General features: G+C 47.7%; 11 protein-coding genes and 1 pseudogene across 16 annotated transcripts; 5 read left to right on the forward strand and 7 right to left on the reverse strand.

Moving 5' to 3' along the window:
* Positions 1 to 5,110: 5,110 nt before the first annotated feature.
* On the reverse strand, positions 5,111 to 10,364 carry Caly (calcyon neuron specific vesicular protein). 2 transcript variants are annotated; one of them, XM_050136792.1, is made up of 5 exons: positions 10,210 to 10,364; positions 8,607 to 8,720; positions 7,563 to 7,676; positions 5,531 to 5,893; positions 5,114 to 5,246 (listed from the first exon to the last, which is right to left on the reverse strand). In XM_050136792.1, exons 1-4 carry the CDS (start codon positions 10,342 to 10,344, stop codon positions 5,579 to 5,581), a joined length of 678 nt encoding a protein of 225 aa, XP_049992749.1. In that variant the 5' UTR covers positions 10,345 to 10,364; the 3' UTR covers positions 5,114 to 5,246; positions 5,531 to 5,578. The 2 variants fall into 2 exon arrangements, with proteins under 2 accessions (XP_049992747.1, XP_049992749.1); XM_050136790.1 differs by having other exon boundaries at positions 5,111 to 5,893.
* Positions 10,365 to 23,878: 13,514 nt separating this feature from the next.
* LOC126498300 (40S ribosomal protein S16-like) lies at positions 23,879 to 24,420 on the forward strand. Its single transcript, XM_050136796.1, has one exon. It carries the CDS (start codon positions 23,927 to 23,929, stop codon positions 24,365 to 24,367), a length of 441 nt encoding a protein of 146 aa, XP_049992753.1. The 5' UTR covers positions 23,879 to 23,926; the 3' UTR covers positions 24,368 to 24,420.
* A 3,488-nt stretch (positions 24,421 to 27,908) lies between these two features.
* Positions 27,909 to 32,170, forward strand: Prap1 (proline rich acidic protein 1). Its single transcript, XM_050136795.1, has 5 exons — positions 27,909 to 27,998; positions 29,961 to 30,027; positions 31,128 to 31,180; positions 31,654 to 31,760; positions 31,868 to 32,170. Exons 1-5 carry the CDS (start codon positions 27,991 to 27,993, stop codon positions 32,095 to 32,097), a joined length of 465 nt encoding a protein of 154 aa, XP_049992752.1. The 5' UTR covers positions 27,909 to 27,990; the 3' UTR covers positions 32,098 to 32,170.
* Positions 32,171 to 34,955: 2,785 nt separating this feature from the next.
* On the reverse strand, positions 34,956 to 37,608 carry Fuom (fucose mutarotase). Its single transcript, XM_050137152.1, has 6 exons — positions 37,453 to 37,608; positions 36,788 to 36,856; positions 36,549 to 36,619; positions 36,306 to 36,404; positions 35,355 to 35,428; positions 34,956 to 35,166 (listed from the first exon to the last, which is right to left on the reverse strand). Exons 1-6 carry the CDS (start codon positions 37,535 to 37,537, stop codon positions 35,103 to 35,105), a joined length of 462 nt encoding a protein of 153 aa, XP_049993109.1. The 5' UTR covers positions 37,538 to 37,608; the 3' UTR covers positions 34,956 to 35,102.
* A 3,216-nt stretch (positions 37,609 to 40,824) lies between these two features.
* On the reverse strand, positions 40,825 to 51,360 carry Echs1 (enoyl-CoA hydratase, short chain 1). The gene is made up of 8 exons (XM_050137151.1): positions 51,192 to 51,360; positions 48,709 to 48,906; positions 48,200 to 48,327; positions 47,298 to 47,397; positions 46,302 to 46,406; positions 45,558 to 45,677; positions 42,923 to 42,990; positions 40,825 to 41,321 (listed from the first exon to the last, which is right to left on the reverse strand). Exons 1-8 carry the CDS (start codon positions 51,277 to 51,279, stop codon positions 41,256 to 41,258), a joined length of 873 nt encoding a protein of 290 aa, XP_049993108.1. The 5' UTR covers positions 51,280 to 51,360; the 3' UTR covers positions 40,825 to 41,255.
* A 6,100-nt stretch (positions 51,361 to 57,460) lies between these two features.
* Positions 57,461 to 64,317, forward strand: Paox (polyamine oxidase). 3 transcript variants are annotated; one of them, XM_050136969.1, is made up of 8 exons: positions 57,461 to 57,683; positions 58,114 to 58,600; positions 59,278 to 59,477; positions 60,738 to 60,990; positions 61,927 to 62,039; positions 62,412 to 62,569; positions 63,754 to 63,870; positions 63,983 to 64,317. In XM_050136969.1, exons 1-8 carry the CDS (start codon positions 57,527 to 57,529, stop codon positions 64,007 to 64,009), a joined length of 1,512 nt encoding a protein of 503 aa, XP_049992926.1. In that variant the 5' UTR covers positions 57,461 to 57,526; the 3' UTR covers positions 64,010 to 64,317. The 3 variants fall into 3 exon arrangements, with proteins under 3 accessions (XP_049992926.1, XP_049992928.1, XP_049992925.1); XM_050136971.1 differs by having other exon boundaries at positions 64,095 to 64,317; XM_050136968.1 differs by lacking the exon at positions 63,983 to 64,317 and having other exon boundaries at positions 63,754 to 63,958.
* Positions 64,318 to 66,914: 2,597 nt separating this feature from the next.
* On the forward strand, positions 66,915 to 83,547 carry Mtg1 (mitochondrial ribosome associated GTPase 1). 2 transcript variants are annotated; one of them, XM_050136972.1, is made up of 11 exons: positions 66,918 to 67,081; positions 67,648 to 67,712; positions 69,409 to 69,513; positions 72,805 to 72,885; positions 73,765 to 73,821; positions 74,081 to 74,171; positions 75,799 to 75,860; positions 76,263 to 76,359; positions 76,687 to 76,768; positions 82,653 to 82,765; positions 83,090 to 83,546. In XM_050136972.1, exons 1-11 carry the CDS (start codon positions 66,973 to 66,975, stop codon positions 83,206 to 83,208), a joined length of 981 nt encoding a protein of 326 aa, XP_049992929.1. In that variant the 5' UTR covers positions 66,918 to 66,972; the 3' UTR covers positions 83,209 to 83,546. The 2 variants fall into 2 exon arrangements, with proteins under 2 accessions (XP_049992930.1, XP_049992929.1); XM_050136973.1 differs by lacking the exon at positions 67,648 to 67,712 and having other exon boundaries at positions 66,915 to 67,081; positions 69,422 to 69,513; positions 83,090 to 83,547.
* Positions 78,588 to 82,626, reverse strand: LOC126498371 (high mobility group protein B1-like; annotated as a pseudogene).
* Positions 83,548 to 83,684: 137 nt separating the features above from the next.
* Sprn (shadow of prion protein) lies at positions 83,685 to 88,332 on the reverse strand. 2 transcript variants are annotated; one of them, XM_050136975.1, is made up of 2 exons: positions 86,986 to 87,178; positions 83,685 to 86,496 (listed from the first exon to the last, which is right to left on the reverse strand). In XM_050136975.1, the coding sequence occupies exon 2, from the start codon at positions 86,479 to 86,481 to the stop codon at positions 86,038 to 86,040; it is 444 nt and encodes a 147-aa protein (XP_049992932.1). In that variant the 5' UTR covers positions 86,482 to 86,496; positions 86,986 to 87,178; the 3' UTR covers positions 83,685 to 86,037. The 2 variants fall into 2 exon arrangements, with proteins under 2 accessions (XP_049992932.1, XP_049992931.1); XM_050136974.1 differs by lacking the exon at positions 86,986 to 87,178 and adding an exon at positions 87,388 to 88,332 and having other exon boundaries at positions 83,687 to 86,496.
* Positions 88,333 to 95,087: 6,755 nt separating this feature from the next.
* LOC126498819 (olfactory receptor 226-like) lies at positions 95,088 to 96,510 on the reverse strand. The gene has a single exon (XM_050137738.1). The coding sequence runs from the start codon at positions 96,144 to 96,146 to the stop codon at positions 95,211 to 95,213; it is 936 nt and encodes a 311-aa protein (XP_049993695.1). The 5' UTR covers positions 96,147 to 96,510; the 3' UTR covers positions 95,088 to 95,210.
* A 12,083-nt stretch (positions 96,511 to 108,593) lies between these two features.
* LOC126498187 (olfactory receptor 287) lies at positions 108,594 to 109,532 on the forward strand. The gene has a single exon (XM_050136536.1). The coding sequence runs from the start codon at positions 108,597 to 108,599 to the stop codon at positions 109,530 to 109,532; it is 936 nt and encodes a 311-aa protein (XP_049992493.1). The 5' UTR covers positions 108,594 to 108,596.
* Positions 109,533 to 134,765: 25,233 nt separating this feature from the next.
* On the reverse strand, positions 134,766 to 135,722 carry LOC126498772 (olfactory receptor 226-like). Its single transcript, XM_050137673.1, has one exon. The coding sequence runs from the start codon at positions 135,720 to 135,722 to the stop codon at positions 134,766 to 134,768; it is 957 nt and encodes a 318-aa protein (XP_049993630.1).
* Positions 135,723 to 138,772: the final 3,050 nt, after the last annotated feature.

Here is a 138,772-nt window from a genome sequence, read left to right on the forward strand (position 1 = left end):
GGCTTTCCATATACACCAGGGCCAGAGCCAGGGACAGCTGACCAGGCACCCAGGACACTGAGGAGCAGATCCCATACTATGTAGGCAGCACCTGCCATGGCCATAGTTCCACTCCAGATCTGGTCCAGGAGTTCCATGGCCTTCTGGAACTCTGAATCTGAAGCTCAGCACCAGGATATGTCAGGCCTGAAGGAAGAGGTTTGGCTGCCTCTGGGCTACATACCCAAGCACAGGCCCACTCTAATGTCTGGACACACATAGGGAGGTGCATATCTGCATACACATACATATATGTACACACACAAACACACCCATACATGCCTCTGCAACCCTTCTGGGCAGTCATGGACTAATGACATTCCTGTCCCTGCAGCCAAAGCCTTATAGCCAGGAGACAGGGCAGACAGACAAAAAGGACACAACAAAGGTCTGTCACTTCAAAGGACCAAGATTCCTTTTAAGTCATGAAATAACACATTTGCACACACAATCTAAGAGGAAACATGTAAAACAAGCCATTTTACGCTGCCACTGATCTTTCGAGTGGCTTGTGAGAAGGTCTAGGAGGCACTGCCTCTTTCTGTTGGTGAAAAGAACACCAATGTGCCCTGTCTCTGCAGCCCGGAGTCCTGTCTGGCTCTTCCTCTACTCCGACTGTCACCTTCTCCCAGGGCCGTGGGATCATGGATCCACTGCACAGCCCTGGGCTATGCCCATGTGATTCTGGGTGCACCATACACGGAGCATGTAGAAAGGATGCTGAGGAAGGGACATGGGCTTCTCAGACCCTCCCCACCCGTAGGAGCCCCACCACACCGAGTTTCTGGAAAGTATCTCTTGCTGCTGGGTCTGTGGACTCTGGAGTACTGGGCCAGATGAAAATACTCACCAGGCTGCTAGCCACCAGGTTCCTCTGCATGGTCAAGGCCAGCTAACAGGTATGGGGTACCTTTCTGCTGTTCTGGTAAGGGGAGAGCCAAGGCCTCCACAGTGACTCCTCTTCTGCCTAGTAGGTTTTTCATGAGCCAGAGAAGGAGGTACTCCAGGCTGAGGCTAACTGTGTCACAATGATACTCACATTATCAGACTACAGGCCTGACTCTGGTAGAGCGATTTGAACCCAATATACAGGATCAAGGCCCTATTGGATGTGCCCACAGTCTTCAGTCACAGGACCGCCAAGTTCTGTCTGTCTGTCTGGGCCTTGCTCAGCCTCTATGCTTAACCGAGTTTTACCATGAATGGGAAGGATAGGCCAGGCCTTCCTAGCCACACTCTTCCCTGAGGCCAACAGGGAACTTGTCCAGGCAATGGGTCTAAGTTTCAGGACTGGTGGGGCCCTTCACTGGATCTGAACGACCTTTGAAACTCTGTAAGAAACACTCTGCAGCCCTAGAAGGGCTGCAGACAGTTCTACCCTCTAATCCATCAGGTGACAGGGGCTGCAAAGTGTGTACCCTTAGCAGGCAGAGCCCAAGTGACATCAGGGGCTCAACAGAATTGCTCTGTAGCAAGTGACTCACTACTCACAAGAAGGTCCCAGACCTGGTGCCTGCTTCTGTAGCCACCAGCTTACAAAGAAATGGGGTCTCCAGGTCAGGCCCTGAGGGTCTATATAGTTCTTATAGATAACACAGCTGGCCAAGTCAGTCCCTGTCTATCTGCTCTCCAACTGGTGACAAGGAGTGAGGTGAGACCCATATTGCTGGCTTAGGAGATCCTCCTGGGTCCAGAACCATGGTTCTGCGGCATGTTCTGAGTGCAGCCCTGACTATGGCATCAGACCGGCTCTCACCATTCAGGAAGCCCCTCGTATGTCCCCAGGACAGCTGTTACTTTTTGTTCCTCTCCAAAGGCTCCCAATCTCAGGGGAACGTGGACCCAGAGACTGGAGGAGAGGGGGGCAGAGCATTGGATCCCACAATTCCTGGGAGAAGAGTGTGTCCCAGCTTAAGCTTTCTTGTGTGCAGATGTTCTGCCTACATGTAGGTCTCTGCACGATGTATGGGCCTAGTGCCTGCGGAAGTCAGAAGAGGGCATCAGATCCCTTGGGACTGGAGTTACAGATGGTTGTGAGACAACATGTGGGTGCTAAGAATAGAACCTGGGTCCTACGGAAGAACAATCAGTGCTCCTAACCATAAAGGTAGCTTTCCAGCCCAGGGCTTTAGTGTTTTATGCCTGCATGAAGCCAAGCACTATGGGATCATAGGAGTAGTTACAGGGTGCGGGCTATTCTAGGATCATAAATGTTGGGAGCGCAAACGTCCTTGTGCACACAAATCACCAGGGAAACAAGGAATGTAAGCATGCAGGATTGCCTTTTCATTGGAAAATATGTAAAACCTGTTCTTCCATCCTGAAAGCCTAGAACTGGGAGGTGGTTAATAGCCCAATGACCTTCAATATCTGTTGGGCCAGACAGTATCAATCTTCTATCACCAGGACCAGAGGTCGCTCTAAATGACCGTTACATTACCCGTATAGCCATAGGCTCCCCCAAACTCCCACAACCAGGACCAGAGGTGGCTATAATAGCCCAAATGACCTCTTTGCTAACTGTGTGACTGAAGCCCGTCCAGATACTTCTTTAGGCCCTTAAGCTAACACAGGTAGCCTATCTCTAGAACCCATCTTCTTGGGAGAAATGACATGTACCTTGAGTTGAGTTTTGATGTAATTATGCTTCCTTGTGCACCAGGGATTGTATTACACCAGGAAACTTTCCCCCCAAAATTATACGGTGTTTAAATTTGTTGGCAATAAACTGCCTGGCATCAGACTCCTAGAGGTTTGATCCAGGTTGATGAAGTCAGTTTGAACCAAGTTTGCATTCTCACTTCTTTGAGGATCACTGCTGGCCTTGACACCTGCAGGGGCCCCTCACACAAGGAATTCCATCCAAGTGCCACAGGTAATTGAAAGTCCACAGTGAAGATGCTAAAATCAAGGAGGCCTTGTGGTGTGACCTAGGAGGGTAACCGCCGAATCAGTTCCCATCTGGAGGAAGCTGTCATGCTGCAACATGGCACCCAAGGTGTGAGAGTGTTATGGCCGCTACAGCTGTGTGAGACTCTGGGCTGTGTGTGGGTAGGGGCAAGTGTGGGGTCCGAGCCTGACTCTCATGAAGGAGTGGCCAGCTTCAGGGGCTGAGGTTCCATCTGCCCTGGCCATTTTTCCTACCTAGGTGGGGTCTGTGCTTAGGTTAAGAATGAAGGATAGGAGCTGGAGAGATGGCTCAGTGGTTAAAAGCACCAGCTGCTCTTCCAGAGGTCCTGAGTTCAATTCCCAGCAACCACATGGTGACTCACAACTGTCTATAGTGGAATCAGATGCCCTTTTCTGGCATAAAAGTCTGCATGAAGATAGGGCAGATAAAATAAATAAGTAAGTCTTAGAATGAAGGATAAACTGGTCTTTCCTTGATGATGAAGGAATTATAAATATGGGAAAGGAGACTGGAATAACTCAGAGGTTCTGCATTGAACTGGAGGTGTCACTATGAACCCATGAAGATCTGGGGGGAGGTTTTTTTTTGTGTGCATGTGTTTGTGTGTGTAGCCCAGTATCTTCCTCAATTCCCCTTCACATACATACATACTTAAATACATACATACACGCATGCATACATACAATTAATTTTCAAGACAGGCTCTCTCACTGAACGTGGAGTCTATCAATTTGGCCAGACGGACTAACCAGCAAGCTCCAGGAATCCTCTTGTCTGTGTCTCAGATACTGCCGAGTCCTCCCCCTTTTTTGATTAGGGGATCAGAGTTAGGATCTCACACTTGGGTGGCAGTCACTTTAATTGAGCTGTCTCCCCAAGCCCCATGGAGAATTTTACGTGTGCATGTGCCTGTGTATGCACAGAAGCAAGAAGACACAGGGTGTGTGTTTCTTTACTGAGCTCCTGGAAGCAACAAACCCAATACCCAGATTTTCCAGCATCCAAGTTTTTGAGAACTCCCAATGTCATGGACGTAAGCTCCAGTTCTCATCCAAGTTTTTTGGGTTCTCTCTATTAGAATAGAGGGGTTCCTCCACAATCTCTGGCCCTGATGTGGGGGCATACCACTCAAGACTAAGAACCCTTTATGCTTCATGCAGATAGCACTGGACCTTCTGCTTAGAGTTTCTCTGCCCGCCCTGAGCAACCTAAGCTCTGTCGTAACCCTCATCCCACAGTGACCCCCACCACGCCAGAGATCACCGCTCATTAGGTGAGGGGTCAGAGCCCAAGAAAGAAGTGATCAGAAGGGCTGGAGAGATGGCCCAGCGGTTAAGAGCACTGGCTGTTCTTCCAGAGGACCCGAGTTCAATTTCCAGCAACCACATGGTGGCTCACAACCATCTGTAATAAGATCTGAACCATCTGTAATAGGATCTGGTGCCCTCTACTGGCCTGCAGGCATCAGAACACTGTAAAATAAATAAATGAATGAATGAATGAATGAATGAATGAATAAATAAATAAATGTATGTATGTGATCAGGAAAGAGTGACAGAGTCAGAGTCACGCAGAACCGTGGGCTAGTTGTGTGGGGAGAGAAGGAGAAAGGGACCCGGGGCAGCTCCCTTGGGACCTTTAGAAAATCCACTTCCTGTCTAACTCCTAAAGGGAGATGTCAATGCTAGGGAAGGGATTGAGGGGACCCTCCAACTCACAGGAGGCAAATCACAAAGTTCCTGAAAGGTCCCACTCCCAACTCAGGCCAGTATTCAGTCCTTTCTTCATCATTCATTCTGTGGGTGTCTTATCTAGGAAAGAACTCACTGTGAGTGGTTCTAAAACCCAAGAGCTCCTCCCAGTGGAGGACAATCCTTATTGCTTGGAGAGGATCCAGAACCAGACCCAGCACCAAGTAGATGCTAGTACAGCAGAATACAGGTGACTCCTGGGGCAGTCAGGAGTCACCCCAATTCCCCTGAGTGATTTATTCCATTGTGGCCAGTGGTCCCTAGGCTGGCTGGAGTCGGGAAGAGCAGGAACTATTTCTCTTCCTCAAAAGCAGGCACCCTTAGGTGTCCTCTTAGGTTCAGAGGCTAATGAAAATGCTCACACAAGGCTGCGACCAAAAGAGAAACCAAGGCTCAGGTAGATGTGAACTTTACTTACAGAAAAGCAACTGAGTCAGAGGCCCACCAGGGGCAGGGGCTTCAGCGGGGTGCTTTGGGGCAGGAGCACAATCACTGGGTGGAGAAGTATCAGGAGGTGCGCGGATCAAAGAAGCTAGTGGGGGTCGCTGTGAAGACAGAAGGGTCAGGGTGAAAGGGACAGAGAGGGCTGGTGTGCTGGACAGGAAGGCAAGCCCTGTACGCAGACCTGGAGGTAGCCTCAAGAGAGGGTGCACAGCTGGGTAGGTTTCTGGGACTGGCGGGAAGTGAGGGATGTGGGGAAATGGGGGGAGGGTGGCGTGGGGACAGGGAATGGCGGGAGAGATGGGCAGGGTAAAGCAGGGCAGGGCAGGGCAGAGCAAGCCTGTGACCTATGAGCTAGCCAGTCCTTGTTTAGGCGGAACACACTTACCCCAGTCAGTGGCGGGAGTGTGTGTGTGTGAGTGGGTCGGGACGACAGTCACTGGGGGGCCTGGGACGGCACACCCTCTGCCTTTTGTGGGTCTTCTTTCTCTCTTATGGTCAAAGGCTTCCCTGATGGCTCTGTGCCCGCTGCTGCTGTTGCAGCTGCAGTGGACACAACCACTGCCGCTGGGGTGGGACCCTTATGCTCCCCCTTGGAGGCCCGGTAGTTGTTTCCCCAGGCAGGGGGCATCTCGGTGCCATGCTTGCGGTTCATCGGGTAGGCGCCCATGGCTGCCAGGATGCTGCGGTGGCGCTCGGGGTCCATCTCCGTGTAGTACATCTCCAGGGTCAGCGGGGTGCAGATCTTGTGCTGCAGAGGCATATTCCGGACCGGTAAGGGGACCGGGGATCATAGTGAAAGAGAAGGAGGAAGAGGAGGAGGACGAGGACGAGGAGGAGGGCAAGGAAGAGGATGAGGAGGAGGATGAGGAAGAGGACGAAGACGAGGAGGAGGGTCATAATTAAAAACACACAAAGGCAACATTGGCTTCGGGTCACAGGGTCAGAGCCTGAGGCTCTTTTGAGCAGCGGGTGGTGTGATGTGGGGCCTTTGCTCACGAGGAGTCTCTTAGAACCATGCTGTGTGGGAAAGGCAGAAAACACAGACTGGTGTGGGGACCATTTTTGTAATGCGGGCACTGGGAAGGCTGAGTCAGGATTGAAGTGAATCAGAGGCTAGTATGGGCTACATAGTGAATTCCAGAACAGCTGAAGCTAAAACTTTATGTCTTTTCTTCCCCCCACAAAAAAGCCAGCCAGACTTCAGTGCCTCTGTGAACTCCATCCCAGAGACGAGAGAATTAAGGGAAAAAGAAGAGACATTACTTCTAAAATATGAAGCACTTTAAAAATATTAAAAAATTTTAACTGGGGGCTGGAGAGATGGCTCAGAGGTTAACAGCATTGCCTGCTCTTCCAAAGGTCCTGAGTTCAATTCCCAGTAATCACATGGTGGCTCACAACCATCTGTAGAGGGGTCTGGTGACCTCTTCTGGCCTGCAGGCATACACACAGACAGAATATTGTATACATAATAAATAAATATTTAAAAAATTTAACTGTCATTAATGGAGTTGAGATTTTTAAAATAGAAGGAAATATTTGCTAAATATGCAGAAAGCATTAATGCCGATAATATATTTGAAAGCCTCTTGTACCCAGCAGTGGTGGCACCCGCCTTTAATTCCAGCACTTGGTAAGCAGACACAGGCAGATCCTGTTAGTTCGAGGCCAGTCTGGTCTTCAAGAGCTAGTTCCAGGACAGTTAGGGCTGTTACACAGAAAAACCCTGTCTCAAAAAAAGAAGCCAAAGAAACAAACCTCTTGAAGTCTAGGGAAACAACTAAGGACTAAAGGGCTCAGTAGAATCCTGCCAAATGCAGGCAGGTCTCCTCCCCAGGAGCTGGAGGGCACCAGGGCACTCAAGAGTTCTGCTAGCACCTCCTACTTCAGTTTAGATTAAAACACAAACACAAACAAACAAAAACCCTTCTCACATTTCTGTTTTTGAGTTTCATTTTGTGTGTCTGTAATTGTGCTTGAGTTGGCCAGAGGAGGTCTCCTTGAGACGGGGTCTCTCACTGAACCTGGAGCAAGCCTTAGCAACTGTCCTGTTTCTGTCACCCCACGGTGCTGGGGTACAGGCAGTCACATCTGGCCTTCTCTATAGGTTCTCATGCTTATACAGTATGGCCTCTACTGAGCCATTTCTGCAGCCCTAAAACAACCTTTGCTTGGAAAGTTTCAAAAGACGGCATCTCGGTATATTCTAGAAAGTAAGGGGATCAATCACACAGGGTCAGCCTTGTCATTTAGAAGAAAACCTAGGGGTGGGAGACAGGAAGCATCCATCCTTGATGCTGCCCCTAGAAAGCCCTCCACATCCTGCCCTGGTCCTTGGAGACGGGAAGCATCCATCCTTGATGCTGCCCCAGAAAGCCCTCCACATCCTGCCCTGGTCCTTGGTCCCTCAGGCTTACCCGAAGCAGGAAGCCATCAGGGCAGGAGAACTGGTCATACCAAATGGCCTTGTACATGATCAGCACACAGCCCATGAGAGCCATGACGAAGGCGATCATCCTTGCAGTCGGCACCTGGCAGAGGGAAAGGAGCAGAACTTAGTGCAGGTGAGCTATGGCCGGGCCAGCCTCCCTGAGGGGACAGTCCCTAAGAACTGGAGCTGGGCACAATACCGCTGCCCCTACCTACATCTTGTTTCCTTCCTTGAGGTCAGCTCTGGGACCAAAGGTTTAGGAACTGTTTTTTTGCAGGCTCTGATTTGCTGGGATTCTGTAAACATCTATGATCAAGTAAACTAACTGCTTTGGCCAGTTAAACTGCATGCAGCTAATTGACCCAGAAGTTGCTACTGGTTTGCCCTGCCCATGTGGCCTACAGAAGCTGGTGATTGTCACAGCAGGAGGACTTGATGCAGGAAGCAGTGTGTGTGTGTGTGTGTGTGTGTGTGTGTGTGTGAGTGAGAGAGAGAGAGAGAGAGAGAGAGAGAGAGAGAGAGAGAGAGAGAGAGAGCTCTAGTGAGGTAGGAGCATTAGTACCACCCCGGAAGCCTCAGCACCTTTGATGGGCACAACCACTGAAGAAACTACGGGAAAGGGTAGGTGTTGCTTCTGCAAATGAAAAAGCACTATAAATAGTCCGCTAAAAGTGATTATTAAAACCATCATTGACGTGGTTAAAAGAAGATAAAGAGGAGACATTTTACAAATAAAAGGTAAAGCTCATATCTGTTCCATAAAAAGCCTGCAGAGAGGTAGACAATGATGGGCCAGGAGACAGGCACTTCCCATGGGAAATGTCTCCCGGGAGCTCAGGCTGCTCAGAAGAAGGCTGGGTAAGGATGGACAGCTAGTGGCCAGCCAGCACTAGAGGTGACATCTGGGTAAGATTGATCCCTTTGGTCCCTAGGAGACCCAAGTGGGACTCAGTCAGGCAAACAAGGCCTGAATTGCTCACCTGGCCTCTCCCCTGCTCTAACTTCCCTCAGGGAGAGGTGATATACTTACTTTGCGTCCTTCCTCTGGGTGGCCGCAGGCCAGCCTTTGACCCTCCAAATCTCCAAACTTCTTTGTCTGGTCTGAGGAGGAAAGCTGATATTCTGTCTGTGTTTTGATGAGCACCTAAAGGAAGAGACGGTCATGACATCGTTGGACAGCTGGTGGGGACCCAGGAAAGCCCTGAACTGAGGGGGTTTGGAACTGGGGAGACAGCACTGACCGTGGGTCTGTACTGTTTGGTGGCCAGTAAGCTGTAAGCTAGAATGTGAGCACTGAAGGTCTGATGGCAACCACAGCTGTTCAAGGCCTAGCCGGGCTCAGGGTGCTGGCTCTCTGGCGGGAACTTCTTCTCCTACTGCCCCATAATCTGGTTCCTCTCCTTCAGGAGGTCTGACCCAACTCCTCTGACAGCTTCCAGAGTCTGGATTCCCCAGCCACATGGGACTCAGACGTGGAAAACTCTAGACTGTTTGTGTTCTTGAGAGGCGAAGGATAGATCTGTTTTCAGCATTCACTGTTAGAATAAGTGCAGCTAAAACCGACCCAGATCACTGGGGAGCTGCCCTGGGCTCCTGAAGGGCCAGACTAGACCAGCCTTGGGTGACTTTTTGCTTCTCACTGACTTCTACTAAAAGTCACCAACCCCCTCAGTCACCTGCCTAAAAAGCCTTTTTTTTTTTTTTTTTTTTTTTTTTTTTTGTGCCCTAACCTAGAGTCCTGTCCAGAAGAAAAGAATGATGTCCTAGTTAATGTCACTATTGCTGTGATGAAACACCAAGACCGAAAACCAGATGGGGAAGAGTTTATTTGGATTACACTTCCACATCATTGTCTATCATCATAGGGAGTCAGCACAGGGACTCAAACAGCTGGAACCTGGAGGCAGGAGCTGATGCAGAGGCCACGGAGGAGTGCTGCCTACTGGCTTGCTCCTCATGATTTCTTACTAGAACCCAGGACCAGAAGCCCAGGAATAGGACCATCCACAATGGGCTTGGTCAGCCTCATCAGTTGTGAATTAAGAAAATGCTCTGAAAACCAGGCGGTGGTGGGGCACGCCTTTAATCCCAGCACTTGGGAGGCAGAGGCAGGCGGATCTCTGTGAGTTCAAGGCCAACCTGGTCTACAAGTGCTAGTTCCAGGACAGGCTCCAAAGCTACAGAGAAACCCTGTCTCGAAAAACCAAAAAATAAATAAATAAAAATAAATAAATTAAAAAAGCTCTGTAGGCTTGGCTACAGCCAGATCTTAGGAAGGCAGTTTCTCGGTTGAAGTTTTCTCCTCTCATAACTATAGCTGGTGCCAATGTAACATAAAACTAGCCAGCACAACTGGTAACTGCAACTTGCTGGTCCTGTTAGATTACATCACAGTCTGAGTGTTTAAATTCCGAGGAAGCCAGTGGTCAGTTTACCCTGGTTCAGATGGGTAGGGGCTCTGGATGTGAGAGCCCTAACCGGGAGGTCCCGCTTGCCCATGGTCAGTTTGGATTTCTGCCCAGCTCGGCCTATCCTCAGGGCACTTTGGGAGAGGCAACATTGATATAAACCTTACCCATCCCTTTTTGTCCCTAAGCAAGCTGAGAAGGCCTGCACTGCCTCAGGCTACTCACCTGGTCAGAGAATGAGGGCTGAAGCTGGCTGACATCTAGGGGGCTGATCAGAGGGACACTGTCCATGGCAGCCCCTTCGTGGCCTCCCATTTCCTTGCCTGACTTCCCAGAGAAGCTGCAGCCCAGCTTCACCATGGCGGGTGGCGGTCCTTGTCCCAGCCTAGAAACAGAGTTAGAGTCACCGCTTACCAGTCATGCAATGAACAATCATACAGCTAGTTCCGGAGTAAGGACCCGGAATGCCTCAAGGCTTCTCATGCAAATCCAGGGATGTGCTGGAAGAGGTCCAGCTCTTGGTTACACATTCTCTCCTGGCCCCTCTCAGCAGTGCAGAATGGAGACCTCCGACCAGAGAATATTTCAAAATAGAACCACAATATCGTCCTCTGGCCAGCCTCCTTGGGCATGTGCTTGAAGGACACATATTCCACCAGAAGGAAGGACACATATTCCACCAGAAGGAAAGGATTCAGGGAGGAGGTGGGAGAACTGGACTTAGCAGGAGGCCCAGAACAATGTGAATCTGTTAACTGTTGATACTTTAAGACAAAACACAACAAAGGTGTCTATCCCATGAAATATGGGACATGTCACTGTTAATTGCCATTGGTTCTCTATGTGAACTTCCAAGGAAAGTGACAAAAGTATACAGTTCTGGTGGTGCAGGAAGACCAGCCCTTTCCAGGGCTGGGAGCCCATCCTGCCAGTCAGGCAGGCATGGCAGTCTGGAGGAGGGTGCAAGTCCCACTGACTCTGGTAAGTCAAGAGTAAAAATGTTCAAGGATGGAGAGATGGCTCAGCAGTTACGAAGTTAAGAGTGCTTAATACTCTTGCGGAGGACCAAGGTTGGGCTTCCAGCATCCACAAAAAATGCCTTCACAGCCTCCTGTAACTCTGGCTCCAGGGGATCTGCTGCCCTCTTCTGGCCTCCACAGGCTTCTGCATGCATGTGCTGCACATACATACACAGATATATAAATGTAGAAATAATATTTCTTTAGAAAAGGAGTATATACTCTTGTAGTGGCATTTTATTTGTATTTTAATAGATAAAGCTTGCCTAAAGATCAGAAAAGTAAAACAGCCATACTGGCCAGCCTTACAGAACAGGCAGCAATAACACACACCTTCAATCCCAGTAGGTACAGTATCTTGCCATAGAAACCAGGAGGTAGCGGTGCACACCCTTAATCCCAGAACTAGAAAGGATTATAAAATGGGAGGAGACAGCTATTACACTCAGTCACATTCTGAGGTTTCCTGGAGGGCAGGATCGCCATTTTCAGACTGAAGTCGAGGTAAGAGGCAGTGACTGGCTGTTTTGCTTTCCTGTCCTTGAGGTTGAACCCCAATTTCTGTTTCTGAGTTTTTATTAATCATGCTTCATACTCTCATCTTGCGATTGCTCTCAGAGGGGAAGGGACCTCTAAGATGACATATGGAAAACAAAACATATTATTATTTAAACCGTCTCGGAGCTGTGTGTGATGGTACTTGCTTTTAATCCCGGCTTTTGTAGGGCGAAGGCAGGCAGCCCTCTGAGTTTGAGACCAGCCTGCTCTATACAGCGAGTTCCAGCTCCTGATGCACAGTGAGACCCTAGCTCAAAAAAAGAAAATAAAATACTACAAAACAAAACAACTCCCCATCTCACATAGAACTTCAATCTCAGATAAAATCATGCCAATATAACCATTTTAAAAAGGAAATACTGCCAGTGTGTTGCAAAATTTCCAGAGAAAGAACAAAAGAGCCTTCATCGGCTCCTGAGGCTACCCCTCTTGCTTCCCACTTACAGCTCTCAAGCACACTGGGAAGGAGGAACTCCCAGAACAGTCCCTCCCACGGACAGCAGAGACCTTAAGTGAAACGTGAGCAAGCCAAGTTCAGCAAAACAGAAAGATCACCAAGGCTGTGTTTATTCTGGGTGTGAAATTTTGAAAGCAATTCCATGAGGCTGGGAGATGGCTCACTGGGGAAAGTGCTTGCCGTGTGAACCTGAGGACCTGGTTCAGATTCCAGCACCACGCAGAAGCTGGGCCATGGCTTGCCTCTGCAACCACAGGGCTGGGGGGAAATGGGCAGAGAGGTATGGAATTTGGTGGCTCACAGCCGATTGCCAGCGTAGCGGAAATGGAGAGCATGAAGCTCAATGAGAGATCCTGTCTCAAAGCTAGGTGCAGACGCACAGAGGAGACACCCAAAGTGAGCTACGTTCACACAGATGAGTGTACCTGAACACACAAGCACGCATCACACACACACACAAACACCCCACACCACACACACATATACTACATACACAACAATACACCACATATACACACATACACACACATACACCACAATACACACACATACACACCACACACACCACACATCACACCACACACACATATACACCACACACACATAAACACCACACACATACACACCACACACACACTACATGTACACACACTACATGTACACACACCACACACACAAAGCACACACACCACACCCACACATACACACCACACACATCACATATACACATACCACACACACACCACACCACACACACCACACACACAAATACACATACTACACACATGTACACACACACCACACACACACACACACACACAAACCCAACAGATTAATGAAGGTAAGTTTTGTTGTTATTTTGTTTATTTTTTGTTTTGTCTTTTGAGCCAGGCTGGCCCTGAATTCCTGATCCTCCTGCCTCAGATTCCTGAGTCCAGGATTACAGGTGTGCATTATCACCTTGAATCTGCGTCTTCTGTTTTGGTGACCATGGAGATGTAGATGGCCTTGACTGATGTGGTGGTTTGCCCAAGAATGGCCTGCATAAGCTCGTATATTTGAATGCTTAGTCACTAAGCAGTGTCACGATATAAAGGGATTAGAAGGGTTAGGAGGTGGGACCTTGTTAATGAGAAAGTGTGTCACTGGGGGTAGGCTTTGAAGTCCTAAGCCAGCCCCCCCACCTCCCCATCCCCCGCCTGTGGATCAGCTACTTCTGTCTGCCATGCCCCTTTATGATGATAATAGACTAAACCTCTTAACTGTAAGTAAGCCCCCCCCCATTGGTTTATTCTATGAGTTGCCTTGGTCACGGTTCTGCTTCACAGCTGCAGAAGAGTGGCTAACCCGGCTGATGAAGTTCCAGAAACTGCGGTCCTGAGTACTCAGCCAGCACAGTTTCACCAGGCAAAGAAACCAGGACAGAGGTTCAGAGAGTAATACAGATTATTCGTGGATGAAATAGCTTTTGTATTTAAACATAGAAACAAATCCTCCACATATGAAGTATAAAAACTGAAAGCGTCCAGGGTCAGTGAGATGGCTCAGTGGGTAAGAGTGCCTGCTGCCAAGCCTGAAAACCCGAGTTCAATCCCCAGAACTCAATGGTGGAAGGAGAGAACTGCCTCGTGCGGGTGTGCTGTGACCTCCTCACCTGTGCTGTGACCTAAGGGCACTCACTCACACGCAGTCAGTGAGCGCCATAAAGACTTTGAAGGGTTCAGCGGTTCCCAGCACCCACACAGCAGCTCACAGCTGTCTGTAACTCCAGGTCCAAGGGGCTCCATGGCCTGTTCTGAACTCCAAGGGCACCGGAAATACATGTGGCACACACACAAATACACATGTAAAACACTCATACACACAGAAAAATTTAAAAGTCCAGTTAAATTTGAGTTCTTAGAAAGCAGATATACTTCTGTATGTTGGTGGCAAAAATATTTTTGAGAAAAAAAGTGTGTTAAAAATTTTTATTTTTAATGACGTGTTTCTATGTGTGTAATTTCTTCTATTATGTTTTGCCTGCACGTATGTCTATGCCCACTTGCAGAGGTCAGAAGAAGGTGCCACATCCCCTGGAACTGGAGTTTTATGTGTGTCTGTTCATGCAGCTGTCCTCAGAAGCCAGAGGTATCAGATCCTCTGAAGTTATAGGGAGCTGGGAGCTGCTTGGCGTGGATACTTAGAATACAACTTAGGTCCTCTCTGCTCTCAACCCCTGAACCATCTCCCCAACCCAGTTTTTTATTTTTTTAATAAAGTTGGGTCTCATTATATAGCCCTCTATAGTTCAAGGCTGGCCTTGAACTTAAGATCATCCTGCCTCAGCCTCTCCAGGTATGAGCCAGGTAAGGTTCTGTTTAAACAGTTCCAAAGTCCAGGACAGAGATGATGTGCAGGTGCTCCATATGGAAGGTCACGAAATAGTGACAGGGACCCAAGAAATATCTGAAATCCTTTTTATCAGGCAGGGAAGCCTCTATAGTGCAGATTGGTGGAGGTCTTTTATGCTTAAACCCCCTGACTATATTTGTAGAATTAACAACTTCCAATCAAAATTCTAACAAATTTATGAACTTGAAACATCAAAATTGCATGTACAAGATAGAAAGACAGGAACACACAAGGTGTCTTGACAAAGGAGGTCTGTCTGCTGGGTGTCTGCCTTGAACACAGCAGTGTACACTGGTGGTGTTGATGCCTTGCGGAGAGAAACCCATTTGACACATTCTATCCATTTAGACCTCAGTTAACAGCAGAGAGGCTGCTAGGCATTGTGATAGAGACGGACCGGAAATTATTATGAAGAATATAAACGGCGGGCCAGGTGATACGCGGAGGTAAAATAGCCAGGAAGACGGGAATCGACAGAAGATGGCGTCCTCCCCACGCATCCAAGTCTCTACTACAGTCCACAAGAATCCCCGCCCTCCCAACGAGCTCCGCCTTCGGTTGCCACGGTGACACAGCTGCGGGCCATTTACGTCACCGCGGGTTCCCATGGCAACGGAGGCAGCCCCCCCCCCCCCCCCCCCCCGAGTTCCTATTTTGTACCTACTCTGAAACAAAAGCAACACANNNNGGCCCCCCCCCCCCCCCCCCCGCCTCCGAGTTCCATGTCAAGTTTCTAGTCCTCCATCGCCACAGTCAGAACATCGCAAACGAAGGGCTCTGTGTGGAAAACTCTCCCCCCCTCTCAGCACACAAGAAGAGTCCGCCCTGGGTCTTGGGGGCACCTCTGGGAAGATGGCCGGGATCATAAAGCTTTAGAATTGAGAAGGCGCCCCAACACCGTTCACCGGTCCTTCTCTATCCTATTCTGTCATTTGTCTCCTGAGGGTTTGCTGCTCATTCGCAGTGCCCTCCTGGGGGTGGGGCTGGGCATCTCTGGTCACGATCTGGGGGTTGTGCACCGACAAGATGTTGACGGACAAATAAATAAAGGCGGATGCGGACTCTTAATTGAAAGCCCATAAAAGCTGGGCCAGAGGTCACAAGACTGGCTTGCACACGCACTCTTTCATGCTGCGTCACGAGAAGTGCACACTGGTGCGGACTCGTGCCCTCCCTCCCCCGCCTCACCACCATGGCCCTGCGGCAGAGCCCACCCTGGTCTGCTTGCATCCCAGCCCTGTGGGTTGTAGTTTGCCTCTAGTTTTAAGGATTGCTGTTCTGCGGGACCCAAGCAAAGGGGGACGAAGAGGAGGTGCACGGTTGATTTTGGCTTCCCACACTCACCAGCCACCTGTGGCCCAGCATCCGGAACCGAGCCACGGCAGGTGGTTTGAGACAAGTGGCTGCCCTATCTCCTACCCTCTTCGAACCTTCACGCAGCGATCCCCATCATGCCCTCCAATGCGCAGACAGCTAAACACTCAATACTCTGGTCAACGCCCCTTCTGCTGACCCTTCTCTCCCCATCTGGCTGTTTTCCCTTTTCTTCACCCCCACCCCCACAGACAACCCGAACAGGAGCTAGGATTTGTGCCCCTGGGCCAGCTTAACAATGTAAAGCTCCCACTGGCTCTTCCGGACCTGCAGAGGTGGAGCCAGACCACAGGGAGGGGGTCTGCAGTCACCTTGGACTAGGTGGGCTGAGGTTCAGCTGTCCCACTGCCTCTGCTACCCTACTATACCCACGACTGGGAATTCCAGCCTTGTATGAGGTTTGTGCAGGCTGAGCAGCCATAATTCTTTCTAATGTCCAGGTTGCCATTGGCCTGTAGGGGTTTCTTGACATACCTTGAGGTCTAGGGACCACTCCACCTCAAGGCAGCAGAGCTTCCCCCAACTGTCCTGAGAGGTCTAATGACCATCCTCCACCCGAGCCAGCAGGGCCAGCCTGACTTTGGAGACCTCAGGGAGGAGATGGTTGTGCTCCACCGCTCTGGCAGCCATCAGGTTAGCCAAATTAGTCCCACATAGACTCTCAACCCCTACACCTATATCTTTGCACATACATCCCACACGCACACACTCGCACACTCTTGCACCCGTCCCCCTCCCATCCTCGCACCTCTCACATCCCTGCACCCTTGAACACCCACGCACACATTCTGGCCCCCTAGTCCCCATTCCAAAAGAAGAAACGTGGAAATGGCTCACAGGCAGTTGCTGCAGGACGCAGTCGCGGGAGGACAGGGATGCGGTGTGGATGCGGAGGATGCAGTTCCAGACGCTTTGCCACCAGGCGGGGCTGGCAAGGGGCTGGAGCCTGAGAACGAGGCTGTGGTTGCCATGGAGATGCAGGCTGGAGGAGGGACCACTGTGGCTCAGGTGGCCTCACACCCCCTCCCACAGCAGGCCTCTGCACTGTCTCTCATCAGTTACACACCTGACACACACACTTCACATACACCTGACATACACCTCACATACCTGATACACACTTCACCCCTCCCCATATCAATACGGCTAAGGCACACTTCACACACACAGCATGTAGAGTCATACACCATGCCAGTTCTCATACTTCATCACTTCACTGTACAGACACCAAACCTAGGAGCCCTGGCTGCTCCTCCAGTTAGGATTCCCGGGTTTAAGGAGGAGCCAGATCCTTTCCCTGACATCTCACAGTAGAACCTGGGGTCAGGATAGCTGAGGTTGGCTTCTCTCCTAGAGGGCACTCCTCTAGATGCCAGCATCTGAATTCCTGGGCTGGAAGGTTTTCCAGGACTGGCTCTGTCTATCGTGGTCACTGCTGTTTGTGGCATGCCAGTATGCAGGTGGCACGGACAGACGTTTGGCTGAGTGTATGCCGTGCTTCCCACAGGCCATCTGTAGCGGACATGCTCCTCCGGGTCTTACACTCAGCAGTGCTGGTGAACAGTGGTGAGTCATGGCATGGATAGGTGTCTGGGTTGTTCTCCTTTGTGTCTGTCGCTCGAAATGTAACAACATTCCTGGCCAAGTCTTTGTAAGAAGTGTGCTTTTATTGCTCGGGTAGATGCTGGAAAGTGCCACTGTTGTGAACCGCCAATGTGGGTGCTGGGAACTGAACCCTGGCTCTCTGCAAGAGCATCACGTGCCATCTCTCCAGGCCCAACACTATTTTACATTCCTGTCAGCTGCATAGAGGAGCCCTAGCTCTCCACAGTCACCAGCATTTGTTGTTATCTGGTAATAGACATTGGCATCAGCCTGCCAGATGGTCGTAACAAACTACCACGGATGGTTAGTCTTACCATTCTGGAGGCCAAAGCTCTGAGATCCAGGTACTGGTACAGGTCCTGCTGATATCATGCTCCTAGACTTGTGTAGACAGTGTCTCTTCCAGAGTCTTCTAATTCCTTCTAAATAGGGCACCAATCAGACTGAATGAGGGCCTACCCAAATTACCCCCTTTTAAATTAACTACTTATCCACATCTGCCTTCTTTTCCTCTTCATCTTCCTGTTCCTCTTTCCCTCCTCCTTCTTGAGACAGCATCTCATGCAGCCTTGGTTGCCCTTGAATGCTCTGTATAGCCTAGAATGACAATAAATTCCTGGTGGTCTTGACTCCACTTCTTGAGTGCTGGGATTAGAGATGTGCACCACCATACCCACTTATGTGGTCCTCAGAAAGGGGCTCAGGGTTCTGCGCATGCCTGGCAAGCATTCTACCAACTGAGCTACTTCCTTGTACTGGTCAGCGTTCTCTACAGGAACATAACTGGGAGAATGAATAGACATGTATATATGCAATCTCTTACATTGGCTTAGAGTATGTGATCCTGGTCGTCCAACAATGACTGTCTCACATTGGTGGCTGAGAATCCAGTGATTTTTCGATCCATAAGGCCTGATGTCCCAGCAGTCCCAAGTTGGCCCTGGAAGCCTGAAGGATTCCTGAAGAGCTGCTGATGTCCGGTCTATGTTGGAATCCCGAAGTTGATGCCAAAGCAACAGGATAAATGAACTTGTCAGTGAGAGTGAGTGCAAACAAGCAAAGGCAAAGTTTCTCTCTTCCATGTCCTTTTATCTGGATTGCCACCAAGATTTAGGAGTTTTCTTCTTGTACTCAGTAGCTTGAGTTATAATTGATCCCAGATGCAGCCAAGTTGACAACCAAGATTATTCATCATAATTCTCAACTCTTATCCTGGCTAGATTTATGTCAACTTGACACAAACTATAGTCATCCGAGAGGAGGAAACAACTGAGAAAATGCCTCCATAAGATTGGGCTGTGGCCAACATGTAGAGCATTTTCTTAATTAGTGATTGATTGGGGGGGGGTGCCCAGCACATTGTGGGTGGAGTCACCCCTGAGCTGGTGATCCTGGGTTCTAAAAGAAAATAGACTGAGCAAGCCATGTGGAGTAAGCCAGTAAGCAGTACCCCTCCATGACCTCTGCCTCAGTTCCTGCCTCCAGGTTCCTGTCTTGTTTGAGTTTCTGTCCTGACTTCCTTCTGTGATGGAAGCATAAGTCCAATAAACCCTTTCTGTTGGAGCCCTCCGACGAGTCAGTCAATCTGAGTACCTGGAAGTGTGTGTGTGTGTGGGGGGGGGGGGAGGTGCGAAGGTTGGAGAAAAGGCAGATGAAAAAACCTGAGGCAGAGACACAGAATAGATCCGGGAGGTCTTTTGGCCAATACCAAACAGCCCAGAGTTTATTTCAGAACTTGCTTTTACACAGATTAAGAGCAGAAAGCAGAACAAAGAGCCACACAGTCAGTTAACCACCTCCCTGCACTGTCCTTGGGAGAAAGCACAAGCAGGCTCGCTGTCTATCGGGTGAGTCCTGCCAGCAGCAAGCAGTTTCCTTTTCTAGCTATATGTGCCTTTGGCTGGCGTATACCAGCCTGTGTCTTAATAGATAATGTATTCCCCCCTCCCCAGTGGGCTCAATCAGAACTTTCTCCCAGCCCTCAAGGAGACTGAAACAAGCAAGCTTAAACTCAAATGATTCATAAGCAGAATAGACTCCCGATGGAAACCGAGTCCCTTGTGGGCCACCACACCTTTCCTCCCCATCTTGTTTTTTGGTCATGGTGTTTCATCACAGCAAGAGAAACCCTAACTAAGACAGCCCTTAACAGCCTTTAAAAAAGATCCTGTCTATAACTACAGACACAGTCTAAATGATTAGAACTTCAGTGTGGACTTTAGGGGAGACCCAGTCCACCAGGCGCAGTGTCCCAACAGGCATGCACGGTGCACTTTGCACCTTGTACTTATTGCTCTGGTGGCTGAAGCTTGGCATCTTCTCATGGGGCCATTAGTCATTTGTGTGTCTTTAGTGAAAGATCAATTCAGATATTCTAAATGTTTTTCAAGCAGGCTATTTGTCTTCTTGTTATTGAGTTCCTAAGAGTTTTTTTTTTTTAAAAAACAGTTTCATTGACCATTGTTAGGCTATGCAAAAATCTAGAAATAATTTTGGTCACAAAAAAAACCCCCGCCAAATAAATAGTAAGTGGGAATGTAGCAACAATATGTAAATTTTATACTTTTTCCATAATATGAGATTAGCAACGTTTCAAAGGGCATGTCTGGTGTCAGGGTAGGTTTTGCTCACTGGCAAAAACCTTTTGAACCTTCAGAGTGCCTGGCAGCACCATAGGCTCTGGTCAGAAACCTTTGAGATCGTCAAGGGAGGTGTTCCGATGGCAGTCCAGGGCTATGCTGCACCCTGTCCATTTCAGCTGGGAAAGCATCGTCCAGCTCGTAGCCCGCAAGGAGGCTCAGCTGAGGGGATCTCTGTCAAGTGTGTGTATCTTAGTATCCCTCCCTTGAGAGCCACCAGTGGCCTAAAAGCTAACTTCTCTCATAGAGAAAATAGCACAGCTTTTGGCCCACCCTCGGTCTCCAAGTTCAAGACCCCAGGACATGTTTACATACCAGTTGTGGACCAATCAACCACCCTATCTTCCTTCAAACTTACCACCCCTAACTTAGGGGAGGAAACTCTGCAGAGACTTTAAAAATCCCAGCCCTAGAGAAAAGGCTGATTATTTGGCTTTGCAGAGGGTCTTGTTTTCTGTGTCTGCGGCACGTGCGTGTGTCTCCTCATCCTCAAGCGTCTTTCTTCAGCTGATGCTTCTGTCTGCTGCTATCTTGTTTTCTGTGTCTGTGGCACGTGCGTGTGTCTCTGCATGCTCAAGCGCCTTTCTTCAGCTGATGCTTCTGTCTGCTGCTATCTGTGATGTTTGAGATTTCTCAGCTGCTATCTGCTACCTGTTGTGCTCAGAGTTTTTCCTGCCTTTTTTCTTTTGGTTTTTCATGACAGGGTTTTTCTGTATGTAGCCTGGTTGTCCTAGAACTCCCTCTGTAGACTAGGCTGGCCCCTAACTCAGAGATCTGCCTGTCTCTGTCTTCTGAGTGCTGGGACTAAAGGCATGCGCCACCACACTCAGCTGCCCTTCAAGTCTTTAACGGACAGAGAGACCCCCTAGACCTTTCAGCCATGAGGGTTCGATACAAGGGTCATCCTGCCCTCGTTCTTCTCTACCACAGTCCTGACATTAGGAGTTGGCCTTCGACCAGGCTCTTGGGCCTTCTATCCTGGTGAGGGCTTCCTGATCATCAAATGTTGATGGGATATTAATGTTGTTAACTATTAATTATTACGAGCAGCTATTAATGTTGAAAGCAAAGGTGACCCTTTCCCCCAGCAGCTGTACTAATTTTGTTTCTGTCTTGTTTACTTCCAGCTCTCTGCTTCTGGCATCTTGGCAGGGAACTCAAGCTTCTGGATTTGATTTTCTTCATTTCAGGAGTCAGGAGCTCATCAAAAGACTTGTCCCTCTCTTCCGTTTATGAGTAGATATCTATGCTTGCACAACAATTTTGACCCCTCCAAAAGTTACATTATTAGGAAATTAAGGATAAAGATATCTTAGGGTATAAGCTTATCTCCCTTTTCTCTTTCATGTTGTCTTGGGGTCTTACGTAAAGAAGCCAGAAAACATTCTAAAGCTGGTAAAGTTATCACAGCAAAAACAACTAAAAAAGTTGCTAGAATTAGGAATCTATTAAAATGATTCATAGGATTAAAGGAAGCTATGGTATCTGTAAGGCTTTCCATACCATTCGTTTCAGATACATCAGACAATTATTGAAAAAGTTTCCTTAATTTCTTTTTTTTAAAAAATATTTATTTATTATGTATACAATGTTCTTTCTGCGTGTATGCCTGCAGGCCAGAAAAGGGCACCAGACCTCATTACAGATGGTTGTGAGCCACCATGTGGTTGCTGGGAATTGAACTCGGGACCTTTGGAAGAGCAGGCGATGCTCTTAACCGCTGAGCCATCTCTCCAGCTCCNATAAACAGCAGGGCATTTTTCCCTTTGACAATCCTTGGCAATTTTTTTATGTTGAAATTTTCTTTTTAATTTTTTATTTCAAGCATATTTTTAATCTTTTCCCAATCATATTTGCTTTTATTAAACCTTAAAGGTGAAATACAATAAGATGTAATATTCCAAGTACATTCTAGTATAACTTGTTCATTTAAAGTCTCTAACCAATCTCCCAAAAGTAACACAGCCTGTTTCAAGTCAGTTATTTCATTAATTATCTTATTATCTGTTTTATTGTGGTGTTTTATTTTATTTTATTTTATTTTATTTTATTTTCTGATGCCAGTCTCTAAAAATCCAGCAATTTGAGTTTCCTCATGAAGGGCCAATCTAGCCCTTGCAACAGTAGCAGTCAGTGCAATAATTCCCATAATTGCAACAATAAGAGATCCAATCATCTGACAGGTTCATCTTAATATTCTTTCAGCAAATTTCTGGGTTAGAATCAGCACAGATGAGTCTTGCCATGGCCTCAGCAGCTTTACCGGCATCCAGACTGCTGCCCTTGGCTATAAAAATATATAAACACCCAATAACATACTAGCATTGATACATGTATGAAGAGTACAGCATTCACAAGTGATACTACAGTTATTAGGGCTCCACTGTGTAGGCCCTTTGAATAATATATAAAGTAATGGTACACATGCTGCGAAGGTGTGACTGTGGTTTAATCTAAAGGACAAAGTATACTTACCGTCATTAACGTTTATCCACCCTTCCGCTCATTAAGAGGGCACTTGCTAATTTCCAATTAGTCTGAACTGAATTGCCTTATGGAACATAGCACCTGACATCCCAACTCCATGTCATTGGATACGTTCACCAACAGGAGAGCTAATTTTTCTAGTTCCATTCATTCTAACTATACCATTACCATTTGAATTCCGAGTGAGAATATTTTCCTCAAGGGAAGCATAAGGCTCCAATCAATGACTTCTCCTTAGGAGATATTAACAAGTTCCCTAGGGCTCTCACTTTTACCTTGTGGCCAACATATCCAGTTAGAGTCCTTGTTGGTAATCCACGTCTTCCAAAATGTCAGATTTATGGAACTAATAGCATTAATCTACTATCCTCTAAAACCAGATGCGTGAAACAACTAAAATCTATTATGAAAATCCCAGGTAGTATAAACTATACATAACCAAATTTGAAAAATTATATTTATACACAGAGTTTCATTACCCATATAAATAGAAATTCCTTTCACTCCTACAGTGTGATTTATAATTTCCTTGCCCTCTTCCTCAGGCATAGAAGGTCATTTGTGGCCATAAGGACTAGGTAGATGCTGGTGGACATGTCAGAAGAGCAGCAAGCCAGTGGCAATTGAAGTTCAAGGTGGCGGCCAACCAGGAGAAAAATCCCTGATGGGTAAATCTAGGATACTGCCTCTAATGTAGTGTGTTTATCTCACGGAAATATTCCATTCCACTGACATTTTTACCTTGAATTATTATGAAGATGATTTCTTCCTAAGATGTACTGTCTAACTGATAATAGTAATGCTAGTTTAAATAGAGTTTTGATGATTAAAAATATAAACAAGGAAGTGTCATACAGCTAGAGCATATGAGTTTCTATTGAGTTGTGTAGACTGTGGCTTTGGTTAATGATTAAGAAACACGATTGAGTCCCAGTAGCCCAACTAGTTTAAACTCTTCTGATGTTCATGTTGGGAGATGTGTTCAAAGGTTGTGGAGTGCATCACAGCTGAAACGAAGCTTTGACAATAACTTAAAATTAGACTACGACATTTTGGCACATATCTTTGAGGTGAAAAACCCAAGACAATCTCAAGTTTTAGAAAGGCACATAGTTGAGTGGGAACTCTTTAAAGTCAGAGAACAAGAACAAAGCAGCCCAATTATCGTTAGCTGATGTGCCTTTCTTGCTAGGATTAGTTGATGACCAAAGGTGATGGTTGATTCCTTGTACCCATTTCTGCCCTCAATCTCCTGGTATTAAAAAAAAAAAAACTATTAACGAGTGGGTATGCATCCTAAAGATTTATAGTAGAGCTGATTGATTGTTTTTCATGTATAAAAGTTTAGGTTTGTGCCTTTTCTGGTGGCAGCGCCGCGCGGTGAGGACCTCGTGTTCATACTCGCAGCTATGCCGGCCAAGGGTCCTCTGCAGTCCGTGCAAGTCTTCGGACGCAAGAAGACAGCCACAGCCGTGGCGCACTGCAAACGGGGGAATGGGCTCATCGAGGTGAACGGATGTCCCCTGGAGATGATCGAGCCACGCACGCTGCAGTACAAGTTACTGGAGCCTGTTCTGCTGCTGGGCAAGGAGCGATTCGCGGGTGTGGATATCCGGGTCCGTGTGAAGGGTGGTGGTCATGTGGCCCAAATTTATGCTATCCGACAGTCCATCTCCAAAGCCCTGGTGGCCTACTACCAAAAGTATGTGGATGAGGCCTCTAAGAAGGAGATCAAAGATATCCTCATCCAGTATGATCGGACCCTGCTTGTAGCTGATCCTCGGCGCTGTGAATCCAAAAAGTTCGGAGGTCCTGGTGCCCGTGCTCGATACCAGAAATCCTACCGATAAGCCCAACTCAAGGATCAGGGTTTACCTTTGTAATAAACATCCTAGGGTTTTAATGTTAAAAAAAAAAAGTTTAGGTTTGTGATTCCTTTAAGCTTCCTTACGTTCCAGATAAGTAATAAAGTGATTGGTCCTTTCTTTGTAACCACAAAATACAGTCTACCAGTAAAAGAACACTTTGATTGCTCACAGTCTGTTAATCTATAACAAGGTGCTTGGGGATGAATGTATGTGGGTTCTTGGGATAATTCGTTTTTCACCTGTAATACGTAAAATGTAAAATGTTTATTCGTGTTTGGGAAATGGGAAGCATGTTGTTTCCTACTTGTATTCACTGTAATCATTCACTGGGAAAATAGAATGTAACCACACTGTAATTTCTATATGGCCTGGAAGATATAAGCTGTAAGGGAAAGAATAAAGACAGAATTAGAAGGAGTTAGAAAAAAACATCAGGAATGAGAGAATTAGGAGGAGAACATCACGAGAGAAGAAATACATCGCGAGAGATAGGAGGGACATTTCTGGAGAAAGGAGAAAGGAGAATAAAGAAGAACAAAGAAAGACACCATCAAGAGCATGTGTCAGTGTCTTTCCACTAAGCCCCTCACAGACTCCATGAATTTCCCTTTGAGCCCTGCGCTGCTGGAGGCTGGCCCCAGGCAGCAAAAGGTAGACAAGAGGATTCACTGACCACAACAGGAATATCTCTGTCTCCCCAACTTACTTTTTTGTTAATTGGAGAATTATGAATATAAGCCCAGTAAGCATGTTTAGTCCCTGTTATCACAGACAGCATAGCAAGGAACAAAATTGTCACATTCCAAGGTTTCCTAGCCAGCCAAATTACCGCATCTCCTTCAGTCAATTTCTTAAGCTGTCCCCATGTAGGAAAATCAGCTGTCTGCTTTAAGGACTTTCTGTATCTCTTTCTTCCACAACTTTCCACTCCTGCAGAAACATAAGCATACCCTCGGCCCCATCTTCTGGTTGTCATTCTGCTGTTAAAGCATCCGTGTAGTATACAAGCTGACTCCATTCAGCAATTTTTTATGGTTCAATGCTTTTTGGTAACTGTTGTCCCTGTTTCATTAGAATTCACCAATTTAGAGTTAGTAAAGCCTTATGTAAAGTATCTCTGGGAGTCTTCATATCCCCCTCATGTTTTATTAGCATCCCTTTAGAGTGTGAGTGATTAGATATTTTAACAATTATTTGTCCTGTAGGATTATATGGTATTCCTGTAATGTGCTATATGTTATGACATGTAAAAATTTGTTTCTCTTTACTAGAAACATAAGCAGGGGCATTATCAGCTTTAATTTTTATCAGAATATTATAGCCATTGTACCTAATAAATGAATAATTATACAATCAGTCTTTTTGGAACTTAAGGCAGATGTCTATTGAAATCCAGCGTATGTAATAATAGTATAATGCATTTATTTTATTTTTAAAAATTTTGTTACATGTAATACATCCATTTGTCAAGCTTTATTTTTTGAGCGTCCTTAGAATTACTTCCTGTATAAATAAATAAATATTAAAAAAAAAAGGGGGCTGGAGAGATGGCTCAGTGGTTGGGAGTACTGCCTGCTCTTCCAAGGGTCCTGAGTTCAATTCCCGGCAACCACATGGTGGCTCACAACCATCTGTAATGAGGTCTGGTGCCCTCTTCTGGCCTGCAGACATACACACAAACCGAATATTGTATACATAATAAATAAATAAATATTAAAAAAAAGAATTACTTCCTGTAGGTAAAGGAATTTGATTATATAAAGAACAAGTAGGACAGTTTTAAAAATAATTTTTTAGCTTGTCATCAGGTTATGAAATAATTTTTAAGCCTTTACTATTAACATTATGCTTTAAATGAAATTTTGAAGCTTTTAATACATTTTTATTAATACTTAATCAACCTCTTTATTTCCTTTTGTTAATGGCTCAGGCAATCCAGCATGGGGCTGAATGGGAGAAAGATAAAGTGGGCAATCCCTTTCCCAGACTGCCTGTTGTAGTTCTATAAATAACAAAGTTAATTCTGAATTATCAAGAATAAATTCCTTCTGCATATTGAGAATCAGTAGTTATATTAAGATATCCATTTGGGCACCAGGTGTTCTGTGTTGTATGGGTTGGCTGAAGAAAGGTCGCTCCAAGATGAATTCCTTAGGCCTGTGTGGCGACAGGGAGGGACAGTGTCTGATGAACTGAGCCTCAAACAGCCGTTCAAAGGCAATATTATTGACTATCACACACAGTTGCTTTTTTTTGGATAAACAAGTTCCTTATACCAAAGTCCCTGATCTAATCTACTCATCTTTTCTGAATGAAAGCATCGCATCCCCACCACTCTAGTCCTTACTGTGTACCATGTGCAGTGCCCAATTATCCGAGAGCCTCGGGTGTGCCAGAAGTGTCTTGTGGTCAAAGCCACACAAGGGCTGTAAAGCTCCCTCAGAGAAACAATTCTATAAACCATGGAAAACATCACTGTTCTCACCATGATTTCTTCAAAGTACATCTAGAAAACAACTTTTCATTCATGCTTACCCTAGATACAGTGACTCTGCTGGATCCCTATAACAGAGAGAAAGATGGGGGGAGGGAGGGAGGGAGGGAGGGAGGGCATTATAAACCTCAAAGTCTACCCCCAGTAACACCAGCAACAAAGCCACACCTCCTAATCCTTCCTAAACAGTTCCACAAACTGGGGCCAGAGTATTAAAATATGTAAGCCTGTGCAGGGGATATTCTCATTGAGATCACTACAAAGGTAACCTTGGATTCACAGAGGGGGCGTTGGACCAGGGTAGGATGATGTACGTCTTCTTCCAGTGCTGCTGCCTGTCCCCACTACTCTGAGGAGGATTGTCATAAAAGTACTTTCTCAATACCGTCTCTTTGAATTTCAACAATGTCCTTAGTTTTGAGTCTCCCGGAAGCTCTGGCTATCTGCAGTGACTGCCTATCCCCACCAGGGGGAGACCAGCTCCCTGAGTCCTGACTGTAGTTGCCTCTTTGAAAGTGACTCATTTATATAGGGTTTGCTTCCCCAAAGTGCAATTGTTTCTTGACGTGACAACTGCTCTCTCTTGAAGTCCCAAAGGAAAGGGGGTGAGGCCAAGAAGCCTCGAAGAGCTTGGTGTTTTTATGATCTTTACTCTGTTCTATAGAATCCCACCCTGGGCCAGCTCTGGGGACACTTGGGTTTTGTCGTTGTTGGTCTGAAGCTTAGCCCCGTAGAGGGTTGAGGGGTAACAGAGCCAAGTGCCTAAGCATGCAGAAGACTTCGGCTATGGTGACCAGGGAACAGGAGTTAGTGGTCCCGTGGCGGGTGGTCCGGTGCTAAAATGGGCAGGTCATGGTAGAACTGCCAGGTGAGAGATCCAAAGTCTTCTGGTGGCTCAGTCTGTGTTCACTGCTCAAGTCATATGGTGGGGCAGGATCACCTACTGCCCAGTGATTGCTGGCCCCTGACCTCTGATCAGACACACCCATGTAGGGGCAATAAAACCCTAAGCAGCCAGGGTTGGGAGAAAGAGGACCGGGCACCTGGAGACTGGGATCCGCAGCTTCTCCACTCGCCTAGAGCTTCTCAGCACTGAGAAGGAGCGCCAGTCATGAAGAGGTGATGTCATGGCCCCCAGGCTCTAACTTTCCTACCCTTAAAAGTTGTCAGTGGGGCACTGGCCAGGGTGGGCCTGGATGTGTGGTTAGGATCACCCTGGGTCTGAGTTCAGGAGTTCTGGCTTAGAGATAATCCCTGAGGGTTAGTCTGTCCCCATTTGAAGCCTGATTCCAGGGGAGTATCTCAGGGGAAGACGGGAAGGAAGGAGGGATGGGAGGGAAAGCTCCCCCCCTTTACGGCAAAACACTCACTCTGGGTCTTCAATTCAGGGTTTATCTCTAAGAGCATCCCAAGTGGCCTCCAGATAGGCAGGAGGGTGAGTTGTCCTATGGGGTCCCTGAGCCAGTAGACCATTCAATCCTAAAGGACCCCTATGAAGAGGCAACAATTCCAGGCTGTGATGGCCCAAAAGAAAGGGGACAGCCGGGCGATGGTGGCGCACGCCTTTAATCCCAGCACTCGGGAGGCAGCGGCAGGCGGATCTCTGTGAGTTCGAGACCAGCCGGGTCTACTGAGCTAGTGCCAGGACAGGCTCCAAAGCCACAGAGAAACCCTGTCTCGAAAAACAAAACAAAACAACAACAACAAGAAAGGGGACAGTGGCAGGGTAGGGGAGGCAGGGAATATGTAGCAGCCTTGGAGGGCCCGTGGGAGTAGAGGCAGGAATCAAACAATCTGATTGTTGGTCACCCTGGAGCTAGGGTTTCATTCCCAAGGAGACCTAGGGCCCCTGTAGGACATGAATCATCACGGAGGCAGAGGACAGAGAGGACAAAGGCTAGGGTGAGGTTCTCCATGTTCATCTCTCTGCCCAGCATAAGAATAGGCCTCTGTCTAGCAGTTCTGAGGTGAGACAGGGCTACTCAACCCTATGTGGCCAGATCCTCACCTGCTGTCCTTTATCCCTGTCACAAAGTGCTGAATTGCAGAGAAGAGGAAAGGTTTCTCTTCTCTTCTCTTCTCTTCTCTTCTCTTCTCTTCTCTTCTCTTCTCTTCTCTTCTCTTCTCTTCTCTTCTCTTCTCTTCTCTTCACTTCTTGTCTCTTCTCTCCTCTCCTCTCCCCTTCCTTCACCTTTCTTCTCCCCCTCCTTCCCTTCCTTTCCCTTCCTTTCTCTTCCCTTCCCCCCTCCTTTCCCTTTCTTTCCTTACCTTTCTTTTATTTTTTCTTTCGAGACAGGGTTTCTCTGTGTAGTCCTGGCTGTCCTGGAACTCACTCTGTAGACCAGGTTGGCCTTGAACTCACAGAGATCCATCTGCCTCTGCCTCCCAAGTGTTGGGATTAAAGGCATGTGCTACCACTGCCTGGCTGAGAGGTTTCTTTGAGGCTTTAGTACACACAAACACACAGACACACACACACACCACGCACATGCATGTATACATATGCATACCATATAACACAAACACATGCATACTTCACACAAATGAATACCTTTCTACAACTACATGTTCAGGAATACCTGCCATTCCTTCTGTTTGTATGATGGGGCTGGGGCTACTGGCCACTGGGAGCCTACTAGAAGTTACCCTATCCTCAGTACCATGGGTCATGGATTCTCAGGGGTACTGTGATACGTATGGTATTGTGCTAGGGCCTCCATCCATTCTGCTAATGTTGTCATGCATACATGTATGCAGGCCCACGTGTGTGTCTGTGTATGGCCTCTGAAATCCTCGGCACTGACTGCCAGTGTCCTGTCACATAGGATCTGCCTATGGCATGTGGTGTCTTGTGGAGAACTTGGCATCGAGACATAGAGCAGGCTTGCCCTGAGCATCTTGTTTGCTTACTCTGCCTGCCTTTCTTGATTGTGAAAACAATCAAGAGCTAATGGATCAGCAGGGACCTCCCCTTGATCCCTCTGCCCAAGACACAATGCCACCAGCCCCAGCGGGTCTTGACTGGAGCATCAGGAGCTGAGGTGATTCTTCACCACTCACATTTTCTCTCTGGTCCCCCAGGTTTCTCCTGGCCACCTGTATGGTGGCTGTGCTGCTGCAGGAGGCCGGTGCAATCCCAGCACGCCAGGTATGCGGGGCTCCTCTACCTGGCCCCATCCCTGGCTGCCCACCTCTGCCCCAGTTAGCGGGGAATATTGGAAAGGACCTCTTTTCCTCTACCCCATGCTGGGCAAGGAGAGGAGAGGCAGGGCAGAGGCTACATGCTAATGTGGTAGCAACATCTTGTGAGCACTGAGGAGGGGGCCTCAGGAAGAGAAGGGTATGGGCCCTTCTAGGGTCTAGTGAGCAAATCTCCATGACACCCAGGTTACCAGGTGTGGATATGGGCTTCCATAATATCCAGGTGACCTGAAGAACATGGGTCTCCATCATACCCACATAACCACATGGGGATGTGAGCCTCCATGACACCCAGGTGACCCCAGGATGAGTGAACATGGTCCTCCATGGCACCCATGTTACCAGGCGAGGACATGAGTTCCTGTGACACTCAGGTGGCCCCAGGGTGGGAGGGTATGGGCTTCATGACACAGATGATTACAGGTGAGGACATGGATGTCTAAACCATCTAGGAAGACCCTGTGTGAGGTGGGTCTTCTCCACACTGACCCTGAAATACTCACTGAGGGCCCAGAAGGAAATGAACTGAGCTTGCCCTGTGCCAAGCCCACTCGGCCTGCACACATGGCAACAGACGAGGTTGAGGGAGGCCCACCCTTCACAGCCAACCACAGCTTCTTGGAGCTGGGCACTTCCCTAAGGTCGCCCTTTGCCTCACTTCTCTCCTGTTACTTTGTCTCATAAGGTGTTACGTTCAGAAAAGCCAACTACCTTCTGGGCCAGGTCAGGGAGGGGCAAGCACAGCCCTAATTGGTGCAAAAGTTCAGGGTGTAGTGAGGGTGCAAAGTCCAAGGTGAGTTCCGGGTACCTGCTGAAGGATTCTACTTTCTTCAGGCCAGGTTTTCAGGTAGACTGGCCATTTAGGGACAAGCTGGTGTTCTAAATCCCCTACCTGCAATCTTGATATCCACAGTGACCCTTATCCCTTAAACACTGGTTGAGCGGAAGCCCTGCCTGTGGGTGGGCCTCAGAGTGGCCTCTCCCTGGGTGTCCTCCAACCTTGGACTACTAACTGGAAAAATCCCCACCCATGACCTACTCTCCTAGGTCCCTGTCAAGACCAAAGGCAAACATGTGATTCTTGAACAGGAAACAGAGAAGTAAGTGCTCCAGAAGGCAAGTGTGGGCTGATACACTGGGGGATGGAGAACATGGCAGTTCAGAAGCTTTGAGAAGGAGTTGATACTCAAATCCTACAGTTCCCTCCTTGGGAGTCCCCCCCCCAGGAGCCCCAGGTTGTCTCCCAGGGAACCCTGGGTATCTCCCAGACTCAGCTCTCCCTGAAGCCTGCAACGGACTAAGTTTTAGAACAGCACAATATATTACCTCCCTTGTCCTTGAGGACCCTGCCCAGGGAAGGCTCTGACCCCCTCAGACCTCACCCCTGCACCTACTACATTAGAGACACTAATGGGGGCGCAAAGCCATGTACCAGGTCTTACAGGGCAGTTGATGAAGTGGGTGGGTATGGAGTGGCTTCTAGACCCGGCAGCTGCCTAGGGGCAGAGAATGTGTTCTAAAGTGTCTAACTTTTCCCACCTGTGTGTGAACCTTACCCTACTCATGCTGGCAGTGTGTTGGGTACCAAAGCCATGGAGGCCCTGGAGAAGGACAACCAGTTGGGGGCACTACTGCTTGTGCCCAAGCAGAAGCTTGCATCCGCTGAGGAAAAGCTTGCAGGTCAGAGTGGGACCAAGGCCACATCATGGGGTCCAACTGTATAGGAGGCTAGTGGGGAGGAACTTGTGAGGGAGACTGAGGCCACACCTACTTCTGCCTCTTCCCAGATGCCATGACCTTGGTGAAGACTGAAGAAAAAGACCTCCTGAGCCGTTTTCGGAACCCTCTTCAAGGCCCAGAACCGGATCTTGACAGCCTCCTCCATCCGAAGTATGAGGAGGTCCAGGATGAAGCGGTGCCCCGGATGTTGCTCAAGATACATCGTCAGGTGCTCCAGGGGCCAGAGGAGGACCTTGACCACATCTCCCACTCTCTGGAGGACTCCAGCAAACCCTAACCACTCTCCCACTCCTGTCATGAGGCCCAGGCTGTTATGACCACTGACTCCCCGCAGCTAGCAAAAATAAACACCTGCAAACAGGGTGAAGCTATGAGCATCTTTGAGGCCAGCAATCCCGGGGCACAGCAGCTAGGCCCAGGAGGAAGAGGTATCACTGCCAAATATGGCTCATCCAAAGCTTCCTAGGCATAAGGTCTAGCTGACCCTCAGCTCATGAAAAGTTCTCCTTGGGTCCATCTTTCCACAGGTAGGGATGAAGTGATAAGCATGTCAAGAGTCAAGTGTGGGGACCAGTAAGCAGTTGTAGACTCAGCAGGGAAATGAAACCTATCCTGGAATTCCCGCTGAAGAAGCTGAGAAAGGACATGTTTATGAACGCATGGGAGGTTGGGTGGAACTCTGGTTGGTGAGTGTTCATAGTGAGTGAACATAGGCACATAGTTTCACATGTGTATAGGTACACACATGCAGAAATGCATAGCTAAATGTGCAGACACATAGGCACACACATGAATAGGTATGTAGTTACAAAGATGTATGCAGGCGGTGCACAGGTGTATAGTTACACAGGCACATAGGTCCAGTGGTGGACAGGTACATAGGTTCGCATATACACAGGTATAGAGCTGTGTAGCTATGCGTGTGCTTGGGGACATAGGCAGATAGATACACGGGTAAACAGGTGGACACACATGTAGGTGCTCAGAAGAGTGAGTCAGAGCTCATACTTCCTGTCCTAGTTTTCCGGGCAGCACCTGGATCTTTCTGGGGTGCCTGTCCACATGGCCTTGCTCAGGCCTAAGCACCTAAGATGAACTACCTCACACGTGGCATACAGGTACTGGGGTAACTACCAATCCTACCCTTGCAGTGGGAGGCACTAGGGGCCACAGAGCCACACATTTGTCAGCCCCAGTAGCTCAGGCAGAACAGACAGCTTAAGAGAGGTCATCAGCTCTCCATCCCAATGCACCCAAGCCCCATGCAGCTATGTAGTTATCTATCAGTCTCACGCACTCTAGAGCTTCATGGATGTTTCATGTCCCCAAAACATGAGTGGGAGGAGTGAGGGTTCGTGTGCACCCAGACCTCTAAGCCCCACGAAGCAGGAGCCAATGCTCCATCTCAGCGATGAACCAGGGGTCTTCATATTACTTGAGTCTACTGCCCCCACATTGCAGAGGAGTACACATTGTAGATGAATCTAGGCCCCTACATTACAGTCAAGTCCAGGGTCCTGAAGATGAATAACATTGCTCTGACAGCTGGACGATGGTGGCGCATGCCTTTAATCCCAGCACTCAGGAGGCAGAGGCAGGCGGATCTCTGTGAGTTCGAGGCCAGCCTGGTCTACAAAAGCTAGTTCCAGGACAGGCCTCAAAGCCAAAGAGAAACCCTGTCTCGAAAACAAAACAAAACAAAACAAAACAACAACAAAAAACAACCAAAAAACAAAAACACACAAAAAAAAACAAAAATAAAAAAAAAAACCCATTGCTTTGATAGTGACCTCAAGGCGCAGCCCTCATCTCCCAGTGCGCTGCCTGCCATCCTAATAAGAATCTGACTTGAAATGAATCTATTTACAGTCCCTAATCAGCAGAGCAGAGGTGCCCAAATCCTATCCAGGTCCCAGGTAGAACCAAATCCCACATAAGGACACCCAAGTGCTCTCCTTTCTTTCTTTATCACTTCTGGCCCCTAGCCTTATCTAGAGATTCAGGTGCAGGTGGTCAGGAAGCAGTGCCCAGTGAGTCTCTGCCCAGTGCCCATGAGGTCAGACCCATGGTCAAGATTTGAGCTGTTCCGCCTTCACATCCCTGAATCTAAGCAGAGGACCTGCAGATGCTGGGGTTCCAAGAGCCCAGTGTTGTATTGGGACCAAAAGTATCTACTGACCCAGGGTAGTGCTATGGCCAGGTTTCTTTCTAGCTTTGCCCGAGCCAGGAACCTCTGTGGGCATTTCCTCCTAGAGGGGAACTGGGGCTGGAGATAGCTCAAAAGTTAACAGCGCTTGGGCATCATAGGGACTGTCTACTCACCTGCTCAACTTTTGGTTGTTTGCAGCTTTTGGCCAGTACAGACGAAGCTGCTATGAACATTCCCCAATAGTCTGCAGACATGTGGTGTAGACACATCCAGGTTTTCGCAAGGGAAACTGTTTCAGGCCCTTCTAAGTTCCTCCCCTCCAACCTTGCTATTTCCGTCTGCGATTCTGAGCCCCAATTGATCCTTTACCACCCGGGACAACTGAAGAGTCAAAGTTAGGAGCAGCCAGGTTGCATCTGAGTTCCTGGACTTAACAGCTGCTCAGGCATAGGTAGTGTGTCCTCAACCTGCCAAGTATAAGCTTGGTGGGCTCCAGTCCACACCCAGACCTCTCTGACCTTGAACCAGGAAGGTCAGCATGACCCTCCCTAGCAGCTGAGCAGTCATCTCTGGTGTCAACATCCTTCCATTTAAAGTGTCCAGTCCAACTCTGCCACTTTGCCCTCTGGCCTAGAGTTCAGAGATTGGCCCTAGTCACGAATCACTGTGTGTTGCAACCCAAGTGAGGAATTCAGAAACTCCCAATTCCCACAAGCATCATGTGCAGCTGCCTCCAGTCCCCTGCTGTGCAGCGCACCCAACATCAACTACCAGCTTAGCTCTTCGTCTAGACCCAGGCCACAGCCACAGACCCAATTCAGCTCTCAGGTTCCTACCCAGGCCTAGCTCCTGTCCAGCTCCCAGCCCTCAAGCAACCTCCAAGCTTCATATTCCATACAGATTTTCCACCTGAGGACTCAACAAAGATGGGTAGTGGGTGCTTATTTGGAAGTTAATGGCCTCCCTGGAACTGACCACAAGACAAGTTCATGAGTACAAAACCTTTAAAGATTGACAGTGACTTCTCTCCGCACCCCCTCAATTTCACATATCAGGGGAGGGGGGAAATCTCTGTCAGGGTCAGCAGAGTCTCTCAAGATCTGGGGTCCAGGTCTGAGTGGTTCCGGTGGTCTCTATGAGGGTCCGAGGTCCAGTGTTCCCTTCTTGAGGATGATGTTTCCATAGAGTGCCGTCTCCCTGCCGGAGGGTCAGGGTGCTGAAACTCTAACTTTGCCCCTTTCTACTTCTATCCCTCCTGCTCAACAATGTTCAGGAACTCTGCAGCACAAGTCCCTCCTGTCTTCCTGGGCAGAGCAGAGGTGGAGGCAGTTCCCGGGGCCTGGATAAAGACTTGCCCAAGTCACCTGGACGCGGTAGAAACTCACCCGGTTGCAACAACAGCAAAAGCTTTTTTTGCACGTTCATAAAACTCAAATCTCTCTATCTTCATCAGAGCTTTCTGGAAGACAAAATGGCACGGTTGGAGGGACCTTGCCCGAAAGTCCTCTAGGTGGATTCCTGAGTTGAGTACCCCACCAGGAAATAGCTAGGAGGTAGCAGCAATGGAACCCTGCTCTTCTAGGTTCTATTCCTCTGGTTCTCCTGATGCTGGGGTCTCATGGAACTGGGGACAAAGGGCATCTTTCATATCCCTGTCTGAGCCTGTGACAGACAAGGTGCCTATTGGATGTGGACTCAACTCACTAAGTCTCTGGAAAGTGGTTCTCAGTCTTCCCGATGCTGTGACACTTTACTACAGTTCCTCATGTTGTGGCGACCCCAACCATAAAATTATTTTCATTGCTACTTCATAATTGTAATTTTGTTACTACTATGAACCCTCATGTGAATATCTGTGTTTTCCTATGGTCTTTTTTGGGTTGCAAGCCACAGGTTGAGAACTGTTACTCTATATCCTCTAAACTGCCCTGGAAGTCCCCCACACAGGTTGGTCCTGCTCAGGCCCTGCCAACAGCTCCTTTAGGAGAATGGGTGTGTCCTCTGCCAGGTAGGGATGTAGACTGTGTGATATGCAGACCTTAGCAAGAATGAAGTGGCAAAGAGTAAGATTTGGGGTGAAGGTGCACATCCATTGAAGTCCAGAGAGGGGCCCACCAGGCAGCCCACAATCCTCTGGCTCAAATGGGACCAACTCCCAAGCAGACAGGTCAGGATTCTGGGAGGAGGAGGAAGCAGAAGAGGCTTGAGCGGAGAGGGAGGATGCTCAAAGGGAGGTGGCCACAGGCTCAGATACACCTCTGGCATCTGTACCCCCATGATTGACTCTTCCCGAGCCTCCAGGAGACAGAGGGGCCCATTCTCGGGGCTGTACTCACCTTGCAGCCTGCTGTGAGCAGAAGGGATTCATAGAGGTTCCATATTGGGGTCTGCAGGCCCCTCTCCTTGTCGCTGGGCACTAGCTCCATCACAGCAGCCTGGGGAGACAGGGGTCAGCTCTGTGGCCCTAGGCACCTCCAGGGTTCCCCTGAGACAGGAGGCCCTTTAAGGGTGTGGGGTCATATGAAGTCTGGCAAAGAGGAAACTGAGGCCCAGCTCAGCGCACAGCTTTTGCTCCTCACCGGGCTTTCCACATAGGTATCCAGGGGCAGCAGCTTCAGCACAGCCTCCAGGAGCTGTGGGATGGCCAGGCCTAGGAGGACACAGAGCTGGGGTCAGGCCTCTGTTCTCATCACGACCTGTAACCCCGCCTGTCTCAAACTTTCATTTTGGGTCAGAGTAAGCAACCAGTTAACAGGAATGAGGGGCCAGGACAGAGAGGGCACATAACCAGGACCGGGTCGATATCTACAGTGCTCACCATCTGCTCGGATCTCTACGGGTCCGCACTGGCAGATGGAGGAAGTTGGGAAGTTTGCATCTGCAAGAACTGAAGGGAGAGAAGGTGGTGTGGTTCTCCCTCCCAGATGATCACCTCACGTATCGCAAAGCCACACATCCTTGTGTATTATCAACACAGTTCACCGTCTGGGATGTCCACGTGCCCGGTCAGTATATCCTTCCCACTCCAGTTAGTGGGGACAGATCATGGGTCACTCCAATAGCTCCCTTCAGAGCAGCAGAAAAAAAAAGACACTATATAAAGGGGGCAATGAAACCAGTGACTGGGAGGAGGAACCAATATTCTCACCCCAGCCTTTGGCGGTCAGGTCTTGTCCTAGGGCACCAGGCCAGGGCCAGAGAATCCAGCAGACCTCTGGGCAGCCTGGGAGACCACGTGGGAGGTCTGGGAACTATCTTGCTGCTGAATTTGGAACCTGGTTTGCCCTTTCCAGAATTCTGCGGCCTGAGCCAATGGTAGGCTTCAATTCAGCTTTTTTCTGAAGCAACCGGATGCTTCCTGTTCTGAAGAGCAAGGTGACGTAGTGTCCCAGGCATTCCTGGACCCTGCCGGTCAAGGGCTCCCCGTGCAGACCGCACCACTGCTAGAGGCTACGCTGCGGACTTGGCTTTCTACAAGCTCACCTATCTCGTCTCCGTGACCCATCCGAGCAAGTGCGAATAGCAGCTCCGGCGACAGCACCTTCGGGATGCCCTTGAGCACAACCATGGCCGCAGAACTGGCGGAGTTGGGGGACAGGGCGGTGCCACACGGATAGGGGCGGTGCCAGAGGCGAGGTGGATCCAACCGCTGGATAGCTGTGTCTGGCCCTGGGTAACGACGTAAAACTCTGAGGCCTGGCAGATTGTGGGAAAGTTCAGAGAGCAAATCCGTGTGCGGAGGATAAAAATGCCGGAGAAGCACCCTTGGCCCTAGGATCTCTGGTGCCCCAGCTCAGACGGCTCTGATATGGCCACTGCTGCCCAGCTTGGTGGCAGTGATGAGTGAAGGGTGAGAAATAACATTTCTGCTTCAGTTTGCAGGCAAACCAGGATAGAGGCAAAACCAAATCAAAATCCCCAAATTGTACTGGGGCCAGAAACCAAATAGTTTAAAGAAGCTGAGAGCTTCATCAGGGTTTGAGGAAGCGCCTTTTGGGGGACAATCTGCATACACTCTATTGTCTTGAACTCTCTGAAGCCAAGGGTATGGTGGGTTCCTGTCCGGCCAGGGTGGAACCAGTGAACTTAGTGCGCGCCCGCCCCGCACGTCGCCCCCCCCCCCCACGTGTCTGGGTGCCCAGAGTTAGGACAGAATCTCCCTCCGAACATCTTAAACACTGTTTCAGTTTTCAGGACAAATGACTGAGGTGTATGCTCAGTGCACGAACGAAAATTAAACCAGCGAGAGGTTGGAGAGATGGCTCAGTCGGTAAGAGCATGGGTTGCTCTTCCATAGAACTGGGGTTTGGGGGCTCACAACTATTTGTAACTCCAATTCCAAGGGTTTTATCGGCCTCTTCTGGCCTCTGAGTCATCAGGCACAAATGTGGTACACAGACATAATTGCAGGGACAACATCCATACATATTTTTAAAGTTAAAAACAATTAACTAATGAACCAATTAACTTGGTTTCAAGGTTTCTCCTGTCGAGTGGTCACCTCCTTGGCTTGTGCATTCTAGACTGTGGGCCAATCAATGGCTAACATACACTTCTCTGAGTGCCAGGTTTATTAAGTGAACATTAGGACTGGAGAGATGGTTCAATGGCTAAGAGCACCAGCTGCCCTTCCTGGACCTGGGTTTAATCCCCAACACCACAACTATCTGAAACCCCAGTCTCAGGGACTCCAATGTCCTCTTCTAGTGGGAGAGCGGGGTTTGCCAGGAGAAAGGCCCTGAGACTTGGGTTCCAGAATAGGAAGCTTTGATTGAGAGACAGTGTGGAGTGATCACACCAGTTACCATGGTCTGGGCTGTGTATTAACTTCATAAAACAAACTTTGAATACTTGGAAATAATGTATGTTTTAATCTAGAGTTCAGATAGGCCTCAACTGTCACCCCTCCAACCCCTTGTTTGTTTGTGTCAGGATCTCACTATGTAGCCCCAGCTGGCCAGAAACTTGCTCTGTAGATCAGAGTGGCCTTGAACTCAGCGATCTGCTGGCCTTGCTGCCTGAGTGCTGGCTGGGACTAAAGACCTCCCCTCTCTCCGCCACTACCTGCATCTTATGCAGATGCCCTGAGGCTCGGAACTGGAGAGTGCTCTCTGCAGATCTCCATTCTCACACTGGCAGGGGCTGGAGAGCAGCCCTGATGTTATATTGCCACAGCAAATAGACGGCCATTTCCCCACACTGAAGCTCCGGGCAAAGCAAATATCAGGGCTAGTGCAGGTCACTGTCATACTGTCTGTCCATTTCAGCCCAGACAGTGAGAACCTGGACACTGTCAATATGTATGACCTGGCTGGGGATGGTGGCATACAACTCTAGTCACAGTTATCATGAAGGCTGGAACAGGACTGTCCACAGCTCAAGACAAATATATATTGAGCAATATATTAAGATGGCTTCAAAAAATATCTATTACATTACTGTGAGAATGGCAAATCCCCACGTCAGCATAAAACATCAGGCTTTTTCTGTTTGTTTTGTTTCAGTATGTTTTGTTTCAGTTTGTTTTTTTTCAAGACAGGGTTTCTCTGTGTAGCCCCAGTTGTGCTGGAACTCAGCCTGTAGACCAGGCTGGCCTTGAACTCACAGAGAAGCATCTGCCTTTGCCTCCTGAGTGCTGGGATTAAAGGTCTGCATCACCACTGCCTAGCAAACATCAGGCTTTAAGCAAATGTACCACATCATGAATGAACTCAGACAGTATTTGTTTAGGCTTCAACATGCTTCAACTTAAAGGCTTGTTGTTCTGGCCTCTGTAGTTCTAGAGGCTAGAAGTTGAAGCAAGGCAGATGTGCTGCCTGGTGAAGACAGACTTCCTGGCTCGCCTTCTCATTTCATCTTCACAGGGAAGGGGTTGCAGGCACTCCCTTGGGGCCTTACAGACTCTCGTATGAGCTCCACTCACCTAGCATTCTAAACCCACCACTTTTAGGATTTCAACACAGGAGCTCTGGTGGGGGATGCTGTTCATAGCCTTGTGCAAGCGAAATAAAGACAAAAGAACAAATACTCTTAATTCCACTCATGAGGAACCTGGAGTCATCACATTCTCATAGAAAGTAAAAATGCTGGTGTAATGGTTCTGTCCCTTTAAAAGACAAGCCCCGCCCCCTCTTTCCCCCCTCCCCTTTCCATCTGCTGAGGCAGGCAGATCTTCCTTCTGCCTCCATCCTGTCTTTCCTTTCCCTCTTTCTCCAGAAGAGGCAGTTTCTGCCTCTTTCCCTTCTTCCCACCTCTCCCCTTCCCCCGTTTTTCTTTCTCTCTCTGCCTCCCCCCTCTCCCCTTCCCTTCCATAACCCACTAAATAAATATCCAACCTCACTCTGCATGATGTGCCTATCTGTCTCGGTCTCTTACCCACCATGCAGCTCCCTGTCTGGGACCACTGCTCCTTGTGGCCTGCTGCCCACTGCAGCCACTCCGAGACCTGCGGTGTTTTATTTTTACCATAACAACTGGTGCCAGGGGCTGGGGGGGGGGTAGGGAGTCAGTGTCTAACAGAGACAGTTTTAGCTTGGGAAGATGAGGTTCTGGAAACTAATGGTGGGATGGCTGCACACGTATATGAAAGTGCTTGAAGGTGTACTCAGATGTGGTTAAGATGGTGAAGTTAAAAACACACAAATAGCCGCCAGGTGGTGGTGGCGCACGCCTTTAATCCCAGCACTCAGGAGGCAGAGGCAGGTGGATCTCTGTGAGTTTGAGGCCAGTCTAGTCTATATTGTAAGTTCCAAGCAGCCAGGGCTACATAGTGAGGTGCTATCTATAAGAAAATAACAGCAATACGAATTAGAAACCACATTCATTCTCCAGAGACAACTATAGGTCAGCTGAAACTGAACTGACATAGTTGCTTTAATTGAATTATTGTGCACTTGGAATCAGCAGACAGGGCAGGGTCACTTCCCACTTGAAGCCACATCCTGAGCTGTGCTCTGTTGACACTGTTGACAGCACACAGGGGTATGTATGGGTGGCCCAAGCATGTGCCTGCCTCTCAAGTGAAGTAAAAAAATAAAAAATAAAAAAAAATAAGAAATCAAGACACCTTGAACGCTTCCCAGATTTCTGATTTAGACTGTGAGAGATTGACTTCCAACACTGGGGAAGGTTGCAGGCCACACCACGGGTACCTGAGCTGTGGTCACAGCTCCGAAGACTTTGGTAGGAACTGTGGCCTACACTACCCATTAGGACAATTTATTTGCCTTTCAATTGACAGGCTAAGCTTTCCTCTCCAACATGGCACAAGGCTCAGCTGCCAGTTCTCAGTGGTCTTTGAAGTTGGCCTTCCTTTTCTCCACAAATGCAGCCATTCCTTCTCTCCGGTCATCCTGGAAGGAAAAGGAAGAAGGGAGGTGAAGTCTGCATCTTCCTATTGGACCCCTGGATGACTGCCTGCATCTCCAAGGTCTCTTATGTTCTCCTCCTTGCCTGGTTGCCAAGCTCATTGACAGGGCAGTGATTCTGCAATGGGCCCACCTGCTGCCCATGAAAGATGGTATTCTCCACACACAGTGCTATGCTTGGGGACGGGGGTGTATACCACACAGGACACGGTCCCTCAGGAGGCATGACAAGAGCACCAGTAAACCCGTGTCCATTGCACCTCTGGATTGGGCAGGGCGTGAGCTGGGACTCTTTCACAGAGCAGTGGGGCAGCAACAGAACTCTGCTTTACACCTCCTCTTCCTTAGCCTGTGGACACATGATGTGCACACTTCTTCACTTCTTCCTCAGGGGCCCGAACCATTTAAAATCTTTTTTTTTAATTTTTAAGAGAGCGTGTGTGTGTGTGTGTGTGTGTGTAAGTGTGTGAGCGCGCGCACACGCGTGTGCTCGTGCATGCATGCAGACAAGTGCAGGTGCAACACAGAGATCAAAGGTGTGGTATCTGGAGCTGGAGTGGCAGGTGATGGTGAGCCAGGTGATGTGCATACTGGGAAGTGAACGCAGGTGCTCTGGAAGAAGAGTACATGCTCTTAACTGCTGAGCCAACTCCCCAGCTCCTTAAATGCGTGTGTGTGTGTGTGTGTGTGTGTGTGTGTGTGTTTTGTGTTAATAAAACACCTAACGCTGGGACAGTGGTGCAATGGATAGTGCATCTGATAATCAGAAGATTCTTGATTCTTTCTTTTTTATCTTTGGTTTTTCAAGACAGGGCTTCTGTGTGTAACAGTCCTAGCTGTCCTAGAACTAGCTCTTGTAGACCAGGCTGGCCTTGAACTCACAGAGATCCACCTGCCTCTGCCTCCCAAGTGCTGGGATTAAAGGCACGCGCCACCATGACTGTTGATCAGAAGATTCTTTAAAACACCTAGACATGACCTTCTGATAAGAGGTGAACCATAGCCAAACAGGATACCACACTCCTTTAATCTCAGCATTCAGGCAGGCAGAGCTCTGTGAGTTCAAGGCCAGTCTGGTTTATATAGTGAGTTGCAGGTGGTCAGGACTACATAATGAGACCCTGTCTCAAAGTAAGTAAACAAAGAAAATAAAAAAATAGGGGTTGGTGGTGGACAGCAGTTAAAAGCACTGCTACTCTTGAAATGGGATCTGGATTTGGTTCCCAACACTTACACGGTGGCTCACAACAGTCTCTAACTTCAGTTTAAGGTACCTAGTGCCCTTGTCTGGTCTCTGCATGCACCAGACATGCATACAGTATATTTACACACATGGAGAAAAAATGCTTATACATATAGGGTAAGCAATATTTAGAGATGGTTTCTCTGTGGAAAAGGCTCAAACTCATGGACTCAAGCAATTCTCCTTGTCCCCTGGCTCCTACTATGCCCAGCTATGAATTCCACTTTAATGCAGAAGCTGCTGTTCAGTGGTGTAATGCAAGGGCCGCTTTGCAGAGCTACATTCTCCACTGCTTCTGCAACAGAAGTGAACTGGAATGCTAAGCAGAATACTTGGTACTCACAGTGGCAAAGGTTGAATAGAAGAGCTTCTTCTCCAGCTTATTCCCTTCTGTTAAGGTCATTTCAAAGGCTGAAAAAGAAGTCCTGAAGTCACAAAGGGAAATGCTGACTGTGGGGGTACCCATGTTGGACTGACTGTGACCCGCAGAAACTGAAATTCTGAGTGTGGGGGTACCCACGTCGGACTGACTGACCCGTAGAAACGGAAATGCTGAATGTAGGGGTATCCATGTCGGATTGACTGTGACCTGTAGAAAATGAAGTGTGGAATGTGGGGGTACCCATGTCGGATTGTGACCCATAGAAACTGAAATGCTGACTGTGGGGGTACCCACGTCGGACTGACTGACCCATAGAAAGGGCTACAGGCTGTGTGGCCTCCATGCTGATTAGCTCTCCTCACTTTTTAAGTGCACCTCCCATGTTGAGGTAGCCACGCAAACAAACTGCTCTCCTAAGCCTCCCAAACACCTTGGTGGTGTCCAGAGTCCTCAGAAGGCAGAAGCACCAGAACTGAACAAAGGACAAACAGCAGGATCTGTCTAGCTATGAGGACCCGAGGTAGCTGATAAAACTGAGCACAGAAGCCCAGGAAGCACGACAAGCAGAGAGAATGGCTAGGCAGCAGGAACAGCACCTGCCTGGGCTTCTGTGCCAGCACAGGACTCAGATGCTCCCTGCGTGCTCCACACACAGCTGCCTCTTTAGACATCAGTGCATCTGCTCATGGCCAGCAGCAACCCTGAAGGGCTGCTGTCCCCTCTGGAGGCAGCACAACCTTTCTAGGCCACATCTTTTGCCCCCAAGCTGATTCTACAGAGCAGAGACATAGTAAATGCTGAGATAAACTATTACATTAAGTCTCCATTCCTGGGGCTGGAGAGCTAATGCAGTGGCTCAGAGCACTTGAACTCTTGCAGAGAGAGCTGGCGTTCTCTTCCTGGAACCCAGAGGGAGGCAAGGGCACAACTGTCTGTAACTCCACTTCCAAGGGATCCCTTGTCCTCCACTGCACCATGCAAACATGATGTTCATACCCATATGTACCCAAACACTCACACACATAAAATAATAATCAATAAAATATTTAAAATAACCACAAAAACTCAGGTCGTTGTACCTATTTGACAAGCTGGGTATCCTACAAACCCTTGTGACTAAGGCTCTGTGAGATCTGACGCCCTCTGCTGGCCTCTGTGATGGGGAAAAGTATGTTCAGGCTCTGAGAGATCTGACGCCCTCTGCTGGCCTCTGTGATGGGGACCATTACGTTTAGGGGAGAAATTAACTGTGGTAAGCTTGTAAAAACAAAATTACTTTTTAACTTGTATAAGCCATGAGGAAGTTGCTCCTACCTCAAATATACCTTGTCAGGTGGCCCGAGGAGGCCACTTCCTGGTGCAGTTGGACTATTTTTAAAAACTTGCTGATTGTTGTAAAAATATTTCACCACCTCACAGGCTAACTGCTCAGTTCTGCTTTTGTATGAAATGCTTGCTTGCTTGGAAGGCTGAGGCACCTGTCTGTCTGTTACAAAATCAGGCCCTACCTAGAGAATTCTCTCAGGTTCGGTCCTAGAAATCTCTTTTTAATACAAAGTCTCTAATTTACTAAAACCGAAACTTGAGTCAGACTGGTGACTCTCTGAACAACCCCAGAGCCACAAAAGCCTCCACACGTGAAAGGTACACATACCCACACACATATACACACATGTATACAGTCTCACACACATGCTAAAAAATAACGTAAACATATTTTTAAACAAGACTCCAAGCTTGGTGTAGTGATACATGCCTACAATCCTAGCAACGAGGCAGGTGGATCCAGAGTCTGAGGACAGCTTCAGTTATAGAGGGAGACCTTGCCTCAAAATCCAAACAAAGAGCTCTGCCACAGGGCTCGGTGGATAATGGCCATCGTCACCAAGCCTAACAACAACTGGAATTCAGTCTCTGGAACCCATATGGTGGCAGAGACAACTGATTCCTCATGTCAGTCCCTGACCTCTACATGTGCACTGAGGGATGACCTCCTTAATAAATCAAAATGTGAAATAAAGAGGTAAATAAATGGGTACATCTAAAGAGAAGAAGAAAAGGACGAGGCAGCTCTGAGGAAGGCCGGTCAGGCCAGCTCCATGAGCTGAGGGAACTGATGAAGATTCTTCATGTGAGCTGCGCTACTGCAGACAGCAGCTACAGCCCCTTTGCATAACCAGAGCATAGGTGAGGAGGGACCCATTCAATCCAGGCCCCCAGAGACAACTTTCCCTTGAACCAGTGACTTCCTATGGCTCCATTCTTGGTCTTCCCTCTGTACCTGACTCTGCATTGCCAATATGTTTTAGGCTTGGCCCCCAGTCTTGGGTCCTGGTATAAAAAGATACTCAGAGTATCTTGACAGAGATTTGAATGACCAAAACCTGGAACACTGTGGCAAACTGCAATCCTGAGAACTTTCCCATTGCTGCCTGGGACAAGGTTGGGAAATTTGTAACCTCCCAGCTTCATCTATGCGATTCTGAGGACCCTCCCACTTGCTGCCTGGGACAAGGTGGGGTGATTTGGGACCTCCTAGCTTCATCTGTGCAGTTCTGAGGACCCCTCCCACTCGCTCTTCCCAGCAGACTCCTACCTGCATTCACAGATTCTTTTGCCATGGCTACTATAATTTTGGAATTGCCGGCGATTTTTTCTGCACATTTGATTGCCTCTTCAACCAGTGTTTCAACAGGAAAAATCTTGCTGACAAGACCTAAAATATGAAAAGTATGACTAGCACACAGAAACATCATTGTCCACTTCCTTTGGAGCCCAGTGGCACTGAAAGGCCAGTTCTGAGTCCTAAACACGGGACGGCTATCCCTAGCAGTGGGTGACTGTGCTCGCCACGGCCAGATTCCAGTCCCTGAACTCTTAAGTTGCTCAGGTCATATTCTCTACAAGAGAACCTGAGGTCTATGGTCACTGCCAAGGGCAGGGAAAAGACTGGCCTTTAAGGGTCTTCGAAGGGCAGTGGGAAGAGAAGTTATTGTTTCTTTCTTCTTCTTTTTTTTTTTTTTTTTTTTTTTTGGCTTTTCGAGACAGGGTTTCTCTGTAGCTCTGGATCCTGTCCTGGAACTAGTTCCTGTAGACCAGGTTGGTCTTGAACTCACAGAGATCCGCCTGCTTCTGCCTCCCAAGGGATTAAAGGCGCGCGCCACCGCCGCCTGGCGAAGTTATTATTTCTAACCTGAACATATGTTGCCACTCTCTTGTGCATAACATATTTCAAGATATAAAACTCAGTGCCAGAACCTTAGGGCTCCAATGCCAGGTACCCATGGGGACACCAGATGTAGCCCAAGCCTCCCCCAACTCACAACATCAGATTACCCACCTGCTTGCTTAGCATCCTGGGCTGAAATGCGGTCACCAGTGAGGACCATCTCCATTGCTAATGACTTGCCAACTGCACGAGTGAGTCTCTGAGTGCCCCCTGCACCTACAGGGAGAGATTTGTGGTCTCAGCTGGTTCTTCGTCATAAGCCGTTGAGAAGAAACCCAGGTCTGGGATGCAGCTCAGTGACAGAAGCTCAGTGACAGAACGAGATCCTGGGTTCTTTCTCAGCATCAAAAAGGAAGAAAGAAAAACCACATTGGCTCTTTTCCCACAATCCTGGATGGTTCTAGGTTTCCCTGAAAACATGTGCTGGACCAGATCCCAGTATCAGCCTCCTTCTCTGCAGACCTGAACAAATACACTGAACTCACTGCTCAGGATCTCAGAACAAGCCTGGTCAAGCCCAGAGAGCAGTGGAGGCCTCCTCTGAGCGTAGCCTCTTCCCTCGGGGCTCAAATCCATTCTCTTTGAGGGTTCTCCTTCTACCAGGTCTACCGGTGGCCCCTGAAGAGCAATGGGATTGTTTTCTTACAACATCTCAAGGCTTTCCCAGACAGCGGGGACTTTGCTACAGTCTGATAGGGACTCAGGAAGGCCACCTGACCTGCTACGCCAGTGACACAGGAGTGGACAGAGCCAGAGTCATATGGGACAGAGTTTTTGATGCAAGCCCATGGCTAATCACCTCTGTTCCAAGCTTCAGGTATACAAAACTCTTAAAGGTATATGAATCACGAGCAGAAAGAACTGCCGTGGCTAAAAGCCAGTGTCAACTGTGTGTGATATTGTCAGATTTAGGATGAGAATATTCATAAGAGCTGGACACGTCAGAGGCTTGCAGGCTGTGCTGAGCTTCACGGGCTCTGTCCTTCAGGTGCTGGTTGGCAGAGAGAAAACTGAACAGACAAGAGTCGTCTGTCAGGGGGCCTGTGGTTGGATGCAGCCACGGGGCTGAGTCTCAGGCTTGCCTTGTTACAGCTGACACATTCTCACCTGGGATGGTCCCCAGCAGGATTTCTGGCTGTCCAAACTGGGCTTTCTCACCGGCATAGATGATATCACACATCATGGCAAGTTCACAGCCCCCACCAAGCTGAAAAAAAAAAGTTCAAAAAAAGCAGGTGGATTTTACCAGAGGAACCAAGGCAGAAAATCACTCTATTGGCTTAAATAACTTTTATAAATCCATGAAGTAGTCAGATAACAGCAAATGTTAGCCTAGCAGAATGAAACTAGATTAAAGTGATAGAATAAATAGAAGAGAGATATTGCTTAGCAGGGGCTTGTAGACTTTTATAAAAAGGGCCAGGCAGTAGATATTTTTGGCTTTGTGGTGAATAACTCAGCATAGCATAACTGACTCAAAAAAAAAAAAATCAGCTACAGAAGACAGGGGCATGAATGTGTGTGGTTGACCAACTCCTAGGGATGGGTTTCATTAAATAATCAGCGTGTGTAATAAATTATACTTTTTTTTTTTTTTTTTTGATTTTCGAGACAGGGTTTCTCTGTAGCTTTTGGTTCCTGTCCTGGAACTAGCTCTTGTAGACCAGGCTGGCCTCGAACTCACAGAGATCCACGTGCCTCTGCCTCCCGAGTGCTCTTACGGTTTTTCCATGGGCTAAACTAGCCCTGCATGTCTCAATGGCCTAGTGAAGCAGGAACTCTAGTGGGCATAGAGTACTCACACATGTAGTATTGCATTCTGCAGCAATTAAACAGAAACAGAAAAGCTCATTAACACATCTGGGAATTAGTCAATGAGCCTCCATCAAACAAAGCAGTTCCCGAAAGACGCCCTGGGCCTTTCAAAGACACAGGTCTTTGCTATACTTGACTTGCACAAGCACAGCTCCATCCGCCCTGCACAGGAGACCTCTGGGACTAACACTTACAGCATAACCATTGACAGCTGCAATGACCGGCTTCCTGACCCGGGTGATCTGGTCCCAGTGGCTCAGGAACTTGCTGGAGTAACAGTCCTGGAGTGTCCGGTTCTGCATTTCCTTGATGTCCGCTCCAGCTAGAGGCAGAAGTGAGGTTTCAATTACCAGACGTCAGAGAACTTCTCAGTCCTGTATTCTGATGCACCAGCCCTGGGGGCATTTCCCATAACAGTGGGAACAGCTGATACATGGACTAACAAGTCACCAAGCTGTCTGTTATGAGAAGGTAACACTGGGGGCTGTGGTGAGCAATGGATGCTGGATACACTCAGAGGAAAATGGGCTTATACCACTTATTTCATTAAGGATTTGAGCACACCTGAGTGTTCAACACACAGAACTGCTCTTCCACCCAGCTTACTTCATATATATTATATCCTAAGCCACCCCTCCCATCACAGAGAAACTGGTCCATCTTGCAGCTTGCCACAGCATCCCCCTACCCTTTACCACCATACCTGCAAACGCCTTCTCCCCACCAGTGAGCACAATGGCCCCCACAGCAGGATCCTCCTCGAAGGTCTCCAGCGCTTGGTTGAGCTCCTCCATCAGGCCATTGCAAAGTGCATTGAGCGCTTTGGGGCGGTTTAACTGGATCAGCCCCACACTGCTATTCTTTCCTTTTTTTTCTGTGACGATGTACTGAAAGTTAGCACCTAGGTCAAGAGGACAAAAGAGGATTGCCATCATAAAGGTATTAAAGGCACTGTGGTGGCTAATCTTGGTTGTCAACTCGACCACATCTGGAATCAACTAGAACCCAAGCAGCACTGGAGGTGAGAAGACCCAACCCTAAATCTGGGCCACACCTCCTGGTGGCAGCCTACATAAAAGGACATGGAAGAGAGCTTTTGTTTTTTGCCTTCTTTCCCTCACTTTCAATGACAAGCTCATCCAATCTATTCTTACGGCTTTCCTTCTGCGGTGTTTGAACCTACTTCTTTGGAATTCCAATGTACACTGAAGACCCTCCGCTCTCTAGGACTTCCCTGGGCTCCAAAACCATATTGGGTCTGCTAAAATCTGCAGTCTCTTGGGCTGAAGGCCCACTGAATCCTTAGTCTTTCGCTCAGGAGACAGCCATTGTTGGACTGCTCAGACTACCACCTGTAAGCCATTCGAATATCCCCTTTAATAAATATGTATATTATATATTAGCAAATATGATATATATTCATTCTATCAGTTCTGCTCTTTCACTGAACCCTGACTGATACAGGCATAGACAGGGAACTCTGTATCATCCTTACCATATCAGCCTCAGCTCTGGCTGTGATCTACCCAGGCATGGTGGCAGTGGCACATGTCTTTAATCCTAGCACTCAGGGGGGCAGATGCAGGGGTATCTTTCTGAGTTCCAGGTTAGCCCGATCTAGTTCCAGGCCAACCAGAGAGAACTACATAGTAAGATCCTGTCTCAAAAAAACAAACAAAAATAACAAAAGAGAAATCCCTTGCACAGAGCACAGCCACCCCCCCCCCCCATATGCCAGCACTTCCCAGACCGTGACACCAGGTGTGAGCAGGACAGAGCCCAGGCCCTGCTGGAGCAGTAAGCCTGGCAGGACAGAGACAGATGTAAAGGACCATTGGCTGGAGGAACAGCTAATTCAGACTTGGGCAGGGTGTGCAGTCCCTAGACTTACAGGGAGGAAGATTAGCCTGATAGTGAGGGTCCTGGGTATTTTGTTCCTTAACACAGGACTTGTCTTGCGAATTCGGGGTAACTTAAGTGTGAGGTACACTATTGAATGGTAGGATGTCAGGACATGTTGAGATGCAGAAGCCAGGGCATGGCCAAGAATTTCTGGTCACACAAGAGCATTAGGTGAATGTAGTGGTGTATTATTTGTAGTTTGATAAATAAAGCTTGCCTGAAGACCAGAGGCAAAGCTAAAGCCATTAGAGGTCAAGCAATGGTGACACACACTTTTAATCTCAGGATTTGGGAGAGTCAGATGGACCTCTGTGAGTTCAGGGCCAAGATCAGAACAGAAACAAATCCAGGTGGCGACGGCTCACACCTTTAATCCCAGCCCTAGGGAGTCACACACCTTTAATCCTAGTATTAAAGGGACTATAAAATGGGAGGAGACAGAGGCTTAGTCTGCTCTATCTACTGTCGCCCAGTCTTGGTAGAGGTTAGATTTCTCTAGAGACTTGACTGCTTTTCCGATTTTTTGGATTGGACCTCAATTTCTGTCTCTTGGTTTTTATAATTCATGTTACAGACGGCTGCAGAAGAGTCCAGCCATAGTAAGAAGGGAGGAACTACCAGCTGGCTGGGGAGGAAAGTGGGTGTGTCAGTATGGGTTGCGCTGATTGGACGGCGTGAAGGACAGGCTAGGGGGAGGGCAGTGGACCGAGGGTCTGGGCAGGAGGCACTGTAGACAAACTTTTCCCAATACCCTGGCTATCTTGCTTAACCTACCTTCACACTGTTTTAAAGCTACCTAAATGCACATGGGTTTCACAACCAACACGCATGCTCCCAACAGGCCGCTTGTTAAAAGTTCTAGGTTGAGAAGCTGCCAGTACACCCGGGGCCCTTTCATCAGGCATGGCTTCTAGGTGCCAAGCTCGGGTTGGGCTTATAAAGTGAGACTAAGGTCAGATGGGGGGGGGGAGTATGTAATTGGGTAGGGGTCAGGCAAGCAGTGGAGGTGGGGGCTCTGAAGGAGGATGGGAGGAGCTTCCAGCTAGGAATCTGGGTTTAGGTGTGGGGATGAGTACTCGAATCAGGGGTCTGGGTATTTCAGAGTCAAGCGCTGGGAATGCACGCTTGTGGAAGTGGAGGTCAGACAAAAAATCTGGAGTCAGGAGCAAAGTTCTAGAATCAAGTGAGGGTGCATGCAGGCTAGGGTTTAGAAACCAGCCGAAGGCTGCGGGTGGAGAGTCCACCCAAAGTGGGGTGACAGACTCCGCCGGTGTCCCCACTCACCCGAGGCGAAGCGCCGAAGTTCTGGGCAGCGGACCGAGGACAACAGCGAGCTGCAGGCTCGGGGAAGCAGAACACGCAGAGCAGCCATGGCGTACACACACTCTAGCCTGGCGGCAGAATCGTCCCGCCTGCAGAATCGCTCCGCCCCAGATCCCAGGCTAGGCGAGACGGAAGCCGAAGGGACTGACGGGCGACCTGGGCGGGGCGGGGCGGGGCGGGGCGGGGGTGGTCGCTGGTGAAGGGCTGCAGTTCCTTGAGTAGGCTGCTAATTGCACCGCGTTGGTGGTGTGTCATGGCTGGTGCACAGTACCAGGAAAGAGGCTGGAAGAGGCAGCTGTGCCTTTTCCCCTGCGCTGGCCGGGTGTTGTAGGTTTTGGTCGCTGGAAGGCGCGATTGCAGACGTAGCCGTAGAGCGTAAAGAGGAGAGGCGTTTTGTTCAGCTCTGCGACAGGGTCTCAATACATAGTTTTGGCTGTCTCTTGCTCTCATAGAGATACGTCTGCTTCTGTCTCTCAAGTGCTGAGATTAAAGGCATGCGCAACCACACCCCACTCGAGAGGCATTCTTTACTTGGCTGCTAACTAGCTTCATAACATTAGGTTTTTACAAGATGAGACGATATCCATATACTTAAAAGAAAACTGAGGCTTTGCTCATGTAGATAATTTTGAATTATAGCTTTGAAATGTTTAGTAAATATTAATCCGGCCTTTATTTGTATTCTATTCTATTCTATTCTATTCTATTTATTTATTTATTTAGTATACAATATTCTGGCTGCAGGCCAGAAGGGGGCACCAGACCTTATTACAGATGGCTGTTAGCCACCATGTGGTTGCTGGGAATTGAACTCAGGACCTTTGGAAGAGCAGGCAATGCTCTTAAGCGCTGAGCCATCTCTCTAGCCCTTATTTGTATTCTTGCCCTGGTCCTGCAAACACTAGATTAGAGATAAATAACAGTACCTTCAGATAAAAACAAAATTTATAATTTAAAGAAAACAATTCAAACCAAAATGAAGTAAGCAAACTTTCTTTCAAGACTAAGGTAGAATATAAACAGAAACAGATCACCAACAAACCTTTGCTGATGAGGGGCTCTATATTATTTGCATAGGCCAAGCTACAGTGATAGTAGTACAAAAATGAAATGGCTCAAACACAGGGTTTATCTAGCAACCCAGGGCCAGTGGTGAGGTCAGGTGACTACTGTTCTCTGAGTTTAGGGACAAAAGAAGAAGCAACTGAAGCGTGAGAGTATTGTATCTGTCAGCGTTCTCTAGAAGAGTAGAACTGATAGAATATATGTATATATATGTGTGCATATATATATGTATATACACACATATACGACTAGAGTGACTTACAAGCTGTGGTCCAGTTAGTACAACAATGGCTGTCTCCTGATGAAAAGTTCAAGAATCCAATAATTGTTCAGTCCAGAAGGTTGGAGGGTTCAGCTGGTCTTCAGCACAGTCAGAATCCAGAAGAAGTAGGTTCTAATATCAGGGAAGGAACGCCTCAGCAGCAGGATATATTATATGAACTGGTCAGTGAGAACGAGGATGAGCAGGCAAAAAGCAAAAGTTTTCTTCTATGTCCTTTATATGGGCTGCCACGAGAGGGTGTGGCCCAGATTTAAGGTTATCTTCCTACTTCAAATGATCCAGTCAAGAAAAGTCTCTCACAGAGGTGCCCTGTGATATAGACACATTGGCAAACAAGAATAGCCTCCACAAGTATCAACTGGATTTCATGAGAAGCTTCTGTTTCAAAGAAAACCATCCAGATTGGAGACACAAGTCACAAGAAGGATGAGAGAAAAATTCTCTGCAAGTCTTACATCTGGTAAAGGTCTTGTGCCTAGAATTTATAACATCGTATCCAACCCAATAGTCAGAGGTAACTAAGCTATAAAGAACAAAGGACGAACATGCTTTTCTTCGAGAAAGATGTAATGTCTGAGGGACATGAGAAGATACTCAACATCATTAATCTTTAGAGAAATGCAAATCAAACCCACTTCTTACCTATAAGGCTGGCTGTAAGAAAGGCTGTCAACAGTGAGTGTGGGAAAGCATGCTGAAGTGTTGGAGCCTTCAACATGGGTGGTGTTGGGGGAATTTTTCTGGAGTAAATACTCGGACACCAGTGGAGGCGGAGGAGAGATGTCGCCAGTGGACTGAAGCCAGGACAGCTCCTGAAAGGCTTAGAGGGAGGTTTTCCTGATGCCTAGGTGGCAGTCCGCAGGTTGTCCAGGGGAAGGACGCATTGTTGCAGCTGTTTCTCTAGGCCGTTCTGTTTCAGAGAGCAACTGAAGTCATGCTGTCAAGTAGGCAGTACTAGCAGTGCTTTGAGTAAATCACTAAATACATTCATACATCTTTAATAATCGATCTCTCCTACTTTATTTCACTTGGGTGGCGGGAGTATAAATTGGTGTGGTCACTTGGCCTTTGTGAGGTGTGTGTGTGTGTACATGTTGGAGATGGATCTCTGGCCTTGCACTACACAGTCACAGCCCCCAGCCCTAAGAATGGCCACTTTGGAAAACAGCTTGCCATTGTCTCAAAAGTTAAGACAGGGTTTTCTAAATAACCCTTGCTGGCCCGGAGCCTGTCTATGTTATGAGGGTGGATTTTTCTCTCCCTCCTGCCAGCTCCACAGGGAGACGTTATTAATTATAAAAGCTCGGTTGATAGCTTAGGCTTGTTACTAACTAGCTCTTACAACTTAAATTAACCCATTTATTACTTTTACTCTGTACTGCCCATGCTGTCTTTTCCTCTGTCTGGCGACTCTGACTTCTTTTTCCCAGCTTCCTCTGTGCCTGGAAATCCTGCCTAGCCATGGGCCATTCAGCTTTTTATTAAACCACAGTGACATTTCTTCACACCGTGCAAAGGAATATTTCACAGCAATCTTTGTCTCACAAATGCGGGCATTAAAGGCATGTGGCACCACACTGGGCTATTGGGTGCCTTTCAACATGTTAGAATATCCTGCGGGGACTGAAGGTAAAGCTGAGTGGTCTTGTTCTTGCCTAGCATGCACAAAGGCTTGAGTCCCACCCCCAGTATGGCATAGACATGATGAAAAGGAGTAAGTACCGATACGCGATGTAACGTGGAAAAACCTTGAATGCATCACGACCAGCGACAGCCACACACAAAGACGTCATCCTGTCTCTACATGAAAACCGTCCGGAATAGGGTGACGGAAACATTTTGAACTTGGTGGTGGCTGCACAAGAATGCCAGTCTGCTGAAAGCCGCTGGCTCATACACGTCATGTGGGTGAAGGATACGAATTATATATTGATAAGGCTTTCTTTACAACAAAAATGAACACGCCTAATTTGGTTAAGTCACATGGGAGGTATTATCTGTGGTGTCAAACACGGCTCTCCTGCCTTCAGACAAGCCAGTGACTGTATCAGCCTGAGCATGTGACTACCGCAGCTGCAGGACAGCCTTTTGATTCAGACCGTGGTGCTCCATCTAGTGGACAAGAAACACTACTGTCCTTGCCCTGCACCTCTGTGTTACAACCAGACATTTCCTTGAACATCTCTACCTCAGTTTTCCTGTATTCCAAAGAAATTAAAGTAGGAATTGGTAAGTGAAAGTAGATGCATCTGCAGATTCTGCCTCTCCTGTAGCAGGGTTACAACTGAACAGGGAAGGCCAGGCATGTGGGGCACACAGTAACACCACTAGGGAAGTTCAGGCAGGAGGGGTCAGGAGTTCAAGACCAGTTTTGCCTATATAGCAAGTTTGAGGCCAGCCTGAACTATATGAGCCCCCCACACTTTAGTCCCTCCTAGACAAAAAAATAATTTATAGAAAAGATGAAAGAGAAACCTGAAAACATACACACTAATTAAGACAGGTTAAGCTATCCAGTCTGTGACTGACAGGAAGGGCACCTGGGTCCCAGGCTGTTCCCTGTTAACACAATTCCTAAAGATCTTTTATCTGTCAACAGCTTCAGACATATAGATGATGTGTCTTGATGATATCAATTCCTCTCCCACTCCTTCAAGCATTTTCAACACATTCCCCCTCCCTTCCATGGCCCCACCTTCATTTTGTAATCTGCTGTGTTCAAATAGTACTGCCTGTTAGAATGCTGACAGATCTTGGCTTGATCTTGTAGGGGGTCATCATTGCTGCAGCATATGTTCATGAATACAGAGTCCATGTCATGTCCAGAAGACAGTCTTTCATAGCTCTCCTCTCCATCCACTGGTTGTTACATGTTTTTACAAATTTTTTATTAGCTTTTAATTTTTGTGTGCATCTATACCATGTATGCATGGGTGCCCAGAGGCTCGAAGGGGGAGTTGCATCCCTGAATCTAGAGTTACAGGTGCTTGTGAATCACCTAATGTGGGTGCTGAGCTGGGGACTGAAATCCAGTCCTCTGCGAGCACAATGTGTGATCTCTCCACCCAGAGCTCTTATATTCTTTCCCTCCTGTCTCCTTGATGTGCCCTGAGCCTTGGGGGTGGGGTGGAGGCTACAGATGCCCCACTCACTGTTGTCACCTACTCTTAGCACCTGGGGTAGTTCTGAGTCTCTATTCATTGCTGCCAAATGCAGAAGAATTTCTGGCCAAGGTTGAGAGCAGCACTAACCTGTGCGTAAAATCATAAACATAAGCCAGGTGGTGGCGGCACACACCTTTAATCCCAGCATTCAGGAGACCGAGGCAGGTGGATCTCTGAGTTTGAGATCAACCTGGTCTACAGAATGAGTTTCAGGACAGTCAGGGCAACACAGAGAAACCCTGTCTCAAAAAACAAAAACAGAACAAAACAAAACAAAAAACCCCAAACCAAACAACTAACCAAACAAACAAAAATCCAAAACACCAAAACAAACAAACAAACAAAAAAAACCCCAAACCAACCAAAACAAAAAACCAAACCAAACCAAAACCAGAAAATCCCAAACAAATATCAACATTTAGAAGGTAGTTTGACAACTTGACAATTTAGCAAAAGGGCAGTAGGTCTCTCCTTTCCACCAGGGCCTACGACCTTCTAAGCTTTAGGTCTGGTTTACTGTAACAAGAATGAATTCCTTCCTCCGGAGCAGGTCTTTAATCTAAATCAGTTGGTTATCTTTATAACCTTTGTGCTCCTGCTGGGCCAGTGCACACATCTTACTTGGCAGGCCAGAACTGCAGCATGTGGGAACTGACACTAATACCATTGTGACTTTTCTCCTGCAGCAGCATGCATTGTGACTTTTGGCACTGTGAAAACTGGTCAGCAGGAAGGACATTTTTTGTGTCAGATCCAGCTTCGTTTTCTGTGTCCCATGAAGCCAAGTTGTTACCAGAAGTTTTAAGACTGGGTAGAGAAAAATAGTGGGGCATGGTAGAGTTCTTTGTCTCTTGGTCCATTTCTTTGATAGATGTAGGGTAGGATGTATTTGGTATCTTTTCTTTGGAAGTCAGCTTCAGCACCCAACTCCCAAGATCCTGTTAAACACATTAACTTTGCAAATGAACAAGGGTGATGTTCTGATAGCTGAGTGATGGGCACATGCCTTCTGCTATAGGATCACGACTTCCATCCGTGTCAGAGTCATCGCCCCTTCCCCCAGCACGTTTTTATTTACCTATACCACATTTACTTGCTCTGGGTGGGTGGATCGAGAGAATGGGGCAAAGACATTTTTGTCCCTCAGCCTGTGAATGCTGCTCTAGCAGAGCTTGACCAAAGCAGTGTTCTCATCTTACAGGATCCCTCCCTGTCTTCACGCTTTGAGGAAGCATGGGGGTCCTGGACTATACATCTCCTAAGCAGGCTCCACTGTGAGCCTATCTTCCAGTGGAAAGGAGACTAGAGCTATGGCACACTCTCTCCTTATACAAGCCAGGAAGGATGTCTCCCGGGAAGGATGCCTCTAGAAGACAACGTGCGTTGGTGGGTATGCTGGCTCACGTTGCCTAGTGGTAGCCACAAGCACACCCCACTTAAGGAGACCGTGGGCGGGCCCAAACAGGAGGGGAACAACTCAGACCACCAGGAGCTTGAGCGCATCCGGGAGACCGGAGCCTACGTGGATGACACAGTGCAGGCCGCGGGACATCCATCTCCCTGCCACCTCGGGTCTAGTTCCGAAAGTCCCGACCTCGCCTACCTACCGTCTGGCCCCTAGGGCTCCCCATAGGCCCCGCCCCTCGCCCCACCTCCAGTTCCACGCACACTCTTTCGCTCCTTTCCTACCTAGCTCCACCTCCTTCCCCGCCTCTGGCCCCGCCCCGCCCGCCTCCGCTTGGGTAGCCTAAGGCCACGGGTCGGTGGAGGACCCTGAGCAAGCTATGGCGTCCCGAAGTCCGCGGGTGCTGGTGGTGGGCGGCGGCATCGCGGGGCTTGGCGCTGCACAGAGACTCTGCCGCCACTCTGCTGCTTCACACCTGCGGGTCCTGGAGGCCACCGCCGGCGCCGGGGGCCGCATCCGCTCGGAACGCTGCTTCGGTAACCGCCCTTTGGGCCCCTTGATAGACCTCAGACCCCATCCAACTCATACTGATCCAGGAAGACTTTTCGGGCTCCTGGGGGAAAGGGACACACACCTACGTTCACCGGGCCCCGAAACTCAACTGCCCAAAGTTAGAGTGCACTCCAGGGAAGGCAACCTAGGGCCCTGCAGTTTTCTTGCTCTGCCCTGGGGGTTCCTCTCGGTTTCTCCTTAAGTGGCCCCTGAAGCTTGTCCGTCTCCTGGAGTTCCCTAAGCCTGGTCTAACCAATTGGTTCCTTTGGGAACCACTTGACCCTGAGGGACAGGTCCTGATATACAATGGGTCCCTGTGACTCTCAAGATGTTCTCGAGAGTATGCATGGGAAAGGGTGGGGCTGGTTTTTATGGGGTGGGAACTTCCAGGTAGCTTTTCCTGTGCCCTCCTAGGTGGTGTAGTGGAGCTGGGGGCACACTGGATCCATGGGCCCTCCCAGGGAAATCCTGTTTTCCAGCTGGCTGCGGAGTTCGGGCTCCTGGGGGAGAAAGAATTATCAAAGGAGAACCAGCTGGTGGAGACCGGAGGGCACGTGGCCCTGCCCTCCATGAGCTGTACCAGCTCAGGAGCATCTGTGAGCCTGGAGCTGGTGACCGAGATGGGCAGTCTGTTCTATGGACTGATAGACCAAACCCGAGAGTTCCTGAATGCACCCGAGACCCCGATGGCCAGTGTTGGAGAGTTTCTCAAGAAGGAGCTAAGGCAGCAGGTGGCTAGCTGGACCGAGGATGAGGACACCAAGAAGCTCAAGCTGGCTATCCTGAACACCTTCTTCAACATAGAGTGTTGCGTGAGCGGCACCCACAGCATGGACCTGGTGGCCCTTGCACCGTTCGGGGAGTATACGGTGCTGCCGGGACTGGATTGCACCTTGGCTGGGTATGGGCCACAGCCTTGCCAGCTCTGCCAGCCATCTTGTCTGTGCAGAGGCACTAGACTGCAGAAAGGAGGGCAAAAGGGGAGAGAGGAGAGAGGCCCAGAGTGGGCAGGTGAGGGCACTGCCCTCCCCATTCAGAGAAATTGGTTGCCTTTTCTCCTGGTTTTGTTCGTTTAAGCAAGAATGTTTCTAGGGAATTGAGAGGGAAATGTCTTGATTGTCAATCTCTTCTGATTTCCTGGGGCCGCTCATGTGCCAGGTGTTACACAAGGGGCTTCAGGTGCAAAGGAGCCAGCAGGTTCCTCCCCTAGGGCAGGCAGGGCTGTGCCTGTTGCTAGGCTCACAGACCATTTGGCAGGGTTGCCCTTAGCGCTGAATCAAGGCTTCGGTTCAGCTGGTAGGCATTTGTGATTCAGGAAGTGCACGAACATGGGGCTGGTGTGGTAGGGGTCTCTAACACTCATGTGACCTAGTTTTGTGGCCCTCCTTAGCCAGAAGGTGAATGTTAATGGTCCTGTGTTTTAAGGGGTTGCCCACTTCCAGGCACTCTGCCCGGCCTCTTTCTGGCTTTTGAATGATGCTCCCATTGAGGGGTGGGGGCATCCTGGATGGCTTATTTCTGCAAGGGTTACTCTTCCAGGGCCTGGATCATCACACATCAACTTCTGTCTCTCTTTAGTGGTTACCAAGGACTTACCAACCGCATACTGGCTTCCTTGCCCAAGGATTCGATGGTTTTTAACAAGCCGGTGAAGACCATTCACTGGAATGGGTCCTTCCAGGAAGCTGCTTTTCCAGGGGAGATCTTCCCTGTGTTGGTGGAGTGTGAAGATGGTACCCGCCTGCCCGCCCATCACGTCATCGTCACCGTGCCCTTAGGTAGAACTCACTGTCTATATCCCTGTCTCAGGCACCAGCGGCCTCTGGTTTTTCCTGTTCTCCCTTGACTCTGGGTATTTGCTGAGCTGTGGAGTTCATGTTTTCATTCTAGGGAATTTTAGATGGATGGATGGAAGTACTCCTAGCATCTTTTGTAGCGGTTTAGCCCTTCTGCCTCAGCCTCCTGAGTGCTGGAGCTCCAGGCATGAGCTGCCATGCCTGGCTAATCTTTTCTTGTATAAGAGATGTCATTATTAATAAATACTCGCGGAAGTTTAGTAGTTCTCACTTCCGTTTCACGTGTCCACATGTGAATTTCAAAGTGCTCATGTGGCTTGTGGCCTTGCTGGCTTCCCGTTGCCCTGATTTCCTTCCTTCCTTTCTTTTTTTTTTTTTTTTTTTTTTTTTTTTTTTTTTTTTTTTTTTTGGGTTTCTCTGTGGCTTTGGAGCTTGTTCTGGAACTAGCTCTGTAGACCTTCCTTTCTTTTTTAAGTTTTAATTTTTGTTTTGAGACAGGGTCTCACCGTGTAGCCTTGGATGGCCTGGAACTCACTGTGTAAACCAGGCTGGTGTCAAACTCAGAGATCCACCTGCGAATGCCTTCCAGGTGCTGTGATTAAAGACCTTGTCCTTCCTTCCTTACAGGCTTCAAGGAAATGCTGTCTCCTCTGGTTTGACTTAGTTGTTTGTCTGACTGTGCACTATTTTTTTTTTTTTCTACTTAGACTCATCTAAGTGTTTTCAGTGGCAGAGTGCTTACATCTGTGAGGCCCCGGGTTCAATTTATAGCCTAGTAAATGACAAAATAAGACGTCTGGGTGAAATTTGTGTGACGACTTATGCAGTCTGACCCTGAGCAGTGTGACTGGTAGTTAGAAGTAGAAAGTCAGGAGTGTGATGTTCCCACAGAGTCCCATTTAACCGTCCCTCTGTGATGAGGGGGTCTGTAGTATTCCTCCAGTATGGTAGCAGTCAACCTTAGTCCTTATGGATACTGAATCAGAGTATGAGATGTTTAAAAGCCCTTTGTACAATCAGGCCAGGTTTCTGTTGATGTAGATTCTAGCTAAAACCTAACTTTATTTTTTTGCTTTTTAAAGCAGGGTCTTACAATGTAGCTCTTGCTGTCCTGGAACTCACTATGTAGATCAGGCTGGCCTTGAACTCACCAGGCATCCTCCTGCCTCTGCCTCCCGAGTACTGGATTAAATGCATATACCACAAGACCTATCTTAAGTCACATCCAATTCTGAATTGCAGGTTTTCTCAAAGAACATCAAGATACCTTCTTTGAGCCACCACTGCCTGACAAAAAGGCAGAAGCCATCAGAAAAATAGGCTTTGGCACCAACAACAAAATCTTTTTGGAGTTTGAGGAGCCCTTCTGGGAGCCCGACTGCCAGTTCATCCAGGTGGTGTGGGAGGACACATCACCCCTCCAGGACACAGCCCCCTCTCTCCAAGACACCTGGTTCAAGAAGCTCATTGGCTTTTTGGTTCTGCCTCCTTTTGAGTATGTATGCATCAGGGAGCTTTCGGGAAGCTCTCTCCTGCTCACTAGTAGCTTGGTCTGTTGGAGCACCCAGCTGTGTGTGGTTCATTGCCAGTGTTTCTGAGGGTTTAATTGGAGGAGGGACATGAGCTCCCAAAGTGTTGGTTATGTATCTCAGCCTGGCTCCCTGAGAGACAAATGGAGGCCCAGAATGTAATCTTGGATTCCTGGAATGTCCACTCTAAAAAATGTATTGAAATTCTGTAGAAAGTTGTGATTTGTATATGTCGCCAACAGTATAAGAGCTTCATGCTATTGACAGTCTTCAGATATCAGTGGTGATATTGATAAATTTAACTTTTGACATTACTACATGAACCAACATTTTCTGAATGACACACATTGTGGAGAGGTAAAAGCCAGTGACCGAGCTATAGGCTCAGTGAGATTCTGTATACAGTGCACATTTTTTTTTTTTTCTGAGAAAGTATCTCCTCAGTATCATGGTCGGCTAGGTGTCCTCGTAGGTAAAGAAGTGGGTGAAGGAGGTGCTAGGTGAGTTCCCCCAGGCTCACGGCACCCGAAAAGTTCTTCATGCCTCTTACCATAAAAATACACCCAAGGGTCAAAATTTAATAAAATCAGTAACTTTTAATATTTCATCAAGGACCTTTTCAAGTGAAATCAACACTCCCCCACGCCCCAAAATGTACGTGGTGGTAGTGAGAGTGGAGCCCACTGGTGTGGCGTGTTGAGGCGTCCATTCTCTGAGGGACAGCTTACCTGCTCTTCTCTTGCACACTGGTACAAGTGACGAAGTGGAAGCAGCACGTGCTGCCTTAGTGCTGTGAACACAGCTGAGAGCCTGGGGAGCCGTGGGGGGCTGTTCTGGGTTGTGTTGGCCCTGGCATAGTTGGGCTGTGGCCAGCAGATTCGTTTGTCTTTCTGTGCACACAGGTCTTCACATGTGCTCTGTGGGTTTATTGCTGGGCTCGAGTCAGAGTTTATGGAGACTCTTTCAGATGAAGAAATTCTTCTGTCCCTAACCCAAGTACTCCGGAGAGTGACAGGTATGCCCCAGCCACGTGTTCTTTTTGGCCAGTCTCTGAATGGGAAGTAAACTCAGAACAGAGAAGAATGAATCCTGCTTTGTACATTCCCAAGATAGCCTGCTTCCTGGGCAGTGGGCCCTAATTTTATTTTCTAAAATCTTCTTCCCAAAACACACGCAGTTGTCCCATGTCAGGTGCCTTCAGGTAGGGAAACTGAGACTCAGTCCACTTTCAGGGGGCATCTCAGGGTGTTGCTTATGGGCACCAGCTGTCCCTGTGCGATGCTGGCAGAGTAGCTGAGATAGGATGCTTAGGAAAACACACACTGGTGTGGTTTCCTTCCAGGTTAGTGAGAATTCTGGGTTAATATGCTGTATCTCTGTGTTTCAGGAAACCCACAATTGCCAGCAGCCAAGAGCGTGCTGAGATCTCGTTGGCACAGTGCCCCATACACTCGAGGTTCCTATAGCTATGTGGCCGTTGGCAGCACTGGCGATGACCTAGATCTGATGGCTCAGCCCCTCCCTACTGATGGAACTGGTACCCAGGTATAGTGGCCTGCCTTGGTGTGAGGCACCCGGGAATCCTGCTGCTAACTAAGGCCTAAAGGTGATGTGGTGTGAGTGGTGGGTGAGGCAGGGCTCTCAAAGACTCAGCCCTTTCCTTTTGGAAAATAGGAGTAACTTCAAGTTGAATGTGCTGGCATACACTCATAATCTCGGCATTCAGGAGGCAGAGGCAGGAGGACTATTTCAAGTCCACAGCCAGCCTGGTCTATAGAACAAGTCATGGGCCAGCCAAGGCTAGTGAGACTGTGTCTCAACAAAATCAAACCCAAACAGAAAAGCTAGGATGTGTTATTCACATCAGAACTGGAATTTTACAGTGCTCACTACACGAATAAAATGAAGCAAAAGTAATTGGTATGGACAACCACCCTCTCCCCAGACCGTGCTTCCAACAACCACCCTCTCCCCAGACCGTGCTTCCAACAACCACCCTCTCCCCAGACCGTGCTTCCAACAACCACCCTCTCCCCAGACCGTGCTTCCAGCTGCTTTATCTCTTTTTCTTTGTGTTGGCGAGGAAGCCCTGAGCATGCTAGGCAAGCACTCTACCACTTGCCGACACCCCCCCCCACCTGATTCTAGTATTGAAATCACATGTTCACACTGTTGCTTTAAGACGTTCAGGTGGTCATGGAGGCACATGCCTCTGTAATATCAGCTAGAAAGATCACTACAGGTTCTAGGCTAGCCAGAACCATATAGTGAGATCACATTTCAAAAGTCATTACTGTAGAGAAGTAGGTGGAGCAGTTGGTGCCCCCTGTCCCCGCCCCAGCAGGGTCTTCCCACTGCCCTCTAATTACTGAGTATGCCTCCATGTGGAGATCTAGGTGCGTATCTCTTAGACGGCTACCCAGTGCCACGGTTCAGGTTCCCAGGTGTCTCAGGGGCCCTGTCAGCTTGCTCACGGTCTCGTCACTTTTAGTTGCAGGCAGTGACTTCTCAGCACTGCATGGTGCATTCGGGTTAGCCCCACTCTTCCGTGGTAGTTCAGCAGCTTCAGGGCCTTACCAGCTGGGCATCATTGGTCCTCACACCTGCCTGGCATGGGCAGTTACGTCTTCGGCACGTCTGCAGACGGACGGGCAGGGGCTCTGTTTTCTGTGGATGTCTACACAGCTGCCCCACTTGCATCCCTGTTCGAATCTGGTCTTTTCCCGCAGCTCCAGGTACTCTTCGCTGGGGAAGCCACCCATCGGACATTTTATTCCACCACACACGGGGCCCTCCTGTCCGGCTGGAGGGAAGCCGATCGCCTCCTTGGTCTGTGGGACTCACAGGTGCAGAAGCACCGGCCCAGGCTGTGAGTGTCTGCTGCTGACCAAAGTCCCCTGTCTGTTGGATACATGATTTACAGTTTGGATTAGCCTCCTTGGTCTGTGGGACTCACAGGTGCAGAAGCACCGGCCCAGGCTGTGAGTGTCTGCTGCTGACCAAAGTCCCCTGTCTGTTGGATACATGATTTTCAGTTTGGCTTTGCCTCCTTGGTCTGTGGGACTCACAGGTGCAGAAGCACCGGCCCAGGCTGTGAGTGTCTGCTGCTGACCAAAGTCCCCTGTCTGTTGGATACATGATTTTCAGTTTGGCTTTGAGGTTTGGGGATCTTACTGGTAGCTTTGACTTTGGGAAAGTGGTCTCGTGTTTCCTATCTGTTGCTGGAGTCTGGGTTGGTCTGCTCAGGGGTGCCTCACTGTGTTGTTGTGCACATAAAGCAGCTAATACCGTAACCCCTGTGTCTAGAGTCCTCCTCATACTGCATCCCGTTCTCATCCGTCCCCAGCTCACGGCCTTCCCCTCTGGGTTCTTTGGGCCTTAGGGTCTGGGGTTACCCTCTGTACTGTCTTTGAAGGTGTTCCCACCGCTGTTGTCCAGGACCACAGTATGGCTAATGAACCTCCCTTTGATCATTAATGGATCCATGTCAGGTACCCTAGAGGGGCGGGCGGGCGGGATGAACGGACCGAACTGAGAAGACTGGGTGGGGCAGGGTGAGGCATCTTATCCTGGCCTGGCTTGGGGATTTTTGGAGGTGAAGAAAAAAAAGGTTAAAGATTATTGAGGGAGCAGGTTGGCCAAACTCAGGGAGGGTACTGGGGACACAGAATATGGAGATACAGTTAGGCAGGGTGTTAGGGAGTCAGGAGTATTGGGGTAGATATGGGAAGTGTCTTGGGGAGCTAGGCAGTGTCGAGTAGGACTCTTGGGCACTTTGCAGCCTGTCTCAGTGCATCCTCCCAGCGGCTCCAGAGGACAGGTCCGTTGCTCCTGCTTACAGAGAAGACAGAACACTCAGACGTATTAACTCCCCATGCTGCATCTGCCTCAAGAGCTTGCACACCTCTGCATGGTGGAGCTGGAGAGGCTGGTGCAGCCACTGGGGTGGTGCTCCAGAGGGAGCTATAGGAGCTTGTGGAGACTCTCGCCCCTCCCTTGCACAGCATGGCACTGTCACTGGCCCCAGGCTCCAGAAGGGCTGAGTGCGACCCCTCTTGGTTGCATCAGTCAGGCTACCATTCCCAAAACAGCTCCTGGCTTGCCTGTCTGTGCACAGTCCAGTCCAGCTCTCTGCTGGGCTCCTCGTCCTTCAGATCTCCAAGGCCTGCCGTTCCTCCGTCGCTCCAGTCTGTCAGGAAGCATGTCACATCATCAGGAACACTTCCTGCTTTCTATCACTGGACTGTCCTTCATGGGATACCACGGAAAAAAGCCAGACTCCAGTAATTTTTTTTTTCAAGGGCAAAGCTCTTTACTGTTGACCCTCAGGGAGGCATTCAGTTTTCAGAGACTTTGTGGGAGAAACAGGCTTGCCAAGGAGAGAAGCCAGGAGGATTCGAGCTGCTGGGGATGGGGCTCTGCCATGGTGGAGAATTGGCCTGACATGCCTAGAGCTTTAAATTTAGAATGTGGACACATTTTTCCCCCCTTTTTCTTTTGATATAACATTTTACCTGGTAGTCCAGGCTGGCCTTGAACTTTCTATTCTGCCTCAGTCTCATAAGTGCTGCAGTTACAGAGGTGTGTGTGGATGGTTGGGGGGTGGAGGGGTACCGGGGATTAAACCCAAGGCTTCCTGCATTCTCAGCAACCTTTATAACATCCTTACAAGTCAGCCCTTTTATTTTGAGATAGGGCCTCTTTTAGGGTAGCCCCCTCCATCATTAGCTGGTATCACCGGCCTGTTCCACTAGGAGCAGCTACATTGACATTTAGTTTTGCATTAATGAAGAACGCTTCACTTCCGTTGTATTAATGGGGCTGTAGTCAGTACTTAGAACAGTTAAACTTGAAAATGAAGGCATTACAGACAAAGTAAAACACCTGAAAGTTCTAAAAACGGCCCAAGAACTGATAGGGACAACTAAGTTTCATTACATTGATTTATATGAGGGAAAAATAAGACTTTATTTTTAGACAGGGTCTTGTGTAGCCCAGGCTGACCTTGAACTCGTGACCTCTGACTTCCATCCGGGCTAGTCATACCTGGCTGAGACTTCTAATTTCAAGTTTTCTTTTTAGTGTTTATAAGGACATGCTCCAAAGTGAGATATTGTTTCAAAGGAAAAAAAATGTGTCCAGATTTTAAGTTTAAATTCCTAGGCTTCTCACGCCAGTTTCCCACCGCGGAGGAACCCATCCCCACTGTCAGCAGCTCAAATCCTCCTGGCTTTTCAAAAACCTAGAGTTTTGGGCATGCTAGGCAAGCTGTCATCCTCCATGCTATATCCCCAAGCCTGAAACATTTGGACTGTAGTGCAGAGTCTCAGATTGGGACCGAAGTGATGGCTTGGAGGTTAAAAATGCTTGCTGCTATTACAGAGAATTGAAGTTCGGTTCCCAGCACCCAGTCAAACTACTCAAAACCACCTGTAATTCAAGATCCAGAGGATCCACTGTCTTCTGGCTACTGGGGTTACCTACGTATGTGTAGTATACACAGACACTTCAAATAAATATAAACAAAATTCAGTCCTTGTTGTTTTTCCGGTCTCACCACATAGCTCTGGCTGACCTGGAATCCACTATGTAGAGCAGGATGGACTTAAGCTCCCTGCTTGCCTCTTCCTCTCCCGTGCCGGGATAAAAGATGTGCGCCACCCCAACTGATATAAAAACAAGTACTACAAAAACGCAATAAGGTCTCTTAATTAAAAAAAAAAAACTTCAAGTTACGCAAAAGAACCTCGTGTAACCTCGGGAATCTTGAGAATGGGGCCTCACCGGGCCGCCAAAGTCACACCGGTCCCGCCCACTCAGGGCTACAATTCAAGCACATGCGCAACCGCGCGCGGAACCCTAGAGCGCCGGAACTCCTGAGAGCAGATCCAGGCTCTCGCAGTGTCGGTCCGTCAGGAAACGCTTCCGTCACCAGCGCTATCAGCGCTATGAGGCTTTGGCCGCAGGCATGGGGTGCCGTGGGGGCCGCTTGGCGCGAGTGCTTTCCTCTGCAAGGTCACGAAGTGGCACGCTGGTTCCCCGGCCACATGGCCAAGGGTGAGACCAGCGGGAGGCGCGGGCGGCCCGGGCGCCGGCCCTGGAGGCTCCTTTGGTTGCCTTCCTGGCCTCGGGTTGGAGAGTTGTTCCACGCTTGATGCTTTCAGTCGCACTGAGTGGTGAAGGCACATGCAAGCCGGTCCACCGGAGTGATGGTTGAGTTTAGAGGTCACAACCTGGCCCCAGACAGGCACCTGGCATAGTGCATCGCTGGGCTCCTGGTTGCTGGGGTCTTCCTGCCGCTGCCATGCGAGGTGGTAGTGTGGCTGGAAGGCGCCAGGAGTGTGACCGGGAGGGCGGCAGTTGTGGGGCGGAGCCTCATTTTTTTTTCTCTTTTGGTTAATGTGTTGAGGTCATTAATTCAGCAAAGTATCAAGGACCTCCAGATCAATACCCAAGACCCTCATATGTGAAGTGTTCTGCTCAGACTCACCCAGGGCACCCCAAAGCTCATAATGCTGCCTCCTTTAGCCCTGTGTGCCCTGATGGGTTCTCAGATGTATTTCCTTAGGATCACTTAAATCTGCCTCCTTGGGCTGTTCCCTTAGTGCCCTTCTACCTTCCAGGACTAAAGAAGATGCAGAGCAGTCTGAAGCAGGTGGATTGTGTTATCGAGGTTCATGACGCCCGGATATCCTTTCATGCTGTAGGAGGGCACCTCTGCTAGGCTGTAGAGGCAGCAGGAAGCTTTCCTGCTCTTGCTCGGTCTCCTTTGGACAATCTAGACTGTTCTGCCATATGTCTCCAACTGCCAACAGCTTCTTTTGTAATACTGGCACCTAAAGCGGTGTTTTCCAACTCATTACACATCAGGATTTCTGAGAGGTTTTTGCATTAATCTCTAGCTCTCCTGTTTAGATCAGAATCTCTGGGGTGGGGGTCCAGGCTGTGTGCTTTTATTTTTAAGCTTCTGCCTGATACATCATTTGTCTCAGCCTCTGGCTGGTTCACTTTGATATTTTTAGGGGTAAGTTATGAAACCTGAGATTAAATGGCCTTGCCAACCTGGGCGTTCCTCCTGTCCTTAAGTGAGAATTGATTGGCAAGTCGTTGTCATGTCCATTGACACTTGCTTCTCAGACCATTTTGTTGCATTTAAGCTGTGTTTAGTTTCTGTGATGCAGTTATTGGCATGTGGGTTCTTCCTCATCCTACTTATTCAGCCTGAGAAGAGCCTGAGGATGCCAGACCAATGGGCCCAGGCCCTCGGAACAGCTGGTGGTGGGTGTGGGGACCTGCTGCTACTGGTGGGAGTCCCTGGAAACAGGAATGGAGAATGAGGGACTGTTTCAGCTTTCAGAGTTGGAACTTTAGCAATAGTACATCTGGTGTATCTGTTATAGGCTGTGAATCCTATTAATTAACTTAATGTCACATACTGCCAGGTGTGATGTTATTATTATTATTACTATTATTATCATTTTGAGACAGGGTCTTGCATTATAGCCTTGACTGGCCTGGACCCACTGTGTAGACCAGGATGGCCTGGAACTCACATAGATCTGCTTGCTGGGATTAAAGGTGTGCACTTCCAATCCTGGCTATGTTTGATTATTAAAAAGATAAAACATTGTTTTTTTTCAGCATATATGATGAGAGGACTGATCTCTTTTAGTCTCTTTTAGATGTAGCTGGAACATTCAGCTACATCTACGATGTGGCAGCAGGTCTTTGCTGGATAGTGGTTTCTGTAGTATTTTAGGAGAGGAGCCTGGAGACTTGGGTTTGTGAATGGACTAATCAGCTGTGAGAGGAGGACCATTTGGGTGGAGATAGCAGCTTCCCCGGGTGCCCAGATGGGGCAGGTGGAGGTCTTAGGATGCTTGTACTAGATCCTTCCAAGAAGGCGGAAGGGGCAGAGTGTAAAGGTAAGAAGCCCCATCTTGCCTATGTTAATGTCACATGTTGTAGCCCTATTCAGCCTGGGGTAGCTGAGGATAGCTGGAAGTGGCATCTTCAGGAGCCAGAATGGGTGGTGCTCATAGTAATTTAGTTAGTGCTTCTTAGGAATCACATTTTCTTAAATGTCCAGGTCATTTCATTTTAAACTTAAATTCCTTGGCATCTAATCAGTGAATTTTCTTAAAATTTTGATTTTATTCTTCTCACCGTCTGTTTGGGAAGTCAGGTGACAATGGCCTGCTTGATCAGCTTCTGACACTCTTCATAAGCCACAAGGGCAGCATCAGGTTGGCCCCCCTACATCTGGGGGCAGGAAGATGGGTTGTATGGTTGTTGCTCTGAGATGGGGTTTCTTCTTTGGCTTTAGCTCCTGGCCAGATAACCGCTGGTAAAGCTCAGTAGGGATTTTGCCTTAACATTAGCACATCCCACTTTCAGGTCGAAACCCTCTGTTCCAGGAGCTACTTGGTCTGAAGCCTCATTTACTTGTCCTTAACAAAATGGACTTGGCGGATCTTACAGAGCAGCAGGTGAGTGCCTCCACACCGATGCCAGCAGCAGTGTGACAGAGCCACCGACACAGGACTCCTGGTATGCCCCTGGGTAGGCTCTGCTTTAAAACAACTCCTGGCTTTGCAGGAGGCATCATCTGGCCTGGCTTCTCGGCAACAGCTGTTCCCCTCAAACATGAACTTATGGCCCAAATGCTGAAGATGGACACACCTCCTGTGGGGACTGGGCTGGTATGCTGTGGGAGCCCTGGTGACCACCATAGCTGCTTTGTGCCCTGAGTCTTTCTGATAGATGCTCTGCCTCCTATATCCCCCATGGTAGCCTTTGGCCACGTGTGACTGCCGAAGCAAAGAGACTGATTATATTTTACTTAGCTTTAATGAGTTGGGAGATCCACAAGACTAATGCTTGTAGCCCTGGCCATCTGTGGTGTAGCCCAGAGTTCACTTGTGGTGGCTGCAGTACCCACAGCTGACTGTACTCAGCATGACCTTAGGTTTTCTGCTGCTAGTAGCTTTCTGCATACCCTGTGATCTAGAAACTGGAAGGGCTCAGTGTGTGACTGGGATATGAAAATTCCAAAGTACCAAACAGTCTCTCAAACCTTCCTTTCAATACAATTCCTCATGTTGTGACCCCCAGCCATAACATTTTTTCATTGCTACTTCGTAACCATAATTTTGCTACTGTTATGAATCATAATGCAAATATCTGTGTTTTCCAGTGATCTTAGGTGTCCCCTATGAAAGGGCTGATCAACTTCTGAAGGGATTGTGGCTCCATAGGTTAAGCACCACTGCTCAAAAACCAGGCAGATTTGGGTCCCAGGGCAGTTTGTTTTCTACGTGGCCTAGAAGTAGGCAGTGATGGGAGGAAATATTATTTGAAGTCTTGACTCTACTTTAATGGCTATGTTGTCAAATTCGTTGGAAAGAGGAATGTCAGGATCTTGAATTCAAACCAGTGTTTTAAAAGTTGTTAATGATGCAGACATTTTTCCTTTACTGAAGAGCAAGAGAACTTATATGGAAGGTCAGGATGTCTAAGATGGTGGATGTCTATTGGCAGCACCTGCCGCGAGGCCTGGGGAACTGACTACGCGCTTCACTTGCTGAACAAGCTTCTGGGTTTTGCCCCATTTGGTTGTTTATCTTCAAGTGCCTTCTCCTGTTTTTATTAGTGAAGACTTGATCTGTTAAGAGATCGCATCTGTGTTTTAAATGCTAGCCTTTACAGACTGATGGTGGACACTGTCCTCTACTGGGTAGGCATAGGAAGTGAGACTAGTGCCAGGCTTCTGAAGGACTTGGGCTTCACCCCTCCCCCCTCCGTGGCCTATACCAGGGGAACATCTGAGTGAATCTTCGCAGAGACCAGAGATCAGTATTTCTCTGTCATGATTAGTAGCTTTTTTCCCCCCTCAAAGATTTATTTTCTGTGCATATGTATTTTGCCTGTATGTGTGTATGTGAAACACATGTGTACCTAGTGTGCACAGGGGCCAAAAGAGGGTGTTGGATCCCTTGGAATTGGAGTCGTGAGTTGTGTGGGTGCTGGAAACCAAACTTGCAAGAGCAGCAAATGCCCTTAACCTTTCCACCATCTTTCCAGCCCCCAGGCAAGTATCTTAATTATATGATACATAGTATGGTAACAATAACTGAAAAAGCTGACTGCATCCATGAATTACTTTTTGTTTATTTAGGCATTGATTATATTTTGTGGTCCGTAATGACTAAGCACAATGCTGATTTTCAACATGTATTGATAAATGTGAATATAAATAAAATATGTATACTGATTATACTAAATATTAAGTTTAATGACTTTGTCAGCTTTAGTTTACTTTTGGGCTTATGGTAATACTTATTCTCTATAGTCAGATTGGGTTCAATACTATTTCAGTTTAAAATGGACTCTCATGCTTGGCGTGGTGGCACACCTTTTATCCTAAAATGTGGGAGACAGAAGTAGGCAGATCTCTATGAGTTCCAGGACAGCCAAGGCTACATAGTGAAAGTCTGTCTCAATTTCCCCTCCTCCCCAAAAGGGGAGATATGATAGAGCCCACGAAAGTGATGAGATTCCTCAGAGAAGCTCAGTGCTGAGGCTTCAGAGTGACTTGGTTCAGTCCCATCTTATCTTCAGAAGCATTGAAGTCCCTATGAACAGGCTGTGTCCCCGTCTTCACCCTGGCAGAGCCTGAGGTTCACAAACCGCACAGCTATGTCTGCCCTAGGGCTCTTCCCTCTTGCTCTGCAAGGGTCTCTTTAGAGCCCCTTGTCCTCAGAGTTGCGGCTCTGCACTGTGCTTGCTGCCACCCACTTTTTGTTGCCCTCCTCCTAGAGTTGAAGCTGTCTCTGAGCAGACAAAAGCACCTGTCCTTTCAAGCTTAGGTTCGTCGTTAAGTTTTTATTTATTTATTTATTTATTTATTTTTTTGTTTTTATTTATTTTTGAGGCAGTCTCACTCAGTAGCCCTTGCTGGTCCGGAACTTGCTGTATCAAGACAAGGGTGGCCTCAAACTCACAGAGACCCACCTGTGTCTGCATGCTGAGTGCCGAAATTAAAGGAAAGTGGCACCCGGCTCAACCAGATTCCTTTTTAAAAAACTTTTTTTTTTACATTTATTACTTATTAACTCTCTGCATGTGTGGATATGTGTGTTCCATGGCATGCGTTTGGAGGTCCAAGGACAACTTGGGGATGTCGGTTCTTTTTTTTTCTATTGTATAGGTCTCTGGGATGGAACTCAGGTTGGCATCCAGTACCTTACCAGCTGAACTGTCTCACTGTCCCCAAGCTCAGATTCTTGAGCTTTAGTATTACACCATCTTTTTCTCTTTTTCTCTCCCCCCCCTCTCTGTATATATGTGTGTATGTATGTATTTGTATTTGTTGTTTGTTTGTTAATCTTTATTTTTATTTATGTGGGCATTTTGCCTGCATCTGTGTCTGTGCTTGTGGAAGCCAGAAGATGATACTTAATCACCTGGGACTGGAGTTATGCCATGTAGGTGCTGGGAATCAAACCTGGTCCTTTGAAGAGTTGTCAGTGCTCTTAACTGAGATGTCTCTCGAGTGGTGATATGTACACACACAAGCATACACACATACCTACCTACTTGTCTGCATGTACTCGCAAGCATGTGTGCGTACATGTGTGCCTGCACAGACACACACATACACATTTTAAAAATCTTATTTTAGATAGGGTCTTTCTGTGTAGTATTGAGTTTAAAGGTGTGTACCACCATGCCTGGCATATGATTCATATTTTAATTTAAGATAGAAATGTCTCTTTCAGAGAATTACTCAACACTTAGAAGGAAAAGGCCTGAAGAATGTCATTTTTACAAACTGTATCAAGGATGAAAACATCAAGCTGGTGAGCCTCTGTACATGTGGGTTGATAAATAATGGGGATAAAGTCCTGGAATTGACTTTAGCTGCCTGGGGGTGCACGGTCTCCTGGGCTGCCTGTCTCCTGTGTGGATGCACTCCTGTGTGAGTTCTGAGGGAGTATTCTGGGCTTATAAGTAATAAGAGTCTCTTGCAGAACTGTTGTAAGGAGGAGCGGTGGGGCTACTTCCCGCCACCCGGCTAGCTTTACCCAAAATAATTACACGGAAACTGTATTCTTTTAAGCACTGCCTGGCCTGTTATCTGTAGCCTCTTATTGGCTAATTCTCACATCTCGATTAACCCATTTCTAATAATCTGTGTAGCATCACGAGATGATGTCTTACCAGGAAGGATTCTAGCCTACATCTATCTGGGGTCGGAGAATCATGGCGACTGCCTGACTAGGCTTCTTTCTCCTAGCATTCTGTTCTGTTTACTCCGCCTACCTAATTTTCTGTCCTATCAGGGCCAAGGCAGTTTCTTTATTAACCAATGAAAGTAACTCCTCCATCACAGAACCCAGTAACTCGTTTTCGCAGTTGTTTTGATAGAATCCCATGTGTGCACCGTCTAGTAAGTAGTTACAGTTGCTGTAGAGGCCCCCCTGAGGTAGCCACCCTGCTATTTCATGGTGTTTGTGGTCAGTTGGGTTGGGAGTGGGTGGGTGAATCCAGTTAGCTGTGGCTCAGGTGGGCAGTTGGATACCTGCTATCTGGATGCCTAAGTTTTCATCTCAGTGAGGTGTGGATGAGATCTTGACCCTCCTAATCAAGGGCTAAGTGAAAAGACAGGGTCCCTGACCCTGTTAGTTAAGTGGGTCAGTGAGGAATGTATGACCAGAAGATGTGGTTGTTTGTTGCAGATAATCCCAAAAGTCACGGAACTGATCAAGTGCAGCTACCGCTACCATCGAGCAGAGGTTGGTTGGATGTAGAGCTGGGGGTGGGTATATGGAGTTACCCAGTCCCTTCCTGCCTGTCCATTCTGAGCCTTCTTTAATACAGAGAACTGGGCTGTGTCCCAGCCAGGACCCAGGCTTTGTTTTTACTTTCTTTAATGCAAAAGAATGGGCCAACCCTGTTGGTCAGCATGGGGCCTTTGTGTTGATGTCCCCTTCCCCTGGGCTGTGGGTTTCACAGCTTAGGTGGGATGAAGTTGAAACTCTTCTGTCTCCCCAGAATCTGGAGTACTGCATCATGGTGGTCGGTGTCCCTAATGTAGGCAAATCCTCTCTCATCAACTCCCTGAGACGACAGCACCTCAGGTCAGGTAGGCAGTCCCTGGTTGCTGACTTCCACTCCTGAAAGGCAGTGTGGGAGAGCATGGCCAGCGCTCTGTTGCTTGGAGGCATTCCTTCCATAGCTCGTGCCCTGTTTGCTGAAAGGACAGTTAATGGTTTGAAGGAGGTCTGTGTAGCGAACAGCCATTTGTTACACAGTGTGTTCTTACCAAGCTTTCATGCACTCTTGGCTTTTATGTATTTTGGACTTGGGGATAAATTTATATCCACTTCATTTTTCACACCAACAGTACAGTGTTTATTCAAGAATGTTTACAAATTTAGATGTGTTGGTACACACCTTTAATCCCAGCACTTGGGAGGCAGAGGCAGAGGCAGGTGGCTCTCTGATTTTGAGGTCAGCCGGATCTGCAGAGAGATGTCCAGGACAGCCAGGTTACAACAAAGTGTGGTGGCACACACCTTTAATCCCAGCATTTGAGAGATAGAGGCAGGAGAATTTCTGTAAATTCAAGGCTAGGATGGTTTATAGAGCAAGTTTTAGATAACCAAGGCCACAATAGAGATTCTGTCTCCGAAAGACAAAACAAAACTGTGAAACAGCAACAACACCCATTTGTACTGTAAAGGTTGAGAGTTTGAAATCATGTTGTACTTTTATTTTAGGAAGGGGGTATTTGGGACATTAACTGGGGGAGGGGTGTTACAATCATCTAATTTTTTAGCTTTATTTTCCTTTAAAGTGTCTATCTTCTTTGTTTGGGGTGTTAAGTTGTTTATAGGGTTGAATAGGCATCCCTATTAGCCAAAATTTAAATTACCTGAGACTGAAGCTTCAAACATATCATCCTGTTCTTCCCCAGTGCCTGTCAGCCCTCTTCTATTTCTGTACAGCTGTGTCAGTGAGGAATGCTGGAACCAGGCAGTGGTGGTACACATTTAATCCCAGCACTTGGGAGGCAGAGGCAGGCAGATCTTTGTGAGTTTGAGGCCAGCCTGGTCTACAAAGTGTGTTCTAGGACAGCCAGAGCTGTAACACAGAGAAACTCTTAAAAAAAACAAAACAAAATAAAACAAAAAGCCCCCCAAATTCTGGAACTGACTTGTCTCGCTTCGTCTACTGTTCTAGGTTTGTCCACATTGGAACTGTTAGCAGTTCCCTCCTCCTTAGGTCCAAGTTATTCCGCTGTCTGTATCTCATCCCTCTGGTCATCTGTGATGGACACTTTGATCCTTTTGCCCCTGTGGTGGTTGGCAGTGAATAGGTAGCCTCTCTGGGGTGCCCTAGGCTGGGTCCCATGCCAGGCAGCCACAGTGCCAGAATCAAGGGTGGCGCTGGCCTGCCTGCTCTGGAGTAGGTGAGTCCAGGAGAGGTTTTGAGGTGGAGGAGCAGGTCTGGTGTGACCTTTGTATCTGGGGGAACCTTTCTACACTGGGAGGTGAGCTCTGGACTTTTGTTGACCCTTGGTCACTGTGCCTAGCTTTGAAAACCCTTGCCATGTGTTCTTTGGTACTCAGGAAGGAACAGATTATAAATTGGCAACTTATTGACCTCTGGTTTCCATTCTGCTTGCTGGATATGTTGGCTAAATACATTTTATTACTTGCTCTGTTGCTATGTATAAATATTTGATGGCCTCTCTCCTGTCTTTTCAGGAAAAGCTGCCAGAGTGGGCGGTGAGCCAGGAATCACCAGAGCTGTGACATCCAGAATCCAGGTAGGGCCCTTGATTGCTAAGCCCAGAGCCCTGCCCAGAGCTGTGCTGGTTCTACTGAGCCTGGCACCCCTGAGTGCAGCATTGGCCCTGCTTCTGACCCCCATCCTTGCCCTCCTCTCCTGTTAGGGCCACTGCTGCTATATTCTGTGTAGATCTTTCAGGAGGCAGCCTTTTTACCTCACTTGCCAGAGCCACACTCACGTATTCCCTTGTGCTTTCCATGGACCTTGGGCTTTTATTTATTCTTCAACTTAAGCAGAAATTATACCCAATGGGGACCCTAAACCTTGGTACAGAAGACAACGTATGTGGTGGGTTTATCCAGAGGCTTGCTGCAGCGTCTCTGGCAATGGTTTGACTGCCGGGCAGAGCTGCCTGCTTCATCCACCTTTTGCTGCACAGGTATGTGAGCGTCCACTGATGTTCCTGCTGGATACTCCTGGGGTGCTGGCTCCTCGGATTGAAAGTGTGGAGACAGGCCTGAAGCTGGCCCTGTGTGGTGAGCCCCTGCTAGGGATGGGTGTGCCTCTGCTCCACTGCTGACTTTGACTGTCCCCTAGGCAGGTGGAGTCATTACTTCCTCCACCCTTCCTGCTATCAGATGCTTTTCCCGGCTTTGAGAGAGGGAGACTAGCCCACAGCATACATGTGCTGGCTGCCATTCTGCTCTGTAACATGATGGCAACAAGTCACATGGCCAAAGCCATGCTGCAGGGAGCTTCCCTAGTAGCTTGAGGTTTTCCGCCTTCAACTGGGAGACACTTGGGCTTGGTGGAGCACAGATGTCCGCTGTTCCATGGGCTTGCCTTAGCTGCTTGTCTTCCAGGAACTGTGTTGGACCATCTTGTTGGGGAAGAGACCATGGCTGATTACCTCCTTTACACCCTCAACAGGCATGGGCTATTTGGGTGAGTAGCAGTGGGTTGTGGGGGCTGCAGCTTATCTAGGTATGGTTTTAAAAGTAAGTCATTAAAGTATTATATAATCTTATGTTATTACAAGCATGTGATTTGGTAAGCTTTGAAATATGACCATATCATACTGTCATACAAGATGGTGGACATTCTGCTGGGTGTGGTGATACATGTCCCAAATCCCAGTACTTGTGAGGCTGAGATAGGATCATAAGTTTGAGACCAGCCTTGGCTACATAGTAAGACCCTTCCTTAATCTTAATCCCTTGTGGGTGGACAGGAAGTAGATAAACATTCTATCAACGAAATTGTGCAGACCACATCCTCTCTCCTGGCTTCCTCTACCGGGCTTGATTGTTCTGAGTTATCCACGCTCTGCATTCCTTTTGGTGCTTGAACTCATTGTGTATCACCAGACATCCTGCCCTTGGTTTATCTCTTCACCCTGATGGACATGGAGTGTGTGTAGTTCTTGGCTGTCACAATCAAGGCCACTTTTTAAAGGTGAGCTTTAGCTTCCTAAGAACTACCGAGCTAGTTTTCAGGGCAATTTTACTGTGCCATACACCACCTAGTAGAGAACGGGGGTCCAGGCTGTTCTGAGTCCTCTTTACATGTGTGGCCAGTCTTTTATTTTATTATTGTTGGATTTAATATTTTATTTATTATTTATGAATTTTGCCGGCATGCATGTTTGTGCACCACATACATGAGGTGCCCATGGAGGAAGGCATCAGGTTTCCTAGAACTGGCATTAAAGATAGATGTGAGCAGTCATATGCATGCTGCGATTCTAACCCAGGTCCTCTGCAAGAGCTGTAAGTGCTCTTAGCCACTGGGCCATTTGTCAGCCCTGGCCAGTTTTAATTTTAACCTCACAGGTTGCAGCGTTTGATGTATATTCCTACTAGATGATGCTGACCGTCTTTTCCTGTGTCCATTGGCCATCAGTGTGTCTTCTCTGGGAAAATGTCTGTTCAAACCTTTTTCTCATTTAAAATTTTGTTTTAGGTGTGTTTTGCCTGCACATATCTCTGTGCACTATTGCGTGAGTGGTGTCCACTCCCCTGAAACTGCTGTTTCTGACGGCTGTGAGCCGTCATGTGGACACTGGGAATTGAACACAGGTTCTCTGGAAAAGCAATAAGTGCTCATAATCACTCAGCCATTGCCCCAGACCCCCTTCCCTTTTTGGTTTTGTTTTTTGAGATAGGGTATCTCTACATAGTCCTGGCTGTCCTGAAACTCACTACATACACCAGACTGGCCTCAAACACACAAAGATCTGCTTGCCTCTATCTTCTGCATGCTGAGATTAAAGACGTGCTCCACAATCCTCATCCTCTTCCTTTTGTTCTTTTTGTGCTGGGATTGAATACAGAAAGCACCTGCTCTACTGCTGAGCTACGTCCCAGTCCATTTTCTTATTTTTATTTTATTTTTGTTTTTTTGAGACAGGGTTTCTCTGTAGCTTTGGAGCCTATCCTGGAACTAGCTCTTGTAGATCAGGCTGGCCTTGAACTCACAGAGATCCACCTGCCTCTGCCCCCCCCCCCCCGGCCCCAAGTGCTGAGACTAAAGGTGTGCGCCACTACCACCCAGCCCATTTTCTTATTTTTTTTTTTAATAAAAAAAATTGTATTTACTTAGAAGCATTCAGAATGTCAACAAAACAGCTGCAATTTTTTTTTGCAATTACAGAGTGGTATTCAGTTAACAGAACAACAATTATCTTCGTATAAGCTGCATCAGAGACAACTGAAGATGAAAAAAAAAACCAAAAACAAAAAAAAAAAACCAAAACAACAACAACAACAAAAAAAACCCTACCGTCCCCATATATAACTAATTTGTGCTGTGCACCAACAAGAACCTGCTTTAAATTTCCATGCCAATTTATAACCCCCAGACTGTACCAGGCAAGGTTAGTGGCTATTGAAAATACCACTAGGACAGGGCTATCTAAAGACACATTCGGTAGTGTGTTAACTATACAAAAAAAGACACTGTACAGTTTAAAAACAAATCTTACACAGCCTTACATTTCAATTTTTTTTCTTTAAAAGGAGTGAGTTGTGTACAGGGGGGTTAAATGCTTTATAGACAAGAAAAAAAAAACTGCGCTAGAACCAACTTATTCATCATCATCATCTTCTTCCTCATCTTCATCTTCCTCTTCTTCCTCCTCCTCTTCATCCTCTTCGTCTTCCTCATCATCTTCCTCTTCCTTCTTTTTCTTGCTCTTTTCCGCCTTGACCACCCCCTTTTTTGCTGCATCGGGTTTTCCTTTAGCTCTGTAAGCAGCAATATCCTTTTCGTACTTCTCCTTCAGCTTGGCAGCCTTCTGTTCGTAGGGCTGCTTGTCATCTGCAGCAGTGTTGTTCTACATCTCTCCCAGTTTCTTTGCAACATCACCAATGGATAAGCCAGGGTGTTCTCCTTTGATTTTGGGGCGATACTCAGAACAGAACAAGAAGAAGGCCGAAGGAGGCCTCTTGGGTGCATTGGGGTCCTTGAACTTCTTTTTGGTCTCCCCTTTGGGGGGGATGTAGGTTTTCATTTCTCTTTCATAACGAGCCTTGTCAGCCTTGGCCATGTCTTCAAATTTCCCCTTTTCTTTAGCAGACATGTTCTTCCACCTTTCTGAGCACTTCTTGGAGAACTCTGAGAAGTTGACAGAAGCATCCGGGTGCTTCTTCTTGTGTTCCTCCCGGCAGGTTTGCACAAAGAATGCATACGAGGACATTTTGCCTCTCGGCTTCTTAGGATCTCCTTTGCCCATGTTTAGTTGATTTTCGTCCGCGAGGCACAGAGTCGCCCAGTGCCCGTCCGGCTCTCGCTTGCCCCGGCGCTGTCTCTCCATTTTCTTATTTTTAAGTTGCACTTCTTTACCTATTCTGAGGGACAAGTCTAGGTCTTGACTTTTTCCATTAACACCGTGTTTTAGGGGTAGTTTTGGAAGTTTATAATAGTGGTGCTTTATATCTAGAAATATGCCTAACCTGAAGTCATAGAAGCTTGCTTTCTTCTTGCAGAGTGACAGCTTAGATTTTACTCTTAGCTATATGGCCCTCTCCTGATGTGTATTAGCATTTGCTTTGGGTATGGCGCAGCTGTGAAGTTCTTATTTTGCACACGGATGACCAGTTGTCCAGGAACGTTTGTTGAAGACTTTCCCCACTAATTGTTCTTCTGCCTTTGCTGAGAATCCTTGTCGTCTGTCTGTCTGTCTGGACTCTTCTGTCCTCTTCTGTCTTGGTGATGGTACCTTTGATGGACCTCAGCCTCACTCTTCTTTGAAGTTGTTTTGTCTGTTTTATTTCCTCCATGTTCACATAGGAACTTTACAAATTTCTCAGCTTCTACAAAAGACCTATTTTTACAGGTGAAGTACTCAGCGGTAAAACACTGGTCTGGCAGTTGCAAGCCCATAGGTTCAATCCTTAACACTACCAAAAAATCAAAACCAACCAAAGCTGAACATTGCTTTCCTTGGGAATGCCAATTCCATTAAATTTATTTGTCAGTTTGGAGAAAACATGACAATATCAGAACACTATTGGGTACTGCATCTCATGAAGATAGTGACTGCATCCGTCTGTTTAGCTCATTATTAGTTTTCAACAGACAGATCTTTTACATCTTTCATGCTCTCATATATGGCATTGTTATTAATTTTAATATTGTAATTGGTATTGATAGTTTATGAAAATAGTTGAATATTGCGGTTGAGTCCTAGAATTCACTTGATTTTTTTTAACTAGATAATCATGTTATTTACAAATAAGGATTTTTTTTCTTATCTTTGAAGATTTGGGTTCTTTTCCTTTTTCTTGTCTCTACATCTTGGTGTTGAGTGGAGTGATGAACACCGGCTTCCTCTTGTCTCTGTATTAGCAGAAGAATGTGGACTCCTACCCTCGGGTAGGATGCTAGCTGGGGTGTTTCATAGATGTCTTCCCAGGCTGAGGATGTCAGTCTGACTGGAGGCGTATTGCTTTTATTTCCAAAAGGGTCAGCTTAGTTGGTGTTCTCTGTTTTCTTTATTTTGCCAAGCCCTGTTCTCTTGGCTCTGCTGCCTTAGTGCTGGGATCACAGCAGGCCTCACCACACCTGGCTTGGCTTCCTTGCTTCTTCCCTCCCTGGCATCTTTCACACGCAGAGCAAGGACTCTGGTATTGAACTGTGCTCCAGACTTTAGTTCACTTGAGACGGGCTCACCATGTAACGCAGGCTGTTCTCAAACTTGTGCTCCTCCTGCCTCAGTCCTAGGAATGACTGCACGTCATGCCCAGCTTCAGCTTCACTGATTTCTGTTCCGTCTTCACGCTGTCCTCATCTCTATCTTGCTAGTTACCTGTGCATCTATGTTGTGACTCACTAAGCAGAGCCATGACTGGACCTGCTACGTCCTGCTGGTGTTTGCAGCTCCAGTTTTCTGTACTTGGAGGATGTTGCTAGGACGCTACCACTGTGGAGTCCTTTCTAGCTTGTTACCTGTGACTTTTTGTGAACGGGGTTCCCAGAGCATCTCAGCTGTCACCCTGCAACAGCCAGGTCCCATTTCTCTCATTCTCCCGTGTCCATCATCACCATATGCTACTTTTGCGTGTTCCACGAACCCCAGAGACACTGCTGTGATCTCTTGCTATGTAGATAGTTGTCATTATAAGAAGAGAGAGCCTTGCATACTGAGCTAGCATGTTACATACACAGTGTTGGCTGTCTTTGTGGGAACCCAAAGAAGTTTATACTTGTGTTTCCTGAACATGAGATTTTCTTTAATATTTACTGTAGTGAAGGTCAGCACCAAATTTCCACATGACTGAATTTCACCTGTGCCATGGTGCATAGAGGCCAATGTGACCTCTCACCTCTGTAGTGGGGCAAGTGTCTGTGACCTCTCACCTCTGTGGTGGGGCAAGTGTCTGTGACCTCTCACCTCTGTGCTGGTACAGGTGTCTGTGACCTCTCACCTCTGTGGTGAGGCAGGTGACTGTGACCTCTCACCTCTGTGGTGGGGCAGGTGACTGTGACCTCTCACCTCTGTGGTGGTGCAGGTGACTGTGACCTCTCACCTCTGTGGTGGTGCAGGTGACTGTGACCTCTCTGTGGTGGGGCAGGTGACTGTGACCTCTCACCTCTGTGGTGGGGCAGGTGACTGTGACTTCTCACCTCTGTGGTGGTGCAGGTGACTGTGACCTCTCACCTCTGTGGTGGGGCAGGTGTCTGTTACCTCTCACCTCTGTTCTCGGGCANTCTAGGGCAGGTGTCTGTTACCTCTCACCTCTGTGGGAGGGCAGGTGTCTGTGACCTCTCACCTCTGAGGTGGGGCAGGTGTCTGATTCACTAGTAACCAGGTCCCTGTGCAGTGCTCAAGATACTTTATTTCTGGCCTGCATTTGTAGTGTCTGTCAGCCTCTTCTCTGACTGTCTGTCTCTCTTTTGTCCATTGTTCCTCAGAGCTTTCCCCTAGTGAAGTGCACTTCAGGCCTTTTCACAGGGGCTTTGTCACAGCTTTGTGACTTTCAGTACGCAGTTATACGGACTGACATGCTGTTGTGCTTACTGTTTACATCCAGTCATTGACGGGTCAGCACAAGCTGGCTGACTGACCTCAGTTTTGCTCTGTTCTGCTTTGAAGGCCTGGTCACTTTTGACTGGATGCGAGTCAAAAATTTGAATTTAACCTTGCTGGGCCATAAGCCTTTACTTTTCTGTAAGAATTTCCGAGCCTTATTCTGGAGCAGTAAGCTGCCTGGAAGCAGTCTGGTCTTCTCAAGAGCCAGGGAGCTGGCTCCTCTGAGGCGTGGGTGTGTGGGAACCCTCCTCAGGCGTGAAGCCTCACGGAAGCCTGACCTGCGCCGTGGGCTTGCAGGTACGTGCAGCACTATGGCCTGGCCAGCGCCTGTGACCACATAGAGCAGGTGCTGAAGAGTGTGGCTGTGAAGCTGGGGAAGACGCGGAAAGTGAAAGTGCTCACCGGCACAGGTGGGTGAGGCTACGCTGACGGCGTGGGCCCCTTCCTCTGTCACCTTTCTGCAGGGCAAGAGGAGACACAGAAGGAAACCTGTAGGCAGCTGTCCTGCGATCAGAGCATGGGAAGGGGAACTGTGGGCATTTCTAGGGAGGGAGGACTTTCTAGTATGGGCTTCTGAGGGTGGTCCTCACTCCGGACAGTGCTGGGTGGATGTGGTGTCTGTGTTCTTTCTGAACATGCCCTGTTCCTCGGGTTCCACTGATGGGGCCTCTAGTGGTCTCTTAGGGCTGGGCTGCCCTTAGAGGCCCCTTTCTCATCTGACCCTCTGTCCTTAGGTAATGTCAATGTTATCCAGCCTGATTATGCCATGGCAGCCCGAGACTTCCTCCGGACCTTCCGCAAAGGGCTACTGGGCCAAGTGATGCTGGACCGTGATCTTTTGCCTGCTTGTTGATGATGCCGAGCTCTGAGCTGGCTTGCTGGAGTATAGTCTTCTGCATACTCCATGGAACTGCAGCTGGAGTGTTTAGCAATCCGAACTGTTTCCCTGTCCACAGATTCTATGTGTTGCTACCTAAGACTCAGCCCCTAACTCCAAAGGGCACTCTGTTCTTTTATCAGCCTGGTTAGTCCTGGTTATAACCATGGGGTCCCAGGAGTCCTAACTATGTGGTTTAGTCAGGAGGTTTTCTCTCAGTCTCAAGGAGAGGCTAATGTTCTCTCAGAGGAGTCAAAGCTATAATCTGTAATTTAAAAATTGGGTTAAAAAGACCGCTTTAAAAAAATCTTTCTCTGACTGTCTCTCATTTAATTTCATTTTTTTTTTTGTTATTTTGAGGCAGTGTTTCATTGTGTGATTTGGGCTGGTCTCAAATACACATTTCTCCTGCCCCAGCCTCTGGAGTGCTGGAATTATACAGGCGTGTGTCATGACACCAGGTGAAAGGCCCATTTTCTGATAGCTTTTTTTCTTTTTATTGTGCACTTAGTACTTTAAGCCCATTAGTTAAATCCCCTCCCCCTCCACCAATGAATGCTGGGGATTGGTAGATTAGGGACCGGGGCTCCTAATTCAGAATCTCAAGCATCTTGAAGTCCTGCAATGAGGAGAAAGCTTGCTGCCAGCGGAGGCCTTTATTTCACGATGAACTCTTCACTGATACGTGTGTGCACAGATAGCAACAGGAGGTTTGGAACAGAAAAGCCCAGGAATGTCCTCTCCCCTTGTTCTTCTAAGCCTGTGCCTCAGGAGACCATCTGCTGTAGGCTCACCTTTGCACAGGTCCCAGCATGGTCGACCTCCGTACACCCATAGGCATCTAAAGGATGTTGCTGCCAGCAGCTTGCTGTCTAGAAAGGAAAAGGGAAGGGCTGGTTGATATAGACAGGAGGTGCTGTTGGACCAGCTGGGCTACACCTGCTCAGTACTTCTAATTTCTTCTGTCCAGTATTGACCTGGCCTTCCTGTAGTTGCCTGAACCAGTGCTTGCATGCTCAGCTGGCTCTCTGCTTCTTGTGGATAGCTGATAACAGGGGCTAACCGTCCATTGTTGCCCCTTATTGTGGCTGCAGTATGGTAAGCGTCCTGAGATTCTCCCTCAGCGTCTTATGGTTCTCGCTGGTGGAGAAGGTATTCAAAGATGTGTGGCTGTGCCAAGTGCTAAACACCCTGGAGAAGTCAGATTGGTATGCGAAATAATAATTCGAAGGTGATGTTTCCATGATGTCCAGAACCAACACATGGTACCCTGGTACGTGCAGGTCGGATCCACATAGCCCATCCTCATAGGTATTTGACAAGCCGAAGGGGCTCTAGTGCGTCTTTCTATACCAGACTCGGTGGTACCTGCCTTTGAGGCCCTGAGTGGGCTTGGCCCTTAGCTTGCTGGTCTTAGACTTGAGCTTGGTCTGCAAGAGACAGGCTGGCTGTGCCTAAGAGCACCGGCAGTGTAGATAGAGGATGCAGGGAGCTGCATCCTGCAACTTGTTGGTCAAGAAAATGCCTGGCTAGCGTCCTGCCAATAGCCTTGAAACCTGTATACTAACCAGAAATTTGCCAGGCTAGCATTGTGCATACAGACTGAGCCCAGAGACCCGTCACTCCATGGAGCAAGGATGTGCTGGTGGGCAGCAGGGAGCCAGGCTGCCCAAAGGTAGATCCAGGTGAGGACTGCAGTGCATATCTCTGAGACCACCCTGGACATCAGCTCTGTCCTCAGGATGGATATGAATAGTCAGAAAACTTTCAGTAGTGTTAGCCCAAACTCACAACCTACTGAGTCTGGTTTTAGCTTTCCTCTGGCAGCAGTGGGCCTGATGAACCGTTGCCTTCTCCAATGTGCAGGCTGCCAGCTCGCAATTGTGCCATATTCTCTTACCTTCCTGTTCCATCTGTTTCCAAAGGAGGGCGTCTCCCAACACAAGATGCTGCTGTCCACTGGCATGGGAATCTTGCAGTTTGGGTCATGTATAAAGACAGCTCCAGCAGGATTGATACTGTGTCCAAGTGACCTTTGCTTGTGAACTTTAAAGTTCAAAGGAAATGGAATGTGTCCGAATTGGAACCCCCTACCCTCATCTTAGGGACAGTTAAGTGGTCCTTATGGCCAAGTGGTTCCAAGTGAGGAATGCTTTTGACAGGTCTCTTAGGCAGCCTGTGGGGAAGACACACTAGCTTGGCCTTGGCAGCATGTTCAAGGAGGACCACAGTGGCTGTCCAGGGATGAGTATTTTCTGCTCTGGATGTTCCTGAGCTGTGACATCATTAGGACCTGCTCTGGGCAGGTGGTTAGCACCTGACATTTCTCACGCCTCAGTCCAAGTGAATGTTCTCTTCATCAGATTTGTGAAGCCCAGAGGCACATGGTCCATTTCTTCTGCTTCCACAGGAGGCTCAAGGTCTTTTGGGCTTTAGTGGCAGAATCAGACAGGCCCACCTGAGGATGGCCTCTTCCTGGTGGTCAGCGTTATTCATGCTCTTGCGTCCAGGGCAAGCAGACAGGCATGGCCCAGTACTTCCTTCCTCTGGGGCAGCTCTGGAGAGTAGAGGGCAGCCTGCCTCTCTGGCGGTGGAAGATTGGGAGATCGGGATGGGCAAAAGAGTCGACAGTGTCCACAAATTGCAAGAAAGCTCGTGGGTTCAGAATTCCCAGGCCGTCACCTGGGCTGGGGAACCATAGTCAGCAAAAGGAAGTGACCCTTTGAGCTGGAAAACACGAGGATGGTCCCTCGGGCCCCCGATGACCAGGCACGGAACCAGATCTGGGATGGAGCTCAGCCCGATCTAGGGCCAAAGCAATTCTAAGGCACCAAGGGTGCCCCCTAGAAGCAGGCAGATACGTGGGCTGGGAGTGGACCCAGAGCCCGAAGTCCAGGCCCAGTAGCTGTAGACTCCTCGATCAGTTCCGTTGCCTCCAGTTGCCCCATTCTCATCGTCCTCCAGGCCTAATTCTCCAGGCCCCGAGGTCCTCCTCCAGCCAGAGCCGGTGGCAATGCCCGCAGCCACACCTGCTGCAGCCCCTGCGGCTGCCCCTGCAGCCGCCACACGCAGAGAGGAGCCGTAGCGGGGTGCCGGCCTTACGCGCACTCTCGATGCCCCACGCGCGCCTCCGCGTACCCCGCGGGCGCTGCCTCTAGCTCCTCCGCGGCCGCCCTTGGCCGAACAGCTGTCACAGAGGAAGGCGGCGGCCAGCAGCAGAGCCCAGCACGTGGCAGCAGTCCAGTTCATCCTACTGGGCAGAATCTACAAGAAGAGGATGGAAGGGGCTTCAGCTTCTGATAAGGGGTGGCGTTTGGTTTAGAGCCTGGGCAAGGGGGTATCATGGCCAGGAAATAGGCCCATCCGGTACTGAGAACACCGACATCAGCCTGAAGGCAGAACGAGCCTCTGATTTTGTGATAATTTGACAGAGGGCTCGCAACATTTTGGAGGACAGTGGGCTCAGAGCTGGGGAAGGGACTCTTAATCTCCAGCATCAGGACTTTGGTTTGGGGTTCTTGCTATGTAACCAGGTAGAGATGGGGTGGGGTGAAGGTGCTCAACAGCAGGGCGACCGTTTTACCGTTGTGGTAGGGTGGAGATGGGGGTTTGATGAGCTTCCTCAGTGGGGCTCAGGCCTTGGGGGCGGGGGAACAAATTTCTCCCCACCCCCCGCCCTGCACACGGGTCTCTGGAAGGGCTGGGGATGGATCAGTGTAGGGAGGACGCTAGTTTGGAATCGACAGCCCTTACCACACTCAGATTAGGGGTAGATGGACGACCTTGTGTCTTGCTCTGGTTTTCTAGATCTCCTGGCGAGGCTTTCAGCCAGAGGCTGCGGCTGCAAGCACTGCCGCTGCTGCTGCTGGGGGAGCAGAAGCCAGACCCGCGATTCCTTGCAGCGCAAACAACCAGTACTGGGCGAAACGCCCGGCAGGCCCGGACTCTAAGTAAGTCTTTCCTTTCCCCGCCCCAGCTCCACCCTTCCCGGATTTGCTCAGATCAGCTGTCCGGGCAGGTCACTGATCAGGATGGGTTCCGACTGGCTGTGGACCAGCAGTTGAGTGGTGGCTCCATCCTTCTCAGGTCCTCTCTCCCCGCCCCCAACTTCCTCCCTCCCAAGCCTCACTGGGTTCATCAATCTCCCCGACTTACTGGTCACAGGCCAAGGTCGGAACAGTCGAACAGTGCATAGGGGCCGTGGCCCCAAGCGGAAAGGTGAGGCGGCGAGGACCCTCTTCCTGAAGCAGAGCTCACGACTGGATTTTGCTGAAGCCTCCGCCCGAACATTAGGGGCGGGCTGCCTTGGAAGCTCAGCCCCGGGAGACGCGAAGGGAGGAGGTGCGGCAGGCTCGGAAAGGCACAGCCCCAGCCCTTCTGTTGCCCGGCCCCCATCCTAGCTGCGCGGCATTTGCTTCCTCCCACCTCATCTCCCCCATCCTCCAGCCATGCCCAACCTCTCATTTCCCTATGTCCACTAGCCCCACCACCCACGACATCCAGTGCGTTCTTGTCCCTGTCGGTCCAGCATCTTTGCTCATGGCCTCTCCCTCTCTGGTTTTCTCTACCTGCCCATCTCATGAATTTCCCACCACCATTCCCATTCCTCTGATGCAATCCCAGTCCCACTTATCCCTCTTCTCCAGCCGAAAGGACCACTGCGATGTCCTTCTAGGTGTGTAGGGTTCCCGGCAAGCATTGGAATGTGCCCAGCACCCTGCCAGATGACCCTCCAGGCAGGGATACACAGTTATGAGTACCCCAACTACACTAGAATCCCTGCTGATCTGAACCCTTCCTGAAACCTTCTGGAAATAGGCCCCTGGAGAGCCAGCCCTCCTTTGTTTTCAAGCTGGCTTTTGCTGTGCTCTTCCTGCCTTTGTAGGGTAAGTGTGATCTCAGCTCCAGACAGCCACGAGAGTTTTCATGTGCCCTGGCCTTGCTTTCCAAGGCCCAAGATTACAGTCTGAGCTGGGGGTCAGCCCTGTCTTGGCTGAGGCTTAGTATGGAGCCTCCTAGGAATCTAAGATGGACCCAGTGGGTAGGGGCAGGACCTGGAGAGGAAGGGAATTGGTCCTGGTAATCTGGGCTCAGCAATACCTGGTTAGTGTATGGAGTGCCTCCCATTGAAGCTAGTGTGGTTCTGAACTTCCCTTCTTGTGCAGTTGAAAGGCCGTTAGCCCAGAGACTGGCCGATGCCCCCTTTTAGCTCAGGCAGGGAGAGCTTCCAGGCACTCCTTCCTTCCCCTACTGCATGTTAAAGTGTGAAGGACAAACACTATTTGTTAGACAACCAAGGCCATCTGCAGCACACGAGAACAAGGCCAAGGTATAAAAACAGAAAGAGAGAGAGAGAGAGAGAGAGAGAGAGAGAGAGAGAGAGAGAGGTTTGAGGACCCAGAAGAAAACTTAAAACACACACACACACACACACACACACGCTCATAATGACCAGAGCAGCCAATGTTGGTAACTAAGAAAAGGATGCTGTAAAACAGAAATAAAATAGGATAAAACAGGAATAAAATGAAAGAAATTTTTAGATCAAAACATTTTGTTCCCCTCAAAAGAAGAGAGGGGTTGAGTTTACAAAGGTATCCTATAAAAGATGAAGACTGTGGGAGGAAAGGTCACCAGCCCAGGGGTACAGTTTTGGGTTCTGACACTTGAGGGTTGTTCCAAAGATGAGAGTAGAGAAGAAAGAGGGTCAGAGGCACAGTAGGAAACACAGAGGAGAGGCAGCTTCCTACTGGACTAGGCTGCAAGATGCGCACTGGCAAGAATAGCATTTAGGATTCGATATTTGAATAGACACGGGAGCTCTTAAAATATTAGCAAAAGGGGCTGGAGAGATGGCTCAGTGGTTAAGAGCAATGCCTGCTCTTCCAAAGGTCCTGAGTTCAATTCCCAGCAACCACATGGTGGCTCACAACCATCTGTAATGAGGTCTGGTGCCCACTTGGCCTCCAGGCATACACACAGACAACGTTGTATACATAATAAATAAATAAATATTAAAAAAAATATTAGCAAAGAAATCCTACCGGGCATAGAAAGTGTTATCACAGAGTCAGAATCTGCCAACACATGCTCCTACTTGTGGACTAAGGAAGAAAATGACCTTAATTGTTTCAGAAGGGGAAGACAAAGCATTTGATTTCAGTCAACAGCCCTCTACATTGGTGGGGGAACCCAGAAAACTAGTCACGCAAGTGAATTACTTACCTGAGAAAGACTGTCTTAAAACCTGCAGCAAATATTTATCATCTAGAGCCTTCAGGCATGAACCACCATGTGTGGTTTGTTATGTGGTACCGGGGGTAGAATCCAGAGTCTTCAGGCATGAACCACCATGTGTGGTTTGTTATGTGGTCTGGGGGTAGAATCCAGAGCCTCAGGCATGAACCACCATGTGTGGTTATGTGGTACCGGGGGTAGAATCCAGAGCCTCAGGCATGAACCACCATGTGTGGTTATGTGGTACCGGGGGTAGAATCCAGAACTTTGTGCACGTGAAATGAGCCCTTTACAAAAAGAGCTGCATCCCTTGCCCTAAACTGGTTGTGCTGATTGAAAAGTATAGAGAGTTAAACAAACAAACAATACATCAGGGGCTGGAGAGATGGCTCAGTGATTAAAAATGTTTTCCTACTCTCAGAGACAACCAAGCTTGGTTTCCAGCACCCACATTGGGCGGCTCACAACTACCTCTGAATCTAGTTCCAGCGTGACCGGTGCACATAAACTTACACAGGCACATACACATCAAAAGAGATCTTAAACATACACTATTGGAGCTGGAGAGATTGCTCAGTAGTTAGGAACAATGGCTGCTCAACCATGAGGACCAGAGCTTAGACCCCAGAACCCACATCAGGTAGCTTACTATCTCCTTTAACTCCAGCTCTGAGAGATCTGACACTTTCTCCTGGCCTCCTTGGGCTTTTGTGCACATATGTGTACATGTGCACACACATGCATGCACACACACACACAGCACAAACAAGTCATCATAAGGAAAGTGGGAAAATGTACTGATTTTAAAATAGAGGACAGGATTCTGTCCTTTTGGGGGTCAGTCATATGGAGAGCAGAGAAAGATGTTGACCTAAGCTGACCTGCTGCTCTTCTGTGGCAGTTTGGGCTCATATCACCCGGCGAGAATGGCAGCTGTGTCCTGTTATGTCTTCATTTTATTATCTTGGTGGTGTTTGCACAGTGACCAGAGCTTTTCTTAGCTGCCCTGTTCCCTAGGACAGGGCAGACTGCAAACTTTCTGCCAGCTGGTCCTAGTTTTCTGTATCTTCAATGCCTGGTTGGGGGGCAGGGAAGTCCTTTGGGGATGCAGCCTTTTGAACAGGTTCTACCCGCCAACGCCTGTGATTTCCCACAACTCAGTTCCCTATATAACGATATGCAAGTGCTCCTGCCTCATCTGGGAAGTCTTGCTGCCACTTCCTTGATTGAAGGCTCCACGCTTCCCATAAGTAACTGCCACTTCTCCCTTTAACTTAAAGTGACTCTCTACCGTGTAGTCTTTCCTCTGTAGCTAGACCAGCTCTCCAGGCTGACATTCCATGGTCCAGGCCAACCTTCCTTGGAGTTCTTGGAGATGGGATAATGCCAACCCTTTGACTCCTACCGCTGCATCATGTTGCACACGCTGCTTGGGCCCTGTAGTTCCCGATCTGAATTAGACTGCAGTTCTGCTTAGTCCTGACAGTGTTCATCAGTGCTGGACTCTTTCTTTCTCCATCCCCCTACTTCTGCTTCTGGGAGTATTCCCAGCATGGAGATGGTCTTTTTCCATGCGTGCCTAAATTATTGCTCTTAGACAACTCCATACGGAAACTCCAGCGCCTGCCTGCTGACCCCTGCCAAGGGTGACTATTTCCCAGCTGTCCTTTCCTATCCCTAGAGGCACCAGTTACAGAGTGCTGCCTGTCCATCTTCTCTGGACACTGCTGAGAACATCATTTATTTTTGACTCACACGTTCTTGGAAGATTCCATTTCTTGCCTGGAACTTACTATTTAGACCAGAATAACCTCAAATTCATAGAGATCCACTTGCTTCTGTCTCTTAGGTTCTGGGATGAAAGGTGTCCAGTCTGGCCTATGGAGTTTAATGCCGCCACAAGAGTCATATCTGTTCAGCACTTGTCAGCCCTCTCCAGGATGTCTTTAGAGGTACTTGTTAGAAGTTGAGTTGTCCCATTTGTATGTTGAATCCTAATTCCAAGCACCTCAGAATGTGGCTGTATTTTATAACAAGATCTTTACAGAAGTAACAGGTGCACAATCCAAGGATATTAGGTCATTGTGCAGAGGCAGGGGAACCACTGTGTAAGGGCATGGGAGATATGGCATTCTTATTGCAAGAAAAGGGGCCTCAGAAGACCCCAGTTATTAAGATAAAATGGAAAATAATTTCTGTTGTTTAAATCACTTTGTCTATCGCATTTTAAAAATTTGTGCTTAGCAAGTTAATAAAGAATCCAAGAGATTCTGAAGATGACAAGGAAAGACCTGGAACACCCAAGATAACTTCTAGAAGACCAAGGAAGAGGGGCTCATGCAAGATACTAAAGCTTGGGTTGGAGGGCTGGCTCAGCAGTTACCAGCATTTGATGCTCTTGCAGAGGACCTTGCTTCATTTCCCAGCACCCAACAACCATCTCTATCCCCAGTTCCAGGGGATCTATTGCCCTCTTCTGGCCTCTATGGGCACCAAGCACTCACATGGTGCATATTAACACATGCAGGCAAAACACTCATACACATAAAATAAAAGTAAATAGATTTTAAAGGTATTAATACACACAGGCAAAACATTCATGCACATAAAATAAAAGTAAATAAATCTTTTTTCTTTTTTTTATTAAAAATTTCCGCCTCCTCCCCGCTTCCCTTTTCCCTCCCTCTCCCCGCACTCCCCACCCCCACTCCCCTCCCCCTTCATCTCCAGTCCGAAGAGCAGTCAGGGTTCCCTGCCCTGTGGGAAGTCCAAGGTCCTCCCCCCTCCATCCAGGTCTAGGAAGGTGAGCATCCAAATAGGCTAGTCTCCCACAAAGCCAGTACATGCAGTAGGACCAAAACCCAGTGCCATTGTCCTTGGCTTCTCAGCAGCCCTCATTGTCCTCCATGTTCAGAGAGTCTGGTTTTATCCCATGCTTTTTCAGTCCCAGTCCAGCTGGCCTTGGTTATCTCCCGTTAGATCAGCCCCACTGTCTCAGTGGGTGGGTGCACCCCTCGAGGTCATGACTTCCTTGCTCATGTTCTCCCTCCTTCTGCTCCTCATTTGGACCTTGGGAGCTCGTTCCGGTGCTCCAATGTGGGACTCTCTATCTCCATCCTTTGTCAGATGAAGGTTCCCTCTGATGGGTCTTCCGGAACCAAAGTAAATAAATCTTAAAGGTATTAGGGATCTGCATATGGCAGTAGAAAGGAGCAGTTCAATCTGAGTAAGGGACAGACAAACTAGTGCAGGAGACCCAGGCCACCACTCATGGACAGACAGACAGACAGTTCAGGAGACCTAGGGCACCATTCATGGACAGATAGACCAGTTCCATACTCATGGACTCCTTGCCCACTGTGTCTCTTCATCTGTATCCCTTGTGATTCTTCTTTTATGCTGTCTCTGTGTGTGTGTTCATGAGTGTGCAGGTACACATACATATGCAAGTGCACATGTGTGTGGCTGCATGTGGAGGCCAGAAAAACCTCAGGCTTTTGTTCTTGTGTTTTTGGGACAGGGTCTCTCACTGTCCCGGAGCTTGCCAAATAGGCTGAGCTGGCTGACTAGTGAGCCCCAGAAGCAAGACTACAAGCATGCAGTATCATGCCTGGCCCTGTCTTTTCAGTGTAGGTTTTGGAGATTAAATTTATGTGTTTATGTTCACAAGGCAAGCGCCTTACTAAGCACCCTCATCAGGTCTGGTGTGGTTTTCTTATTTTTTTATTTTTTGTTTATTTATTTATTTTTTGATTTTCAAGACAGGGTTTCTTTGTAACTTTTTTGGTTCCTGTCCTGGAACTAGCTCTTGTAGACCAGGCTGGCCTCGAACTCACAGAGATCCGCCTGTCTCTGCCTCCCGAGTGCTGGGATTAAAGGCCTGCACCACCACTGCCCGGCTGTGGTTCTCTTAACAAGCTGGCACACGTAAGCAAATGATCCCCAGAGTTTAGTGAGCTCCTCTAGCAAATTAGAAGATCCCACGTAAGGGATTATGCAAAGCTCCATTGATAGCTGTTTTGTGAGAAATAAAGGTGAACTCCTTGGGCTCGGAGCTGGCTTCTGAATTAGGCCAGACTGTCTGGGTATACAGTAAGATCTGTGGGAATTGAGCTACTTCTAAGCAGTCAGTGTCAGAGTTGAGCTGAATCAGAAGACCCTACCTTGTATTAGCTGCAGAAATGCTTGATTGGTAAATGGGGACACTTCCCGGCACATTTGGTCCCAATGTGCTTTGTGATGATTGATGACTGTGAAAATGAGTTTTTTTTCCCCACACAAAGAATAAAATGAAAATTCTAGAATGAACAAAATGAAACCAAGCACTCAGAATATTAGACATAGTTGGAGAGAGACTTGGGAACCCGGAAGACTGGAAGAAAAATGTCCTTAAAAGGGAGTATATAGCTCAGAGTGTGAGGAGACAGAGGGGCTATAGTAAGAAAATCTGACACACATGCAGTCTTGGAGCAAACAAGAGGAGAATAAAGCAGATGCAGCATTTAAGGAAGTTATACCTGATGTTTTTTAAAAAAAACTGATGGCAATGGAAGCCATGAGTTCTGGAAGCATTACAGACCCAAAGGTGCAAACACAAAGAGAGATACACACCAAACACAGTTGCAAATCAAACAAGAAAAGCTCAACGATTATAGAACAAGTTAACTATAAAGTATAAACATGGTTGATAGCGGGGTTCTCAATAGAGAGCAGTTGTGGCAGAAGCATGGTCTGTGCAGTCTCTGCCTGGATCCCAGGCAGAAGGGTGGTCAGGAGCAGAGAGTAGACTAAAATCAGCACTGAAAGTGTGCCTCACATAGATTCCAAAAAGAAGATGATGCAAATGTATTAAATCAAAGCAGAAATCAAGCTTTAAGTGTTGAGGCAGACAGATGTGCCGGAGACAGAGAGGTGCTCCCTCAAGAAGGGTTACATTTGTGAAGCTGACAACACAGTCCTAAATATGAATGCACCTTGTAGTGACTTCAGAAGTACAAGGTAAAACAGTAAGACACGGCCACAACTGCAACACAGAACATTCACACAGACTTGAAGGATGTGTTAAATTCCCCCAAAGATACACATGAAGCTCATCAGGCTAGGTGGCTGTCATGAGGGAAAAGGACAGCCACGAAGCCAAGAAAGAACTTGGCCTGGCTAACAACGACAGCCGCCAGGAAGGGAGAGGCTTGCATTACTGTGTCCGCCTCATGCCCCACAAAAGAAAGAAAAGGCAGGCACACGCGTGCCATCTACCCACCAGACATACCGAGCTTTGTGCAAAAAGATGTAATACGCCATCCTTGTTTCTGAGAAAAGGGAGCATCGGCACGTTCAGTGATGCTGTCTGGACTTGCTGGAACCCTTCCACCTGACCAGGACCTGGGACCTCATGTGATGAAGACCAATCCCAGGGCTTCAGAAGTGGGGTCTTCAAGGCTGGTCAAGGAAAGGACATAAAGTCCAGATCCTAGGTGATCAGGGAAGTAACGGCAGTCAGGGAGCTTCCTTTGGGTTCTGCACAGATTTTTCAGAACAAAGGACTTGCCTGGGCTGCTAACAAGAACAGCTGTCCATGGTTCAGGGCTGAGTTTTCTAGACGAGTCTGTAGGTCTTGGTTACCTCTTTTTATTGTTTGTTGCTGGATGATGGTCACATTGTGTCCTTGGGTACTCTGAACTGTGGGAAAGGACGGACTTGTCTTCACTAGGAAGAGCACAGCAGGACCCAGCAACTGGCATTCAGGAGAACCTGGGGGTCTGGAGGAGCTTGGTAAGTGCTTCCCTGATGTCACGGTTCCTCAGGCAGTAGATTATAGGGTTCAGCAGGGGAGTCACTACCGAGTAGATCACTGATACCAGCTTGTTGAGGTCGAAGGAGCTTATGGCGTGAGGCCGGGCATACATGAAGGTGGTGGTGGTGTAGAAGATTAAGACCACCACCAAGTGGGAGGCACACGTGGAGAAAGCCTTCCTGCGGCCCGCCCCTCCTGGAATCCTCAGCACAGTGGCAAGGATGCGGGCGTAGGAGATGGAAGTCACTGTCAGAGAGGTTGCGAGGACAGCCAGGGCTGCCACAAAGTCCAGCATTTCGATGGCAGCAGTGTCTGAGCAGGACAGTTGCAGCAGAGGTGAGACATCGCAGAAGAAGTGGTTGAGGGCATTGGGGCCACAGAACCTGAGGCGGGAGATGAGAGCTGTGGACACAAAGGAGGCCAGGAAGCCCCCAAGCCAGGCACTGATGGCCAGATGCAGACACAGCCTCGAATCCATAATGACCGGGTAGTGCAGCGGGCGGCAGATGGCCACGTACCGGTCACAGGCCATGGTAGTCAGTAAGAAGCATTCAGAGGAGCCCAGTGAGAGAAAAAGGAACAGCTGGGTGAGGCACCCTGAGAAGGAGATGGCTTTTGCCCCTGCCAGGAGGCCAGCCAGCAGCTTGGGCACTGTGACTGTGGTGTAGAGGGTTTCCAGCACAGACAGATTGGCCAGGAAGAAGTACATGGGGATGTGCAGCTGCCGGCTAGCACTGATGGTGCCCACAATGACCACGTTCTCTAGGACAGTCACCACATAGATGGTCAGGAACAACCCAAAGAGCAGCCCTTGTAGGTGGCACAGTTCTGGGAAACCCAGAAGAATGAACTCTGTCACCAACGTGTTGCTGCGGTTGCTCATGGTCCTTTCTGGCCGGGAGGCCACTTCTGAGCACCTTGGAACAGCGGGGACTCAAGTGCTCTGTGTGATGGCCCCGGCCACTGTTCCATTGGTCAAAGCTGTTGGAGGCTCTGCAACCCCTGCTAGGGTCTCAAAGGCAAGGGCTGCCACACTGTCCCAGGACCAAGGGACGGCTCTGTGGAGGCTCCTAGGGCTGATCAGCCTTGTTGGCAGGGAGAGGTCAGACAAGTAGAAAGGACTCTCACTGCGTACGTTCAGGATCTGCTGCGGTACTTACCTGTCGTATTCAGCGTGGAGCTCACTTTCATGTTTACCAAGAACTGACAGCTGAGCGATGGCCTGGGGTCCGTGAACATCAGTGTGAGCAGGAACACCCCTCTTACATTTTTGCAAATTTGTGCTGCCCTCCTTGACCTGATACACAAGTACACACTTTCCAGGTGTGCACACACACTCCCTTTAGGTATGTGCATGCATACACATGCACGCATGTACACAAATGCTTATACCATGTAACATGCACACATACAGTTCCAAGAAAGCTTACTTTGCCTTAAATGCTGCTCAGAGGTGACAGGGCCTGGATTTTGTCTAAAGACTCAGGTACCTTGGCGAGTTGATGCTGTTTCAGACTGAAAGGCTACAGCTCCCCTAGTGACAGGACCACCAAATGGAGAGGAGAAGAGAGCAGAGGGTTGCAGAGGAGATGGCTCACCCTGCTTTGTAATGGTGTCTCCCTTCCTTTCTTCTCCCCTCCCCTAGACAGTCTGTGTAGCCCAGGCCGACAGCAAACTCAGTATCTTCCTGCACCATCCTCCTGAGTACTGGGGCTACAGGTGTGTGAGTCCGTCTGACTTCATCCCCACATTTGATGCTCTAACACGGCCCAGACTCTGCTTAGCCAGAATTTATTTTTTTTCCCCCAAGGAGCAAACTTACTGTTGGGGACTGAGCGGAAGGTGCCGTCACCAATCTTCAAGGGAAATAAGCAGTTTGGGAATTTGTGGGGATAGCTCTTGAGCTAGGTGTCTGAGAGCAGATGGGGTGACCTGGAGCAGAAGCCAGGCTGGGGTCCCCTTGTAGTGGTTTCCTTGGTCCATCTTGGAAGGGGTGCAGCCCAGGTCCTTCGGTCACATCCGGCACCAGGCTGTGTGGTTCTGGACAGGTGGCGGAGGTTGGTGGCCGAGCACAGTCCTAGGCACACTCCACAAGCAGCGCTCGCCACAGTTGGTTCTTACCTCTCGGGTTGGGCACTTGGCTGTTCTGGTGAGGTGAACTCCCTGGCACCAGGCGGTGGTCCCTGGTGAGAGCCGAAGCTGTTAGTCTGCACTAGAGCCTGGAGTCTGAGGGAGGCTCCTCGGCTCAAGGTCTGTGGGACTCCTGATTGGTGGGATGAGCTGAGTAGGGGAGGAGCCCAAGGTCGGTCTCCAGTCTCCGTTCAGGCCTCGGAAAGGGAATGGGTCAGCCAAACTAGAAGGGGTACTGCTGTCAAGCTGATGGTGGAAACCTGTCAGCCTGATTCTACACATGCTGGTGACGGGGTACCTGAGTACCGTCTAAGCCAGGCTGCCTGGCACAGGGTGGTGCCACCGCTGCCTCTGGGCTGGGGCCTTTCCAGTTCCCAGATCTGGTAGCATGTACTGGCCAGGCTGTGGCAGCAGTTGAGGGGCTCCTGGAAGGTGTTGTTTTCCCTGAGCCCTTTGTCTTAAGTTGTCATCAAGCCAGGCAGGGTCCCTGCAGCGTCTCTGCGTGTCTCTTGCTGCAGGTGTGGAAGAAGTTCTCTTCTTCTCACAGGACCTGCCGCTTTGGGCCTCCTTGGTCGTTATACACTCCTCAGTGGCCTTGTTCTCTGCAGTCCTGAGGACTGTAATTGTTCTCAGGACAATTTGTTGGGTTCTGTGGAGATTCCTGTGGGCCCAAGGGGGACTGTGCTCAGCTGGGAAGCCTTCCTTCTCCTCAGCACCAGGCTTCTCACAGGTAGTCTACCCCAGAGAAGCCTGAGAATCAAGACCCTTTCCCGTCAGATTTCAGAGCGCCCCTTTCATTGTGTTTAACCCACTCGTTCATTTTATGAAGCGGTAGGAAGAACACTCAACACAAGAGGAGAAAAGTACAAGGTGACCCAAGCTCCCAGCCCCAGACCCCCTCCCCTCAGAGGGGAGTTCCCTGCTTAGCATAGCTGACCTGTTGACGGCACACGACTTTGCTTGAGTGCCAGTGGGCGTTACTCTGTGTTGTCTTCCAGTTCCTGCTTTTCCTTACCAAGATTCCTGTCCTTTTGTGAGGGCCAATCACTTCACTTTACCTACTGTGCTGTCCGAGGTATGACCATCATATGTTCGGGTTGTTCCAGGCTGTTACTGCTGGGGACAGCACTAGCTGGCATTCCAGAGCAAAGATCCTGTTTGCTGTCTGAATATTGCTCTTGGATCCAATCTGAGTTGAACTTTGTCTGAAATTTTGCCAAGAAAATAATGCCAGAGTCTTTTCTCAAAGTGACCACATTTGTAGTAGTGACCACATTAGACCACACATATACAATTGGTCCTTGTCCTGGTAGCATGGCCAAATTCTGAATCTTTGCCCAGTGAGTGGGTATGAAGTATCTCATTGTTTTGGCACTGAAGAGCTGGCCCAATGGTTAAGAGCACTTGTTGCGCCTGCAGAGGACCTGGGTTCGATCCTCAGCACCTACATAGTGCTTCACAACAGTAACTCCAGTTCTAGGGAATCAAATGCTCACAACTGACCTCCCTGGGAACCAGGCACACATGTTGTGCATACATACACATGAAGAAAAGAAACTCTTACATGTAAAATAAAGCTAAGAAAGCTGGATGCCTCAACAGTCAAAGTAGTTTCACAATAGCTGTTTCTCATTCTGTGTGTGTGTGTGTGTGTGTGTGTGTGTGTGTGTGTGTGTGTGTGTAAACTGGTAGTTAGTCTACAAGGTAGGGTGCCTTAGCAGTCCCAGTTTGGTCCTGGAAACTCAAAAGGTTCCTGGAGAGCTGCTGGTTCCTATGTCATGATAACAGTTTGGATGATGCTGGTTCTGCTGTCAGTGAAGGAATCAGCAGTAGCAGCAACAGGGCAAATCAACTTGTGCCAAGAGGAAGATCAAGCAAGTGAAAAGCAAGATGCTCTTCTTCTGCCCCACCCGTTTAATCTGGGCCAGAATGTGGCTCCCAAAATAGAAGTGGGCCTTCCTGTATCAATCACGGCTATCAGGACAGTTCTTGAGGCAACTCTCCTACTCAGGTGATTCTAATTTGTGGCAAACTGACATTTAAAACAACCATACTATTGACATTGAAGGTCAATATTGCCTCAGAATTGAGTATTTAGCATGGTTTGGGAAGCGGCTGTTGGTAGCAGCGTTTTTCCTTGGGTTAAAACATTCTATCCTGCAAGCAAGCTCATTAAGACAGGAAATGAAGAACTCAAAATAGCTTCAGGAAATCCCTGAAACTGACCAGATTTACTAGGCCCCTCCTTTCCCAAGAGTATGAGCAAAGTAAAGACTGCTGAGCGACTCGGACAAACGAAACTGTTAAGAGGACTCTTAGACAAGCCGGGAAGCCTAGAAGTGTAGACCAGCAGAGCCACGGGAAAGCATCAGAGAGCGGCTAAACTGCTTTGGTCAGTATGTGGAAGAGGCTCAGACCAACTGTGCTGCCTGGAAAGGAGTCTCCAGCCTGCTGAGCTGTTGCAGGCTGTACAGTGTGCTCCGTGTTTCCAGCTTTTGTGAGCTGTCATTCACACCTGTAAAATGGGCCTTGGTGATGAAGCTGTCTTTGAGTAATTTCCATTCCTCTAAGTAACCATTCCTCCGTATTCCTGTAAGTAATTCCAATAAAATCTGTTGGTTTATCAAGCTGGACTTCGGTCTATCATGGGCTCCTTTTCTCAAGTAAGCAGACATCTGTGTTGCATCTTCCCAGGAAAAGTCTGTCACAACAAGATCTGCACAAAATCCCATCATAGGTGGGGGAGGGGCCCATGAAGTTCATCTGTAGCTCAGGAACAGTTGATTGCTTCTGGGGAAAGGAGAGTCAGTTTTCTTCAGCGACGCAGGCTCTGAGGGACTACCCAAGCTCTAGGGATTGTTCTACACCATGTCCGCACAGGCAACATTAAACGGATTCAGTGGGTATTACAAAAGCACACAAAACTGGGAGGAAGAACGGTAGGGGGAGGATAGGAGAGGAAGCAGAAGGGAGGGAATGGGGGGTGGATTTCATTCTCACTGGCAAAGATCGCAAAGACTGAATGCGAAAGGGTGGAAAATTATATGCAGTGCAATTAAGAGTCCGAAATAAGCAGAAGCAACTGTACTCAAGGCTGCAAAAATAGAATTCAGGGAAAACGCAGCCAGAAGAGTTAAAGAACACAACTACATATTAGTAAATGGAGAACTCCTTCAAGAAGATAAAGCAAATATTTCCCCCTGAACATTGGAACACCAAATGTTTATCAAGTTTCATAAAGTGAATATTATTGGACCTAAGGGACAAATAATCCAAGATTCAATAATGGAAGTGGCTTCAACACACTAATGCCACCAGTAGATAGATTTTGTGGGCAAAAAAGTCAATAAAGAAACCACATAATTGAACTGCACCACCCACCAAAAGGATGTAAGAGGTATGTGGAGAATGTTCCTTCCAACAGCTGTGAATATTCATTCTTCTTAGCAGCCCATTGGTCATGATTGCTTTAGTTTGTGACTTTATTAGAAAGTCTTTATGCCTATATTTATTAAAAAGATAACTTGTCTGGATAGTGCTCACACTCAGGACTTGAGCTATAGCCACTCACTCTTTTCTGATTTTTAGAATTTCTGCTGAGGGATCTGGTAGCGTTCTGATGGGCTTGCCTTTGTGAGCTGGCATTATCTTGAAGCTTTTCATACTATTTCTTTGTTTTGTAGTCTTGGCATTTTAACTATGACATAGAGAGTTCTTTTTTGGTTGTATCTATTCATGATTTGAAATGTCTCCTATACTTGAATGTCTATATCTTACTCTAACTTTTGAAAAATTTATTCTATCATTTTACTGAATAAGTTTCTATGCCAATTATTATTATTATGATGATGATGATGGTGATGATGTTTCTTTTTCAAGGAAAGTTTCTTTGGATAACTGCCCTCACACTCACAAAGATCAGCCTATCTCTGTTTCCCAAGTGCTGGGATTAAAGGCATGCATTACCATGCCTGCTTATAGTTCTTGTCACCATTATTATTAATAATAAAAATACTAATTTCATCCCCATGCCTGAGGTTATAGGCAAAGGTCCCTATATCTAGCTTATGTGGGCCTGGAGATTGAGCCTGGGCTTTATACATGCTAGAGAAGCACTTTGTTCCTTGAGCTACATTCTTAGTTCATATTTCAGCAGCCAGAAGAATTTTAGGTTTGGTCTCTTGAGCATGTCTTAGAGTTCCTGAAAGTTATGTTAATATTTATTTCCTTAAAAAATTTAAGTTTAAACTTGTGGAGATCAGAGGAAACCTTGTGGGGGTCAGTTATCTCCCTCCACCATGTGGACTTCTGGAATTGAGCTAGATAATCAGGCTTGGGGGTAGGTACCTTTACCTTCTGAGCCATTTCACAGATGCTATTTTTCTTTGTCACTATCTTTCTTTTCCTTTTGTCATTCATTTGGATATAATATTCCTTTGGCTTTAACCTCAGTCCTTGTCTTAGTTACCGTTTCTATTGCTGTCAAGAGACCCTATGACCATTATGACTTCTTTTACTGCTTTATTAAAAAAATAAAACTCAACTCGGGAGTTAAATATTAGAGAAATAAACCTGAGAGACCCACGGGGCATTGAGGGAGAAAGAATCACCCACTCTCTTATCTACCTTCCCTGTACATCTTCCTTAGGTCCCTCGTTCTTCCTCCTGTGTGTCTAACTTCTCAGTCTGCCAGAAAACTCAGTGGTTTACTTCATCCAGCTTAGTGTGAACCCCACTTTTCAAGCCAAGGTCCAACTCCATTGGCAGTCTTGGGGTGGCAACACAAACAGATCTCCCCCAACATTCCCTCTTTGTGTCTAAATAAAAAGGAAGGGCTTTAACTTTAACACAGTAAAACTATGCAATAAGAAATGCCTTTACAATGTCTGGTCCATTAGTATTTTGCAAATTCAAAGAAAATACTACATTATCTGTCCTATCTTGGTGAGTCCAAAGTTTTGTACCTAATTTACCTTCTATTATAACTTTGGAAAACTTTGATTATATCTAATCTTCAACCCCATCAGAGGCCCAAGAATGATATAGTATTACCTGAGTAAACAGAAAGTGCAGAGCAAGCAACTTCCGAAACCCAGAACAACAGAGATACGTGGCTGCCTGGACAATCACCCCAAGGTTCCTTTGCAACATTGGTGCATCCACCTTTGGCCTATGGGCATAGATAGACTTTTCTGTGAAGCAGGCATTCTGAAGGACTGTCCTACCTTGTCTTGGCAAAGTTTAGCAGTTGTCTTCTTTTGTGTCCTGTTTGTCCTATTTGAACAACATTCTTTCCACAATAGAGGCAAGGACAGTTTCTTTGCCCCATGGCTAACTTTGTGACAAATGAAAGCAAATTTCATATGGAGGTTCTTTGATGACCATCATCTTCTTTTGAAGTAAATTGATGCTGCCAGGAGTAGATGTGTCTCACTGTCATGAAAAGCCTTGTTATTAAAAAAATATTTTTTGTTTGTTTTTTGAGATAGAAGTTCTCTTTGAAACAGTCCTGACTGTCCTGGAACACACTCTGTAGACCAAGCTGGCCCCAAGCTCATGGGGATTCACCTGCCTCTGCCTCCTGAGTGCTGGGATTAAAAGCATGCACCACCCATGCCTGACTTTATTAAAAATTTTAAATTGTCATATTCTGTAGGTCTCTGAAGTGCTTAAAGACCATATATCTACTTAAAATATATCTGTTTGACTTTGAAAACATACCTAATACGACTAAAAGTTTGATTGTTGTAGATGACTATTAACCTATCTTTCTTTATTATCCTTAATAGCTTTCAAGGATTAAAAATTTATATTACATTTTTAAATGGGAAGTATAGGCACAATGTCATAAGCAAGAATAGAAACATATATAACAAAATAACCTTAAATTTGTATCAATGTACAAAAATATCTCAAAAAGTAGAAACACACATACATATATACACACATGTATATAGATATGTATAATAACAAAAACAACCTTAAATCTGTATCAATATAAAAAATCTAAACCAATGTAAACTATTTGAGATGGGTAGTTGCTTTTTTAGTTTGAAAGTAGATTCAATATTCTACCCGTTTATCCTATCTTTTTTTTTTTTTTTTTTTTTTTTTTTTTGATTTTCGAGGCAGGGTTTCTCTGAAGTTTTTGGTGCCTGTCCTAGAACTAGCTCTTGTAGACCAGGCTGGCCTCAAACTCCCAGAGATCTGCCTGCCTCTGCCTCCCGAGTGCTGGGATTAAAGGCGTGCGCCACCACCGCCCGGCTATCCTATCATTTTTTTGTATTTACCTCTTTTATTTTTAGAATGAGATCCCTAAATTTAATCTCCTTTGTTTAGTTTCTTACCTGACTAAGACCAATAACAACTTGTAATCAGCCCCCCTAAATGATGGAGGAAGGTCATTGGTTAAATAAAGAAACTGCCTTGGCCCTGATAGGAGAAAATTAGGTAGGCGGAGTAAACAGAACAGAATGCTGGGAGGAAGAGGAAGTGAGCTCAGACGCCATGCTCCCCTCTCCCGGGCAGACGTGATGAAGCTCCAACCCAGGATGGATGTAGGCTAGAATCTTCCTGGTAAGCGCACCTTGGGGTGCTACACACATTATTGGAAATGGGCAAGAGTTAGCCGAGAAGAGGCTAGATATAATGGGCCAAGCAGTGTTTAAATGAATACAGTTTGTGTGTTGTTATTTCGGGATATAAGCTAGCCAGGCTGCCCTGAGCTGGGCTGTGGGAAGAGGCCCGCAGCTCTTACTACACCTAAATGATGACAAATATTCACCAAACAACCAAAAGCCACCTACCCCACTTCTTAAGAATGTGTGCATCGTGTTTCTAAAATTACTTCCTGTTGTCTTTAGGGGATCTTGAAAGATTTAAGATAAAGATCAAGCCTTGGGAAAGCTAGTTATTGTCCAGCCTTAGTGTGATAGGAAAGTGCAAGGCTTATCTGAAGTCTTGACAGGAGTAGTCTATGATCCTGGTCCATCTTAGGTAACCACCTTGAAATTGTCTTGAGCAGTTTGTAGTCCAAAGCTGGTCTTTGGGTGGTGTTTGTTAGCTTAGAGTCATTACCACAATCTAGGTGGAATTATCATTGTGGGACCCCATCATCCAACTGGAGATTTCAGAGATCACTATGAGAAATGGTCACAGTTCCCTGCAGAAAGTTTAACATTTTAAATGTCATATGCAGCAGATTGAACTGTCTCGAGGGAATGTGTAAGAGCACCAATCACAGTCAGGAAAATCAGAGTTTCCCACTGCTTAAGTGTGTCCTTAAGCCATAGAGGTGCCTGCAGCATGGTCCCTGGAACTTCCTGTGAAAGGCTGGGTGAGTCATGAGAAAAGAATTTAGGGTATGAATCCTGAAAGTTGACAGGGGAAAAATAAACCAAGGCCACATGGAAGCAACAGCCAAAGTTCTGAGCTGTCTGTGCTGAGAAACCTTCCTTCTGCTTCTTCATCCCTGAGATGCCAGTGATGTCATCATCATCATCCAGTGATGTCATCATGGTGGGAGACAGCATATGCAGTCTAACAGAAGGCAGTCCCGTGTTTTCCCAGACCAGGCAGCTTCTGTTGTAGGTGCCAATTGATGGGGCCTTGGAGAGATGTTGCAACTATTTTTTTAATGAGCTACCAATTAGGGTGTCCAGGGTCCTATGTAGAGGTTGCATCCCCGGGGCAGTGAGACTTTTGATTGTGGTCCATTGAGGTCTACGTATCTCCTGAACAGCTGCCAAGCACTCGATGTCTTGGGATCTCAAAGCTGTAGGGAAGACATGGACAGCCATGGCAAGGGTATTCACACTACCTCCAAGGTCCAACTGCATGCAGCTTAGTCCCTGCCACTGAGATCCAGACACCGTGTGATCAAACCCATACAACTCTGTGGCTGTAAGTCTCATGCTGGTTCCGGGCACCCTAAGGGAGTTCCAGAGGTATGGACCTTGCGGGAGCGGGGGTTCAATGTTGATGCTCCCAGATCTCAGAGTTGGGCCATGTCCCATGCCACATGATCATCAGGGGCAGCTCCTTGCCTGGATCACATGAGAGGAGGTATTCTCTCCTCAAGGAGTAGCCCCGTGTGGATGAGGAAAACCAATCTGGATTGCTGTGTGCTGCAACAGCCTTTCTAGAAGGTTGTAGGAGTGCTAGAAGAGGGACAACTCACAAGCTGTTTCCCAGCCTGCATGGGTATACAGGATGTCACTGCCCTACTTACACAGAGGGAAACTGAGGCACAGAAAATCTTCCAGTGACACCCAGAATCTGGTGGGCAGGTAAACTGCACCCTATGTGCATAGATCTGGCCACTGCTCCACGGATGTGTGGGCACCTGGCCTGGATTTCAGTGCCAGCAGGGAGCCAATGTGGGCGAGAAGTGTGGTACGTAGGCCCAAGGGCAGGAGGTCCACCCTCGGGGCTCTTCTAAGCCTCCAGGGCCTGGCTCTTGCCAGCTACATAATTGGCAAACCTGTCCTCACAGGCCTGGATTAAGAAGATGCAGAAATAGCCAAGCTCAGGAAACTCCTTCTGCCAGGGCCAGGGCTGGCCTGGCCCTTACGGGCAGGTAGAGGTACTTGCCACCTTGTAAGATACTTTCATTGGCTGAGCTGGAGAGGATCACAGCAGCCTCTGTGTGGGATCTGGCCACTACCTGGCTGTCTGCTGGAAGAGGTTGGTACAGATAGTATCTGCTCAGGCCTGGACCCTGGAAGAGCTATGTGGCTGCTGTTCGAAGTGAGGCTGGAGCCCACGGAGCAGAGCATCCGGGGCTTAGCTGCTCCCTCTCATGGTCCTTCATGCACCAGGTCTGATCTGAGTGGAGCTAGGAGTGGTCACTCTCCGGTGACCATAGCCAGGGCTGCTTGAGCAGGGTAGTCTTGTGCCCCTGGGGCTGGTCAAAGGGTTATACTCAAATGCCAAGTAGGGAGCACATCCCAGTATCTTCGCTGGAGGCCAGATCTGCTGTTGGCCACAGCAATGGGGGGGGGGGGGCAAGGCAGTAGGAGGAATTTAACTGCTCCTTAAATGTCCAGACTGGCTTGTGTCAATAGCAGGTGAGCAGCAGTGTCGAGCTCACAGGAAACCCCAGTACAAGTCAGAGGTCAGCTAGGCTGGGACTGCTCTCTGTGCGCTTGGCCTGGGTGTATCTGTGCCCAGACTAGCGTTGCTAATGATGACCCTTCTATACTCAGGATGCTGAGGGGGGCATACTGAAGACCTGGCTGGTTTATCCTGCATCTCTTATTCCTATGGGGACTGAAGCCAACCCTGAACTAATTTGAACAAGGGAGTTCTTATGCTTGCAGGCCCATCCCTGACCCCTCAGGAACAGGCCACTTTAGCACATATGGGTAGTCCTATTACCTCTGGACCCACACGCACCATGCATTAGGTGATGGCCCCCACTCTGGCTTGGGGCCAAGATCTGCAACTTCAAACTTGTCTTCTGAGCCTCAGGGAACATCTACCAGCTGCAGCTGTGTGGGATGATGACTGGGGTGACTCTAAAGTCTGGGTGTCCTTCTGGCATAGGCAAGTAACCCTCCCTTATCCACATGTGACCCTAGGGTGGGAGGGAAAGGAGAAGACCTGAGATCTATCGTTACATGAAGGATATAGGAAGAAGCAGGAGGCTGTAGGGCAAATGTCACACTGAAGAGTGTCACCTTCCAGATGGAGCAGGGGTTGTCGGTCTTTTTTTTTTTTTTTTTTTTTTTTGCCCTTGCATTATGGTTGGTAACTGTGAAAAACATTTTTCTAAATGAGAAACTTGTCTGAGTTTGGACTAAGAGAGGATGACAGTGTCATGGAGGTCAAGGCTGCCTCCCTGAGCAGGTCAGATGCCACTGGCAGGATGGAGGTACTCGTGGGCTTGCAGGAGTCTTTCTTCAGGGAGGCAGCTGGGAATTCTCTTGAACAAGCATTTGGAACAAGCCTAAGGTGGCACATGCTGTTTTGGTTGCAGACTTGGGTTGATTAAGGACTGCTGTGACTCTGGGGACAGGACTGCAGGCAAGGTGCCTTCAGGTCTTCTGGGTGAGGGACTGCTGGTTTGTCATCAGTAAGAGGTTAAGTACTGGGATGTAGGGCGCGGTGGTCTAGGAGTTGGGGCATGGGTCAGAAGGGCAGCTTAGGTAAATGCATGTGAGTGTGCATGTCTTTATAGTGTCCATGTGTGCATGGCCAGGAGGAGGGAGAAATGCCAGGAAGATGCCGCTGGGCTCTGTGCCAGAAGATCGGTCAGCCCAGGAGCCACTGGCTCTGGGAAGGAGTTAGGGGAATGTGCTGATACCCTGGGCTTTTGGGCTGCAGGACCCATTAAACACTTGTTTTATCCACCAACACATCCATGCACACTGTAGCACCCAGGCCTATCCATCAGCTTCTGGCTAGGAGAAGTGAGAGCGACAGCTCAGAAATGAGTTATTTATGTCATTCATGTGTGTGTGTGTGTGTGTGTGTGTGTGTGTGTGTGTGTGTTCATGAGTCAGTTTTCTCTTTCCACCATGTGGGTCCTGGTGATTGAACTCAGGTAGTCAGGCTTGGCAGCAGGTGCCTTTGCCCACTGAGCCATTTCACAGGCTCAGAGTTACAGCTTTTTAAATACAAATTTGGGAAAACCTGGTTCATTCCTTTCTCAGCTAACAGTTTGAGGTTAGAGCCTGAGGCAAGGAGGAGCTAGAGGAGAAGGAGGAAAAGAAGACAAGAAAGTTGTTTATGGGCTCTACTACTGAAGGTGTTGTTCTCTGTGTGGGTCATTTCCACGGTGCCGTAGGTGCATTCTCCAGGGGCCTCGTCTGTTGGATGGAAACACTGAAGATCCAGGCGTTCATGACTTCACTTGTGGAAACCCAATAGTTCTTGTCTTTTTTAGGTTCCTTGACTCTGGACTTAGGACTTCTCTTCCCCAGGTGACAAACACTGTAGGATAAGGACACGGGGTCCCCTTCTCCCCTAGGGGACAGACAATGGCCAGATGGCACGCACACCTGACTGAGGGGCTTCCTGCTGCATGGACATGGTTTCTGCTGCCTATCCAGTTACTCCTAAGGTGGAACTGGGCTTGCCTGGGTCCTGGGCTTGTAGGACTAGGTGAGTAGACTCCACAGAGAACAGAAAAGAGCCAGTTCCCTCACTTCCTGAGCCCTCTTTTTGTCAGCTTGGTAGTTCAGGGTCCCCCAAATACTCAATGGCTTGGGGCACTGGCCAGAACCTGTCCACACCAGGACCGTTCATTTTGCTGGGCTTCCCTGGGCCACGGAGCCTGCGTGCTGGACTCTTCCTCCTTTTCCTGGTCATGTATCTGCTCACAGTAGCTGGAAACCTAGCCATCATCTCCCTGGTAGGGGCCCACAGATGCCTGCAGACACCCATGTACTTCTTCCTCTGCAACCTCTCCTTCCTGGAGATCTGGTTTACCACAGCCTGTGTGCCCAAGACCCTGGCCACCTTTGCTCCCCCAGGTGGAGCCATCTCCTTGGCTGGCTGTGCCACACAGATGTACTTCGTCTTTTCACTGGGCTGCACTGAGTACTTCCTGCTGGCTGTGATGGCTTATGACCGCTATTTGGCCATCTGCCTGCCACTACGTTATGGTGGCATCATGACACCCGGGCTGGCGACACGATTGGCCCTTGGATCCTGGCTGTGTGGCTTTTCTGCCATCACGGTGCCTGCTGCCCTCATCGCCCGCCTCTCCTTCTGTGGCTCACGGGTCATCAACCATTTTTTCTGTGACATCTCACCTTGGATAGTGTTGTCCTGCACTGACACGCAGGTGGTGGAGCTGGTGTCCTTCGGTATTGCCTTCTGTGTCATTCTGGGCTCGTGTGGTATCACACTGGTCTCCTATGCCTACATCATCACGACCATCATCAAGATTCCCTCTGCTCAGGGCCGGCGCCGTGCCTTCTCCACCTGTTCCTCCCACCTTACAGTGGTCCTGATTTGGTACGGCTCCACTATCTTCTTGCATGTGAGGACCTCGGTAGAGAGCTCCTTGGACCTCACCAAGGCTATCACAGTGCTCAACACCATTGTCACACCAGTGTTGAACCCTTTCATATATACCCTGAGGAACAAGGATGTGAAGGAGGCTCTGCGCAGGACAGTGCGGGGAAAGTAAGCCCCCGTCCACATGCGTCTCCCCCAGAGGCTGCGCTGCAGGACTGGCCTCGGCTGCCCTGTGGGCCAGTGCCAGGGTTCAGCACTTCTCTCTGCACAGCTCAGAACAACAGCCACCCTAGTTCCTGCTCTCATGACTTTGTCTCATAATGTTTGCTGTTCCCCCTGGTTTTAGGAAGATTCTGGAAAGGAAACAGGGTGCTGGGTCCCTAGGAATTCTCCTCCAGGGGATATAATATTGGATGCTATGCACCAGTTCTTCCAGTTCTGGCCAGGCCCTCTACTAGGTCTGCATCTTGGTCCAATAGACTCTTCACCACCCTACAGATGTCACCCAGACATACCTGGAGTCTCCAAGAAGGATATGCTAGGCTATCAGGTGTCCATGAAGACAGAGGTTAACTATGGTGGCAAAGCGAACAAAAACAAAACAAAACAAAAAAAAAAAACAGAAACCAAGCACAGATGACCCAGAGGAAGCTGGCATCCTTCAAGGGCTCTGTGGGGTCACGCTAGGGTCTCAGAGCACGTCCACCACACCTCATTCCTTTCTGGGTCCTTAGCTGTTTGAAGTGCAGGTACAGGAAGGTGCCAGAGGGGTCATGGGGCCCTGGATACCCGTGTGGTTTCAGGTTCTTGCTGGAATTGGGAAAAGAACTGGGGTAATTCTCTAGTACATTGGTACTTACTCTTGGAGCAGCATGGAAGGGATCTGTCACATCACTATTCTGAACCTGTGTCTCCATTCATTGATGGGATCATGACAGTACTGTCTCAAGGAAGCCTTGTGAGTATGAATGACTTAGTGTGTCCAGAGTGCTTAGAGCAGGGGCCAGAAAATGCCACTAATATTGTTTCATAATTTATTAGATAAAGCAATATAGACTGTTCTGTTTGCTTGTTTGGAGACATTGATTCATGTGTCTCAGGCTGGCTTCAAACTAGCTATGTAATGTAGCAGGAGACTGCTCATTCGTTCCTGGCCGCCCAGACCTGAATAACTACACAGAAACTATATTAATTACAACACTTCTTAGTCTATTAGCTCAGGCTTCTTATTAACTAACTCTTACATCTTAAATTAACCCATTTCTATTAATCTATGTATTGGTACTAGGCTGTGGCTTACTGGTAAGAATCCAGTGTCTGTTTCTTTCTGTAGCTACAGGGCGTCTCCTTGATTCCACCTACTATCTATCAATCTATCTATCTATCTATCTATCTATCTATCTATCTATCTATCTATCTATCTATCTCTTCCAGCCTGGTTATATTCCACCCTGCTATAGGCTGAAACAGCTTCTTTATTAACCAATAGTAAGAAAACATTAATAGCATACAGAGAGGAATCCCACATCAGTGTAACTGAGGATGACCTTGAACTTCTGATCCTCCTGCCTCCACCTCCCAAATGCTGTGATTACAGGCGTGTACCACCAACCCTCAGTTTTCTGGGGCTGGGACTTGAACCAGGGCTTCATGAAAGCTAGATAAGCCCTCTCCTGACCAAGTTATCTCCCAGCTTTCACACTGTCCTCTTAGCTTCCTCCCTTTATCTTAGACAACCAACAGCACCTGTGATCGCTACCTCATCCACCTTGATCTCTTAGGCCCTAGGGACCCCAGAGAGAACTGGACTCCTTAGGTGGCCCGTATTGAAAATCAGTGGCTGGTCATTTGGATTTGGAGAGGCCCCAGTGTCTCTGAGAGAGTCTGTACTTTGGTTACTTCAGATCTTTGGTCAGATCATCTCTTGTTCGGGTTGAAACATCAGCTGCCTGAACCTGCCTGGCTTGTCTACAGGCTGAATCAGGGCTGCTGTGTGGTAGGTCCAAGCTCAACACACAACTTACTCTAGCTGTCCAGGAGGAATTGTTGGGTAATAGGGTGATGCCCCCTTGTAGGCCCTTCCTATCCTCTCCAGGATCACTGGGGCTGATCACAGGCTGCCTCATTTGACACTCCTCTGGCCCCATGTCCTAACCTTTATGGCTTCCCTGTCCTGTCCAATCCAAGGCCAAAGCCTATATGATCCACTTTTTGACTTTTGTTTTCACTGTCTTCCAGAAGGGAAGCTCAAGTAGGGCTTAGAATCTCTTCTCTGCAGTGACCCCTTCCAAGGACAGGGCTTGGATGCAGACACCACCAGCCGAGAATACCCTATCATTGAAGGACTGGAGCCAGAGGACATGCTGACCCTCAGGCTTGCACACGCAACTGGACTTGAACACTCAGCCAGCTCTGCTGTTGACAACTGTATATTCTATGTTTGTGGTTACTTTCCAAATAATAAAATAAAGATCACCAGGTTCAGACATTTGTGTTTGATGGAGAAGTCAGTAAAACACTACACCGTGTGGTTTCATGACCTCCACCTGCTCCTGGGGGGATACTGGTGGTGGCAAGCATAGAGGGGTTGTGCTCAGTATCTGTGTTCTGCCGTGCAACAGCTGCTTTGCTGCTGGCTAACCAGACACTCTGAGATCCCTAGTGATGAGTCTGAGGACCCCTTAGTCCCCTTCTCTGTCATTCTGACATGGCACTGCTTTCACGGATGTCCTTACCAATTCCTCTCCTCCACTGAGACCACTAGGGTGGTGGGTGGCCCTGAGAAAGAGAGACAGAGTAGATGACTGGGGATGGGGGAGGTGACCAGTGCCTTCCCAGCCACCTTACTTTGGGTCAAGGTGATAGATGTAGCCTTGGGTGGAAGAGCCCACTCTTGGGCTTAACCTGGCAGGGGTCATCTAGTACCTCCCAGTTTTGTGATGGCCCAGATTTTTATGAACTGTGACAGGAGATGATGCCATGCAGCACTGAGTGCAGGGTTTTGAATGGGCCCTGCAGTGTGTGCAGAAGTTCTGGGGACCCCAGATCCCCCTGGGACCTGCAGGTCTGTGCTTCCTGGGTCTCACCTTTCCCGAGAAAACTAGCATCTCCTGGAAATTCAACATTCGACACATAACTTACTTCCTAGGCTTAGAAACTAGGCAGTTTTTGAATTCTGAAAGGGAATACCTATTATTTTCTTGTAACTGATTTTCTCCATATGATGAGGGTATTAGTTGGGGAGGGGGAGAGCCTCTAAAGCAGATGTTCTCAATCTGTGGGTCACGACCCCTTTGGCAGTCAAACAATCCTTTCACAGGGGTCACATGTCAGATATCCTGAATATCTGATATTTTAGTTACAATTCATAACAGTAGCAAAATTACAGTTATGAAGTAACAATGAATATTTATGGTTGGGGGTCACCACAGCATGAGGAACTGTATTAAAGGGTTACGGCATTAGGAAGGTTGAGAACCACTGCTCTAAAGGAAAAAACGCACACATGCACACACACACACACACACACATACACACACACACACACACACACACACACACACCTCCCCACTCAAGGGATTTAGGGAGTGGCTTGAAGTTCCACATTACAGTCCTTCATCAAATGAGTCCAGGGCAGGAACTCAGCACAGGAACTGGGGGCAGGAACTAAAGTAGAAGCCATGGAGGAGTGTCATTTACTGGATTGCTCATCTTCACTTGCTCCATTTGTTTTCTTATTCACCCTAGGCTGACTTGCCCAGTAGTGACATCACCCATAGTGAATTGGGATTTCCCACATCAATCCCTAATCAAGAAAATGTCTTACGGACTTTCTTATAGGCAGTCTGGATGAAGGCATTGCTTTAGTTTGAGTTTCTCTTCCCAGATAACTCTATTTTATGTCAGGCTGGAAAAAAAAATCCAACCAGTACAAAGAAGAAATCCGATAGCTGTGGTATTAAAGGCTGCTTGTTCATTTCCCAGCCACCCGACCCGAAATAACCAAACAGAAATTGTATTAATTAAAACACTTATGCTTATGCACATTTCTAGCTAACTATTTCATCTTAGATTAACCAATTTCTATTAATTTGTGTATTTCCATGTGGTTATATTCTACTGGTAAGGTTTTGTCTGGTGTCCGGTGTCTGTCTCCTGCAGTGGCTACATGGCTTCTCTCTAACTTCACCTACTCTCTCTCTCTCTATCTTTTCCATCCTGGCTATATTCTATTAAGCCATTGGCCAAAAACAGCTTCTTTATTAACCAATGGCAATAAAACATATTCACAGCATATAAAAGGGAACCCCACATCAGCTGTTCTGTTCAGGCCAGTGGATAGGAGCCATATTTCCATGACAACAGGAATGCTGCGTAATGATTGACAGTTTGCATTTACTGATCTCCTTTGGTTGTTCACTCATTTGATTGTTCATCCATTTGTTCGTTCGTTTGTTCATTCATTCATACATACATATATACATACATACTTACTTATACTTTTTGGTTTAATTATTTTGAGAAAGGGTCTCATTACGTAGCCCTGGCTACCCCCCAGACTCATAGAGGTTCATTAGCCCTTGATTCCCATGTGCTGGGATCAAAGATGTGCACCACCACACCTAGCAACAGCTATGAAGCACTTGTTTATTTACTAATATGTATTTTTTATTTCTGATTAATAATAATTGTGTGCACTGTTGAAGCTCAGACTAATACTTCCATGACATGTTTACATTTGAAAATGAGCAAGATATGCCAATAGTCTGTTGGGAATTTATGTGTCTATGCCCGTGGGAAATACTTAACTGTAGTACCCGCTCACAAAGTCCTAGTCAGGTGGAGTGCTCAGGTGATACTGGTCTGGCAGAGTGAGCTGGGAAATGTCTCTGCCAGCCTTAGATTTCAAGGAACTGTATAACTTTAACATATTTGGCAGAATTCACTAAGGAATCTGGCTGGGTCTGGAGCTTTCTCTTTTGAAAGATTGTTATTTGATTCAATTTTTCCATGTGAAAATTTGAGAAACCCTAATTGATTTGCATCATTACTGAGGCATGCATGTCCATGCATGTTAGTGGTTTAGTATGGGTTTAGATGGTTCCTAGGCATTTCCTTACTCATTCATAAAAATGCAATCACAATGCTAGAATGTCGTACCCTTTTGGAAAATAATTATTTTTTTTGCCAGTATAGATACTTCCTAGACCAAGGATCCTGAGAACAGGTCAGTCAACCATTATCACTGTCATCCAACCATCCTCCAGCTCAATAAGTCAGCTACCCATCCATCCACTTACCCATTTACCTATTTCTCTGTTTACCCCTACACCCATCTATTCACTCACTCATTCTTCCATCCATCCATCCATCCATCCATCCATCCATCCATCCATCCATCCATCATCATCCACCCATCCACCCACCCAGGTATCCATTCATCTGTTCACCACCCATACCACTTTCCACCAATCTAACAATCTATAAACTCACCCATTTACCATTTACATACCATCCATCCACTTGCCCCCTCATCCATTATACATTCATTAATCCATCCCCTTACCCATCCTCCCACACACCCACTCATTCATCTATTGTCTATCTCTTCATCCGTCTATCCTTCATCCATCCACAAATCTACCCACTCATTGAAGGATAAATCTTTAAGGCTCTAGGACAGGGTTGTAGTAAAGAAAGTTTCTTCCTGCTAGACCTATAAACTCTGGATGCTGTTCATCTGCATCTTTTAGTCTAGCATCATTTCCTTTAAGAGTGCCATAGTCTTCATCTTGACATCCTGTGTTTCTTGTCAGTTCTCAGTCTAAAAGGGTATTGTTAGTAGTCTACCTTCCCTCCTAAGGTTAATATGAGATTAGCTTGAACAAGCACTAATTTTGAGATCTAAGGAAGCTGGGTGCTCTAGTCCAATTTTATTTTGGGTTGGGTCTCTGTCCTTACTTTAATTATTGGTTATGAAAAGTTTCAGTCAATTAGTCAGTCAATAACTCTGTATGTGCCAGGGCCGGGGTTAAGGGAAATGGGTTATTATTGCTCCAATTCCATGGTTCTGGCTCTGGGTTCTTGTCATGGATGTGTGGGATAAAAGCTCATGAGTCAGTTGAGAATGTACCTTTGCGCCCATTGAGATACAGAAATACTCATATCTAAGATAAAAATTCATAGAGTCAGGTCTATTGGCACATGTCTATAATTCCAACCCTTAGAGGCTGAAGCAAGAAGATTGTCATAATTTCCAGGCCAGCCTGGGCTACTTATGAAGACCATGTCTCAAAACAAAGTTAAACAGTGAAACAGGTCAGGATTCTTATTAAATGTTAGGTTTTCCATATTTATTCATTGTTTTCTTTTATTTCTATTTATAGGAATGTTCCTTTAGGTTAGTTGCTTTGGGACGCTGTTCCTCGCTGGGATAAGGTGGCCTTGGGTTGTTCAGGACTGTGGTGTTCTTGCTTAGGCCTGTTCAGGTAATCTGCCTGGCTGTGGACATGATCCAGATCTCAGCCCAACAGAAGGCAGCATTTCTCACTTCTGTGAATACAGATTCACAAATAGAATGCAGAATTCACGTGCAGCTCAGGCCAGGCTCAGGTCAGGACATTAAAGGCCCAGCTCTCCTCCAGTGGGGTTTTGTGGGCAAAGGGTGGCGATTCCAAAGCCATTCTGTGGACAGGATCTCCAGGTGACCCCTGGCTTGGAGAAGCAGGTGGGAGGTTGGCATCAGTTTGGCATTTTCTCAGAGGTGTTCATACAATAAGAGGGTGCCAGGGGATGCCATTTCCTTCTTGACATGCTGATTTACCTGAATTGCTCACAGAGTTAAGTAAGTAAACCTGTGTTCAGTTGATTAGAATCAATAATTGCCAACAACATTTCTTTCCAAAGCCTTATCCTCACTGAAACCGAAAATAAACAAAAGAAGTATGGATGCTTGCCTGCCAGGTCTGTCTCTGCCACTTGGGAACAGTGGCGATCTGGCCATGGTGACCCCACACTACTACAAAAGTCACTGTAGGACCTGGAGAGATGGCTCAGCAGTCATGATCACTGATTGCTCTTCCAGAGGACCCAGGTTTGATACCTAGAACTCACATTACAGCATACAACTATCTCTAAGCCCATTTCCAGGGGATCTGGTACCCTCTTCTGGCCATTCCCAGTTTCCCCATGCAGCTGGAAATATAAGCAGCTGAAGCCCCACGTGCGGTGACTGGGCAGTGGGATACCTTTGACCACTTGCTGGCTGACCCTGGCTCCTGGCCCCCTTTATATGCTTTATTCCTTTACTAATTTCTCTGCTGCCCAGCAAGTGGGTGCTCTTTAGACCACAAGGCCAGTGAGAGGCTACAGTTTCTTCCCCAAGTGGTTTATGGGACAAAAGGCACATTAGAAGAGGTACCCATTGAAGGGACACCTACTAAGGGCCAACCCTCAAGGGGATGCTTGTCGAGGGTTTCATACAAAAGACATCTGCTGAGCACACACCCACTGAAGGAACACTTGCTCAGGGTTACTCTTTGGGGAGACTTTGGCTGAAGGACACTTGCTGAGTAGGCATTTGTTGAGGAGACAATTTTCTCATGAGATGACCTCTAAGGGGATGCTGGCTGAAAAGGAGCAAAGGGGCCCCTGGTCGAGCGCCCATCTTCTTTAATGGAGGGGCTTCTGCTGAGGCACCTGCCCCTGACTGCTAGAGAGCCCTAGCCACACCTAAATCTGCCTGACTTTTGTGCCACGGAACCTTGACTTTCTTGCCGCCGTGACGAACAGGCCCATGTAGGCAGCAGGTGGCAGTAGTTCACCTCTAGGGAGCCAGCGCGGGTGGCTCTGCTCTCTGATTTCTGTTGCCGTCACTCACACAGCCCACGGGACAACTCTTGTCTCTTCCTTAACCTGCTCCACCCAAGGGGCTGGCAGCCCTGCGTGAGGAATGCTGTTTTTATTGTTACTATTTTATTTTGAACTTTGTTTCTGATAAAAAGTTAACGGGCTTTAGGCAGCGGGGGAATAGCGTGCAAACCTCTGGGTACCCAATCACATTTACAGTGTGCAAAGATTCCAGCCAGCTTCTGTGAGAAGTTTTAAGAGCTAGGGGACTACCGGTTGCTCTCCCTGGAGTCCCATTAAAAAGAAGGGAGGAAGGGCCGTGGGAGGCTGAACAGCCACGGGGCTGGCCACCTTGCCAGACTCTGGGTCCATCAGGAAATGGATTGTTCTGGCTCATTAGCCGAAAAGAATCCTAGGTATTATCACTGGATGGCGAAAACTATTCCAACTAATAACGCTTCGAATTCATGTAGGAATTAATTATTTCAGAGCATTTAATTAATTTAAACAAGTAATTGTGTGTTAGGTAACAAGCCCTCCTGAAGGGAAACGGCAGATTGAGATGAACTCACTAATGTAGAGGTTGCTCCTCTCAAAATGCCTCCCAGGGGAGGGGCAGGGAGAAGATGGTGAGCCAAGGGTGTCCTGGCTTGGCAGCCATCTTGTTTTTCTGTCTTTGTGGAATTTGCCTCCTGCCGCTGGCTACACTGTAGCTCATCTGGACTCTCTGGTCTGTCACAGAATAAAACACCTTCATGTGTCTTGAAGCTGGTCTTTCCTGGATGCGACGAAGCCGTGGAAAGGGCTCTCCATGCTGCTCTCTGGGATGTTGGGGATTCTCAGTCAGTTCTTTCACAGTCCGTATTTTAAAGGAATCACATACTTTTTCTAGGTGTGTAAACTATTTATGGAAAATAAAAAAAATTTTTGTAGAACAATGCCTGAGTTGTAAAGGCAGGATTGGATAAGTATCATAAGCTGAGCAAGGGGACAGCACCCCACTGAGAACTGGCAGAGCAAGACCCCCAGTCTTCCTTACCTGCGTCTGCATGATCTGCAGGTTCTCCGTGGTGTTCCGTGGGACGGTTCACCACCCCTTACTGCTGGCTGCTTCTGTTGCATAGACACCAATCCACTCGGCTGGGAGCAGCGGCATTGCCTCCCTTATTTGACTATTATAAATAATATTTGGATATTCTTACATGATTGGGGGGGGGATGTGCATGTTGGCTGTGCCTGAGAGCACCAATATGTGACTGTTGGGACGTGTGCGCTCAGCTGCGGCTGATAATGTAAATCGTTATCCAAAGTGCTATCTGTTGTCCAGGCCTTTGTGAGTGCAGGAGTTTCTTATCCTCTCACTGATCGGGAACTTGCAAGTGGTAAGCAATGCAGTCATCATTTCTTGCTTCCCTCTTGCTGTCCTTTTGAAATGAATGTGACTATCTGACAAGCTCCACTGAGGTCTTCAGACCTGATATGTGGGGCCAGAGCCACCCAGGAGGGTCATGAGCCTTACTGAGAGCATCTCCTCAGAGGCAGTGACTGTGAGAACTTTTTTAAAAAAATATTTATTTATTATACATACAATATTCTGTCTGTGTATGCCTGTAGGCCAGAAGAGGGCACCAGACCCCATTTCAGACAGCTGTGAGCCGCCATGTGGTTGCTGGGAATTGAATTCAGGACCTTTGGAAGAGCAGGCAATGCTCTTAACCTCTGAGCCATCTCTCCAGCCCCTGAGCCATCTCTCCTGTATGGATGCCTTGGGTAGAATCTAGCTTCTGCAGCCCCGAGCAGACCAACAGGACTCTGGTGTGGCTATCATACTGCAGTCTTTGTACTGAGCCAGCGAGACAGGGATGGAATCCCCTTGCAGTGGAATCTCAGGGTTTGGGGTCCCAGCATCTGTCCACACATCTCTTTCTACCTACACAGAGCATTACGTTAGGGCTGGGTCTGGCTGAGAGGAGGAAGGATGGAGACACATTGCTGTGTGGTCCCATCTTGGTGACGGAAGGGTCGTGGTAAATTTTCTTCATTCTGGGGGAATTCATGACCCTGGCTACTTAGTGGTTTGAGAGCTTATTCTAGGGATCCCATCTGCCGGATTTGATGCTGGGCTGCTCTGCAACAATCTTCTATATAAAAATATTCTTTTTGGCAGTAGCCTCCCTTTAATCTGTGCTTACTCATTAGCCACCGTGATCACTGTTGCTATGATTCATGCCTACATTAACCATTTTTTTTATGTGGGAGTCTCTGTGGGGAGCAGGCCCGTGAGTCTAGCTCTGGGTTGAGGCCTTTGATATGAAGGGGTCCTGGGCCACAGGTACCAGAGTCCTGGGTCAGACAAGTACCAGAGCCTCTTCTAGGCAGTGTGAGAAACTCCTGCTTATCTCTGGTGCTCAGATATCAGCTTACATACAACATTTTGTGATGGATAGATAAATTCTCTAGTCCTGAAGTGAGCTGGAAGTAAACTAGCTCTACCTGTAGTGGCTTGCTTTGGAAGTACGGCATGGGAATGTCTCACATAAGGATTTAAACCCAAGCTTAATGTGACCTAGCAACCCCACAGCCAAGTATTTATTTACTCAGGAAAAACGAAGCTCTGATCCTCTTGTGCAAAGACATTGAGTATGTTTTAAAATTATATATACATATTCTCATATATCTTTTTTATCATTTTATTGAGCTCTACTAAAATTACATTTTAACTAACAATAACAAATGTGTGTGTTTATGGAGGTCAATGTGTATATCACAGAGTGACAGGTCAGGCTGATTAAGATGTTAGTCATCACGCCCGGAAGGCAAGTGTAGTCTACAGCACTTAGCCTGTGTCACTCACAACACAGGTGAAAAGCAAACAGCCTGTCAAGTGAAACATGAAGGACGCTGTGTCAGTCTCTTTGTGTGTGAAGAGGAAGATGGAGGGGGAGAGGCAGGACAGAGCTTGTGGGTTGAGGAAACTCTGTGCCTAGCTAGAGGTGGCCGTAGGATCAAGGGCCATCCTGATCTGACTATAGTGCCCACTTGTCTTATGCAGTGACCAGAGTTCATGACACCGTACATTTCACAGAGTGACTCTTATCATATGCCAGTGATACCTTAATAAGGGCTGCGATGGCTTAAGATGTAGCTGCATAAGATGAAATCCTCCAGCTTCCCGCACATCCGTTGGCCACCACACAGCAGTTTGGCCACATCCTGGCAGCTCTAGTCTCATTGAGCACCAGCAGGGCAGAGTTGGCTGCTATCAACTGTGGTCTTTCTTTTTCCCACCTTCAGGTTATTTGTGACCCTTTATCCGTCCAATTAGCCCGTCTCTTCTCCTGGTGAAGTTGGGGTCTAAGCAAATGACAAGAGAACAATGTTGTAAAGGGCAAGTGGAAATGCTCTCAGCTCCGATCTTCTCCCTAAGGCAATCTCTGGACTTCCTGTCGGGAACATGCTGTGCCTGCACACAGAAACTGGGGTAAGGGACTCAGAGTTTAGAGACCTGAGGAAGCAGGTCTTGGGTCATGTCATGGATCGTAACCCGAGGCTGACCAGAGCACTTGGAAGCAGACGTGGAGTTGTGACACCTCCATTGCCACACTAAGGACCAATTGCCTGTAACTGCTATAGCTGTCTCAAAAATACTCAGTCTTCATCTACTCATGTTGTTCCGTGTCAGACTCACAACTAAGAGGTCCTGTGGGTGGCAGGATATGAATCTCCTTTTAGACAAGCAAATCCAATCATCCTGTGTTGACCTCCTCACTCCCGGATCACTCGATTTCTTGGGATGTTAATCTTGTAAGAGATACATGTTCTCTCAAAACCTAGCATGCTTTCAAATAAGAGAAAAAGGCAAGTTTCACATTAGTGCCCCAAGTCTTCTGCGGATGGATTTAACACAGAATGTGCTTGGAAGGTTGGAGTGGTGGCTGCCGCATCCAGACTCTTTTGGGCTTTGTCTGTGCCATTTATCTATCATATCCCTGTGGTTCCTCTGCGTTGATGCTTTTATCATCCTTGTTTACAAGTGAAAAATGGAAGCCACTCTAAGGGCTGTCTGAGCTATGTACAACAAAGATGAAGTTGTTGCAGCTGAATGACAACGGAAGTGACCCAGGCAGGTTGTCTTCCACAGTGCCCTTACACTGTGCTGGGAACAACCAAAGTGTTAAGAGTTCATCAGTAGGCATGTTGGGGTCCTTTTTTGGGGGGGATAATCATATGAATTGATCTTCCTATTCAGAGAAATCTGGAAGATATAATAGCAGCCTTAAAGGCCCAAATTCTCGAAGGCTCCAGAAGCTTGCAGTTAGTTCGTTCTAAGAGCAAGAATACGAGAGGGAAACCTAACCGGGAACCCTAAAACCTGGGGCCACTTTCCCCTGGAGGGAACTGACTGCCAGAGACAAGTGGGAAGGGCAGAGACTGGGACTCAGAGCTGGTGATTATCCAGAATTTGGTCTTGACAACGAATGAGGGACATGTACCTAGAAGGAGAGTAAACTGTAATTAGGTCAGTCCTTCAACTAGGGCCAGCTTTGGGTTACCCGACCTGATGAAAGTCTCTGGGGACTTGGGCCAGTCAGGGATCCATCACAGTCAATGTCCAGGAACCAGGAGGGACCTTCTCTAGAGGATGATAATCAGTTTGGAGTCTCAAATAATCTCTACAATTGAAAATGCATGCTGTCTGTGATATTAGTGGGAGCATGGAGATTGACGAGATTGTGCGACTCCCGTGGTGTTAAAGTGTGTGTCTCTGTTTAAGTAAGCCAGCTCTTGAGTTGCTGTTCACAAAGGGTTTGCTGGGGACCAAGAAACATTTTCTGATATTTGTTAAGATTGACAAGCATTTATGGAGACATTGCCAGCTAAGTCTGGATGTGTCAGTTTAATCAAGAGTGTCCTAAATAAACACATCACACAATTGAAATGAGCAAGTGTGTCACTTTTCCATCTGGAAGATTCTTGTGTTTGGAAAACTTCTGTCTCCTTAAATAAGTGTTATTAAATGAGCCATATCATGGTTTAAGAAATTGCATACAATTTCCTGGATGCCCTTTCAGAAACTAAATATTTTGATTATTATTGATTTGTAGAAGATTTTGAAGTTAGGGTTTGTTTATATTATTAGGATCAAAGTATATGCATATGTGTATTTGTATGTGCATGTATTATGTGTCTGTGTACACACATATATTTGCTTATATGTGTATATGTATATGTACTGCATTTTCAATTTTTGAATGAAAATTTCCTAAATGTTTATTAAAGAAAATGTTTTGCCAGGTGGTTTATCATAAATGCTCATGCTATGCCAAACCCCATCAGAATAGCCAAAGTGATGAGCAAAGAAGCCACATTGAAAATTAAGAAAGCAGCTGGCGACTGGAACAGTTTCCCACAACAGAGCTAATCAGAGGGTATCTGATACACATGTGTGTTAACACATGCAGAGGGTTGAATGGACACGTGTAAAACCCATGCGGAGGGTTGAACAGGGAATTGGTGAAGAAGTTGGTAGAGCATTGAAAACAAAACCAGAAGTTAAACAAAGTACTTCACACCTTTGGAAATCACAGGACTGAAAGCCATAGAAGCTGAAATAAGGCGCAAAATGGATAGGTTTGATAGAGGGCATAGCTAAGCAGTGAATTCGGGAGGAGGAAGATAGATGGAAAGGGAGCATCCTGGTGGAAGCACAGAGACACCATGACAAGAGTCCTGAAGAGGGCCTGAGATAGCTCAGTAGCTCAGGCACTTGCTGCCAAGGTTGATGGCCTGAGTTTGATCCCTGAAGACCGTGGTAGAAGGGAGAACCTGTTTCTTCAGGTTGTCCTCTGACTTCAGTCATGGTGGCATGGATACATGGTGGCACATGCATCTCTCTCAAATAAATAGATGTAATAAACAGGAAAGAAAAAAACACAGGAGGTGCCTCCATCACCCCCGTGAGCCCCAGAACACACGTTCTTTTCCTCTTTCATATTTACCCATCCATCTAGCTTCTACAGTTAACCCCTGCCTTGCTTCTGTTTTGTACATCTGTGTTCTCTCATGCTGCATGTACAACTCCAAGTGTGTAGACCTACAGCGAGAACATCTGATTATTTCTTGGGATTATGTAGACTGATGGGCATTTCCTAGGTTGCCCACTCCTGGCTTCCTCTCTGACATGGCCTCTGTGTATAGGCTGAGGTGGAGACAGCCGAGCTGCTGTCTCTCACGGTCTCTCACCTGGACACTTTTGTGGCATGGTAGCCTCAGATCTTCCTAGAGCAACAGCTCCTAACAGAATGTCACCCAGTGCCATGTCACAGCATGTCTAAGTCCAGTCCAGAATCCAGTGTGAAGAAGCAGTTTTCACCTCTGGATGTAGGAGTGCCCATGTTATTCCATAGAGGAGTACTGTGTGGGGACAGAGCTCAGGGCCATGTCTGCAACAGCACAGCACTTCCATTTAGGTAATCCCACCTCTGTGGTCAGAGCCGCTTGCTTCCCAGGTTCTTGTGAGTCAAAGCACACCCATGCTTTGCTTGTAGCCTCTTTCCCTTAGTGCTAGGCCCGTGGAGTTGGAGTCTGATATGGGATTCCCCTCTGTATGCTGTGAATATTATTGGTTAATAAAGAATCTGTCTTGGGTCTGTACAGGGAATAGAGGTAGGTGGAGAAACCTAAACTGAATTCTGGGAGAAAGGCGGCAGAGTCAGAGAGAAGCCATGTAGCCCCGCTGGAGACAGATGTGGAACTTTAGCTGGTAAGCCACAGCCATGTGGTGATACACAGATTAATAGAAATGGGTAAATTAACATGTAAGAGTTAGCAAATAAGAAGCTAGAGTTAATGGGCCAAACAGTGATTTAATTAATACAGTTTTTGTGTGGTTATTTTGGGACTGAGCTACCGGGAGGCCGGGAAACCAACACGTGGCCTCATTACAACAAATTGGCATGCCAACGTGGTGGACTAAATCCATGTAAAACCTGAGAGGACTTGAAAAGGAATTCTAGGCAGAAAGAAAAATCAGTTCACGTAAAAAAAAAAAGAAAAAAAAACAAAAAAAAAAATAAAAAAAAAAAAAAAAAAAAAAAAAAACCAGAGTTAAGCACAGCTTAATGCCGTGGTTCCTTTAAGAGAGGTTTTCCTGATTTAGCAGTAGTGTTAAAAAAAAAAAGCTGTTTTGAAATGGCTGTGGCTTCCTGGGCCATACTTCCAGTATGAACTCTGATGAGGTCTTGCTATGGAGGATTTAAATGGGATTTCTGAGTAGAGTGTGACAACTTCCTTAATGGGAACATAGACTGTCTGTGTGTCTGATAATGGGGCAATGTACATGGCTCTCAGAGGCAGGGAACAGCTCTGCCATGTCAGACTGGGCGGGGCAAGCAGGCAGTGCCATATTTCCTCTAGCAATGGCTCCACTTAAGTTAATAAGAAGGGTTTAGCATTTAAGAAGTACTTCTGGTCAGAAAATAGTTACAGATACACAATAAAGACAGATTCAGATAAAAAAGACCTCTAAATGGGTCAATGTGTTGGATAAATGTATGTAGGCTTGGGAGAGGGAAGATAAAGAGCATAGAGAGTCATAAACAAAAAAAGAAGAGGTGATGTGGGATTCCCCTCTGTATGCGGTGAATACCATTGGGTAATAAAGAAACTGTCTTGGGCCTGCACAGGGAATAGAGGTAGGTGGGGAAAACTAAACTGAGTGCTGGAAGAAAGGTGGCAGAGTCAGAGAGGAGCCATGTAGCCCCGCTGGAGACAGATGCTGGAACTTTAGACGGTAAGCCATAGCCACGTGGCAATACACAGATGAATAAAAATGGGTTAAATTAACATGTAAGAGTTAGCAGCAAATAAGAAGCTAGAGCTAATGGGCCAAGCAGTAATTTAATTAATACAGTTTCTGTGTGGTTATTTTGGGGCTGAGCTGCCAGGAGGCCGGGAAACCAACACGCAGCTTCATTACAACAGTCTATCTCTCAGTTGTCACCATCCTTGACTCAGTTTCCTAGTACTTCATCAACACAATGTGTATCTACTGATACAACTCCGGCCTGATGGGAACTGGCCTGTTCCAGGTCTGGCTGTTCAGATGCTGGTGACCAAGCGTTCTTGTGTTTGGTGCCCGAGGCTGCATAGGATGGATGGCCTCTTGCTTGGGAGTCCAGCAGGACAAGGGTCTTCCCTGTCCACATTTGCAGAGCCTGATCACCTTCTGAAGAGCACTAGCTACATGTGTGGGGCAGAGAGGGAGTGTCCTTGTCACTCTGTAGATTTGCCCCTGCTTGGCATTTCTTGCCTTTTTGCCTTTGTTGGTCGCAGTATTTTTTCATGGTTTTATTTTTAGCTCCTCGACGCTCAGTGATGCTTGTGAGTTTGTTGACTTTTAGCCACCCTCTTTTCTAACTTGCCATTTTTTTCTAACAGATCACCCCTGTTAGAGATAACTCTATCTTCATTCATCCTAGATTTTCTTCGGCTCTACATGTAGTTTCTTTCCCAGCTTTGTGCCTGCTCTTTGACTTTAATGGTGTTTGCAGAAGTAGAGGTGTTTGCAGTTCTATTTTTGTTAATCTAATTTCCTTTAAGGTCAGTGCAGTGTTTTTTTTTTTTCTTTTCATCTTGTTTTTCATTTTGTTCTTACATCTTGTTTATGCAGCAAACCTCGCTGTGTGCATGAGTGCAGCTAATATACCAGTAGGCTGAACTCTGGCATTTGTAATTGAACTTGTTTTCCCTCTGCTCTCACACCCGACCTCCTCTGAGCATGGGGTTCACAATGGCATGTTTCTGCACCATAGCAGCACCACCTCATTAGTTTCTGACTTCCCAGGGTGATTGCTTTCTGTCTCCAGAGCTTCTCCTTGTATGTAATCCTCTGCATTCCAAATGGGAGTCTGTTAATTCTACTAAGTATCGAATGCCTCCAGGAATCTATGAATTTGTCTTGGGTCAGTTTTGGAATCCACTGTCAAATATCTCTCCATTCCCACAGTCCAAAAAAAAAAAAAAATCTGTTCTGGAGAAGAGCGGTCAGATAATGTCTATTTTCCACTCATTTTTCAAAGGGGTTGTTCTGCTTGTATTCTTACAGACATCCTGCGAGGTTCAGGTCTCCAAGAGCCTCACTCATACTTGAGAGGTCAGCCTGTAATCTAAGCCACTGTGGTTTCTCATGGCGGTTTTAACTTGTGGTTCTCTGACGACTAGAGATGTTCATCGTATTATCATGTGCTTATCCCTCATGTCTCTATGCTCTTTGTAAAATGCTCATTCAAATTGTCCATTTAAAAATGCTTGGGTTATTTGTATATAATTGAATTTTGCTTGTTTTCTATTGGAAGTTTAGATTTTACACTTAGGCCTATGATCATATTTTTAAAAAAAATTAAAAAGACTTAAAAATATATGTGCATATGCATGAATATTTGTGTTTGTGTGTGTGTTTGCATATCAGTACAGTGCTCACAGGGGCCAGAAGCTAGAATTAGAAGTGGTGGTGGTGAGTCACCCGACATGGGTGCTGGGAACTGAATGTGGGTCCTGCTGAGCCAATTCTTCAATTTCCTTCCCTAGTCTAATTTTTTTTTGAGATAGGGTCTTATGATATAACCCACACTGGCCTGGAACTCACTGTATTGTCCAAGCTGACCTTAAACTAATAGCCCTCCTCCTACCTCAGCCTCCCAAGTGCTGGGGTGAATACAGCTGCTGACTGTTTTGGGTGCTTTACTACAGAGGTGTACCCCAACCCTGAGATCTATTTTGAATTTGCTTCCACAGGTGATGTGAGGTATCAAAGCCAATTTTTTTGAAATCTGAGTGTTGATTTTTCCCAGCATAATTTGTTGTAAAAAGAAGTTTTTTTTCTATGCCGAATGCCTTTGAACCTCTGTCCAAGCTAATTGGCTTTGTCACTGTGGTCTGTTTGTGCAGTCTCTGCATGACTGTGGTTCATTTGTCTTCCTTGAGACCTCACTGCCTGGGCCATCAGCTTCCCCAAAAGTCTTAGAATGGTTGTAAAAGTCATCTGACTTTGTTGTTGCTTTTTTGGTTGCTTTCAGCATCCCAGGTCCTCTGCTTTCCATAAGATCTTTACGGGGAAGACTGAGGGGCCACTGGCAGTGGCACCAGGATTTATCCCTACTGCAAAAAATGCCTTTTTGGGATTCTATGCTCTTTGGATGTATACCTTGCTCAGCCTAGGTATAGTTGGGAGGGCCTTGGACCTTCCACAAAGCAATGTGCCTTACTCTCTCTGAGGATGGGATGGAGGTGGGGTGGAGTGTGTGTGGAGGAATGGGAGGAGGGAAAGGAGTAGGAACTTGGATTGGTATTTCTTAAAAAATCTAAAAAAAAATCTTTAGGGGTTTTCTGAGAGAAGTCTGATGAGATTTTGATTGACATTGTGGTTATGTCAGAGACTAAGGTAGTATCGTGATAATAAGAGACTTTGGATCATGAATATGACTTATTGCTCCGTTCCTGCAGGTCTTTTTAAAACTTTGCTGAGAAAGTTAAAGAATCACATGAAATTAAATTTAATAAAGAAATTGAAAATAAGTTATACACAAATTAATCTATGAAATAGGTTTCATTATAGTTTTTGAATGTCCTTTGTGAGATTTATGCTTAGCTACTCAATGATTTTGGTTCTACTTACAATAGTTAAAAATTTCCTATTGCTTGTTGGTGATATGTGGGCGTATTCGGGCCTTGAGCATCTGCCTTGTATCCTGAACAGTCTGTTATCACTATGAGCTTATCTTAGATTCTGTTAGAGTGTCTGCAGGGCTGACTATGTCAGCTGTGACAAGGGATTGTACCTCTTTATTTTCTACCAGAATTCCTTTCCTTGCCTTACTGGACTGTTGTATCCTCTGGTGTTGTGTTGAAGTGGTGGGGTACACAGCCATGCTTTGCTTGTGACTTTGGGTGAAAGTGTCTGGATTCGACTCTTAAGTGTGGAGTCAATTGGACTTCCTGTAGGAAAGAGCATCTCGTGAGGTCTTACTTTGTAAAGAGCTATTTTTTTTCAGGGACAGATTTTACATTTTCTCTGTTTTTATGCATCTAATGAGACAATCAAAGCATTTGTCTTTTAAAATTTGCTGCTTTGGTGAATTGTACTGATTATTTCCGAGATTTAACTGATTTTAAACTATGTGTCTGTGTGTAGGTATGTAGACAGAAGTTTCTGTCCTGCCTGGTCCTGCAGCTGTTCAATCCCAAAGAAAAACACAGACGCTTATATTAATTATAAAAATATAAATTTATAATATAATTATAAATTATAATTATATTAGCTCAGGCTTTTTATTTACTAGCTCTTACAACTTAAATTGACCCATAATTTTTGTCTATGTTTAGCCATGTGGGTTGGTACTTTTTCTCAGTAAGACATTCTCATCTTGTTTCCTCTGCATCTGGCTGGTGGCTGACTCTCTGCCTTTCCTCTTCCCAGAATTCTCCCAGTCTGGTTGCCCTGTCTATACTTCCTGCCTGGCTACTGGCAAATCAGCATTTTATTAAACCAATATGAATGGCAAGAGCATTATCCCCCAGCATGGGTACGCGTGAATAAAGATGCCTTTGGAAGCCAAAAGAGGATGCTGATTTTGGAATCCCTAGAGCTTTTTCTATGGGCAATTGTGAGCCACCCCTTGTAGGTGAGGGGAGCTGAACTTTGGTCTTCTGCAAGAGCTGTGAGTGCTCTTAACCAATGAGCCACCTCTCTAATCCCCAAGACATGATTCCTTCTCCTCTCTGTGTCCCTCCCTCCCTCCCTCCACTCCCTCCCTGCCTTTCTTTTCTTTTCCTCCCTCCCTCCCTCCCTTCTTCCCTCCCTCTGTCCTTCCTTCTTTTCTTCCTTCTTTTTTTTTCTTTTTGAGACAGGAAGTCACAATTTAGCCAAAGCTGGCCTGGACTCACCAGGCAGAACTCACAGAGATCTGCCTGCCTCTTCCTCCTAAGTGCTAGAATCAAAGGTACACTTCACTTGGTCGGGGTGTATTATGCTTTGTTTCTACCTACGGATTTTACAGACTAAAATTTACCTAGAAATCTATATCTATGTGAAATATGGTTTATGGTTTACTTTGTAATTCTTTTGCTTTTGAATCAAAGCAATGCCTCCTCAGGATGACTGGGGAAGCATTTCATTCAATTATCTCAAAAGATTGGTGTGCTATTATTTCTTGGGTGCTTTGTAGGATTAACCAGCAAAGCTGCCTCTCTGAAATATTTTCTCAGGAGTAAATATATTTGCTTACAAATTTAAGAAATTTATATTTTATATTTGTGTCTTCAAGCAGTTTGTCTACTTAATCTAAGTTATCAGTTTATTGAAATAAAGTCCTTTATAATATTTCCTTAGAATCCCTCTAAAATCCATGGGGTCTGTGGTGATGTCACTATGACAACCTCATCCCTAGTCATTCTGTATGATTTCACTTTTATCCTGATCATCCTGGCTAGAGATTTATTGGTGTCACTGACATTATCAACGAACATGTTGTTTGTCCTAACTAATTTGGTATATTGCCATTTCTGTTTTATATTGAACTATTTTCTGCTCCGTCAGTACTTTATTTTTCTCATCATCTGTTGTTAGATTTCTTAGAGTGGAGGCTATGCTCACTGGTTTAAGGCCTCTGCTTTCTATAGGTTGCATCTATAGGTCTGTGGTGTTATGACTCTTCCTTTAGGCACTGCTTTTGTAACATCTCATTAAAAATTTTGAAAAGACTTAATGCTCTTTCCTTTATGTGTATGGTTGCTTTTGCCTACCTGCATGTCTGCACCATGTGCACGCATTATCCTGCATTCTGCACCATTACCCAAGGATACCAGAAGAGGGCATCAGATCCCCTGGAATTGGAGTTACAGATGGCTGTGAGCTGCCTTGTGTATGCTAGGAATTGAACCAGGGTCCTCTGGAAGAGCAGCCAGTGCTCTTAACTGCTGAGCCTTCTCTCTAGCCTCACATCTCATAATATTTATGTATTTATTTATTTATATTTTGACTTTCCTTGATTCTTTGTGGATTTTGCATCATGCGTTCTGATCCCACTTATCTCGCCTGTCCCCTCACATCTGCCCTCTGCTTTTGCAACCTTCCCCCACAAATCAAAACCAAAGTTAAAGAAAACCCCAAAACCGAACAAAATAACAACACAAACAAAAATGAAAGAATCTTGTCATGGAAGCTGTAGTGTGGGCCATTGAGTCACACACAGTGTCCCCTTTAGTCCATTCATCTTACTTGCAAGTGTTCATTGCCAGGAGTCATCGATCTGACTTGAGGCCTCTGGTTTCTGCTGCACCGTGAGTAATGGGCTCTCACTGGGGCTCCTCTTGGATACCCTGCTGATGTTCTGTGTCATGGAGATGCTGTTGTTTTTAGGTCTGCAGTCTCATCTCCTTCACATGCTCCATTTTAAAAACTGTACTCTCAAATGTTGTCTTAATTTCTCTGTTTACTTCTTCTTGATTAAAAATGCATTGTTCCTGAATACTTGTAAAATTTTTAGAAAGAGTTAGCTTTCATTGATTTTTTTTTTAAAGTTTGATTCTATGGTGGTCAGAAAATACACCATGGACTACTTCTAATTATTTTATATTTGGGATTTATTTCACAGTTTAGAATATGAATTTATCTTGGTAAATGTCCCATGTACATCACAAAAGAATATGTAGCTATCATTAGGATGGAAGATGAACAGGATCCAACTCCTATAGACCCTGCCAGCCAGACACCCTAGACATCTACCCTGCATGTGGCAAAAGGCTAGTTATGTGACTTGATGTTATAACTAGTGATCCTAAGTTTTCCTGGATCCTGCTCTCTGCTTTTGGGGTTTACTTGGGTCAGGGTTTGGCTTTGCTAGGTTCTAGGGTGAAGAAGGAGCTGATTAGATGTGTCCAGGTAGCAACCTGGCTCCTCCATGCTCCAAGAAGCTTCCAGGATAGCCAGCTATCATCCCCCAGTCCCTCTTCTCCTTCTATACCATGGGCTCCCACCACCCATTTCCCCATCCTCATCGGGCTCTACTTTCTGTTGGGCATAGCCATCCTGGAGAGCACATAAACAGAACGGGTGCTGCCAGAGGAGCTCAGAAGCTCTGACAGTTTGGGAGACCTGATACTCACTGGAATCAGGCTGATTTATGGGTTACATCTTGTCATGCCATTTGGAGACAAGTTGGTGGTAGGCGATCTAAAGGAAGGATCTTCAGGTATGGGTAACTAGGGGCAACAGAAGCAGATGGACCAGACTGATACCCAGTGAGTGCTGTACGCCCTGTGGGGAACCCAAGGGGAGGGCTGGGGTAACTGGTCTTGTTAAGAATTGTAGGGCTCATCCTATGAACAATCAGAGGCCCAATAGTACATGGTGGGTTATGTTGTGAGGATGACTAAGCTACTGAGGAGCAGGACTTTCAACCCAGTGGTGGTTTGGGTTGAGAAGAAGGTGGCTGAGAAGAAGGTCTCTCAGAGGGGCCCAGCCTATGGAGTATCATTAATTGAGAAAGACCAGGATCTGTGAGCACAAGGTAGGGTTTCAGTGTGCTGGAGATCAGTAATGGTTGGTGATCATCGTTTGAGGTTCTGTAGCTGAAGAATTGTAGGTCGGGACAGAGTCAGAGAAACTCCAGAGTCTGGTTCCAGGGTGGGTCTGGGTTATGATTGACAGGTTGTTTCCAGGAGCCCTTAGCTTCCCAGGGTCTGCCATGACCCTGTCCTTACATCTTCAGTTGCTTCCTGAACCACTAGGGAATGAACTAGCATTGTCATCTCCCTAACCAGGGCTTCCTACCACCCCTTGCTGAGTTGACTTTTACTTTTTAAAATTGTTTTTATTAAGCTATATATTTTTCTCCTCTCCCCTTCCTTTCTACCCATCCCATGATCCCCATGCTCCCAATTTACTCAAGAGTCTAATTCTTGAGCAATTCTTGTCTAATTCTTGGTGTATTATTACTATAATTTAATTTCATTTTCTTTTTATGTTGAGACAAGGTCTCATTGTGTAACCCTAATAGTCTGGAACTCACTTTGCAGACCAGGCTGGTCTTGAACTCACAGTGATCCACTTGCCTCTGCCTGCCGAGTGTTGGGATTAAAGGTGTCCATTACCAAGTCCGGCTCATATTTTTTAACTTTTTCTCCCTTTCAACAGTCAACCACTGACACCTCTGTATCTTTCTCTCCAGTTCTGTCTTCCTTCAGCACTCTCTCCTTAGCTTATCTCTTCCTCTCCTCTCCTCTCCTCTCCTCTCCTCTCCTCTCCTCTCCTCTCCTCTCCTCTCCTCTCCTCTCCTCTCTTTCCTCTCCTCTCCTCTCCTCTCTTCCCCTTCCCTTCCTTCTCCTCACTAGTATTTTTCTAGAATAAAAAGTTGACCATGTTCCTGCTCTGCATCTCAGAGTGATTTGGTGACTCTGTATTCCGTGAGAGATTAGGTCAGCCCTAGGGAATCCAAAGACTTTGGTCAGTCTGAGCCCTTGGACTTGAGCCTGAACCTTGGGCCTGAGCCTGAGCCTTTTGCCTCTGAGATTGGCATTGTCCCCTCTTTGGGCCTGTAGGCCTCCATATTCAGTTGTACTGTTTCACAAATACCAGTCCATCCTCAAGAACACATGTCCCTACATGGTCCTGGCACCCAGAAGAGCCTACTGGAGACAGGCATCAGGCTCTAGCTTTCAGTGTTGGACTGGGCTGTGGGCTGCCTGATTCTTTGGTGTCTGTGGGGTTGGGCAGCACCTACATAGGGCAAATGCTGCATATACTTTATTATTAGTACAATAGTGAATCAGCAAGCTGGTTTCTACTCTGCATGTTTGGAAGGCGAGTTTACAGGTATTGGGAAGAGGTGTGCTTGTCAGTTTTGATATAGAGTCATTCATTTATCAGTCTGTAGGGCAAGACGCTTGTGCATGGATGTGTAAGACAGGGCCCTGGCCTTCCTATTGCAAATACAGAGCTGGATCTTTCACTAGCCAGGTGGCGACCAGCAACAGACCTTGGGTTAACATATGCATAGAGCTCCTAATTTGCCTGGCTTTGATCCCCCCTTCCTCTTCTCTTGTTCAAATTTCCCTTATAGACAAGTGACACCCCAGATTCTCAGGCCATGTATTACCTCCAGAACTACCAAGACCACCTCCCCAGGACGTGGAAGACTCTGTTGTCATATACCTACACTCTATGTGTTTGTGACCCTGTGAGTCCCCTGCTCCAGGACTTGGCCATCTTTTAACATACCTGTTCTACATAGCTTAGCGCAGTACCTAGGTGTCAACGGAAGCTTTGATATGTCTGTGTGCTTTATAATGGTCTTGAGAATGATACACAGGGCTTTTACACTTCTGTAGTACAGGTTTCTGTGGCCTTGCAAACGCTGCTGGGAATCATTATCAGATAAAAACCCACAGAATGTCACACAGCTCCTGACCCACATACGACTGAGTTGAGGACTGGGGTAGGGCGGCATGGGTCCTCAGAACCCTTGGTCCCTTTAGAAACAAGGTAGCATTGAAAGGTACACTGCCTGGAGTCCTTTGCACATTTGGTGGGAATCTGGAGCAGTATGGCAGATGTGATCTGGGGTCCTCACTGCCCATCACCCTCAAGAGGAACAGACCAAGGTCTCCGCCAACAGAGACTGGGATGCTGGGATCCTTGGTCTGTAACTGTCATGGACACTAATGGCTGAACCCTGGCTGGAGTCAGGGTCTTCTGAAGACACCTGCCCTGTAGCAGGCAGCCCAGCTCTTTCAGGACAGAAGGTGCCTGTGGTCTGTTGGGTGGTGGGATTCAGGAATGGTCTGAAGGTCATGATACTGAGTTCAGATCTCTGTGAGAAGGTCCTTGCCCAACTCCTGCCTTTTGTCAGTGTCCAGAGGTGTGTATCTTGGGTCCCCTTCCTGCCTTCATTTTCACTCTGCCGGCACCTGGTGGAGCTGGAGGGTGGCTAGCGCTCATCAGGCAGCTGACAGGCTGCCTCTGCTTAGCAGTATTCTCAGTCTCTCGGGGTCTACCTGCTTTATCTTCTTTCCCAAGCTGTTTGTTCTCCTCTCTTACTACCCTCTGCAACCTTGAGGCCTCTTCTTCTGGAAGACAAGCCTCCCAGCAGAAGCCACTGGTATTGGGTTATATATGTGGGCGTCAAGGCTGCTGTTGCTTGTTGCAACCCCTGTATGGGATGCAGAGCTAGAAGTTCTGTGTGTACCGACTTTTTCCTCTGGAATCTGGTGCATCATGGTCTGCTCTGATCTCCTCAGGTGACAGAGGCTGCAGCTATAGGTTGACTACGGTTGGTTGGTTGGAAAGAGCCCTCACATGAGGGCAGACTTCGCATGGGTCCAGGCAAGGGCTCCTGAGAGTGTCCTGGCCTGGGACCTGGGAGCCATGGTGTGGCAGCTGGCTGTGTAGTCCTAAGCAGGATTCAGGGACCGGTGGGAGGGCGTGCCAAACTGTCTGTTCATCCAACTCGGTTCTGGTGAGCTGGTTATCAGGCTCATGTCTGGAGAAGCATGATTCCTCCTAGGAGGAGGCTCCCAGAGCCTGGGCTAGTCTCTGCAGCAGCTTGCGCAATGCCTGCTTGACCTCCTGGTTCCGCAGGCAGTAGATGATCGGGTTGAAGAGGGGTGTGAGCACTGTGTAGACAACTGACACAAGCTTGTTGTAGTCAAAGGAGTAAATGGCCCGTGGCCGGGCATAGATGAAGAGGGAGGCCGAGTAGAAGATGACCACCACGGCTAGGTGCGAGGCGCAGGTGGAGAAGGCCTTCTGCCTGCCCCCGGCGGAGGGCATGCGCAACACGGTGCTGAGGATGGCGGTGTAGGAGAAGACAGTTAACACCAGGGGCCCCAACAGGATGAGCAGTGCCAGGAGGAAGTCGACGAGCTCTGCCACGGACATGTCAGAGCAGGCGAGGTTCAGTAGCGGGGACACGTCGCAGAAGAAGTGGTTCATGATGTTGGGGCCGCAGAAACCCAGGCGGGAAATGAAGAAGACCTTCCCCAGGGAGATGGTGAAGCCAGAGAACCAGGAACCACCAGCCAGGAGGCTGCAGAGACCAGGGCTCATGATGGCTGGGTAGCGAAGGGGGTTGCAGACGGCCACATAGCGGTCGTAGGCCATGACCCCCAAGAGCGCGCACTCGGTGCAGGCGAGCGCCAGGAAGAAGTACAGTTGCGCCATGCAGCCTGTGAAGGAGATGCGCTGGAACCTGGGTGAGAGCAGACTGAGCAGCATTTTGGGCACGGTGACGGAGATGTACCAGACCTCTAGGAAGGACAGGTTGCTGAGGAAGAGGTACATAGGTTTGTGCAGCGAGGGGCTGGCGTAGATTACTGTGATGATGACCAAGTTCTCTGTCACGGTCAACATGTAAGCCAGCAGGAAGAGCCATAGAAGGCCGAGGTGGAGCCCCAGGGAGCCTGGAAATCCTACCAGGATGAACTCGGTCACATCTGAGCTGTTGTTTCTGGCAGACATGGTGACCACGACGCCACCTGAGGGAGCAGAGGGAGAAGAATGAGGTGTGGGAGAGGCCAGCAACCTCCTTAGCTGAGTTCCCTTGGGTACAGAAGAGACCTCATCCTCATATGCCATGGTCCCCCACCATTACTGCCTACAGCTTGGCTCACACAGGCTGTAGCAACCAGGCTTGCTTCTTAAGGCTGACAGTTCAGCTCAGCAAGTATCAGACAAACACCTTTCATCCCGGAGGGTATATCCTGGCACTGTGAGGCTGTCTCTCAGGCTTGGCTATAGGAAGAAGCAAATAATAATTGGGATAGTGGCCTTGGACACTTTCCAGCTCTAGGCTGACTTCTCTGGGCTCAGGACACATCCCCTGAGTTAGGGAGAGGCTATGGCCGAAGTCACTTTAGGCCCAGGAATTAGTGAACAGAGGCCAGCAGTATCAAAAGGGACTGAGGCTGTTTTAGAGCAAGTGGCCGGACTTGAGGAAAGGTAACAAGGAGAGAATCCCGGGGTCACCAGAAGGCATATGCAGTCAGTAGTAAGAGCAAGGCCTAGCCAGAGTGCTGGTGACTCAGCAAGGTTTACCCCCTGGGATTCAGCTCTGCCTTGCAGCACTGCTGGGCTCAGAGACCCTGCAGAGGGTGGAATTGCTAAAGACAGTCACATTGAAGATAGACAATTGTGCCTTGCTGAGGAGTGGGATCCTCCCTCTTAGCTGGCTCAGGGGCTTCCCAGGCTAGGCTAGGCCTCCTGAAACGTGGGTACATTTAGTCACCACTTGCACTTACAGACAAATCCATGTATTTGGGGCTGGGGACACGGTTCAATGCAAAGTGCTTGTTGTTCAAGCATGAGATTCTGAGTCCGGATTTCCAGAACTCATGCAAAACTGGACACAGTAGCATGTACCTGTGATCCCAGCGTCCTCACAGAGAGATGGGAGGCAGGGAAGGAGACTCCCTAGAAGCTCACAGAGCAGCTGGCCCGGTGTGTGCAGCAGTGAAAAAGAACCCTGACTAAACGAGGTGGAAGGAGAAGACCGGCATCTGAGGCTGTGCTCTGGTGTTTACATATGTGCCACAGCATGTATGTGCCTCTGTACTCACACACAGGAACACGCACACACACGGGTTAAAGCACAAACACATAAATAAACCCATTCACTTGGAGTGGCTGGAAAAATGTCTGCTTGTTTCCATGGTTACTGTCTTGGCTGTCCTTGGTACATCCTCACATGACTACACAGGGAAGTCCAGCTAGTTTGCCGAGCACACTGGCTCATTTCACAGAGAACACATCAGACCAGGTGTAGCCGAGGACCAACCGCCGGGCTTTTCTCCATATTCCTTCTGTCTCTAGGGTGCTGTTAAGAAACACAGCCGGTGACCAGCACAGAATCCAGCTGCCACCTACTCTGCAGTCCCCAGGTGTCCCAGGAAGATATGCTCAGACTAGGGACCAAGCTAAGCCCCAGGACAGAGCCCAGAGTAGAGAAGATGCTGCTGTAGGGGCCTCTGATACTAGTCAGCAAACAGATCCTCCCAGGGCAGCTACTCTGTCCTCCATCCTGCAAAGCAGCCTTTGGAGTCAAAATGCATGGGCTCCTGGGAGGGTGGCTTCCTAGGTACCCTCTGTACTGCTCCAAGAATTCAGAGCCTCTAACGTATCTATTGGTGTGCAGTTTCTCTTCCAGAGACCACAGATGTAGCAGAATACTAGGACACGAGCTGGGCTCACATGTCACCCTTTTCTTGGGCTGTGATTTTGGACAGTACACCTACACACAAGCCCCATACTCTTCCGTCAATCAGGGCTATGGTGGAATCCTCACTGGGAGACCTGGAAAAGCCATAGTAGACACCTCCTGCTACAGCTGCTCACAGAATAGGTGGAAGGCACGCTCTAGGAATAGGGAATCGCACAGGTTACCTGCTCTGCTGGCTCTTTGGAGCAGGGAAGGTCAGGATGGTTGGTAGGAACCCGTCCTGAGCTGGCTGGATAGGACAAGGTCACTGCCAGTATGGGTACAAAGGGTACCATGTGACAGAAAGGTCTGGGTAGTTCTAAGCAGGGTCAGACCTGATCGTCTGGGAAGGTCTTCGAAGGTCAGGTACGGTGGTCTGGTTTGGTACAGAGACTTTTTGTTTGCATAGCTGGATTACTGATACTGCTGTCTCTGACAGACCTGTCTGGGAGCTGAGCTAGGAAAAGCCGAGGTCTTTCCCTGATGCAGCCCTTGTGACCCACAACAACTGCTTTCTGCTGAGATCTGTTGCCCATCTGCTGTGGGCATGGGCCAAATACCTCATTCTCCTGGCTAGTTCTTTCTCTGAGAGAAGAAGCAGCTGTCGCTTTATGCGACGGGAAGCACCTCTGCATTCCCAGCAGCAAGTCTAAGCTCCTGCCTCGTGGACAGGAGCAGACAAACAGGAGGCTCCTGGGGACCCAGGGCTGCTGGGGAGCCTGGAGCTGTAGAGCTTCCTGCCCTGGAAGTTCACATGTTCATGCTCCTCCTAACTCAACACCTAATAGAGCAACCCTATAGTTAACTTAGGTTCACTGACAGGGCATCTAGTCTTACCTTCGTGCCACACGCACACATACAGAACACAAGGCTTCACAAGGATAGCAGACTCCTGCCACATAGACAGGCATGACCCCAGGAAAATCTACTTCTGGCATGCACAGATATCCCAGGGAACAAACACCAAGCTCCCAGCTTCAACACCCCACCCCCCATTGCCCATAGAAGTCAGTAGACAAACTCAGCTTTGAAACAGTGATAGTCTTAAAAACACAGACATGTTGCCCCTCATATGAGCATTTGCTTAAGGGGATCATGGTCACCAGAAATCAGCCCCAGGCTTACCGCTCAGCTAGGCTACAGCTCAGACTCATACAGACATGAGCAGGCACCCCCCCATATGTGAATACAGGTGTGTAATCGGGGTGAGGCATATACAAATGCATGAGGTATTTGTACAGGTTCATGCAGATGCACACACAGACACATACAGGTGCACATGCAAGTGTACACATAGACAGATGCACACAGGTAT

Source organism: Alexandromys fortis, unplaced genomic scaffold, assembly GCF_014885135.2.
Source record: "Alexandromys fortis isolate MF-2015 unplaced genomic scaffold, M_Fortis_MF-2015_v1.1 scaffold_3, whole genome shotgun sequence".
Lineage (NCBI taxonomy): Eukaryota > Metazoa > Chordata > Mammalia > Rodentia > Cricetidae > Alexandromys > Alexandromys fortis.

Coding starts and splice junctions, on each gene's coding strand:
- Caly (XM_050136790.1), bottom strand. CDS start 10,344: ATGGTGAAGCTGGGCTGCAGCTTCTCTGGGAAGTCAGGCAAGGAAATG. Junction 7,677..8,606: donor ACCCAGAGGAAGGACGCAAA/GTAAGTATATCA, acceptor TCCCTCTGCCAG/GTGCCGACTGCAAGGATGAT. Junction 5,894..7,562: donor CTGATGGCTTCCTGCTTCGG/GTAAGCCTGAGG, acceptor ATGCCTCTGCAG/CACAAGATCTGCACCCCGCT.
- LOC126498300 (XM_050136796.1), top strand. CDS start 23,927: ATGCCGGCCAAGGGTCCTCTGCAGTCCGTGCAAGTCTTCGGACGCAAG.
- Prap1 (XM_050136795.1), top strand. Junction 30,028..31,127: donor GTGCAATCCCAGCACGCCAG/GTATGCGGGGCT, acceptor CTACTCTCCTAG/GTCCCTGTCAAGACCAAAGG. Junction 31,761..31,867: donor CGCTGAGGAAAAGCTTGCAG/GTCAGAGTGGGA, acceptor GCCTCTTCCCAG/ATGCCATGACCTTGGTGAAG.
- Fuom (XM_050137152.1), bottom strand. CDS start 37,537: ATGGTTGTGCTCAAGGGCATCCCGAAGGTGCTGTCGCCGGAGCTGCTA. Junction 36,857..37,452: donor GGGTCACGGAGACGAGATAG/GTGAGCTTGTAG, acceptor CTCTCCCTTCAG/TTCTTGCAGATGCAAACTTC. Junction 36,405..36,548: donor ATACCTATGTGGAAAGCCCG/GTGAGGAGCAAA, acceptor CTGTCTCCCCAG/GCTGCTGTGATGGAGCTAGT.
- Echs1 (XM_050137151.1), bottom strand. CDS start 51,279: ATGGCTGCTCTGCGTGTTCTGCTTCCCCGAGCCTGCAGCTCGCTGTTG. Junction 48,328..48,708: donor TGGGGAGAAGGCGTTTGCAG/GTATGGTGGTAA, acceptor TTCTGCCTCTAG/CTGGAGCGGACATCAAGGAA. Junction 41,322..42,922: donor TCTATTCAACCTTTGCCACT/GTGAGTACCAAG, acceptor TTTTCCTTCCAG/GATGACCGGAGAGAAGGAAT.
- Paox (XM_050136969.1), top strand. CDS start 57,527: ATGGCGTCCCGAAGTCCGCGGGTGCTGGTGGTGGGCGGCGGCATCGCG. Junction 62,040..62,411: donor AGTACTCCGGAGAGTGACAG/GTATGCCCCAGC, acceptor TCTGTGTTTCAG/GAAACCCACAATTGCCAGCA. Junction 63,871..63,982: donor TTGGTCTGTGGGACTCACAG/GTGCAGAAGCAC, acceptor TGGGACTCACAG/GTGCAGAAGCACCGGCCCAG.
- Mtg1 (XM_050136972.1), top strand. CDS start 66,973: ATGAGGCTTTGGCCGCAGGCATGGGGTGCCGTGGGGGCCGCTTGGCGC. Junction 69,514..72,804: donor CGGATCTTACAGAGCAGCAG/GTGAGTGCCTCC, acceptor TGTCTCTTTCAG/AGAATTACTCAACACTTAGA. Junction 75,861..76,262: donor CTGTGACATCCAGAATCCAG/GTAGGGCCCTTG, acceptor TTTGCTGCACAG/GTATGTGAGCGTCCACTGAT.
- Sprn (XM_050136975.1), bottom strand. CDS start 86,481: ATGAACTGGACTGCTGCCACGTGCTGGGCTCTGCTGCTGGCCGCCGCC.
- LOC126498819 (XM_050137738.1), bottom strand. CDS start 96,146: ATGAGCAACCGCAGCAACACGTTGGTGACAGAGTTCATTCTTCTGGGT.
- LOC126498187 (XM_050136536.1), top strand. CDS start 108,597: ATGGCTTGGGGCACTGGCCAGAACCTGTCCACACCAGGACCGTTCATT.
- LOC126498772 (XM_050137673.1), bottom strand. CDS start 135,722: ATGTCTGCCAGAAACAACAGCTCAGATGTGACCGAGTTCATCCTGGTA.